Below are 144,179 nucleotides of genomic sequence, written 5' to 3'. Positions count from 1 at the left end.
CTCATATCTTGTACAAGCTGGAACAGTCTGGTTTCATAACAACCCTGAACTTTCATCTAGTTAAGTTACAAAATTTAACTCGTAAACAGCAAAATGGCGTCGCAAGCACAAAAATGGATCCCGGAGAACAAGATGTCCCGTACATCTGAATACTGTACTTCACAGAACAAAGGAGACTTCTGAGGAGCTCAGACTGGAAAAGGCTACAACGCCATCTCTGTAGAGTTCAGACTCCACCGATCCACAGACGGATTTACTACAAGTGCAGGAAATTCAAGACCATTCTTACCGTCCTCAGGAGAGTCGACCGTCAAAGATCAGTCCAAGGGAAAAGTCTAGAATAGTCTGTGAGGTCACAAAGGAACCCAAGGTAACCGCTGAGCAACTAAAGGCCTCTGTCCTAATAGCTAATGTTTGAGTCCATCAGATGACACTGACCAATGGTGAACACGGTGAAAGCCGATGGAACAATGAATTCTAGCACCAAATTCTAAAGGAAAATGTCCGGACATCTGTGCGTGAGCTGATCCCTCAGAGAACGGGGGTCGTGGGCAAGACAACGAGCTAAAGCCACAGTACGTTCTACAAAAGAGACAAGAATAAAAGTTAAATTCTGGGAAGTCGCAGTCCGGAGCTAAACCCTAGAGAAATGTTGTAGAAGGACCTAAAGCGAATGAGAGAAAACTGCCAACATAGCCGAGGTGACGCTGATGGTAGGAAGGAAGGGGTTAACAGTCCTCCATCCAATGTGCGGGAATAATCGGCTGTTACCGGAGACGATTAGATGCAGTGATTGCTGCGCGAGGAGATCACGACAGACACCGAGAGGAAAGGGGGCACAGATCCCCAATAAAAAAGGAAAAGTCTGATATTTATCTCATTTGTTTTATTTAGTTCTTGAATTTTAGGATTTGTGTGAAAATCTGAGATTTAGGTGAAATTTCTGCAGAAATCTGGAAAATGTTGAAGGGACCAATAACAATGTAGATTGGTGCAAGAATGTTATTACAAAGAGATGTAACTGTAGAGGGGGCACTGTTATGGGGATCTGTGGATGACGCGCTGTTATGGGGATCTGTGGATGACGCGCTGTTATGGGGATCTGTGGATGAAGCACTGCTATGGGGATCTGTGGATGAAGCACTGCTATGGGGATCTGTGGGTGAAGCACTGCTATGGGGATCTGTGGGTGACGCACTGTTATGGGGGATCTGTGGGTGACGCGCTGTTATGGGGGATCTGTGGGTGACGCACTGTTATGGGGGCTCTGGATGAAGCACTGCTATGGGGATCTGTGGGTGACGCACTGTTATGGGGATCTGTGGATGAAGCACTGCTATGGGGATCTGTGGATGAAGCACTGCTATGGGGATCTGTGGGTGAAGCACTGCTATGGGGATCTGTGGGTGACGCACTGTTATGGGGGATCTGTGGGTGACGCGCTGTTATGGGGGATCTGTGGGTGACGCACTGTTATGGGGGCTCTGGATGAAGCACTGCTATGGGGATCTGTGGGTGACGCACTGTTATGGGGGCTCTGTGGATGACGCACTGTTATGGGGATCTGTGGATGACGCACTGCTATGGGGATCTGTGGATGAAGCACTGCTATGGGGATCTGTGGATGACGCGCTGTTATGGGGGCTCTGTGGATGACGCACTGCTATGGGGATCTGTGGGTGACGCACTGTTATAGGGGATCTGTGGATGACGCGCTGTTATGGGGGATCTGTGGATGACGCACTGCTATGGGGATCTGTGGATGACGCGCTGTTATGGGGGCTCTGTGGATGACGCACTGCTATGGGGATCTGTGGGTGACGCACTGTTATAGGGGATCTGTGGATGACGCGCTGTTATGGGGGATCTGTGGATGACGCACTGCTATGGGGATCTGTGGGTGACGCGCTGTTATAGGGGATCTGTGGATGACGCGCTGTTATGGGGGCTCTGTGGAGGACGCTCTGTTATGGGGGATCTGTGGATGACGCGCTGTTATGGGGGATCTGTGGATGATGTACTGTTATGGGGGATCTGTGGATGATGCGCTGTTATGGGGATCTGTGGATGACGCGCTGTTATGGGGGATCTGTGGATGATGTGCTGTTATGGGGGATCAGTGGAGGACGCGCTGTTATTGGGGATCTGTGGATGATGCGCTGTTATGGGGGATCTGTGGATGGGGCACTGTTATGGGGGATCTGTGGATGACGTACTTATGGGGGATCTGTGGACGACGCGCTGTTATGGGGGATCTGTGGATGACACGCTGTTATTGGGGATCTGTGGATGACACGCTGTTATTGGGGATCTGTGGATGATGCGCTGTTATGGGGGATCTGTGGATGGGGCACTGTTATGGGGGATCTGTGGATGACGCACTTATGGGGGATCTGTGGACGACGCGCTGTTATGGGGGATCTGTGGACGACGCGCTGTTATGGGGGGATCTGTGGACGACGTGCTGTTATGGGGGATCTGTGGACGACGCGCTGTTATGGGGGATCTGTGGATGACGCGCTGTTATGGGGATCTGTGGATGACGCGCTGTTATGGGGGATCTGTGGATGACGCGCTGTTATGGGGGATCTGTGGATGATGCGCTGTTATGGGGGATCTCTGGATGACGCGCTGTTATGGGGGATCTGTGGATGACGCGCTGTTATGGGGGATCTGTGGATGACGCGCTGTTATGGGGGATCTGTGGATGAAGCGCTGTTATGGGAGATCTGTGGAGGACGTGCTGTTATGGGGGATCTGTGGAGGACACTCTGTTATGGGGGATCTATGGATGACGGTCTGTTATGGGGGTCTGTGGAGGACGCGCTGTTATGGGGGATCTGTGGATGACGCGCTGATATGGGGGCTCTGTGGATGACGCGCTGTTATGGGGGCTCTGTGGATGACGCGCTGTTATGGGGGATCTGTGGATGACGCGCTGTTATGGGGGCTCTGTGGATGACGCGCTGTTATGGGGGCTCTGTGGATGACGCGCTGTTATGGGGGATCTGTGGATGACGCACTGATATGGGGGATCTGTGGAGGATGCGCTGTTATGGGGATCTGTGGAGGACGCGCTGTTATGGGGGATCTGTGGAGGACGCGCTGTTATGGGGGATCTGTGGATGATGCGCTGTTATGGGGATCTGTGGAGGACGCGCTGTTATGGGGGATCTGTGGAGGACGCGCTGTTATGGGGGGTTCTGTAACCCCGCAATGTTAGAGCTCCGGTTACATTTCCGGCTTCTTCTTTGTTATTTTATTTTAAACTTCCAACTTTACGACACATTTCCGCCCTCACACAGAATGTTAGAATAAAACTACAATACCCAGCAACACCTCAGCGGACATGCGCAGTGCACCTTGTTTATGTGCCCAAACTGCGGCGTCACTCTAAAGTGCTGGGACAGAGGACGTTTGTGATTGGTTGAGGTCTGGTACCTTGTGATCCTATTGGCATCGGATAGGCCCGCCCCCGTCTCAGCTGACATTTCATGTTAGGTTGCGAGGCGTGCTTGGAAGGAGGAGCGCCCACGTGTGTCTGGCAGCGGCTGCAGGCCGGAGAGGGTCCGAGGGGTCTCCCCGCGGCGGCGCCTCAGTCTCCGCACACCGAGAAGCTTTTACTGTAAGTCCCTCGGTCTTCATTCTGCTTCGAGTGGTCCTGGGGCCCCACTATAGCCGGTGACACGTGGGGGTGAAAGGGTTAACTGCATGGAGGGTCCCAGGAGATACATATGGTGGGGGGCTGCTCATATCACGTGATTTTCAGCTGTAAAGTGTCACGTGACTGAGTGTTGTAACCTTTGGTCACGTGGTTTCCAGACTCTGCTTCCTGTTGAATAGAAGCTTCTGTATCAGGTCAGGAGGCAGCTGAGGGACTGACACATTGTAACGAGCCTCCAGCTGTGAGAAGTGTGAGGTCTGCTGCTTGTGGAGTCACTGGCTGCTGTGTTAAGGGCCTGTCACACTAAGAGATATCACTAGCAATATCGCTGTGTCTGATACCTACAACCCGCTCCCCCGCTGGTTATCGCTGATCGCGCGAGAACAGGCTGGACTGTTTCTCGTCAGCTTCCTGCTGTGGAAGCGACGTGTGGAGCCGGACGGGAGGACGCAGGATCGCCTGGTGTGACAGGTAAGTAGCGACCCCCGACCCCTGCGATGTCGCTGGTGAGATCTGCCTGTGTGGCAGCTCACTAGCGACCACTTAGAGATGTACCAGCGATCCTGACCGCGTCATATCGCTGGTACATCGCTAAGTGTGTCCACGTTGCGTGTTAAAACGCACACTGAAAACCGGACTCCTTCCCAGAAATCGCGCGTTTTTTCACCGTGATTTTCTCAAGCACTTAACAAGCGATCTGAAGCATCGTTTGGAAACTGATTGACAGGTTGGTCACACTCGTCAAACATAGTGTTTGACAAGTGTGAGCAGCTTTTTACTATTGAGGCCGCCTATGCAGCATCAATAGTAAAAGATAGAATGTTAAAATGATTAAAAAATCGGGGTATATTTACCTTCCGACGTCCCGCGCAGTCTCAGCGATGCTCCCGTTCCCAGCGATTCCTTGCGAGACCTGTGATGACGTTTGGCTCGCATTACCATAGCGATCTCGCGAGACTACGTCATCACAGGACCGTGCCGCAAGGCATTACTTGGAACGCTTAGGCCGGGAATGCAGCGCGGGACGCCGGAAGGTAAATATACCCCGATTTTTTTTATTTTTTATTCTTTTTTTTACAGGGGTATGGTACCCAGGGCCTGGAGGACAGTCTCCTCTCCTCCACACCGTGGGTACCAACCGCACATGAGACGCTTAACTTCCCGCATGGTGGGCATAGCCACATGCGGGAAGTAAGCGATTCTCATGCATTCCTATGGGTGCGGAATCGCGGCAATTCTTTGCGATTCCGCACAAAAGATTGACCATGCTGCGATTTTTTTTCCGCGATGCGATTCCGCCGTGGAAAAAAGCGCAGCATTAGCACAGCATGTGCGGAATAACATAGGAATGGGGGGCGTTCTGTACACGATTTTTAAACGTTTTTGCGCCGAAAATCGCTGCAAAAACGCTTAAAAATCGCATCGTGGGCACACAGCCTTAGGGTGTGTTCACACGCTGTGGATTAATCCGCGCGGAGTTTGCAAGATCCGCAGGTCAAAAGACCTGCGGTTTATCTGCGGATTATCCTGAGGTTTATCACCTCTACAATGGAGGAGATGGTAAACCGCAGCGGAATCCGCAGAAAAATTGACATGTCAATTCTTTCTGCGGATTAGAAACCGTAGCAAAAACCGCGCAGAAAAATCTGCACCGTCTGCACTGCAGTTTTTAATATCCATAGGATATTATAGTACTGTACACCGCAGCAAAAACTGCTGCGGATCCGCAGCGTGTGCATACACCCTTACTCACCGTTCCCTGCACCTCTGTGTCATGCTTTACCTTTCTGGTGCTCTCGCCCTCTGCCACTAGCAGCAGCTGCCGCCACCCTGTGTCCCAGTGATCGGAGGGCGATGGAAGGAGTGGGGGCCGGTGATGGAGGAGGGGCCGGGTCACCCAGTCCGGAGCCTGAAGAGGGGGCCGCAGCCGCCGTGGACTTTCACGATGATGAAGAGATTATTGAGGTCCTGGAGCTGAATGAAGCAGAACCAGACCCAGGTAGGTGGTCGGGCCGCTGTGTAATGGTGGGATGGACCCAGGTGGGTGGCCGGGCCACTGTGTAATGGTGGGATGGACCCAGGTGGGTGGTCGGGCCGCTGTGTAATGGTGGGATGGACCCAGGTGGGTGGCCGGGCCGCTGCGTAATGGTGGGATGGACCCAGGTGGGTGGCCGGGCCGCCGCGTAATGGTGGGATGGACCCAGGTGGGTGGCCGGGCCGCCGCGTAATGGTGGGATGGACCCAGGTGGGTGGCCGGGCCGCCGCGTAATGGTGGGATGGACCCAGGTGGGTGGCCGGGCCGCCGCGTAATGGTGGGATGGACCCAGGTGGGTGGCCGGGCCGCCGCGTAATGGTGGGATGGACGCAGGTGGGTGGCCTGGCCGCTGTGTAATGGTGGGTGGCCGGGCCGCTGTGTAATGGTGGGATGGACCCAGGTGGGTGGCCGGGCCGCTGCGTAATGGTGGGATGGACGCAGGTGGGTGGCCGGGCCGCTGTGTAATGGTGGGATGGACCCAGGTGGGTGGTCGGGCCGCTGTGTAATGGTGGGATGGACGCAGGTGGGTGGTCGGGCCGCTGTGTAATGGTGCCGCTGTGTAATGGTGGGATGGACCCAGGTGGGTGGCCGGGCCGCTGTGTAATGGTGGGATGGACGCAGGTGGGTGGCCGGGCCGCTGCGTAATGGTGGGATGGACGCAGGTGGGTGGCCGGGCCGCTGCGTAATGGTGGGATGGACGCAGGTGGGTGGCCGGGCCGCTGCGTAATGGTGGGATGGACGCAGGTGGGTGGCCTGGCCGCTGTGTAATGGTGGGATGGACCCAGGTGGGTGGCCGGGCCGCTGTGTAATGGTGGGATTGACCCAGGTGGGTGGCCGGGCCGCTGCGTAATGGTGGGATGGACGCAGGTGGGTGGCCGGGCCGCTGCGTAATGGTGGGATGGACGCAGGTGGGTGGTCGGGCCGCTGTGTAATGGTGGGATGGACTCAGGTGGGTGGCCGGGCCGCTGTGTAATGGTGGGATGGACCCAGGTGGGTGGCCGGGCCGCTGTGTAATGGTGGGATGGACCCAGGTGGGTGGCCGGGCCGCTGTGTAATGGTGGGATGGACCCAGGTGGGTGGCCGGGCCGCTGTGTAATGGTGGGATGGACCCAGGTGGGTGGCCGGGCCGCTGTGTAATGGTGGGATGGACCCAGGTGGGTGGCCGGGCGCACCCAGTTAGGTGGTCGGGCTGCGGTGGGATGGACCCAGGTGGGTGGCCGGGCCGCTGTGTAATGGTGGGATGGACCCAGGTGGGTGGCCGGGCTGCGGTGGGGTGCACCCAGGTAGGTGGGCGGGCTGCGGTGGGATGGACCCAGGTAGGTGGGCGGACTGCGGTGGGATGGACCCAGGTAGGTGGGCGGGCTGCGGTGGGATGGACCCAGGTAGGTGGTCGGGCTGCTGTGTAATGGTGGTAGTGGCCCCCTGACCTTTTGGGCCCCTTTGCGGCTGCACCTATGGTATGTGTGACCCTGGTGGGCGCCCGTTCTGTCTTTCATTGCAGATTGCTGCCTCAAGATTCCTAGAAAGGCAAAAAAAAGATACAGAAACTTTTTAATTTATTAACTGCTCTATAAGTCTCAAGGCAAAAAAAAACCTTTGCAAAACACTCTGAACTTTTCCTAGTTCTTCCCTCATGTGCGGGTGCATGGTGGACCCCTGGTTTCCAGGCGCGCTGACCATTCTTTGAGCCTCTATGGGGGTCCCGTAGAGCAGCAGCAGGAGGTCACCCTGGCTTTAGATTACACCTCGTCCTGAGGTTGTCACGTCTTCCTGTCTGATCCCCAGACGACCTGGCCAGTGACATGGAGGACGTCGACTTTGCTGATGGACCCGACGATGGAGACATGGTGGCTGAGGAGTGGGACACGGAAGATGAGGGTGTGGAGGAAGGAGCCGAGCCTCACGATGACAGCGAGCTCACTTACTCCAAGCACACAGGTAACTGGACGACTTGTTCATCTAGTTCTTGCATATCGTTTTCAGCATCTGTGCTGCCGTCAGTGAGTGCAGACATTCTCATTACCTTCTAGAACATTTTGACAGCTCAGATTTTGCTACAAATCGTATCCAGTGGCAACATAATCGTCTGTGTGTTACAATGTGTCTCTGCTCCTTTTTTAGCTTCTGTGTTCTGCGTCAGTCTGGACCCCAAGGAGAATAATCTGGCAGTGACTGGAGGGGAGGATGACAAAGCCTGTGTCTGGAGGATCAGTGACGGAGAGACGCTGTTTGAGTGCACGGGTGAGTGTCATGTCTGACATCCCGTCACTAACTGCACGAGGCACAATGCGCCTCAGTGACTGTTCAGACCTGATGCTGATCATCTCAGCAGGGAAATCCCAGTCTGTAAACCAAAAGGAAGAATAACTCCTCGAAGTATCCAGAATTTTCATAATCATCAGTAGCCATTCCTGTACCCTGATCTGTCATCACCTGTTCCCAGGTCACAAGGACTCCGTCACCTGCGCAACATTCAGCCATGACTCCACCATGGTGGCAACCGGAGACATGAGTGGTCTCATCAAGGTATGGAAGGTGGAGGACTCACAGGAGATATGGTCGTTTGAAGTGGCTGACCTCGAGGTAAGCAGTTATTTCCATGTACATAGAGGGCAGTATTATAGTAGTTATATTCTTGTACATAGGGGGCAGTATTATAGTAGTTATATTCTTGTACATAGGGGGCAGTATTATAGTAGTTATATTCTTGTACATAGGGGGCAGTATTATAGTAGTTATATTCTTGTACATAGGGGGCAGTATTATAGTAGTTATATTCTTGTACATAGGGGGCAGTATTATAGTAGTTATATTGTATATAGGGGCAGTATTATAGTAGTTATATTCTTGTACATAGGGGGCAGTATTATAGTAGTTATATTCTTGTACATAGGGGGCAGTATTATAGCAGTTACATTCTTGTATATAGGGGCAGTATTATAGTAGCTATATTCTTGTACATAGGGGGCAGTATTATAGTAGTTACATTCTTGTACATAGGGGGCAGTATTATAGTAGTTATAGTCTTGTACATAGGGGCAGTATTATAGTAGCTGTATTCTTGTACATAGGGGCAGTATTATAGTAGTTATATTCTTGTACATAGGAGCAGTATTATAGTAGTTATAATCTTGTACATAGGAGGCAGTATTATAGTAGTTATATTCTTGTACATAGGGGGCAGTATTATAGTAGTTACATTCTTGTATATAGGGGCAGTATTATAGTAGCTATATTCTTGTACATAGGGGGCAGTATTATAGTAGCTATAGTCTTGTACATAGGGGCAGTATTATAGTAGCTGTATTCTTGTACATAGGGGCAGTATTATAGTAGTTATATTCTTGTACATAGGAGCAGTATTATAGTAGTTATAATCTTGTACATAGGAGGCAGTATTATAGTAGTTATATTCTTGTACATAGGGGGCAGTATTATAGTAGTTACATTCTTGTATATAGGGGCAGTATTATAGTAGCTATATTCTTGTACATAGGGGGCAGTATTATAGTAGCTATAGTCTTGTACATAGGGGGCAGTATTATAGTAGTTACATTCTTGTATATAGGGGCAGTATTATAGTAGCTATATTCTTGTACATAGGGGGCAGTATTATAGTAGCTATATTCTTGTACATAGGGGGCAGTATTATAGTAGTTATATTCTTGTACATAGGAGCAGTATTATAGTAGTTATATTCTTGTATATAGGGGCAGTATTATAGTAGCTATATTCTTGTACATAGGGGGCAGTATTATAGTAGCTATATTCTTGTACATAGGGGGCAGTATTATAGTAGTTATATTCTTGTACATAGGGGCAGTATTATATTAGTTATATTCTTGTACATAGGAGCAGTATTATAGTAGTTATATTCTTGTACATAGGAGCAGTATTATAGTAGTTATATTCTTGTACATAGGGGGCAGTATTATAGTAGTTATATTCTTGTACATAGGGGCAGTATTATAGTAGTTATATTCTTGTACATAGGGGGCAGTATTATAGTAGTTATGTTCTTGTACATAGGGGGCAGTATTATAGTAGTTATGTTCTTGTACATAGGGGGCAGTATTATAGTAGTTATGTTCTTGTACATAGGGGGCAGTATTATAGTAGTTATGTTCTTGTACATAGGAGCAGTATTATAGCAGTTATGTTCTTGTACATAGGAGCAGTATTATAGCAGTTATGTTCTTGTATATAGGAGCAGTATTATAGTAGTTATATTCTTGTATATAGGGGGCAGTATTATAGTAGTTATATTCTTGTACATAGGGAGCAGTATTATAGTAGTTATATTCTTGTACATAGGGGCAGTATTATAGTAGTTACAGTATGTTCTTGTACATAGGGGGCAGTATTATAGTAGTTATATTGTACATAGGAGCAGTATTATAGTAGTTATATTCTTGTACATAGGAGCAGTATTATAGTAGTTATATTCTTGTACATAGGGGGCAGTATTATAGTAGTTATATTCTTGTACATAGGGGCAGTATTATAGTAGTTATATTCTTGTACATAGGGGGCAGTATTATAGTAGTTATATTTCTGTACATAGGGGCAGTATTATAATAGTTATATTCTTGTACATAGGGGCAGTATTATAATAGTTATATTCTTGTACATAGGGGCAGTATTATAGTAGTTATATTCTTGTACATAGGGGGCAGTATTATAGTAGTTATATTCTTGTACATAGGGGGCAGTATTATAGTAGTTATATTCTTGTACATAGGGGGCAGTATTATAGTAGTTATATTCTTGTACATAGGGGGCAGTATTATAGTAGCTAGATTCTCATGTCGGTGTTTTACCACTTTTGGCTTCATCTCCACAGTCTTTCTCTTGCAGTGGTTGGAGTGGCATCCTTGCTCCCACGTGTTACTTTGTGGTACAGCAGACGGTAATACCTGGATGTGGAAAATACCTAGTGGAGAGTGTAAAACTTTCCAAGGACCCAATTGTCCGGCTACCTGTGGACAGTTCTTACCTGATGGTGGGTTTTAGTTTCTGATTCATATTTTTTGTTTCACGCTCTTTGGTATAATATTTTATAGTAAATAATGTTTTAATACTTAAAATATAATTTTAATATGTAATGGTTTTTTTCTGTATCAGTTTTTAGTTTTATCTACAGATATTAATCTTTTTTTTTTTTTTTTTATAAAGGTAAGAAAGCTGTTGTTGGCTATGAAGATGGCAGTGTGCGGATCTGGGACCTGAAGCAGGGGAACACGCTGCACGTCCTGAAAGGTGACCAGGGTTTATTGGTGATCCGCAGCGCTTCTAGTGGACGCTTTGCTAAGTGCAATGTTATAGGGAAAGTCTTGTAATATTTTTATCTTCCATCGTCCGACTTTGTGCATTATTTATTCTCTTGGTAGAAGCGCTCTGTAGTAGCACTGCTGCTGCTGACTCTCCTCTTTTCTCTTTAGTTGGTGATGATCATTACTTTTCTCTCCCAACTTGCTTCACAGGCGCCGATGCCCATACAGGACCTCTGACGTGTGTGTCTTCCAATGCTGACGGTAGCCTAATTCTCAGCGGCTCTGTGGATTGCGACACAAAAATAGTTAACACGGCCACCGGCAAGGTGAGGAAGTCAATACCCAGCTCGTCCTGCAAAATAATATAGAATATTGATACTCCCACCATCTTCGACGGCAGCACAAAAGAAATTTATTTTGCAATTTCTACTTTGAAGAAAAAAAAAAATCTGCAGTCGTATTGGCTTAGAGAATAAAGTAGCGGTAATTATACCGGCGCGTGGTACAAATGTAAGAGAAATAACAAGGCTCAGAAAACTTTTTCATACGCAAAAATATAATATTTTTTTCATTGCTGTCTGACTTCTGTCGTCTCTTTTCGTGTGCGCATCGCAGGTTGGTTTCACCTTTTTTCCATTTTTGCAGGTCGTCGGAGTTTTCCGGACAGAAAGTAACGTATCGAAAGCCTCCAAACGGGAGGAAGGGGAAGCGGAGACCAATTCGGTGGAGTCGGTGGGATTCTGCAGCGCGTAAGTGCCAACGATCTTATATTAACCCCTTCTCGACAGTCACGTCATACACCAGGTCCGGGAGTGTGTCGCTGCCGTCTGTTACCGGCCACTCCAACCGCTGCGGTTTCACCATTTAAATGCCTGCTGTCAATCACTACGAGCAGCATTTATATGGCTTAATCATTGGGGTCCTTATGCACCAACTTCCATCGTTCCACCACCACCACGATGGATTGTGATAGCAGCCAGGGTCTCCTGAAAGCCCCCTCATAGCTGTGATCTTAGTACTATGAAGCCCAGCCCTGTGTCCGGACTCCATAGGAGAAGCTGAATATCGCAATATGTGGCAGTACTCTGCTCCTGCAGCTTAAAGTACAAGCGATCAAACCATCGCAGATTCCTGTGCCCTAAACGGGGGGTGGGGGGGAGTGTTATACTATATAAAAGTTTAAATCGCCCTTTTTAAAAAAAAAAAAAAAAAAAAATTAATATAAACATTTATTATCCTAAAAGTTTTAATCTTTCAAAATATAAAATGATTTAAATTACACATTAAATATTGGAAATATTTTTTTTTTTTTTTTTTCTTTAAATTGCCATTTGTTTGGTGGCTGCAGTTCTCATAAAATACACTAAGGCTGTGTGCCCACGATGCGATTTTTTTTTTTTTTTTTTTTTTTTTTTTTTTTTTTTTTTTTTTCGTTTTTGCTGCGATTTTCGGCGCGAAAACGTTTAAAAATCGTATACAGAACGCCCCCCATGCATTCCTATGGCATTCCGCACATGCTGTGCTAATGCTGCATTTTTTTCCTGCGGCGGAATCGCATCGCGGAAAAAATCGCAGCATGGTCATTCTTTTGTGCGGAATCGCGAAGGATTGCCGCGATTCCGCACCCATAGGAATGCATGAGAACCGCTTACTTCCCGCATGTGGCTATGCGTCTCATGTGCGGTTGGTACCCACGGTGTGGAGGAGAGGAGACTGTCCTCCAGGCCCTGGGTACCATACCCCTGTAAAAAAAAGAATAAAAAATTGAGGTATATTTACCTTCCGATGTCCCGCGCTGCATTCCCGGCCTCAGCGTTCCCAGTAATGCCTTGCGGCACGGTCTAGTGATGACGTAGTCTCGCGAGATCGCTACAGTAACGCGAGACTACGTCATCACAGGTCTCGCAAGGCATTACTGGGAACGCTGAGGCCGGGAATGCAGCGCAGGACGTCGGAAGGTAAATATACCCCGATTTTTTTTATTTTTAAATTTTTTTTATCATTTTTAACATTCTATCTTTTACTATTGATGCCGCATAGGCAGCCTCAATAGTGTTTGACAAGTGTGACCAGCTTTTTACTATGTTTGACGAGTGTGACCAACCTGTCAATCGCTTTCCAAGCGATGCTTCAAATCGCTTGGAAAGTGCTTGAGAAAATCGCGGTGAAATCACGCGGAAAAAACGGCGCGATTTCTGGAAAGGAGACCGGTTTTCACTGTGCGTTTTAAAACGCTACGTGGGCACATAGCCTAAAAAGCAAAAGACCCTAATGTTAAAAATGCCCCAAAATGGTGTTAATAAAAACATCAGCTCCATGTGCAAAACCCTCACAGCAGCGCTCCATCCACACAAAAAGCTAAATTGGTGACACAATTATGCAAATGTTTTCTCTTCCATATCTGAACAATCTTTGCTTCCCCGTAATCGCGCTTGGAGAGGATGGTGCTGCCGGCTCATTTCAGCCGCACACTGAATGCTGTAAACACGGCGACAGGTTTCTTACAATCTTCTTGCTCTTGGATTATTTTCCTCCGATTTTCAGGAGTTTATGGTAAATTTCAATGTCCCCATTTGAACATTCAAAACTACAACTCGTCGTGGAGTTATGAGGAAGGAAAGATAAAATATTTATTGCTTTTTGGACGAAGGGAGGAAAAAAACAAACGTAAAAACTAAATATTTCTAAGGTTCTTTATGGGTTAACGATACTCCTTACTATTAGTACCTTACAGATACTCCTGATGAAATGGCGGTGGGGGTGCGAAATTATAGATGACATTATAGAAATAGTTTTTGCTGTGTATGGACCTTGTGATAATCCCCCGCGTCCTGTGCAGTATGTATGGAGATATAGAGGTGCATTAACCATGTTGGTCCTTGCAGCTTGCCTCTGGCCGCGGTCGGTTACCTGGATGGAACTCTGGCGATTTATGACGTTTCCACCCAGATTCTGCGACACCGGTGTCAACACGAAGTGAGTGGCGGCACTTTTCTTCTTTTTTTCTGCAGCGGTTGCAGTCTCTCCCCGATATCACTATAAATGTTCATTTGGGCTGTATGATGCAAGTTGTGGGATCGGTGCCCTCCTTTATCACCATTTTATTCACTGTTGATTATTTTCATTAGTCTTTGTAGGGGTAGAGACCCTTATTCCATCTCCCCTGCATTAATAAGAGCTGCCACTAGAGGGAGCGCAGTACATTGTGTTATCCCTGAGCTCCCCCCAGTGGTGGAACAGAACATTACATTTTAATATCTATGAAGGAGATTTGGAGCTTTGTATCAGAGAAGCTGATGCTTCTTCCAGTGCATTATTGGCCCGTATGTCTGACGTATATGCAGACCTCCTGTGGGTGAAGCTCCTGTGTCTTTATGTGACACTAATCTTGATAGAAGCAGGATGATAGTGCTTGGGGTGTAACCTCCGTCCCCTCTGTTCTCTAGTCCGGCATCGTACAGCTCCTCTGGGAGGACAGCTCCCCTGTGGTCTACACCTGCAGCCTGGATGGGGCCGTCAGGTTGTGGGACTCCCGATCTGGAAAAATGATCAGCGAATACTGCGGCCATACCGCCGAGATTCTGGACTTTGCACTAAACAAGTGAGTATTTGTCACCTTCCGGCTATTGTATAAGGTCAGAGGTGACTCCTGCACTTAACCTTATAGGGATAAGCAGAAATTAACCAACATGAACCAGTTATTGGGATCCAATAACTATCTGAAATACTGCAGACTGCTGTAAAAAAAAAAAAAAGACAAAATCAAGAGTCTTGCTTTCCAGCATGCTGTAAAGTGTATTGTTAAAGGGGTCGTCTCACTCTTTTTTTGAAAACTTACCGGAGGGAAACTAACTAAATAAATTAGATAAGTAAGGGTTAATTATGCCTCTGAACCATCCTGGTGGTCTACGCACGGACTGGAGGGGCTGAAGTCTTGACTATTATTCAGTCACATGTCTGCAGAGGTCACTGATTAGCTGGAGTGGTTCTTGAATTTCTGGTTGGGGCCAAATTTTTTTTTTTTTCTGTATTAATGTTATAAAACAAAAAACAAAGACCCTCTCGTTCGTAACCTTTTGTGGGTGATACAACCTTACCGCATCTTCTCTCTCTCCTTATGTTTCAGAGACGCTTCCATTGTGGTCACTGCCTCCGGGGATCACAAGGCAAAAGTTTTCTGCGTGCAGAGACCCGACCGTTAGAGGTGTCCGTCCACTCACTGTAACGCGCCGCCAACGCCCCCTGCTGCCCGGAGGCCGGAGCCTTTCTCCTCTGTACACGTTTCATAGGTGTGGATGCTTTCTTGCGTCATATGGACATCTCCCCCACCCCCCCCCCCCGTGCGTGTGCGGAGGAGAACACAGAGGAGACACATGTATCCGTCTTTCACACTTTTTTTATTTTTTGTGAGGGTGGGGGGGCGATGATATGAAATATTAGTGTTAACAGAATCCACTACTGAGCAAACCGAGAGACGGCGGACGCCGCGCACGGTGGTGGTGGTGGTGGGGGGGGGGGGCGCTGCTATATGAAATTCTGCCCCTCCGAGAAAAAAAAAATACATTCATTCTAAAATCTATATTCCTATCAAGAGGCTTCCACCAAGGACTTGTCTCGTATCATTTCAGTCTGTATTCTGACTTCCTAAATTTTCCTTCCTTTTTTAACTGGATTAATATGAAATATACTTTTTTTTTTTTTTATAATATTATTATTTTGCTTCTATCCAAAGCGATAAGTGAGAGCGAAGCTGTATTATTTTTTTTTTTTTTTGTTATACACGTAAGGGCTGTTGATAATGTTGCTTTCGCATTTGTAAAGCTTTTGGCTCAAGATAAAAAAAAATATAATATGTATAATGTGTAAATCTATGCATCTCGCTAATACAAATGAGCAGGAATCTGGGGTTGGAAATGGGTTTTTTTTTTTTTTTTTGTTTTTTGTTTTTTGTTTTTTTTTTCCCCTTGGGGTCCTTGTAACTTTAATATACCAGACGTTGCATTTTTAGGAAGATGGATGCAAGAGGAGAGAAAAAAAAAAGCGCCCTATAATGCAACCTCAGTTGTATCCGACGGCCACTTTACCGGCCGATACTTTTATACTTGTGCCGTGGTTCTTCACCATATAACGGGGGCATCCGCTGCTTCCCCCGGGGTCTGTTCTCTATCAGCTTGACCCTCCAGCACAATGGTGGCTTATTCTGTAAGAAGCTCAGGTGACGGGATCGTGGTCCCCGTTTCTTCATCTGGTAACCCCCTCCCCCCCCAGACCTGAGCGCACTTCAGTGCATCTTGATATCGCCTTTTCTTCCCCCGCTGAGGCCGTGACCGCGGCACCCGATTATTTATATGACTCGTATTACTGTGTGTGACGCTGTAGAATTAAAGAGACAAAGCTTTCTTACACCAGACGCTCCTTTGTGGTTATTTTCTCATTTCTTTTGGTACCAGACGTGACATAATGAGGCGCAGAACTAGAAAAAAACACAAAGTATCGGAAGTAAATAATAAAAAAGTAACAATAGATTTATTTATTTCTATACCAGGTTTTGATTAAGAAAAGAAATTTGTGTTGCTGCAATTTGGATCAAAAATGTATAAAAGTTTTCGGTCAGACGTTGGCATCGTGGGTGTGGTTGCATTCTCTCGCCGTTTGCTATGTAAATAAAAATAATTGGGTGAAAATATCTAAAAAAAAAAAAAAAAATACAAGGTGACACTTTACAGCTGCACGTTACATGGATCCGGTGCAACAAGCACAAACGCCAAAGAGACCATGTTCTGTCCTCACTGAAGGAAGCAGACTTTATTGCAGCTAAACCGCTATACCGGGTCCAATAAGGAGATTGTGATTGAATCTGTGCTTTTATTGAACTTGATATATTGGCGCGGTGAAACTATAATACAAACATAATATACAGACAATCAGTACAGTGTACAATAGGAATACATATATGTAGTACACAAATGAACATTTTCACACTAATAGCTGACCAGGGGCAGGACTGATTGAACCAGGCTAATATAGGACAGGAATTAGCTACAGAAAGCTTGAGTACATACCGGCGATGCAATCACCAGGGGAGAGGAAAAGATGAGATGCCTCCTGGATGCAGGCTGAAAGAAAATGGAGGAAAGTGGAGGGAAAGCTCCATAATGCCTTACAAAAGGAGGGAGGAGATTGAGACCTGAAAGTGAAAGAAAAACAAGATAAGACTGCGGTTATGACTCTGGTCACTAGAGGGAGACAAAACACTGCAAACAAATAACTTACTAGTAAAGTACAGCAAATATTAAAAATCAGATAATCAGAGATTATAAATTGGTTGTCGAAGAAAGAAACAGACCAAGAGGCGTAAACCTGATGCTGCAGGGGTGCAACATGAAGCTAAAGAGAACACTGGTGTCTGCTCCGCCCCCTGGACTGCGTGTGATACAATGTATCAGTCCCAGCAGTGGCTGTGTGATCAGTGATGATTGCTGGGTGTTGTGGTTCCAGATGTGTCTATGATGTGATGCAATGAACCGTCCCATTTGTATCACACACTGACGAGGAGAAATAACCCTGATGGGAGTTTTGGTACCGGCCATGATGGTTTCTCCACCAGATTACCTAGAAACAGAAGTCTACAGTGATGATGATCCGACAAGTCATTCAGACAGTAGGTGGCGCCATTCTCCTACTGTCCACAGATCCTTGTGGTACCACAAGCGCCAGCAGGTCTGAGAGCTGCCAGTGCAGACACTGGAGATGCTCGGACATTAGATACACAGCTCAGCAGTCAGTATCACACAGGAGAGGATTAGATACACGGCTCAGCTGTCAGTATCACATAGGAGAGGATTAGATGCATGGCTCGGCACACAGTATCACACAGGAGAGGATTAGATACACGAATCAGCAGGTAGTATCACACAGGAGAGGATTAGATACACAGCTCAGCAGTCAGTATTACACAAGAGAGGATAAGATACACGGCTCAGCAGACAGTATCACACAGGATAGGATTAGATACACGGCTCAGCAGTCAGTATCACACAGGATAGGATTAGATACACGGCTCAGCAGTCAGTATCACACAGGATAGGATTAGATACACGGCTCAGCGGACTATCACACAGCAGAGGATTAGATACACGGCTCAGCAGTCAGTATCACACAGGATAGGATTAGATACACGACTCAGGAGTCGGTATCACACAGGATAGAATTAGATACACTGCTCAGCAGACAGTATTACACAGGATAGGATTAGATACACGGCTCAGCAGTCAGTATCACACAGGATAGAATTAGATACACGGCTCAGCAGTCAGTATCACACAGGATAGGATTAGATACACGGCTCAGCGGACAGTATCACACAGGAGAGGATTAGATACACGGCTCAGCAGTCAGTATCACACAGGATAGGATTAGATACACGGCTCAGCAGTCAGTATCACACAGGATAGGATTAGATACACGGCTCAGCAGTCAGTATCACACAGGATAGGATTAGATACACGGCTCAGCAGTCAATATCACAATGGATAGGATTAGATACACGACTCAGGAGTCAGTATCACACAGGATAGAATTAGATACACGACTCAGGAGTCAGTATCACACAGGATAGAATTAGATACACTGCTCAGCAGACAGTATTACACAGGATAGGATTAGCTACACGGCTCAGCAGTCAGTATCACACAGGATAGGATTAGATACACGGCTCAGCGGACAGTATCACACAGGAGAGGATTAGATACACGGCTCAGCAGTCAGTATCACACAGGATAGGATTAGATACACGGCTCAGCAGTCAGTATCACACAGGAGAGGATTAGATACACGGCTCAGCAGTCAGTATTACACAGGAGAGGATTAGATACACGGCTCGGCAGACAGTATCACACAGGATAGGATTAGATACACGGCTCAGCAGTCGGTATCACACAGGATAGGATTAGATACATGGCTCAGCAGACAGTATCACACAGGATAGGATTAGATACATGGCTCAGCAGACAGTATCACAAAGGATAGGATTAGATACACGACTCAGGAGTCAGTATCACACAGGATAGAATTAGATACACGACTCAGGAGTCAGTATCACACAGGATAGAATTAGATACACTGCTCAGCAGACAGTATTACACAGGATAGGATTAGATACACGGCTCAGCAGTCAGTACCACACAGGATAGGATTAGATACACAGCTCAGCAGTCAGTATCACACAGGATAGGATTAGATACACGGCTCAGCAGTCAGTATCACACAGGACAGGATTAGATACACGGCTCAGCAGTCAGTATCACACAGGATAGGATTAGATACACGGCTCAGCGGACAGTATCACACAGGAGAGGATTAGATACACGGCTCAGCAGTCAGTATCACACAGCAGGATAGGATTAGATACACGGCTCAGCAGTCGGTATCACACAGGATAGGATTAGATACATGGCTTGGCAGACAGTATCACACAGGATAGGATTAGATACACAGCTCAGCAGTCAGTATCACACATGAGGCTTGGATACAGCTGGTGATGAGTGGATTTCCTCTTCAGTCTCTGGAGGATGAGGCTTCTTCTTTCTCGTGGAGGAGGGAGCGGAGCTCAGAGATCTCAGGACGCCCCTGGATGTGGACAGACCCCGCAGCCGCTGCACAGAGACCCCCGGAGCACAGACCCCTCCTGTCGGACGGTGAGTGCTGCGGGACCCGGTAACCAGACACCAGGGTTACATTCAGCCTGATGTAGCAGATCTGAGCTCTGCAGTGTTGTGTGATAGTCTAGAAGGCTTATCTGCAGTCCTATGTAAACTCGCAGTCCCATGTAAACCTCCATCTGGCTGTAGTTCCTTTCTTGCGGCTCCTCAGCCCGATCTTCTCTTCACATCAGTGGAAAAGTTTCTATATTCACATCTGATACCAAAAAACAAAGTGAAGGGAAACTTTTCCTCCCTTGAGTCCCTTTTCCTTTTTTTTACCCTTTTCCGTGGCTGTGGAGGGTTTGTATTTTGTATTTTGCAGGATGAGATGAAGATTTTGATGCCATTTTTTAATTTATTGGAAAATGGAAAGAAAATTTGTCCTAGAAGTTCAAGAAGACATGGCAGCGATTCCGCTCTTGTTATTTGTGGATTTTTTCCCACATGATAATTCTGAGCCGCGCTCGTTATTCTGCAGATGGTAAAAACATTTATTTTTTTTAAATCTTAGAATTTGGAGAGAAAACTGTTTTTTAAAACCGACATCTTTTTTTTTTTTTTCATTTTTAGTTAATGGAGCCAGAGGCTTCTTGTAATCCTCAGATTAAGCTGCACTTGTTTGTTACCATTTTATCTATCACTTTTTTTCTTTCTCTTTAGCTTTTTTTTAAGAGGTGACTTGATCAAAAACAGCAATTCTGTTTTTTTTTTTTCATTTATTTATTTTTGTGTTCACTGTTCAGGATACATAACGTTCTGATGGACATCGGATTCCAAATATGTTCATTTATCTCTTCAAAAAAAAATTTTAAAATTAGTTTAGTTAGGTACAAGAAGGAGATATCTTTTTTTTTTTTCAATTATTTGTAAACTTTTTTTTTTCAATTTTTTTTTAGTATTGTGTCACTTGCAATACTTCTTGCCAACAGTTAGGTGTACCAAGATGGCCGACCTCTGGTTGTTTTGTATGTCTGTCTTGGTGAAGAGTCTGCTAGAGTAAGATGCTCAGAATTTAATAAATGTGTGCCGGGGCTGGAGGCCATTTCTGTTGGCGCTTAGGCCACTTTTGTGGCGTTATTTATAATGAATTTCTCAGCCACGGCGCCTCCCCGGCGGAGCTCTTAACCACTTCTCTAAAGTTTTCGGAGCCTGCATATAAAACGGCAAAAGACGAAAAATTGTTTCTCTACTATTAGCGCAAAAATTTGGTGACTTTCAAGCAGTTTTACGGCAGAACTGATGAATCTGGGGCCTTCGTATTTACATTTCTCACCGTTTTTAAGATCTCTGCTTGTTGTCAGGCAACGGCAACATTCCCATTTGTATCGAACCCTCCAGTGAGTGAAAAGAAATAAAATACAATGTATCAAATTATAAAATCCTCTGTAAGCTGAACGGAGCGTGGGAAGCCCATAGGCTGTCATTGGAGCTGGCGTCCTATTGAGTCCCCCCATCGTCGCCATCCTGGTACACCTGTGCTTCTTGGGAGATCTTGATTTTTCAGTCTCTACTACAACACTTAAGACAATTAACATCATCAACAGGAAAAACATCAAAACACCAAAATGTTTTTTTTTTTTTGGTGCAGTACCTTCCCCCAAAAATGCCCGGAAAACCCCATCGTATGTTCCCCCCAGTATGGTATCATTTATAACATTGGTTCTCGCCCCGGGCCCCTTGCTCTGAGGGGGCCCACCCAGAGCTACTGCCGCTGGGTTCACCACCTGAGTTGTAATCAGGGATACCGGTTAGGGGCCTACTCAGATTTTTCGCCTCCCCCCCCTGAGCTGAACCCCTAGCTATGCCTCTGGCTCTCGTATAGCTCCATAAGTGGAAAAAATAAAGTTATAGCTGTCAAAAAATATTGAAAGTTTACCAAATTCAGAATTAAAATATACTTTAAAAAAAGCCGACAAGTCTGGCATCACCCTACTTGTGTCGATTCAGTTCATTTTTGCCGTCTAATAAACACCGAAAAAAATAAAAATAAAAACATCATGATTTTTTTTTCCTCATTTCACCGCTCTTGGATTTTTTTCCCTGTTTTCTGTACATTATATAGCAAAGTGAATGGTGGCAAACAAATCTACAATCTATCCTGCAAAAAAAAAAAAAAAAAAGCTTTCATATGGGAATAGGGATGGGGAAATAAGTTATGGTTCCTGGAAGAAAGGGAGGAAAAAACGAAAGCGCGAAAAAAGAGAAATGGCCGCAATAATGGTCTGTAAAAGTCGTGTAGATGAATGTTATTCTTTGTGTTAGACGCTTCTCACGTTACAGAGATGATTTGTATAAAAGGAGGAAGGGGCAAAACTCATCTTCACAGTAAACTTCCCCATCCAGGACCTGATATTTGCTGCATAATCAGATGTTCTGAATTATCGGACGGTCCGGGGACATTTTATTACATTTATATGTATCGTTTTTTGCACCTTTTGCCTCCTGTGAGTAACACTATAAATCTCGTGTTTATTGATGATTTTTATACAAGTTTATTTCCTACAGATAAAATCACCAGAGCGGTGAAAATTTGGGTACAAAACAAATTTATTAAAAAAAAAAAAAAAGGAGTCCAAAATAAACCCACTATAATATGACGATTACCCCCCCCCCTATAGACTCGTGAACATCGGGCTGCGGCTCTTTTTTGTAAAAATACTGCGTATTTATAAGAAAACTGGGTGAAACCTTTCAGGATCCGAGATATCACCTCCTGCTTTCACTCCGAGGAGGCGCTGCGCTCGGCTCTCGCACCTCAATTTGTTAGGGTCGATCTTACCACCTTTCCATTAATGGATAGACATGGGTGTCCGGGGGGACGGCGAGGGGACAGGTACTGTGTCCTCACCATCCATAGTGGATGCCGACAACAATCTAATTCCAATCCTGACAGTTTAACCACTTAAATGCTGTGGTCACCACTGACAGTGACGTCTAAGCGATTACCCAGACGTCTTCTACCAGTGGCCCCAAAATAAAGGTAACTTGTTATTTATGCTGCTCGTGTATACAGGCAAAATTTTTATCCAATGTGCTCAAGGCTGCAAGAATTTTTTAGACTGGAAACATTGTAACAAACCCTCAGCTTTAAAATGATGTCACAGTACAGGGATAATGCACACAGTGATGTCACAGTACGGGGATAATGTGCACAGTGATGTCACAGTACAGGGATAATGCACACAGTGGTGTGATTATGATGGTGTGATTTGTATGCCAATTAAAAGGATTTAGCTTCTTCTGGTGCTGAAGAAGTTAGCAACCCTTTGTGTGGTGGTCAGAAACATGCAGCTCCATTTCAGCTGCTTCTGATCTGGTCATTACCTCTTCCTATATATACACATAAACTGGTCAGACCTTCTTGTCCCTGCCAGTGAAAGATTTGTCTTCCTGTGCTGTGTGCTAAAGCTAAGTGGTTGGAGTCGTGTTGTTGTAGTGTTCTGTGGTTTCCTGTAGTACGTGTGTGTTTATCTCCTGGTCCCTGTTCCCATTTAGTTTATTACTCCCTGTCCCTATCCACCTCCTTATTGCTGGTTAGTGATTTTGTAATTTTGTATGAGAGTGGTTTTCTGTTATCCCTGTTTTGTCTTTGTATCTTATTTACCTTACATTTCTGTCCCATGCCTCATGGAGTGGGGGGAGAGGACAGATCAGGGTTTAACAAGAGCTTAGTAAGGTCGGAGACTCAGGCATCTCTGCCTTCAAGAGAACCACTGGGACAGGGATAGTTAGGGACGGGTCCCAGCTCCAGGGACAGTTTGAGGACCCTCTTCCTTACTAAAGACCATCACAGCGTGACATGTATTCTGTGTATTTTCAGAAGCTCTTGGGCCCCAATGTACAGTCTGTGCCAGGGCCCGTCTCCTGCTCGGTGTCATGTGTACAGTTGTGTTTTTCACATTTTGCTGCTTCTGTGATTGTCTCCTAATGGGTGGAGTGACCTTTGAGGCTCCGGAATCTGGTTGAGGCCACAGCCTCCGCTCCTCCTATAGTTAAGCCCCCGGGGATATATTGAAATTGTCCCAAACCTTTACTGCGGTCAGGAAATTGCATAAATAGCAATTCCTCAATAAGTGAGATCTGATGATGATAATGTAGGAAGCAGAGAAGTGATAAAGTCCACAGCGCTCGCCAGCAGATGACAATCATAAATCTTGTGATGGTGGAGCGTCCTGGCAGCTCTCATACCCACGCCTGCGGGACGCTGTATGGATTGCGCATTTACCATGAAGGAATATTGCGCTTCTGAGCCTGGTAAGTGCTGGGGATTTCTCAGTATTTTTTGGTTGAAGAAGACGATAATAATTCTGCAGAATACAAGCTGCAGTGTCTACAGAGCTGCTCTCACAGGCTCTGCCATTGGGAAAGCCTTCTGGACAGACATATGTTGTGGAGTTGCTATTTGGGTAATTGCCTAAATAAAGGGTTCTTATGTTATCACCCCTTAAGGATGCGGTCAATTTTCATTTTTGTGTTTGAGGTTTTTCTTTTAGCTATTTATTTTTCTGTCCACATCGCCGTATGAGGGCTCGTTCCTTGCTGGACAAGTTGTAGTTTTTGATAAACTGTACTAAAAATTGAGATAAAAACCCTCCAAATGCAGCAAAATGGTGAAAAAAAAACCTTCTGCCCTTTTGCCATTGATTTTTGGGTTTTGTGCAGGTTTTATTACTAATTTTTAAAAAGTTCTGAAATTTGTAAGAGCAAGTCCATAGTCCGTGGCGCCATTTTCTGTAACATTTCTTATTGCTCCATTGTGTGAGGGATTGTTTCATTGTGCACTGAGATGTATTTATTGCTGCAAATTGGGGAACATGCAATATCAAGCAATAAAATCATTGTATTTGGGGGAGGTGCAACAATCCTTTTTTTTTCCCTATGGCGCTAATATCTTATGTATTAAATAATTTTATATTTTGATAGGCCGGACACTTACAGACGCTGTGATACCAAATTCCCTTTTTTTAATTATTTTTATTCTCTTGGTTTTCGGACTAAGAATATTCTGAATATAAGCCACGGACGTCCGACTGAACTTCCCATCAGTATCACTCCGCTTTATTTCTGCTGTCAGAGACTGACCAGCATATGTATCACTTAACAGGAGCGATCAGAGCGAGCGGATGGAGCGGGCTCAATATATATCTTACACTCCGTGCAGGGCAAGTCCGATAGTGGATATATACTGAGCCCGCTCTGTGCAGGGCAGGTCTGGGTCTGTTAGTACAGTAGATATACAGTACAGACCAAAAGTTTGGACACACCTTCTCATTCAAAGAGTTTTCTTTATTTTAATGACTATGAAAATTGTAGATTCACTCTGAAGGCATCAAAACTATGAATTACCACATGTGGAATTATATAATTAACAAAAAAGTGTGAAACAATTGAAAATATGTCTTATATTCTAGGTTCTTCAAAGTAGCCACCTTTTGCTTTGATTACTGCTTTGCACACTCTTGGCATTCTCTTGATGAGCTTCAAGAGGTAGTCACCGGAAATGGTTTTCACTTCACAGGTGTGCCCTGTCAGGTTTAATAAGTGGGATTTCTTGCCTTATAAATGGGGTTGGGACCATCAGTTGTGTTGTGCAGAAGTCTGGTGGATACACAGCTGATAGTCCTACTGAATAGACTGTTAGAATTTGTATTATGGCAAGAAAAAAGCAGCTGAGTAAAGAAAAAACGAGTGGCCATCATTACTTTAAGAAATGAAGGTCAGTCAGTCTGAAAAATTGGGAAAACTTTGAAAGTGTCCCCAAGTGCAGTGGCAAAAACCATCAACAGCTACAAAAAAACTGGCTCACATGAGGACCGCCCCAGGAAAGGAAGACCAAGAGTCACTTCTGCTGCGGAGGATAAGTTCATCCGAGTCACCAGCCTCAGAAATCGCAGGTTAACAGCAGCTCAGATTAGAGACCAGGTCAATGCCACACAGAGTTCTAGCAGCAGACACATCTCTATAACAACTGTTAAGAGGAGACTTTGTGCAGCAGGCCTTCATGGTAAAATAGCTGCTAGGAAACCACTGCTAAGGACAGGCAACAAGCAGAAGAGACTTGTTTGGGCTAAAGAACACAAGGAATGGACATTAGACCAGTGGAAATCTGTGCTTTAGTCGGATGAGTCCAAATTTGAGATCTTTCGTTCCAACCACCGTGTCTTTGTGCGACGCAGAAAAGCTGAACGGATGGACTCTACATGCCTGGTCCCCACCGTGAAGCATGGAGGAGGAGGTGTGATGGTGTGGGGGGGCTTTGCTGGTGACACTGTTGGGGATTTATTCAAGATTGAAGGCATACTGAACCAGCATGGCTACCACAGCATCTTGCAGCGGCATGCTATTCCATCCGGTTTACTTTTAGCTGGACCATCATTTATTTTTCAACAGGACAATGACCCCAAACACCTCCAGACTGTGTAAGGGCTATTTGACCAAGATGGAGAGCGATGGGGTGCTATGCCAGATGACCTGGCCTCCACAGTCACCAGACCTGAACCCAATCGAGATGGTTTGGGGTGAGCTGGACCGCAGAGTGAAGGCAAAAGGGCCAACAAGTGCTAAGCATCTCTGGGAACTCCTTCAAGACTGTTGGACGACCATTTCCGGTGACTACCTCTTGAAGCTCATCAAGAGAATTCCAAGAGTGTGCAAAGCAGTAATTAAAGCAAAAGGTGGCTACTTTGAAGAACCTAGAATATAAGACATATTTTCAGTTGTTTCACACTTTTTTGTTAATTATATAATTCCACATGTGTTAATTCATAGTTTTGGTGCCTTCAGAGTGAATCTACAATTTTCATAGTCATGAAAATAAAGAAAACTCTTTGAATGAGAAGGTGTGTCCAAACTTTTGGTCTGTACTGTATACTGAGCCCGCTCCGTGCAGGGCTGGTTTGTTAGTAGATATATACAGAGTGGGCTCATTATATATCTGCTAACGGCCCTGCCCTGCACAGAGCGGGCTCAGTATATATCTACTAACACACATGCCCTGTACAGAGGGGGCTCAATATATATCTACTAACAGACCTGCCCTACATGGAGCGGGCTCAGTATTTATCTACTAACAGACCTGCCCTGCACAGAGCAAGCTCAATATATATCTACTAACAGACCTGCCCTGCACAGAGCGGGCTCAGTATATATCTACTAACAGACCTGCCCTGCACAGAGCAGGCTCAGTATAAATCTACTAATGGACCTGCCCTGCACAGAGCAGGCTCAGTATATATCTACTAACAGACCTGCCCTGTACAGAACGGGCTCAGTATATATCTACTAACAGACCTGCCCTGTACAGAACGGGCTCAGTATATATGTACTAATGGACCTGCCCTGCACAGAGCAGGCTCAGTATATATCTACTAATTCACATGCCCTGTACGGAGCGGGCTCAGTATATATCTACTAACAGACCTGCCTTGTACCGAGTGGGCTCAGTATATATCTACTAACAGACCTGCCCTGCACAGAGGGGGCTCAGTATATATCTACTAACGGACCTGCTCTGTATGGAGCTGGCTCAGTATATATCTACTAACCAACCTGCCCTGGACTAATACACCTGCTGTACACGGCGCGGGCTCAGCATATATTAATTATCGGACCTGCCCTGCACGGAGCGGGCTCAGTATTTATCTACTACTACACCTGCTATACACGGTGCGGGCTCAGCATATACAGTTAGGTCCATATATATTTGGACAGAGACAACATTTTTCTAATTTTGGTTCTAGACATTACCACAATGAATTTTAAACAAAACAATTCAGATGCAGTTGAAGTTCAGACTTTCAGCTTTCATTTGAGGGTATCCACATTAAAATTGGATGAAGGGTTTAGGAGTTTCAGCTCCTTAACATGTGCCACCCTGTTTTAAAGGGACCAAAAGTAATTGGACAGATTAAATAATTGTAAACTAAAATGTTCATTTCTAGTACTTGGTTGAAAACCCTTTGTTGGCAGTGACTGCCTAAAGTCTTGAACTCATGGACATCAACAGACGCTGTGTCTCCTCCTTTTTGATGCTCTGCCAGGCCTTCACTGCGGTGGTTTTCAGTTGCTGTTTGTTTGTGAGCCTTTCTGTCTGAAGTTTAGTCTTTAACAAGTGAAACGCATGCTCAATTGGCTCGATGAATCTGCGCCATATTCTGCGTGTTACCAGATATTGCTACATCTCACCAAACAGCCGGACGCTGCACCACAAACGATTTCTATAGAGAAGTAAAACATTAATCCGCAGACGTTCCGGCTCATTTCTTCTTGGACCCAACAGCATCTCAGCGACCAAATATCGGGAAAATCCCAACATCACAGACGTTTCCAGTAATTACCCCCCGACGTGTCATCTTATAGGGTGGAGAATGTCGGGATGTGGGCTTAGATACACTGGGGCAGCACACAGGATTAGATACACAGCTCAGCAGACAGTATCACACAGTATAAGAACGTAGAACCTCATACATGTTTTGACGTGACTCCGATATTCACTGTCCTCATGGAGGCCGCAGAACGCCCTCCTGGCCTCTGATACATGAGGTCCTATGGAAACGTCACATCATCTTCCGATAAAACATCCCAATGTTCAATATGGTCTGAGTGTACGAGCGCAGTGTGCACGCAGCCCAAGATGCCGCGACAAGTCGCTCCCCGCCCCTGTGAATGGTTTTCTTATAAAGTGTCAGCGCTGCTTGCTTTCCCATAGAGAAGGAAAAGTCGCGGGGCGTCCAAATTCCTGACAAGCCGCAGATTGCAGTAATATGTGGGACACAGGCGGTGTTATACTGATCGCTGGATTATTGGGATGGGCTCACACAGGGGAGCACTGCACCCCCTAATGAGTCCTAATAATATCCCGCGATATTATTAGGACTGATATAATAACTCCCTTGTTTGTGTGAGCTAGGGAGAATCTTCAGTGGCTTTATGCAGGTAATCAAGGGGGTCTTGGCTTATGGACCACAAGGAGTAACATCCTGTGTTCTAGCATTTACGTTCCTGCACTGCACACCTGTATGACTGCACTCCCCCAATGCCTCTACCTGTGCACACCTGTCTGACCACGCACCTCCATAGTCTCTACCTGTGCGCACACCTGGCTTACCGCGCTCCTTCATTGCCTCTACCTGCGGGCACACTTGGCTGAATACGTATCTCCATAGTCTCTACCTGTGCACACCTGGCTTTCCGCCTCCTTCATTGTCACTACCTGCGTGCACATCTGACTGACTGCGCTCTTAATTGCTTTTACCTGTGTGCACACCTGGCTGACTGGCACCTTCATTGCCTCTACCTGCGTGCACACCTGTCTGACATTGCACCTTCATTGCTTCTACCTTCGTGCACACCTGGCTGACAATGCACCTTCATTGCCTCTACCTGTGCACACCTGGCTGACCGCCTCCTTCATTGTCGCTACCTGCGTGCACACCTGACTGACTGCGCTCTTAGTTGCTTTTACCTGTGTGCACACCTGGCTGACTGGCTCCTTCATTGCCTCTACCTGCGTGCAAGTCTGGCTGACCGCGCTCCTTCATTGCCTCTACCTGCGTGCACACCTGGCTGACAATGCACCTTCATTGTTTTTACCTGTGTGCACACCTGGCTGACTGGCACCTTCATTGCCTCTACCTGCGTGTACACTTGGCTGACATTGCACCTTCATTGCCTCTACCTGCGTGCACACCTGGCTGACTGGCACCTTCATTGCCTCTACCTGCATGCACACCTGGCTGACATTGCACCTTCATTGCTTCTACCTGCTTGCACACCTGTCTGACATTGCACCTTCATTGCTTCTACCTGCATGCACACCTGGCTGACAATGCACCTTCATTGCTTCTACCTTTGTGCACACCTGGCTGACAATGCACCTTCATTGCCTCTATCTGCGTGCACACCTGGCTGACCACACTTCTTCATTGCCTCTACCTGCATGCACACCTGGCTGACAATGCACCTTCATTGCCTCTACCTGCGTGCACACCTGGCTGACAATGCACCTTCATTGTTTCTACCTGCGGGCACACCTGGCTGACCGCGCACCTTCATTGCCTCTACCTGCGTGCACACCTGGCTGACAATACACCTCCATTGCCTCTACCAGCGGGCACACCGGGCTGACCACATGCCTTCATTGCCTCTACCTGCATGCACACCTGGCTGACTGCCTCCTTCATTGCCTCTGCCCGCGTGCACATCTGGCTGACAGCGCTCCTTCATTGCCTTTACCTGCGTGCACACCTGGCTGACGGCGCTCCTTCATTGCCTCTACCTGCATGCACACCTGTCTGACTACGTATCTCCATAGTCTCTACATGTGCACACCTGACTGACCGGGCTCCTTAATTGCCTCTACCTGTGTGCACACCTGGCTGGCTGGCTTCTTCATTGCCTCTACCTGCGTGCACACCTGGCTGACAATGCACCTTCATTGCCTCTACCTGTGTGCACACCTGGCTGACTGGTTCCTTCATTGCCTCTACCCGTGTGCACACCTGGCTGACTGCACCTTCATTGGCCCTACCTGTGTGCACACCTGGTTGCCAATGCACCTTCATTGCCTCTACCTGCGTGCACACCTGGCTGACCGCACTTCTTCATTGCCTCTACCTACATGCACACCTGGCTGACCGCACTTCTTCATTGCCTCTACCTGCGTGCACACCTGGCTGACCACACTTCTTCATTGCCTCTACCTGCGTGCACACCTGGCTGACCGCGTATCTCCATAGTCTCTACCTGTGCACACCTGTCTGACTGTGCTCCTTCATTGCCTCTACCTGTGTACACCTGGCTGACCACCTCCTTCATTGCCTCTACCTGTGTACACCTGGCAGACAGCCTCCTTCATTGCCTCTACCTGCATGCACACCTGTCTGACCACGTATCTCCATAGTCTCTACCTGTGCAGATCTGTCTGACCGTGCTCCTTCATTGCCTCTACCTGCATGCACACCTGTCTGACCACGCATCTCCATAGTCTCTACCTGTGCACACCTGGCTGACTGCCTCCTTCATCGCCTCTACCTGTGTACACCTGACTGACCGCCTCCTTCATTGCCTCTACCTGTGTACACCTGGCTGACCGCCTCCTTCATTGCCTCTGCCTGTGCACACCTGTCTGACCACGTATCTCCATTGCCTCTACCTGTGTACACCTGGCTGACCGCCTCCTTCATTGCCTCTGCCTGTGCACACCTGTCTGACCACGTATCTCCATTGCCTCTACCTGTGTACACCTGGCTGACTGCCTCCTTCATCGCCTCTACCTGTGTACACCTGGCTGACTGCCTCCTTCATCGCTTCTACCTGTGTACACCTGACTGACCGCCTCCTTCATTGCCTCAACCTGTGTACACCTGGCTGACCGCCTCCTTCATTGCCTCTACCTGTGCACACCTGGCTGACCACCTGCTTCATTGCCTCTACCTGTGCACACCTGTCTGACCACGTATCTCCATTGCCTCTACCTGTGTACAACTGGCTGACTGCCTCCTTCATTGCCTCTACCTGTGCACACCTGTCTGACCACGTATCTCCATATTCTCTACCTGTGCACACCTGGCTGACGCCTCCTTCATTGCTGTTTCCGCTTTCTGTTTGATGATTATAGCTCAGCTCTTCTTCACTGGCAGCAGCTATAAAAAGTCCATTCCCTGCACGGATGTTTATGCATTTCGCTTTCAACGCCCCCATAAAGAAGGGAGAGTTTGGTTATTTTTTTTATGGCTCTGAACTCATCCCTGACCATAAAGTGAGCGGTTGCTATAATTTTCTAGGAAAGTAATTTGTGACCAGGGGAAAACTCATAAACTCAGTGAAGAGAAACTGATTTTTATCCCCAGCCTATATGACCACAGGCGGAGATCACCGATCATTACCAGTATAATGGCTGGAAAATGATGGATTATTTACTGCAGAGATCTGTAGAACTAGAAAGAGGGGGCGTAACGAGAAATCATGGGGTCATCCATGATATCACACTCGCATGTATCTACACAACGCACACAGGTTATATAAATATATAGATGTATATCTGATCTAAATCAGAATATTTCCCCATTTATTCAATGTGCAGCACATATCATTGCACAAATACAGTGTCAACTGCGGTGTGCCATATAAATAACGCTAATCATAATAAGAAAAGTGGTGCCTGATACTATAACGCTCAATATCCAGAGCAGAAAGAAGACTCACAAAGTGCCTAATGCTGCCATATCATGACTGGTGCATAAATAATATCGCCATATTGTGCAGGCTTAATACTGCTATCCTTGTCCCGTGCAATTGTCATATTATATGTATATTTCCCTCATATAATGTTTAGTATTTATTGCAAAAAGTATAGTAGCAAAAAAACTGCTTGATAGTGATAAATAATAATAAACAAAATAATAAATAATGCTGCCATATAATGGTGAATATCCAGTGCATGAATAATGACACCATTCTGAGTCATCCGCACAAACCCAACGCTTGGCAATTACGCTCTGGTCCCTTTAGGAGATACATACTAATAATATAATAGTTTCCCCCAATACAATGTATTCATAGATATTATTCTTTGAGCAGCCACCATTGTCCACCCCTCACTATTTGTCTCCTTCCTTGCAGCGCCTCCATTGGAAATCTCCATTGCTCCATCTCCATTGCTCCATTGCTTCTTGGCCCATCAGAAGAATGTTCTCAGACCGTCGGCTCAGGACTCGTTCTAGGCGCTGACTGTATGAGGGATGGAGTCGGACGTGTCTCAGAATCAGTCAGATCATAGAGACCAGGAGAAGCTCATCATCCTGCTGTCCAGCCCCCTCTCGGCCTTCATCATCCTCTCCAATCTTTTCATCATCATTGGAATCATCTTCAACAAGAAGTTGCACAACACGGCCAACTACTTCTTCCTTAGCCTGCTGTTTGCCGACTTCTTCACTGGCGTTCTCCTGCCTTGCATCCCTCGGATGAAATTCAACAAGGACCTGGGGTATTACGGCTGTTTTCTCGCCTACATATCCCCCAATTTCTTCTTCCTTTCATTCTTGGCTAACTTGTTGATGGTGCACTACGAGAAGTACTTGTGCATCATCTATCCTTTGCACTATCGGGACATTTGGGTGCACCGTTGTGTCCCGCTCTCCCTCTTCTTGGTGTGGACGTTTCCCTTGGTGTTCTCCTGCCTTCCATTATTGGGCTGGAATAATTGGAAAAGTAACGACACTTGTTCCTATAAACAGGTGTTCCCAAATGCCTATATATACCTGGAGACGTATGGGGTGGTCATCCCGGCCATCTTGGCCATGAGCTTCATCACCATCAAGCTCCTTTCAGTGGCCAGAAGGCAACTCAGGGAAATCAAGAAGCTGCACCGATCAGTGCAGCGGGAAGTGGTGACAGAGATTGAGCGCCAGATGGACTTGCGATACGCCAAATGTATCGCCATCTTCTCCTTGACTTTCCTCATCTGTTGGGTTCCTTACATCGCTCTTCTCCAGGTCTCGGTGCTGGTCATAGAGAATTATGAGATCAGTTTATGGATTGTCCTGACGCTCACGTGTGTAGGAAGCGGCAGCGCCGCCGTCATCCCCGTTATTTTAGGATTAAGCCACCGGCAATACACTGAACTGTGGAGGAACCTGTGCAAAAAATACTGCCAGTCCTGCTGCAAATCCAAAGGGAACCCAACAAGTGACCATCATGATATGAAGAGCAGGGAGGAGACTCTGGAAGATGAATTAACTGCTGCTAAATGATGACGTGACGCCATAATGACGGGTCTACCGTCTGGTGCCAGACGTTCAGGCTCCACAGGGGGCGACATTCAGTTCTGGTTGTCCATTACCCCCCCAATATTAAGATATTGTAAGGTAAATTGCAGGAGTTCTTATTCACTGGTTTCTGAGCTCCTTCAGCGCTGGCACCAATGATTCAACTGGCACCTTACCCCGTATACCCAACACACCACCATTAATTGGTTTACTGGGAAAAAATGGATTATCGGTGCGTAATCAGTGAGGGCTCATCCCCTACCAACCAACGCCGTCACTGGGCACCACAGCCCTTCACATACTCACCCAGGTACAATGGCGTGATCATGGGTGCCACTGTGCCGGCCCCGTGCAAATGAAATGAGCTGCACGGAATAGCATAACTGCAAAATCTGTGAAGGAGCCCCTACCTACTAAGTACCATTTATAAAGCTGCTGTCTTATCTGGCAGAGGGGTCTTTGGGCATCCTCAGGCCCCGGGGGCTGGTGCTCCCCTCCTTCTGGAAACCATTAGCAGTCCGATTTCAAAGCCAGTCCCTCAACCCCACATAAATAATCTTAAAAACTTATCAAAAAGTAACTAAGAGTTAAAACTGTTACTGGAAATGTCTACTGTACACACCTTCAACACGGGATCAATCTGCATACTTAAAGGGACTCTTTTATTATGACCAACATCTTTAAGTTAGCACCCCATTATGATCCCCCGATAGTGCTACAAGAGAGAGTGTGATTGTTTCAAGCAAATAGCCCCCCTAAATTGATAAACCAGGCTAAAGAAAACTCACTTCCTTGTTCTCTGCAGTCACATGATGTATCACATGAGGCTTTTCACTGCTGCTGATTGGTCGAGAGAGATTATGTGATCACTGTGCTAGGACTCGGATTCTCCACAGCAAAAGGAAGTGTTTTTTTTCTAACTTGTTTAACTATTTTAGGGGGCTTTTTAGAGGGGGTAATTTTACCCAATCATAGAGCTAAATTGGAGCATTATACTGATCCCTTTATTAGGGTAGGTCCAGGATAGTGATAGGGTGCCTTTAAATGAAGTTATGGCGACATCAATAACAGGAGACAGTGGCTCTTATACTTGTTGAGCCAGCTCATTCACTTTACTTGTAATAGTGTCGCAGGGAGGATCAAAGGACATTACCACCGACCCAGTCTGTAGTCCTCCAGTGAGGAGGTCCATGCTGGAGGAGGCTCACTGATTAGGATTTCCAAAACCAGACTACTCATTTAAAGGGACAGCTCACCGAGAATTGTTCTTTAGTTATATAATTGCATCTAGTGCCTGTATGAGGTCCAGACAGTGCCGGCACCTTGTAATTGACATCCCCGTGCTGCATTGTCTTTCTCAAGGCTTTCTAAGAAGTTTTCCTTCCTTGATCACTGCGGTAGATTATAACATAACGCCCAGAGGTTCAGCATCCGCTATTCGCTCAGCCGCGTTCTGTCATCTACAAGTTCAGCGAAGGATAAGCTGAACTTTCTGGAAGCGCAGACTTTCTCTTCCATTGTATTGTGTCACTCAGGAAGTTGTGATGTCATAGACTGATACATTCTCAAAGTAATAGATACATTGCTGATGTTCTCTGAAAGATCTGCAACTTGTGGATCTCTGGCTGTAGAGAAACTACAACTGACAACATTGGTTCTAGTGCATGTGGAGAGTTGTAGTTTCGCAACAAGTAGAAAGTCTGAGGTTTTCGACCACTACTACCCAAGACACAAGTTTGATGTCATTGTTCCCCATTTTCTTTTTTGGATTTCCATTAGAACTAAAGTTGATTAAAATAGATTTGCAAGATCCGGGTCAGAAATCTGTGGCCGCTGGACCAGCTCCCTGCGCACCTCCACCTTCCTGCTGGCCTTCCCGGCTCCTCTTCCAGTTTGTAGGCTCGAGACGATTCTCACGAAGCCCTGTGTGACACGACCCAGCAATCGGTCGGTCACCAAACAGGAAATGTATCACCAACAGTTAGCTGAGGCATCAGGTGACCTTTTAAAGGGAATCTGTCACCTCTTTTTTGAGATATCATATAATGATATCATTCAATTGTGTGTCACATAAGGATTCTCTTAGTACTTTTGCTTCCCCCCTGACCCCGCACCTTTCATGCATAAATACCTTTTTTATATCGGTTCAGATGTATGTAAATTGCCGCAGTCCGGTCCGATGGGCGGGGTTTATTCACCTGCTTCCCCCCTCCCTGTCTTGCTCTACACAAGAAGAAATGCATAGAGCAAGACAGGGAGGCGAGGAGCAGGTGAATAAGCCCCGCCCAGCGGACTGGACAGCGGCAGTTTACGTACATCTGAACCGATATAAACAAGGTATTTATGCATGAAAGGTGCGGGGTCAGGGGGAAGCAAAAGTACTAAGAGAATCCTTATGTGACACACAAATGAATGATATCATTATATGATATCTCAAAAAACGGGTGACAGATTCACTTTAAAGGAAGGTGGGAGTGGTCACCACCTGCATCAGCAAACTGACCAGCCATGTAATTACACCAGCGGCCACTGGGGGGGGGGGAAACTGATATTATCCCCCGATGGCCAGAAAGGAAAAAAGGTTTAACATGCAAAGCAAAATCTGCCACAGATCCAAAAATGGATCATGAAAACAATTTAATCGTTGCAGTGCAACACACATTCTGTTACACTGGGCAGGAAGAGCTCCGCAAGGCTTTGGTCCGGCAGCTGTGGACTACCAATGTGACCACTAGACCAGGGACCTGCAAATCTTGTTGCTTTGCTCAAATGAGAACCATTCGATTGTCTCTGAACTTTCTGTTTTGTTACATTGTTTAGAATTATTGGTTTTGTTTCTTTGTGAGATTATAATTGTTCTAAAACTGTTCTTAGAAACTGATTGTAGGAAAATTCCAATTTCTAATAAATGAAGGGGTACAGCTTAAAAATGTTTTCAGTTTTGTTTCTTTTTTTATCAGTTTCCTGCCTTTGTAGGTAGGTGAAAATTTAGGCTAGATCTTGGATGTAATACGGTCTTTTACCTGGGCGGAACGTTCTCTGCTCCACAACGTCCCCTGTATGATCAAACAGGAGATTGGTAGAAAAGTAAAGGTCAAATTTCTGTTACACACTTGTCCTGGGTATCCTGGGCTCTGCTTCAACTTCGCCCGCAGCGCTCTGTTGTGCTCCAAGTTAGGGTTTGCAGGTTACAAAAATATAACTACTATAATACTGCCCCTATGTACAAGAATATAACTACTATAATACTGCCCCCTATGTACAGGAATATAACTACTATAATACTGCTCCTATGTACAAGAATATAACTACTATAATACTGCCCCCTATGTACAAGAATATAACTACTATAATACTGCTCCTATGTACAAGAATATAACTACTATAATACTGCTCCTATGTACAAGACTATAGCTACTATAATACTGCCCCTATGTACAAGAATATAACTACTATAATACTGCCCCCTATGTACAGGAATATAACTACTATAATACTGCTCCTATGTACAAGAATATAACTACTATAATACTGCCCCCTATGTACAAGAATATAACTACTATAATACTGTCCCTATGTACAAGAATATAACTGCTATAATACTGCTCCTATGTACAAGACTATAGCTACTATAATACTGCCCCTATGTACAAGAATATAACTACTATAATACTGCCCCCTATGTACAAGAATATAACTACTATAATACTGCCCCTATGTACACGAATATAACTACTATAATACTGCCCCCTATGTACAAGAATATAACTACTATAATACTGCTTCTATGTACAAGAATATAACTACTATAATACTGCCACCTATGTACAAGAATATAACTACTATAATACTGTCCCTATGTACAAGAATATAACTGCTATAATACTGCTCCTATGTACAAGACTATAGCTACTATAATACTGCCCCTATGTACAAGAATATAACTACTATAATACTGTCCCCTATGTACAAGAATATAACTACTATAATACTGTCATTATGTACAAGAATATAACAACTATAATACTGCGCCTATGTACAAGAATATAACTACTATAATACTGCCTGTATGTACAAGAATATAACTACTATAATACTGCCTGTATGTACAAGAATATAACTACTATAATACTGCCCCTATGTACAAGAATATAACTACTATAATACTGCCCCTATGTACAAGACTATAGCTACTATAATACTTTCCCCTATGTACAAGAATATAACTACTATAATACTGCCCCTATGTACAAGAATATAACTACTATAATACTGCCCCTATGTACAAGAATATAACTACTATAATACTGCCCCTATGTACAAGAATATAACTACTATAATACTGCCCCTATGTACAAGAATATGAATACTATAATACTGCCCCCTATGTACAAGAATATAGCTACTATAATACTGCTCCTATGTACAAGAATATAACTACTATAATACTGTCCCTATGTACAAGAATATAACTACTATAATACTGCCCCCTATGTACAAGAATATAACTACTATAATACTGCCTGTATGTACAAGAATATAACTACTATAATACTGCCCCTATGTACAAGAATATAACTACTATAATACTGCCCCTATGTACAAGAATATAACTACTATAATACTGCCCCCTATGTACAAGAATATAGCTACTATAATACTGCTCCTATGTACAAGAATATAACTACTATAATACTGCTCCCTATGTACAATAATATAACTACTATAATATTGCTCCTATATACAAGAATATAACTACTATAATACTGCTCCTATGTACAGGAATATAACTACTATAATACTGCCCCCTATGTACAAGAATATAACTGCTATAATACTGCTCCTACGTACAAGAATATAACTACTATAATACTGCTCCCTATGTACAATAATATAACTACTATAGTACTGCCCCCTAAGTACAAGAATGTGATTCCACACCTGCGATATGTAGCTGGATGTGATTTTTTTGTGGATAGTTTTGCAGGTTATGAGTTATGATTATTGTGGATGTTTCCTTTCTATGAATGATTGATACACATGTAGCCATTGGCATGATTGTGCGGTGGGTCGGGCGGTGCAGGTGGTTGGTCGGTCCTGGATATGTACAGATGAGACTCGTATATGAGATTCACCTTTTTATCTTTGCAATCTTATCAATGATTGACATCTTATCTCTCTGTGTTATCAGTGATGGCCATTAGGCTCCCTGGCTGTGTGCAGCTGTTCTCTTCCATATGCGCATTTGTCATGAGCTTTGATTCATGTCCCATCACAGTCAGAGCTTCAGATTTACTACAGAGCATCTCTGCTCCAAACTGAGACTTGTCTGACCTCTTCTCCCTCTAGATTGTCACAGAGTCACCCGAGCTATAGAGACATCCATGGCCTCCTGCACAGTAATACATCCAGACCTATATTGTCTACATACAGGTGCAGCCTTCTTCCTCCTGGTGGTTCCTCCAGCTTCTTTGCACATTTGTTTTTGCCTAACCTGCAGTATGTGTCCCTATGACAGATGATGGCCCCTGCCAGAAGGACCAGTCCCCCCCCCATAGACCTCCCGCCGCAGCCAATTTTCAATTTTGCATTTTTAATTTTTCTTCCTTTTCCTTTTTCCCCCTGTTTCATCACTATAAGTTAAGACTGCTTAAATTTTTTGGGAGACAAGTTATAGTTTTCAGTCATTTTGCCATATTATAAACTTAAAAAATCTGAAAAAAAAATCAAGTGAGGTAAAACAGTGAAAAAGTGCAAATCCCCCATTAATTTTCTGGTTTCATTTATACAGCGTTCAGTATAACCTGGAGAGGTGATGTTACAGGACGGGAATATTACACTTTTAGGTTATTATATATTTTAGTGGTTATGAAAAATTCAGAACTTTGTTGAAAAAAATATAAACATGTCCCCATTTTCCAAGACCTGGCTGTATGGGGGTGTAAGAATTGCCTTTTTATAACCTTGTACTCTATACTGTAATACATTAGTATTGCAGGATGAAGTTATCTTCCATAGATTAATGGAGCTGAGCAGCAGCGACCGGAGAAAGCTCAAATCGCTGCTGTCAGTCAGGTGCCGGCTGTGAGGTGACAGCAGAGGCCTCACATTGTGACAACGGCTCCATATCTTAGATACATCCAGGATACTAATGTGAGGACCCCAGAGAAAAGCTCAATACATCCCCTATTATTCCTGCATCCTACAAGGGAAATACTGGAGAGTTTTTCTTTTCAGTAAAAATTCACTGGAAAACGTTCTCTTCACTTCTGTATATATTTGTGCAAGTCAAAAGTTTTATTTTTATCCAGCTGAAATAACAATGACGGATCAACCAGAGAGGATCCATAAATCAGAAGAGATCCTGTCTGCTGAGCCGTGTATCTAATCCTCTCCTCTGTGATACTGACTGCTGAGCCTTGTATCTAATCCTCTCTGTGATACTGACTGCTGAGCTGTGTATCTAATCCCATCCTGTGTGATACTGACTGCTGAGCCTCATATCTAATCCTCTCCTGTGTGATACTGACTGCTGAGCCTTGTATCTAATCCTCTCTGTGATACTGACTGCTGAGCCGTGTATCTAATCCCATCCTGTGTGATACTGACTGCTGAGCCTTGTATCTAATCCTCTCCTGTGTGATACTGACTGCTGAGCCGTGTATCTAATCCTCTCCTCTGTGATACTGACTGCTGAGCCTTGTATTTAATCCTCTCTGTGATACTGACTGCTGAGCTGTGTATCTAATCCCATCCTGTGTGATACTGACTGCTGAGCCTTGTATCTAATCCTCTCCTGTGAGATACTGACTGCTGAGCCATGTATCTAATCCTCTCCTCTGTGATACTGACTGCTGAGCCTTGTATCTAATCCTCTCTGTGATACTGACTGCTGAGCCGTGTATCTAATCCCATCCTGTGTGATACTGACTGCTGAGCCTTGTATCTAATCCTCTCCTGTGTGATACTGACTGCTGAGCCGTGTATCTAATCTTCTCCTCTGTGATACTGACTTCTGAGCCTTGTATCTAATCCTCTCTGTGATACTGACTGCTGAGCCGTGTATCTAATCCCATCCTGTGTGATACTGACTGCTGAGCCTTGTATCTAATCCTCTCCTGTGTGATACTGACTGCTGAGCCGTGTATCTAATCCTCTCCTCTGTGATACTGACTGCTGAGCCTTGTATCTAATCCTCTCCTCTGTGATACTGACTGCTGAGCCTTGTATCTAATCCCATCCTGTGCGATACTGACTGCTGAGCCGTGCATCTAATCCTATCCTGTGTGATACTGTCTGCTGAGCCGTGTGTCTAATCCTCTCCTGTGTGATACTGACTGCTGAGCCGTGTATCTAATCCTCTCTGTGATACTGACTGCTGAGCCGTGTATCTAATCCTCTCCTGTGTGATACTGACTGCTAAACCGTGTATCTAATCCTCTCCTCTGTGATACTGACTGCTGAGCCGTGTATCTAATCCTCTCCTGTGTGATACTGACTGCTAAGCTGTGTATCTAATCCTCTCCTCTATTATACTGACTGCTGAGCCGTGTATCTAATCCTCTCCTGTGTGATACTGTCTGATGATCTGTGTATCTAATCCTCTCCTGTGTGATACTGTCTGCTGAGCTGTGTATCTAATCCTCTCCTGGGTGATACTGACTGCTGAGCCGTGTATCTAATCCTCTCCTGTGTGATACTGTCTGCTGAGCCATGTATCTAATCCTCTCCTGGGTGATACTGACTGCTGAGCCGTGTATCTAATCCTCTCCTGTGTGATACTGTCTGCTGAGCCATGTATCTAATCCTCTCCTCTGTGATACTGACTGATAAGCCGTGTATCTAATCCTCTCCTGTGTGATACTGACTGCTAAGCCGTGTATCTAATCCTCTCCTCTGTGATACTGACTGCTGAGCCGTTTATCTAATCCTATCCTGTGTGATACTGACTGCTAAGCCATGTATCTAATCCTCTCCTCTATTATACTGACTGCTGAGCCGTGTATCTAATACCATCCTGTGTGATACTGTCTGCTGAGCCATGTATCTAATCCTCTCCTGGGTGATACTGACTGCTGAGCCGTGTATCTAATCCTATCCTGTGTGATACTGACGGCGGAGCCGTGTATCTAACCCTCCCCTGGGTGATACTGACTGCTGAGCCGTGTATCTAATCCTCTCCTGTGTGATACTGTCTGCTGAGCCATGTATCTAATCCTCTCCTGTGTGATACTGTCTGCTGAGCCATGTATGTAATCCTCTCCTGTGTGATACTGTCTGCTGAGCCATGTACCTAATCCTCTCCTGGGTGATACTGTCTGCTGAGCCGTGTATCTAATCCTCTCCTGTGTGATACTCTCTGCTGAGCTGTGTATCTAATCCTATCCTGTGTGATACGGACTGTTGAGCCGTGTATCCATAGCTCCCATCTGTCCCAATTCTCGCAGGACAGTCCTGTTTTCGACGCCCCCCACCCGGGACTCCATTTTTCCCACACTGCACTGAGCCGCCATACCCCCCCCATGCACCGACCCCATCCTCGCCCTCCTAGAGAGACCCAGCACAGCCTGCAATGACATCCTAGGCTGTTCTGTGGCTGCGTGCACAGGACCTGTGATGAGGTAACAGGAGGGGAGGAGTCAGGGGTCACATGATCGGGGCCTCCATGTCTGCAGGACTCTGCTGTGCTGGTTGTCATGATGCTGGATGACGGGAGTTTCTGTGTGGGGTCAGGAGGGGGTGTTTACAGGGTGGATGTAGCAGAGCCATGTGTGTACAAGGTGTACAGAGTGGAGTCGCGTGTGTACGAGATGAATGGAGCAGAGCCGTGTGTATGAGTTATACGGAGCGGAGCTGCGTGTGTATGAGTCGCCCTCCCAGGGCTGTGGGGTACTCGGTACCGGGCCGGTGTCAGGGGAATGTGTCACAGCAGTGGTGACCCGGTCCGTGGCCCTGGGCGCCCAAGTAATGGGGGAATGTAGTTAATGGAATGGAATAGTTTGTGACGCCACCTGTGGTGCTCGGCAAGGGAGGTGTTAAGCCGACGCTGCAGACAAATCCGCTGGGACTGATGGTGTGGTGCAGCAGTGATGGTATAGCCCTCCACAGGCAGGGCTGATGTCCCAGGGCAGAGTAGTTGTAATGGTTGTGGAAAGGCACAGGCCGTGTAAAGGATGGTACCCAGATGGAGCGGTGCTGAGCGGGTTGGCGCAAGAATGAATGGAGGACACCGGTGCTTGCAGTTCCAAGGCTTTACTCACAGTCTGCGGTACACAAGGATGCCTGCCTCCGAGCTGTGTCCTCCGGGTCAGAGACTCAGTCAACCTCCAGGCCAGATGGAAAGCTCCCCTCCAACACTCCGCCAACATGTACCTTTCCTGAACGACTCCTCTATAGCACCTTTAAGTGTGAAGATCTCCAGTACCGTGGTACTCCGGAGTTCCGACTGTCAGATGTTCCCAAGAACTCTACTTGTACGGCAGACAGCTGTAGCCTGCTTCGGGGACTCCCTTCTCCTGAGTCCCGCTCTCTAATCAGTTGCTGTTGTGCCCCAAGTCTTAGATGGGAGTAGTGCATTTACAGCCAACTACTCCACCGGTGTCTGCTGCAGAACCATAAGTGTCCATACAACCTCGGGGACCGAGCCCCGGCCTTGCGCTGAGAACCTATAGGCAGGGTTCCTCTTCCAACCCACAACTCCTCTCTGTTCTCCTACTCCTTCGTTCCATACTTGTCTTTCTCTCTCTTATGGAAGCTTAAGTTGCAGTTCTACGTCTTTCTCCTTCTTTCCTTTCCCGTGCCAGCTGGCTCAGATCACTGAGGCAGCTGCAGCACTCCTTCCTCCATCCCTTCTTCCAGGGATCCCCACTCCTCCCGAGTGGCTTCCTTCCTCTCTGACCTCCCGTCAGTCTGACCTGTAATCCTACATTTTCCCACTCTTTTTATGTATCTCAACTCCACCCACCTCCCAGCACATCCAGTGATCCATGCAGGGAACCACCAGAGGTGCTCTTCTACTCTCTAAGCACTGAGCCGCAATGTGGTTGTGCAGAACTACCCAGTTGTGTGGGGTGCGAGTGTTGGAGTGTGGAAAGGAATTCCCAACTTACCCGGATGATGGGGCACTGCACCTTAGGAGAAGGTGCAGTACCTCTGTGGCGACTGAGCCTCAGGGGCGCCACATGTACTTGGTGTACGGAGCGGAGCCACGTGTGTATGGTGTGTGCGGAGCGGAGTCGCGCGTGTACGAGGCGTACGGAGCGGAGCCGCGTGTGTACTTGGTATACGGAGCGGAGCCGCATGTGTATGGTGAGTGCGGAGCGGAGCCGTGTGTGTACGGGATGTACGGAGCGGAGCCAAGTGTGTACGAGGCAACAAAGCTGAAACGTGTGTGTATGAGGTGTGCAGAGCCGTGCATGTACAAGGTGTATGGTGGGGAGCATTCATACCGCCCAACCATCCCAAGTGGTTTTAAAGTGCCCCGAGGAGCACTTTAAAACTCGCACATGATGGTCCACCGGAAGTGATGTGCTGGAAGTTGACCGGAAATGAGGTAATTTCATGAGGAGATTGCAACGGAACCATGGAGGCACTTCAGGAATTGCTTCAGATCCATCACCATGTCCTCCTCCGACAGCGCGGACAGCAGGATCACCTTGGAATCGGGAATGCCGGGAATGTGAGCAGATCATGATATGTCCTGCACCGGGAGGGTCAGGTGGACATTACAATGGGAGCCGGGCTGCTATAGTATCTTTATAGATTCTTTCTTTCTCTCTCTGTTTCTTTCTCTGTTCTTTCTTTCTCTCTCTGTTTCTTTCTTTCTCTGTTCTTTCTTTCTCTCTCTCTCTGTTCTTTCTTTCCCTTTCTTTTTTTCTTTCTCTGTTCTTTCTTTCTCTGTTCTTTCTTTCCCCTCTTTCTTTCTTTCTTTCTTTCTTCTCTTTCTTTCCCCTATTTCTCTGTTCTTTCTTTCCCCTCTTTCTTTCTTTCTCTTTCTTTTTCTCTCTGTTCTTTCTTTCCCCTCTTTCGTTCACTCTCCTTCTGTTCTTTTTTCTGTCCCCTCTTTATTTCTCTCTGTTCTTTCTTTCTTTCTCCCTCTCTGTTCATTCTTTCTCTCTCTCTGTTCTTTCTTTTTTCTTTCCCGTTTCTTTCTTTCTTTCACTCTGTTCTTTCTCTCTCTCTGTTCTTCCTTTCTCTTTTTCTCTCTGTTCTTTCTTTTTCTCTCTGTTCTTTCTTTCTATCTCTTCTCTCTCTGTTCTTTCTTTTCTCTTCTTTCTTTCACTCTCTCTGTTCTTTTTTTTCTGTCCCCTCTTTCTCTCTCTGTTCTTTCTTTCTCTTTCTTTCTTTTTCTCTGTTCTTTCTTTCTTTCTATCTTTCCCCTCTTTCTTTATCTCTTTCTCTGTTCTTTCTATCTGTTCTCTCTCTGTTCTTTCTTTCCCCTCTTTCTTTCTCTCTGTTCTTTCTTCTTTCTCTCTCTGTTCTTTCTTCTTTCTCTGTCTGTTCTTTCTTTCTCTCTCTGTTCTTTTTTTTCTGTCCCCTCTTTTTTTCTCTGTCTGTTCTCTTTCTTTCCTCTCTTTCTTTCTCTCTCTGTTCTTCCTTGCTCTTTCGCTCTCTGTTCTTTCTTTCTCTCTGTTCTTTCTTGCTCTCTCTGTTCTCTCTCTCTCTGTCTGTTCTTTCCCCATTTTTCTTTCCCCTTTTTTTCTCTCGCTCTGTTCTTTCCTTCTTTCTCTGTTCTTTCTTTCTCTCTCGCTCTCCTATTTTTCCTTCTCTCTCTCTGTTTTCTTTTTTCTCTCTGTTTTCTTTCTTTTCCTCAGTACCAGTCATTGTGCCCACATTACCAGCCACTGTGCCCATAATGCCAGCCACCGTGCCCTCAGTACCAGTCAGTGTAATCAGCAGTGCTAAATGGGTGCAGTTGGGCGTGGACATGGGTGTGTCTAGTTGTGAAATGGGTGTGGTTGGGGCGTGGTCTAAAATTTGCCACGGCGCGCACAGCCTTTGTCCCTCTTTCCCTTCTTCAAAAGTTGGGAGGTATGTGTGTATCTAATCCTATCCTGTGTGATACTGTCTGGGGAATTCACACAGCACTACAGCTCTTATTATGTGATGTTTTCCCCTCTTTTTCTGGCCTTTGGTTTATATTCTAGCAGATAGATATTTGTCACATTGTTGAGGTTTTCACTCTGATGTTTGCAGTTTTGCATGGGACTGCCAGAATCACCCACAATATACTGTAGTCTAGAGATATCACCATGCACAGAATGATTCTGTCCGGCTCTGCTACATCCCCGTGGATACAGACATCTCTAGACACTTTTGCAGCTGATCTGATCACTGTTTTACTGATGTGAATCATCATCATTTCAAGCTCCTTCATCAGTGTCTTGATGCCCAGAATAAAGTCTCAGACGCAGGCCGGACGCCCGACGCCATGTACAGGAAGCACTAGGGAGAAGCAGGGCTCAGCTCGGCCCACTGTCACTAGTAATTATGCAATTCAGAAATCTTGGGGAAAAAGGAACTTTCATTTGTTTGCAACAGTGAAGTGGTTTTCGGCAAATGCTCTAATAGGACATTGGGATGTCTTTGAGGGTCTTTAGTGAGATCCTCTGCACAGAATAATCCCCCTCTGCAGAGCTCCGCATCATCAGGGATTACATGGTTGCCCATTTCTGTTAGACATCATGCATTCCTTCACTATGGCTTCCCTGGTAGGTGCTGGCGCTCAGCAGATCCGATCCGGAGGGTCATCTCTATAACTGTAGGGCTCAGCAGCCCCTTTATGGACACTTTGGTAAAACATTGCACTTTCCATTTCCAGAACAGTCAACTTCCAAGATCTTCTACCCGTCCAAGCTGAGTCCTTAGGCTCCATGGGGCTGATTCACCAAACTCCAGTTAGAAGCAGCTTTTCCAAACAGGGAGAAGCCACATCAGGACAGTGCTTGGCTATGCTGCCTGTCAATCTCGGCAACAGTGCCACCATTTCTTAAGCCAGAAATGCTACTCCAGTCCCCAACTTGAGTAGCATTTGTGGCAAAGTGGACAGAGGCCAATGAGAAGATGCTCAGAGTTCATTAAATATCATACTACAGCGAGATCTCCATTAAGACTGCTTTGCACGTCATTCCTAATGAATCAGCCCCTGAATGTTTAGTTCAGACTGGTGGTGTGCCAGTCATACGGGAAGACGAGGGCGCAGCTATGGGGGTTGTAAAATGCTCCTTCTAATGCAGTCATAGTGATTGCATGCAGCCACCACTAAGGGGAGTTCAATGCATACAGATCTATACAGCCACCACTAGAGGGAGCTCACTACATACAGATTTATACAGTCACCACGAGGGGGAGCTCACTACATACAGATATATACAGTCACCACTAGGAGTAGCTCACTAAATACAGATCTATACAGCCACCACTAGAAGGAGCTCACTACATACAGATTTATACTGCCACCAGTAGGGGGAGCTCACTACATACAGATATATACAGTCACCACTAGGAGTAGCTCACTAAATACAGATCTATACAGCCACCACTAGAGGGAGCTCACTACATACAGATTTATGCAGTCACCACTAGGGAGAGCTCACTACATACAGATATATACAGTCACCACTAGGAGTAGCTCACTAAATACAGATCTATACAGCCACCACTAGAAGGAGCTCACTACATACAGATTTATACTGCCACCAGTAGGGGGAGCTCACTACATACAGATATATACAGTCACCACTAGGAGTAGCTCACTACATACAGATATATACAGTCACCACTAGGAGTAGCTCACTAAATACAGATCTATACAGCCAACACTAGAGGGAGCTCACTACATTCAGATCTATGCAGCCACCACTAGAAGGAGCTCACTACATACAGATTTATACTGCCACCAGTAGGGGGAGCTCACTACATACAGATAAATACAGTCACCACTAGGAGTAGCTCACTAAATACAGATCTATACAGCCACCACTAGAGGGAGCTCACTACATACAAATCTATACAGTCACCATGAGGAGGAGCTCACTGCATACAGATTTATACAGTCATCACTAGGAGGAGCTCACTACATACAGATTTATACAGCCACCACTAAGGGGAGTTCAATACATTCAGATCTATACAGCCACCACTAGAAGGAGCTCACTACATACAGATTTATACTGCCACTAGTAGGGGGAGCTCACTACATACAGATTATACAGCCACCACTAGAGGGAGTGCACTACATACAGATCCAGGTATAGCTGCCATTGAATTCAATCTATGCAGTGAGCTCCACCTAGTGTTCACCAAAGGCAGACACAATGTTATAAACTCTGGCTGTGTGAAGAGAATCAGAACAGTTTGGGGGCAATTAATTAAGTGCAGCACATCAGTATTAATGAATGGGACTTATTTTTGTGTTTATGTCAGATTTGGCGTAAGTTCCTTAATAAATATCCCCTTCTGAGTTTTGCAGCAATAAGAGGCCTCTATGACATCTCCCGCTACATTCACTGGATTTCATTTCTCTGGATGGTTCCTCACTTTTTGGGTTTTGTTATGGTCCATATAATCAGCTTCTTCATGCAGAGTCATGGAAACACAAGACTGGCAGTAAACGTGGTCCCGTCCCGCTGCACAATGACACCTTTACGATGTTTGGCTCCAGAGATGGCGTCTGCGGCACCTGAGCTCTCAGCTCGTAAAGACTGCAAACACAAAAATGTCCAGCGCCGGATCTCGCGCTGTCACACCGGTGGATTAATGTGTTTGCTGTAAGGACATACAGGTAAACAGTCACGTTAAGTAGCAGCTTGCTCACCGGTCCCTCCATTACTGGGTGCAGATGTCCGGACGCGCTCAGCCCCCGCCAAAACTGCCATTAGGGCATTAACAGAATTTCATCGAGAAGCCGAATAAAGACAGAAAGGAAATGTAGGTGTGAGAAGGCGAGAAAAGGCCACTTCTAGAATGTCTTCCAGAAATTGTGGAGGCAAGTGCATACCTGAATATTGTGCTCCAGAGCTGCATTCACAATTCTGCTAGTTGTATCTAAAGATAGCAAGATTGTTCACAGACATCCTCCTAACAGCTAGGATGCTGGGATAGTGAGTGCAGCTCTGGAGGAGCATACACGATAATTAATGTAATGTACAAAGGCTTGTAAAGGTTTGGGCACCGCTGGTCAAAATTACTGTTATTGTGAACAGCTAAGCAAGTTCAAGATGAAATTATCTCTAAAAGACATAAAGTTACAGATGACACATTTCCTCTATATAGTGCCTAAAATACAAAGGAAATGTGTAACTTCAGGTCTTCTAGAGATAATTTCATTTTAAACTTGCTCAACTGTTCCTGTATTATTCTCCTGAGCTGCACTCACTATATCCCACCATCCTGGCTCTTAGGAGGATGTCTGTGAACACTCTTGCTGTCTTTAGTTACAACAACTAGCAGAATAGTGAGTGCAGCTCTGGAGTATATAAAGTGCTCTCAGTGAGAGAAACAAAATAGGAATCTTGTGGGTATGATACCTTTTAATGGCTAATATATATTTTTTTCAACTGGCTATCACGGTACCAAACCACTTTTTTCGTTCAGCTCTGGAGTATAATACAGGCTGTAACTAAGGATCAGTAATGTAATGTATGTACACAGTGACTTCACCAGCAGAATAGTGAGTGCAGCTCTGGAGTATAATACAGGCTGTAACTCAGGATCTGTAATGTAATGTATGTACACAGTGACTGCACCAGCAGAATAGTGAGTGCAGCTCTGGAGTATAATACAGGATGTAACTCAGGATCAGTAACGTAATGTATGTACACAGTGACTGCACCAGCAGAATAGTGAGTGCAGCTCTGGAGTATAATGCAGGATGTAACTCAGGATCAGTAATGTATGTACACAGTGACTGCACCAGCAGAATAGTGAGTGCAGCTCTGGAGTATAATGCAGGATGTAACTCAGGATCAGTAATGTATGTACACAGTGACTGCACCAGCAGAATAGTGAGTGCTGCTCTGGAGTATAATACAGGCTGTAACTCAGGATCAGTAATGTAATGTATGTACACAGTGACTGCACCAGCAGAATAGTGAGTGCAGCTCTGGGATGTAACTCAGGATCAGTAACGTAATGTATGTACACAGTGACTGCACCAGCAGAATAGTGAGTGCAGCTCTGGAGTATAATGCAGGATGTAACTCAGGATCAGTAATGTATGTACACAGTGACTGCATCAGCAGAATAGTGAGTGCAGCTCTGGAGTATAATACCGAATGTAACTCAGGATCAGTAATGTAATGTATGTACACAGTGACTGCACCAGCAGAATAGTAAGTGCAGCTCTGGAGTATAATACAGGATGTAACTCAGGATCAGTAATGTAATGTATGTACACAGTGACTGCACCAGCAGAATAGTGAGTGCAGCTCTGGAGTGTAATACAGGATGTAACTCAGGATCAGTAATGTAGTGTATATTCACAGTGACTGCACCAGCAGAATAGTGAGTGCAGCTCTGGAGGTTAATACTCATGATCAGTAATGTCTGTACACAGTGAGTTGGACAAATCAGTGACTTCTTTCCTTGTTCTTGGCTTTTCATTATCGTGTGTGTCGTCCTCTGTGTGCGGCACATGACGTTGATCTTCTCTCCATACAATATGGTTGCATTCCTGCCCTGCTCGGCCGTCACCCCACTTTCCTCTCGTCGCTCCCCCTCCGGCCTCTTTGCCTTTTTTTAAACTTGCTAAGTGCTTCCTCTATTTGTTTTGTTCTTACATCCAGGACAGTGTTTATACTTCTCTGGCTCATTTCCAGCACCCGGCAGCGAAAACCATGAATTTCCGTGAAATTAAGACATTAGCAATGCTCTGGGGCGCAACACTGAAGACATGAGTGAAAGTCATGACATTGCAGAGGGTAAAGGTGACCTGCGTGGTATTATGCAGAGAACAGCAGAGGACGACACTTCATTTATGGTTTCTTTAGCTGTTTCTGCTGTTGGGGGATCTCGGACATTGTGAGAAGCCCCAGAACCATTATAATAATAATAATCTTTATTTTTATATAGCGCTAACATATTCCGCAGCGCTTTACAGCCTGCACACATTATCATCATATCATCATTATAACCATTGCCATCAATTATAAAACAGTCTACAGGGAGCTCCCCCTAGTGGTGGCTGCAGACAGAATCTTATTGTGTATCTCTGTATACAGGGAGCTCCCCCTAGTGGTGGCTGCAGACAGGATCTTATCATGTATCTCTATATAGGGAGCTCCCGCTAGTGGTGGCTGCAGACAGGATCTTATCATGTATCTCTGTATACAGGGAGCTCCCCCTAGTGGTGGCTGCAGACAGAATCTTATCGTGTATCTCTGTATGCAGGGAGCTCCCCCTAGTGGTCGCTGCAGACAGGATCTTATCATGTATCTCTATATAGGGAGCTCCCCCTAGTGGTGACTGCAGACAGAATCTTATCATGTATCTCTGTATACAGGGAGCTCCCGCTAGTGGTGGCTGCAGACAGGATCTTATCGTGGATCTCTGTATACAGGGAGCTCCTGCTAGTGGTGGCTGCAGACAGGATCTTATCATGTATCTTTGTATACAGGGAGCTCCCCCTATGGTGACTGCAGACAGAATCTTATCATGTATCTATGTATACAGGGAGCTCCCCCTAGTGGTGACTGCAGACAGAATCTTATCATGTATCTATGTATACAGGCAGCTCCCCCTAGTGGTGACTGCAGACAGAATCTTATCGTGTATCTCTGTATACAGGGAGCTCCCCCTAGTGGTGGCTGCAGACAGGATCTTATCATGTATCTCTGTGTACAGGGAGCTCCCCCTAGTGGTGGCTGCAGACAGGATCTTATCATGTATCTCTGTATACAGGGAGCTCCCCCTAGGGGTGACTGCAGACAGGATCTTATCATGTATCTATGTATACAGGGAGCCCCCCCTAGTGGTGGCTGCAGACAGGATCTTATCATGTTTCTCTGTATACAGGGAGCTCCCCCTTGTGGTGGCTGCAGACAGGATCTTATCATGTATCTATGTATACACGGAGCTCCCCCTAGTGGTGTCATGCAGAATTTTACCTATCACATGGCTCTGCGGGGGAATTGTAGCTCTGTGTCAGAAAAATGGAGATCTTATTGCCATAAAGATATTAATCAGTGCCAAAAGGGATGTTAAGATTTCTTAAAATACCGACAGATATTCGCTGTACATAATATTAGTTACCCAAAATATTCTATGTCATAATCTTTATAATAATAATAACAATCTTTATATAGCGTTAACATATTCCACAGCGCTTTACAGTTTGCACACATTCTCATCACTGTCCCCGATGGGGCTCACAATCTAAATTCCCTATCAGTATGTCTTTGGAATGTGGGGGGAAACCGGAGGAAACCCACGCAAACACAGGGAGAACATACAAACTTCTTGCAGATGTTGTCCTTGGTGGGATTTGAACCCAGGACCCCAGCGCTGCAGTGCTAACCACTGAGCCACCATACAGTGCTAACTTCTGAGCCACCGTAATCGTAAAATCTCTTTTTTTTTCATCTAGACATCAGCAGTTGTAATAGAGCAGAGCAAATAAAATGGATGATCGGGAATAATACTGTGTAAAGGAACAAAACAATATATAAAATCAATATAAAACAGCTATATGTAAATAATTACATTATTGCAGTATCAGAATATTGCGTTAGTCTTGACACAGGACCAAAATGGAGCAATGCGAGCACCTATGGGAGATGCAGAGTCCGCACCTACAGAACATGTCTGCAGTAGGTCACGCACCCACAGGAGATGCATGATGCTGCAGAAGAGGAGGTTCATGATGCTTAATTATCACCAATAATGTGCATTATGCTGTACAAGAAGCTCCGGGGGCTCCATGCAACAAGCGGGACCCTCCAACTTTGACAGCGAGAGGGGTCCCTGCTCTTATGGACCAGAGGAGCCATCGAACCCCCCACTGGCACCAGCTGCTCTGTGACCACAAACTCCATCCAACCTCCCCAAATAGTTGGTCTATAGCAAAGTAGCACAAGCCTGAAGACATCGAACTGTCTGGAATGAAATAAAGAAAATAAAAATACAGAATTCAGATAAATAAAATGGCAAAACTGTAAATGTGGAGGTTCTGGGAGAACAATATGCAGATTGTGGACTGATCCTGGAGGTGAGCAGAGGACATCTGCTGGAGATGGTGACCGGAGACCAAAGCCCAGCAGAATCTCGCCGATCAAGACGACACAGATCAACATGTTTATCTGATTTCCCAGAACCTTGTGTACGAGAGACGACGAGACGACTGACGCTATTATTCAATTACCAGAGCCATGAACACTGGGTGACCCCGATCGTCCCAGCCGCTGCTGCACGGCGCTGTCATTTACAGACATCAGGTTATAACATTACAAGATGTGTTAATAATAAGTAACAATAACAGCAACAATAATAATAGGAATATAGTGTATAATAAAGACAGCGAATAATATAAAATACATAGAAAATAAAGGTAAGGAAAATGTAAATTCATGAATTCAGTGTAACTTATCTTACTTTAATCTGATGTACAGATACATCCCAGCCCGACAGTACACAACTATTCTGTTCTGAGCCATTGTACTCCCCAGTACAGAGGTCTGGATATCATCAGTCGTTAACTGCTATAATACTGCCCCCAAGTGGATACAAATATAACTGCTATAATACTGCTCCCTATATTATTATTATTTATTTATATAGCACCATTGATTCCATGGTGCTGTACATGAGAAGGGGTTACATACAAATTACAGATATCACTTACAGTAAACTAACAATCACAGACTGATACAGAGAAGAGAGGACCCTGCCCTTTCGGGCTTACATGCTACAGGATGGTGGGGAAGGAGACATTAGGTTGGGGGGTTGCAGCAGCTCCAGTGATGGTGAGGCGGTAGCTCCAGTAGTGGTGAGGAGGCAGCAGGGATCATTGCAGGCTTTCTTGAAGAGGTGGGTTTTCAGGTTCCGTCTGAAGGATCAGAATGTGGTTGATAGTTGGACTTGTTGGGGCAAAGAATTCCAGAGAATAGGGGCTATTCGGGAGAAGTCTTGGAGGCGGTTGGGTGAGGAGCGAATAAGTGTGGAGGAGAGAATAAGGTCTTAGGAGGACCAGAGATTCCGTGAGGGAAGGTATCGGGAAATTAGTTCAGAGATATATGGAGGAGACAGGTTATAGATGGCCTTGTAGGTCAGTATTAGTAATTTGAACTGGATACGGTGAGGGAATGGAAGCCAGTGAAGAGATTTGCAGAGGGGAGAAGCGGAGGAGTAGCGAGGAGAGAGATGAATTAGTCGGGCAGCAGAGTTAAGGATGGACTGGAGAGGTTCGAGGGTGTTAGCAGGGAGACCACAGAAAAGGATGTTGCCTTAGTCGAGGCGGGAGATGATGAGGGCATGCACAAGCATTTTAGTAGATTGAGGGATGAGGAAAGGACGGATTCTTGAAATATTTTTGAGCTGGAGGCGACAGGAGGTAGAAAGAGCTTGGATGTGCGGTTTGAAGGACAGGGCAGAGTCAAGGGTTACTCCAAGGCAGCGGACCTCTGGTACGGGGGAAAGCGTGATGTCGTCAATTGTTATAGATAGGTCAGGTAAGGAAGATCTGTGAGATGGAGGAAAGGTGATGAGTTCAGATTTGTCCACATTGAGCTTGAGGAAGCGACTGGAGAAGGAGGATATGGCTGATAGACACTCCGGGATTCTGGACAGCAGAGAGGTGACGTCTGGGCCAGAGAGGTAGATCTGAGTGTCGTCAGCATAAAGGTGGTAGTGGAATCCGTGGGACTTTATGAGTTGCCCCAGGCCAAGTGTGTAGATTGAGAAGAGTAGGGGTCCTAGAACAGAACCTTGGGGGACTCCAACAGAGAGAGGGTGGGATGAGGAGATAGTGTGGGAGTGGGAGACGCTGAATGTGCGGTTGGAGAGGTATGAGGAGATCCAGGATAGGGCAAGGTCTTTGATGCCAAAGGAGGAGAGGATATGTAGTAGGAGGCAGTGGTCAATTGTGTCGAAGGCAGAGGACAGGTCTAGAAGCAGGAGTATAGAGTATTGTCCGTTTGCTTTGGCTGTATGTAGGTCATTAGTAATTTTGGTCAGGGCTGTCTCAGTGGAGTGATGGGGCGGAAACCAGATTGTAGATTGTCAAAGAGCAAGTTAGATGATAGGTGGGAGGAAAGTTCAGCGTGGACGTGCAGCTCCAGGAGTTTGGAAGCAAATGGGAGCAACGATATTGGGCGATAGCTGGACAAGGCGGTTGGGTCGAGGGTTGGCTTTTTAAGGATAGGCGTGATTGTGGCATGCTTGAAAGCAGAAGGGAAGGTACCGGACGTTAGTGATAGGTTGAAGAGGTGGGTTAGGGATGGTATAAGTGTGGTGGAGAGGTTGGGGAGGAGGTTTGATGGGATGGGGTCATGTGCACAGGTTGTGAGGTGCGATTTGGAGAAGAGGCGATTAAGCTCCCCTTCAGTGATGTTGGAGAGGGAGGTTTTGGGTTTGGGCATTGGTCGGGTATACAAAGGGGTTGTGGTGGTTGAACAATGAAGACTTGCCTTGTTGGGTCGATCTTATTTTTGAAGTGTGTGGCAAAGTCCTCAGCGGTGATGAGGGAGGTTGGAGGAGGGAGTTAAAAGTTTTGAATAACTGTTTGGGATTGTAGGATAGGGAAGATACGAGGGTTGTGAAGTAGGCCTGTTTAGCAGAGGTGAGGGCAGATTTGAAATCGAGTGTTGCCCGTTTGAATGCAGTGAAGTCATCTTGCCAATTTGTTTTCTTCCAATGTCGCTCTGCAATCCTGGACTCTTGCCAGAGCTTTATAGTGGTGTTATTGTGCCAGGGTTGTCTGTTGGTACGTCGCATTCTGCCATGAACGAGAGGGGCGACCGTGTCCAGCGTCGGACTGGAACACCTTGGGCCCACCAGAGAAAATCATTCTTGGGGCCCACTATGTAGCTGCATAGAGTTAAATACCAGACCACCAATTATGCGGTAAAACACGCTAATATAAGGTTGTACATGTCTTAATTATGTAGCAGGAGTTGGGGTAGCCCCCTCATAGAATATAAAGCAGCCCCCTCACATAGTATAATGCAGCCATCTCATAGAATATAATGCAGCCATCTCATAGAATATAATACTGCCCCCCTCATAGGGAATAATGCACCCCCTCATAGGGTATAATGCTGCCCTCCTCATAGGGTATAATGCACCCCTCATAGGGTATAATGCACCCCCTCATAGGGTATAATGCTATATAGATATATAGATATAGAGTTAGATAGATATAGATAGAAAGATAGATGTAGAAATAGATAGATATAGAGATAGATAGTAGATAATGGATAGAAAGTAGATAATGGATAGATATAGATAGAAAGATTCATAGAGATAGATAGAGATAGATAGAGATAGATATAAAGATAGATATAGAAAGAAATATAGATAGATAGATAGATAGATCGATAGGTAGATAGATATAGAGATAGATAGAAAATAGATAATGGATAGATAGATAGATAGATAGATATAGAGATAGATAGCTATAGATAGAAAGATATAGAGATATATAGATATATAGATAGAGATAGATAATAGATAGAGATAGATAATAGATAGAGATATACAGATATAATAATAATAATAATAATAATAATAATAATAATATAGACATATATAGATAGATATAGAGATAAATATATATAGATAGATGGCTATAAATAAAAATAGATATAGAGATATATAGAGATAGATATAGAGATAATAGATATAGAGATAGATAGATATAGAAAGATAGATATAGAGATAGATATAGAGATAATAGCTAGATATAGAGATATGTATAGAGATAGATAGATATAGAGTTAGAAAGATAGATATAGAGAGATATAGAGATAGATAGAGATAGCTAGATAGATAGATGGATAGATAGATATAGATAATAGAGATAATAGATAGATAGATATAATAGATAGATATAGAGATAGATATAGAGATAGATGGATAGATCAATAAATAGATAGATAAAGAGAGAGATCGATATATAGATTGATAGATAATGAGATATAGAGATAGATATAGAGATATAGTGTTAGATAGAAAGATAGATATAGAGATAGATAGATATATAGATAGATATGGATATAGAGATAACAGATATAGTGATAGATAGATAGATAGATAGATATAGAGATAGATAGATAGATATAGAGATAGATAGATATAGAGATAATATATAGATAGATAGATATAGAGATAATATATAGATAGCTATAGAGAGAGAGATATAGAGATAGATATAGAGAGAAACAGATATATATATATAGAGATAGATATAGAGATAATAGATATAGAGATAGATAGATATAGATATAAAGATAGATAGAGATAGAGAGAGCGGTAGATAGAGAGAGAGAGAGATATAGAGAGAGATAGATACAGAGATCGATAAATAGATAGAGAGATAGATATAGATATAGATAATAGATAGAGATAGATAAAGATAGATAATAAATATAGAGATAACAGATAGATATAGAGATAGAGTAAGATAGAAAGATATAGAGATAGGTAGATATAGATAATAGAGATAGCTAGATAGATAGACATAATAGATAGATATAGATATAGATAGAAAGATAGATATAGAGATAGATGTAGAGATAGAAAGATAGATATAGAGATAGAGCGATAGATAGATATACAGAGAGATAGATATAGAGATAGAGATAAATAGATAGATATAGAGAGATATAGAGAGAAATAGATATAGAGATAATATATACACTCACTGGCCACTTTATTAGGTACACCATGCTAGTAAGGGGTTGGACCCCCTTTTGCCTTCAGAACTGCCTCAATTCTTCGTGGCAGAGATTCAACAAGGTGCTGGAAGCATTCCTCAGAGATTTTGGACCATATTGACATGATGGCATCACACAGTTGGCGCAGATTTGTCGGCTGCACATCCCTGATGCGAATCTCCCGTTCCACCACATCCCAAAGATGCTCTATTGGATTGAGATCTGGTGACTGAGGAGGCCATTTGAGTACAGTGAACTCATTGTCATGTTCAAGAAACCAATCTGAGATGATTCGAGCTTTATGACATGGCGCATTATCCTGCTGAAAGTAGCCATCAGATGTTGGGTACATTGTGGTCATAAAGGGATGGACATGGTCAGCAACAATACTCAGGTAGGCTGTGGCGTTGCAACGATGCTCAATTGGTACCAAGGGGCCCAAAGAGTGCCCAGAAAAAATTCCCCACACCATGACACCACCACCACCAGCCTGAACCGTTGATACAAGGCTGGATGGATCCATGCTTTCATGTTGTTTACGCCAAATTCTGACCCTACCATCCGAATGTCGCAGCAGAAATCGAGACTCATCAGACCAGGCAACGTTTTTCCAATCTTCTACTGTCCAATTTCGATGAGCTTGTGCAAATTGTAGCCTCAGTTTCCTGTTCTTAGCTGAGAGGAGTGGTACCCAGTGTGGTCTTCTGCTGCTGTAGCCCATCTGCCTCAAAGTTCGACGCACTGTGCGTTCAGAGATGCTCTTCTGCCTACCTTGGTTGTAACGGGTGGCAATTTGAGTCACTGTTGCCTTTCTATCAGCTCGAACCAGTCTGCCCATTCTCCTCTGACCTCTGGCATCAACAAGGCATTTCCGGCCACAGAACTGCCGCTCACTGGATTTTTTTTCTTTTTCGGACCATTCTCTGTAAACCCTAGAGATGGTTGTGCGTGAAAATCCCAGTAGATCAGCAGTTTCTGAAATACTCAGACCAGCCCTTCTGGCACCAACAATCATGCCACGTTCAAAGGCACTCAAATCACCTTTCTTCCCCATACTGATGCTCGGTTTGAACTGCAGGAGATTGTCTTGACCATGTCTACATGCCTAAATGCACTGAGTTGCCGCCATGTGATTGGCTGATTAGAAATTAAGTCTTAACACACAGTTGGACAGGTGTACCTAATAAAGTGGCCAGTGAGTGTATATATAGAGATAGATAGATATAGATATAGAGAGATAGATACAGAGAAAAGATATAGAGATAAATAGATAAAGATAGATAGATATATAGATATAGAGATAGAGCGATAGATATACAGAGAGATAGATATAGAGATAGATAGAGATATATAGATAGATAGCTATAGAGATATAGAGATAGACATACAGAGAAATAGAGATAGATATAGAGATAGATAGAGATAGATATATAGATATAGATATAAAGATAGATATAGAGTTAGAGCGATAGATAGCGAGAGATATAGATATAGAGATAGATAGATACAGAGAAAAGATATAGAGATAGATAAGAGATAGATAAATAGATAGATAGGTATAGAGATAGATAGATATAGATATTAGATAGCGATATATATAGATAAAGATAGATAGATATAGATGGTAGCTAGATAGATAATAAATATAGAGATAATAGATATAGAGATAGATGTAGAGATAGAAAGATAGATATAAAGATAGAGCGATAGAGATAGATATAGAAATAGATAGATATAGATAATAGATAGAGATAGAGATAGAGATAGATAGATATAGATAATAGATAGAAAGATAGATAGATATGAGAGATAGAGAGAGATATATATAGAGAAATAGAGATAGATAGATAGATAGAGACAGATAAAGAGAGCGAGAGAGATATAAAAAAAAACAAAAACACAATACTCACCTCTCCTCCTCGCTCCCACGCTGATCCCGGCTTCAGTGTCAGGAGCTGCCCCCTCTGCCAGACACACAGCGGGTGCGCGATGTAGTGACGTCATCGCGCACTGGCTGTGAGTCAGGAGCAGAGAGGACTGAGGGCGGCGCCGGCCCTGATGCAGAGCGGCTTACTGGGCTGGGGGCGGGGCCTCTGGGGGTGGAGACCTGAAATGATATTCACTGCTTCGCGGTGAATATTCATTTCTCTTTAGCAGCGGGGACAGGGGCTCCTGCCTCCTGACACCCGCTGCTGCTCTGCTGGCAGGGGCCCCCATAGCAGCTGCATGGTGTGCGACACACCACTGGCTGGGGGCCCCTGGAGCAGCGGGGGCCCTAGGCAACTGCTGGCCCTGTATGCCAGCAGGTGCCAGGGCCCACCAGATGCCAGGGCCCACCGGAGAATCCTCCGGTTCCCCAGTGGGCCAGTCCGACGCTGACCGTGTCAATAGCTGATGCGAGAGTGGCATTGTAGAAAGCAGTGGCACTGTCTGTGTCATGGAGTGAGGATATGGAGGACAGTGGTAGAAAAGAGTCAGAGAGCGCGTGGGTGTCTATGTGTGCAAGGTTTCTGCGGGGGTGTGCATGTTGCTGGACATGGGTGCCAGGAGAGGAGGACACGGATGAGAAAGTGAGTAGATGGTGGTGGAATAGAGGGAGAGGGGAGGTGGTGAAGTTAGAAAGAGAGCAGAGGCGGGTGAAGACCAGGTCTAATGTGTGTCCGTCTGTGTGGGTGGCTGAGGAGGACCACTGAGTAAGTCCAAAGGATGAAGTAAGGGACATGAGTTTGGAGGCAGCTGACTGAAGGGTATCAGTGGGGATGTTGAAGTCACCCATGATGATAGTGGGGATGTCAGCTGAAAGAAAGTGAAGAAGCCAGGTAGAAAATTGGTCAATGAAGGCAGTGGTCGGGCCTGGAGGTCGGTATATGATGGCCACTTGGAGGTTGGAGGGAGAGTAGATGCGGACAGAATGGACTTCAAAAGAGGGGAGGATTAGGGAGGGAAGAGGTGGGATTGGGTTTAAGATGCAGTTGGAAGAAAGAAGACCCACTCCTCCACCGTGTCTGTTGTTAGGGCGAGGAGTGTGGGTGAAGTGGAGGCCGCCGTAACACAGTGCAGCAGGGGAAGCAGTGTCAGAGGGTGTCAGCCAGGTTTCTGTGAGGCTGAGGAAGGCAAGATTGTGAGAGAGAAAGAGGTCATGAATCACATGAAGCTTATTGCAGATGGATCGGGCATTCCAAAGTGCTCAAGAGAGAGGGAGCAGGGAGTTGGGTGTCAATGACACGGGTTTTAAGTTGGAAAGATTGCGGTAGTTTTCATTAGATAGGGAGCGGTAGGAAGGGGTAGTAATGGGGGTTATGAGCTGTGGGGGTCCAGGATTGGGAGATATGTCGCCAGCAGGGAGGTGAAGCAGAGAAAGGGAGAGCAGATGGGAGGAGAGTGGGCAGCTTGTTTTAGGTATCATTAGGACAGATTTGAGGTTGAGGAGCAGGCCAGAAGAGAAGGTCAGGTGGGGAGGGAAGGGGAGCTGATTATTTGGTTAGAGGTTGCTGGGGTTTGGGGATAGCGAAGGAGAGTGAGGAGTAATGGAGCAAACACTGTGAGGGCATATGTAAGCATGGTGAAGGGGTAGGAGGGTTAATCGAAAAGCTAGTGTGGCGCCCCTGAGGCTCAGTCGCCACAGAGGTACTGCACCTTCTCCTAAGGTGTGGTGCCCCACCATCCAGGTAAGGTGGGAACTCCTGACCACGCTCCAGCACTCGCACCCCACACAACAGGGTAGTTCAGCAAAGCCACATTGCGGCTCTTGCTTAGAGTGTAGCAGAGCACCTTTGGTGGCTCCCTGCTTGGAACACGAAACGTGCTGGGAGGTGGGTGGAGTTAGAATACATAAAAGAGCGGGAAGGTTTAGGATTTAGGGCAGTCAGTCAGTCGGTGAGACTGAGGGAGGAAGTCACTCAGAGAGGAGTTAGGAAAGAAGATCCCTGAGAGAGGGATGGAGGAAGGAGGTGCTGCAGCAGACCTGAGTGACCCGGGTCTGCTGGCACGGGAAAGGAAAGAAGGAGAAAGACATTGAGCTGAAACCTGAGCTTCCATAGGAAAGAAAGACAAGTATGGAACGTAGGAGAATAAGAGAACACAGAGAACGTGGGTTAGAGGAAGAACCCTGCCTAGAAGTTCTAAGCGCAAGGCCAGGGCCCGGTCCCCGAGGTTGTATGGACACTAATGGTTCTGCAGCAGACAGTGCAGTGCAGTGGAGTAGTGGGCTGTAAATGTACTACTTTCATCTAAGACTTGGGGGCACAACAGCAACACGGATAGAGAGCCGGGACTCAGGAGTAAGGAGTCTCCGAAGCAGGCTACAGCTGTCTGCCGTACAAGTAGAGTTCTTGGGAACATCTGTTAGGAGGAACTCCAGTGTAGCTCAGTACTAGGAGATCTTCACACTAAAAGGCGCTATAAGAGGAGACGTTCAGAAAGGCACATGTTGTCGGAGCGTTGGAAGGGAGCATTCCATCTTGCTTGGAAGTTGGCTGAGTCCCTGACCCGGAGGACAATGCACAGAGGCCGGCACCTGTGTGTACTACAGACTGTGAGTAAACCTTTGGAACTACAAGCCCCGGTGTCCTCCATTGATTCTTGCGCCAACACACCCAGCACTGCTACATCTGGGTACCAGCTTCCACACCGCCAGCGCCTCCCCTCTTCCCCTACATCTACATTGCCCTGGGGCTACAGCTCCACCTGTGGGGAGCATCACCATCGTGGCTGCAACCCATCAACAGCCCCAGAGGATCTGCAAGCAGCGTCGGCCTAACATTTCACTTGCAGAACACCACAGGTGGTGTCACAAACTATTCTATTAACTACATTCCACCATTCAGAATTTCCCCATTACTTGGGCGCCCAGGGCCACGGTCCGGGTCATTGCTGCTGTGACACATCCCACTGATACCGGCCCGGTACCGAGTACCCCACAGCCCTGGGAGGGCGACCCACTAGATACAAGTAATAAGAAGGGCTTACTTAGCAGACATACCCAAAAAGAGACAGGTACATAGCGTGGGTCCTGACTCCTGCCGTGACTAACTGCCGTAGTAATAACTGCATCTTCACGATACTTCTGCTGCAGGGAGACACGTGCCTGACCCCACACATGTGCCCCCCTTAGGAGGCATCTGAATATATAGGACTGAGTAGAGAATCAGGTGAGAGGGATTGTGGGAACTGATTTGGGATAAATTACCAATTGCCTAGCACACCAGGGGAGGTTACACAATCAAAGGCACAGGGCCTGTCTACATCCATATGCTAGTAAAGGCCCCGTCACACTAAGTGAGATCGCTAGCGATATTGCTAAAGCGTCACCAATTTTATGACGCAGCAGCGATATTGCTAGCGATATCGCTATGTGTGATACTAATCTCCGACCGGCTCCCCCACTGGTTATCACGGATCGCGCGAGAGCATCCTGGGCCGTTTCTCGTCGGCTGCTTTCTGCTGGCGCTGACGAGCGACTCGTGGAAGCGGGCGGGAGGACGTCTTCATCGCCGCGTCTGACAGGAAAGTAACGACCGCCGAAGGCTCCTGTGTCGCTACATCGCTAGTGAGATCTGCCTGTTTGGCAGCTCACTAGCGACCACTTAGCGATGCACCAGCGATCCTGACCGGGTCGTATCGTTGTTGGGATCGCTGGTGCATCGCTAAGTGTGACGGGGCCTTAACACCTTGCACCTGATAACATCTCTACTGGCCCCAACATGGAGATACAGCAGTAAGTATTGAGTTCAATGCAACAAATGAATTTAGCAAACATTCAGAAGGCACTGTTATATACCATTAAAGGAAATGTTGCACTAGATGACAGCAAAATATACAAAAATATAACTACTATAATACTACTCCTCTGTACAAGAATAAAACTACTATAATACTTCCCATATGTACAAGAATATAACAGCTATAATACTGCCCCTATATACAAGAATATAACTACTATAATACTGCCCCTATGTACAAGAATATAACTACTATAATACTGCCCCTATGTACAAGAATATAACTACTATAATACTGCTCCTCTGTACAAGAATATAACTACTATAATACTGCCGCTATGTACAAGAATATAACTACTATAATACTGCCCCTATGTACAAGAATATAACTACTATACTAGTGCCCCTATGTACAAGAATATAACTGCTATAATAGTGCCCCTATGTACAAGAATATAACTACTATAATACTGCTCCTATGTACAAGAATATAACTATTATGATACTGCTCCCTATGTACAAGAATATAACTACTATAATACTGCCCCTATGTACAAGATTATAACTACTATAATACTGCTCCTATGTACAAGAATATAACTACTATAATACTGCCCCCTATGTACAAGAATATAACTACTATAATACTGCCCCTATGTACAAGAACATAACTACTATAATACTTACCACTATGTACAAGAATATAACTACTATAATACTGCTCCCTATGTACAAGAATATAACTACTATAATACTGCCCCTATGTACAAGATTATAACTACTATAATACTGCTCCTATGTACAAGAATATAACTATTATAATACTGCCCCCTATGTACAAGAATATAACTACTATTATACTCCCCCTATGTACAAGAATATAACTACTATAATACTGACCCCTATGTACAAGAATATAACTACTATAATACTGCTCCCTATGTACAAGAATATAACTACTATAATACTGCCCCTATGTACAAGAATATAACTACTATAATACTACCCCTATGTACAAGAATATAACTACTATAATACTGACCCCTATGTACAAGAATATAACTACTATAATACTGCTCCCTATGTACAAGAATATAACTGCTATAATACTGCTCCTATGTATAAGAATATAACTACTATAATACTGCCCCCTATGTACAAGAATATAACTACTATAATACTGACCCCTATGTACAAGAATATAACTACTATAATACTGCTCCCTATGTACAAGAATATAACTACTATAATACTGCCCCTATGTACAAGATTATAACTACTATAATACTGCTGCTATGTGCAAGAATATAACTACTATAATACTGCCCCCTATGTACAAGAATATAACTACTATAATACTGCTCCTATGTACAAGATTATAACTACTATAATACTGCTGCTATGTGCAAGAATATAACTACTATAATACTGCTCCCTATGTACAAGAATATAATTACTATAATACTGCCCCTATGTACAAGATTATAACTACTATAATACTGCTCCTATGTACAAGAATATAACTACTATAATACTGCCCCCTATGTACAAGATATTAACTACTATAATACTACCCCTATGTACAAGAATATAACTACTATAATACTGCTCCCTATGTACAAGAATATAACTACTATACTAGTGCCCCTATGTACAAGAATATAACTGCTATAATAGTGCCCCTATGTACAAGAATATAACTACTATAATACTGCTCCTATGTACAAGAATATAACTATTATGATACTGCTCCCTATGTACAAGAATATAACTACTATAATACTGCCCCTATGTACAAGATTATAACTACTATAATACTGCTCCTATGTACAAGAATATAACTACTATAATACTGCCCCCTATGTACAAGAATATAACTACTATAATACTGCCCCTATGTACAAGAACATAACTACTATAATACTTACCACTATGTACAAGAATATAACTACTATAATACTGCTCCCTATGTACAAGAATATAACTACTATAATACTGCCCCTATGTACAAGATTATAACTACTATAATACTGCTCCTATGTACAAGAATATAACTATTATAATACTGCCCCCTATGTACAAGAATATAACTACTATTATACTCCCCCTATGTACAAGAATATAACTACTATAATACTGACCCCTATGTAGAAGAATATAACTACTATAATACTGCTCCCTATGTACAAGAATATAACTACTATAATACTGCCCCCTATGTACAAGAATATAACTACTATAATACTACCCCTATGTACAAGAATATAACTACTATAATACTGACCCCTATGTACAAGAATATAACTACTATAATACTGCTCCCTATGTACAAGAATATAACTGCTATAATACTGCTCCTATGTATAAGAATATAACTACTATAATACTGCCCCCTATGTACAAGAATATAACTACTATAATACTGACCCCTATGTACAAGAATATAACTACTATAATACTGCTCCCTATGTACAAGAATATAACTACTATAATACTGCCCCTATGTACAAGATTATAACTACTATAATACTGCTGCTATGTGCAAGAATATAACTACTATAATACTGCCCCCTATGTACAAGAATATAACTACTATAATACTGCTCCTATGTACAAGATTATAACTACTATAATACTGCTGCTATGTGCAAGAATATAACTACTATAATACTGCTCCCTATGTACAAGAATATAATTACTATAATACTGCCCCTATGTACAAGATTATAACTACTATAATACTGCTCCTATGTACAAGAATATAACTACTATAATACTGCCCCCTATGTACAAGATATTAACTACTATAATACTACCCCTATGTACAAGAATATAACTACTATAATACTGCTCCCTATGTACAAGAATATAACTACTATAATACTGCTCCCTATGTACAAGAATATAACTACTATAATACTGCTCCCTATGTACAAGAATATAACTACTATAATACTGCCCCTATGTACAGGATTATAACTACTATAATACTGCCCCCTATGTACAAGAATATAACTACTATAATACTGCCCCCTATGTACAAGAATATAACTACTATAATACTACCCCTATGTACAAGAATATAACTACTATAATACTACCCCTATGTACAAGAATATAACTACTATAATACTGACCCCTATGTACAAGAATATAACTACTATAATACTGCTCCCTATGTACAAGAATATAACTACTATAATACTGCCCCTATGTACAGGATTATAACTACTATAATACTGCCCCCTATGTACAAGAATATAACTACTATAATACTGCCCCTATGTACAAGAATATAACTACTATAATACTGCCCCTATGTACAAGAATATAACTACTATAATACTGCCCCTATGTGCAAGAATATAACTACTATAATACTGCCTCCTATGCACAAGAATATAACTACTATAATACTGCCCCATGTACAAGAATATAACTACTATAATACTGCCCCTATGTACAAGAATATAACTACTATAATACTGCCCATATGTGCAAGAATATAACTACTATAATACTGCCTCCTATGTACAAGAATATAACTACTATAATACTGCCCCCTATGTACAAGAATATAACTACTATAATACTGCCCCTATGTACAAGAATATAACTACTATAATACTGCCCCTATGTACAAGAATATAACTACTATAATACTGCCCCTATGTACAAGAATATAACTACTATAATACTGCCTCCTATGTACAAGAATATAACTACTATAATACTGCTCCTATGTACAAGAATATAACTACTATAATACTGCCCCTATGTGCAAGAATATAACTACTATAATACTGCCTCCTATGTACAAGAATATAACTACTATAATACTGCCCCCTATGTACAAGAATATAACTACTATAATACTGCCCCTATGTACAAGAATATAACTACTATAATACTGCCCCTATGTACAAGAATATAACTACTATAATACTGCCCCTATATACAAGAATATAACTACTATAATACTGCCTCCTATGTACAAGAATATAACTACTATAATACTGCCTCCTATGTACAAGAATATAACTACTATAATACTGCCTCCTATGTACAAGAATATAACTACTATAATACTGCCCCCTATGTACATGATTATAACTACTATAATACTGATCCTATGTACAAGAATATAACTACTATAATACTGCTCCCCTATGTACAAGAATATAACTAATATAATACTGCCCCATATGTACAAGAATATAACTAATATAATACTGCCCTCATGTACATCGATATTTCGCTCAGTGTTGCCTTTGCAGTAGTCTTTTGGTTGCTTATTATTATTTCTCATTCCTTATGTCTGAGAGTCTGTTACTGTTTTCCATTTTTTCTTGTACACTAATATTTGTCATATTCCCCAGAAATCTTAGGCTGTGTGCACACGCTGTGGATTTAGGTGCGGATTCATCCGCGTGGATTTTGTAAAATCCGCAGGTGAAACCGCAGGTCAAAATACCTGCGGTTTTGCCCTGCGGTTTTTCATCTCCTCAATAGAGGAGATGGCAAACCGCAGCAGAATCCGCAGAAAGAATTGACATGTCAATTCTTTCTGCGGATTGAAAACCGCAGATAATCCGCGCGGAAAATTCTGCACCGTCTGCACTGCGGTTTTTGATTGCCGTAGGGAATCATGGTACTGTACACCGCAGCAAAATCCGCAGCGTGTGCACACAGCCTTATATATAGGTCCATTTTCCTCATTTCGCTGGTATTTGTTATATTCCGGGGTCAGGGGGATTTGCTCCGTTGGTTGGTTTGTGCGGCACAGTATGGAGTTTGCTGCTTCTTATCATTCGCAGCCTTTCTGTTCTCAGACTTTCGCCGTTCCTTTATAAGGCAGCGATTCCTTTCCTCGGGTCGTGAGATCCGTTATTTGCCCGATAAGCTGGGAATGAGCCGCCATGGCTGGATGCTATTTATACTGATTACTAATGATGCTTTCATCTCAGTGTAAATCACGTCCGGCTGACATGTCGCAGGGTCCAGGCCTCCCGGGAGTTCACAGCAATGTTTCTGATCGCGCGCCATTACATTGACTCACTATAGATAGACGGTTACAGAATGTGCGACCAATCACCGGCGCGTCACCACTTTCCATAACAGAACGAGGTCTTAGCTCAGAGATCATCTTGGAGTCAAAATCCTAAAGGAAATGTTTAAAGATTGATGGGATATAGGATGAGGCGCCCCATACACGATAGGATGTCATGGCGGAGTGATCCGGCCGAGCAGAGGAGACTGATCAAGAACGTTGCTCACAATCACATGGAGGCAACGAGCTTGATGGTTACATCCGTACGAGCCAATGGGCAGATTGTGCAGAGGAGCCGTCTAAGGCTCGGGTCAGGAGACCTGACTCGCTCTGCCAGGAACAGAGACAGCACAGAACATCTCTGCTCATCTGGGAAAGGGAACAGGTTTCTTTTTTACCGGTGAAGGAGGAGGAGGACGGGCAGCATCTTTCTCTGAGTGTGAACAGGGGCCATCGTAGAGTTAGGGTGACACCAAGGAATTTAGGCCCGGGGATGTGTTGTAGAGCAGCAAGCTGTATGTGTAAAAGGAAATATAAGACCAGCAATGTACAGTAAGTGGGGGGCATCGTAGTGCATGGAGGCCTGAAAGGGGTGTTATCGCATGATGCCAGGACACAATGAGGCCTCATTAGATACAGTATTTTTGTGTGGGTGCACAGAGAGGACTGAGAGAGTGAAAATGGTGTCTGTTTTCCTTTGGGGTCGGGAGGTTTAAACTCAGGCAGTGTTGGACTGGGGTGTCAGGGGCTCATCAGTGACCATAGATCTGGGGACCACTATTCAGCTTCATTACTGGACCCTTGATCATTTGCACTGATGCAGATATATGGGCAGCTTGTTATGGCTGATGAGATGCTGCACATTGAGTATACCGTGCTGAACAGAGTTCATCTAGGTTGGTGGGAGGGCCAGTCCTGCACAGGGGCCCACCGGAGGATTCTCCTGTTCCCCCATGGGCCAGTTTGAGGCTGCACCCAGGCACCATTCTACAGCCATATCTGGGGTGGCGCTCTTCTCCACACTCAGGCATCAGCTTGCAGTCTCTTCCACTGTGTACTCTCCTCACCCTTCACAGTCAGGAGTGCGTCTCGGCCTCGTCCCTCCGCTGCAGCAATCCTCGCCCTTCTATTGGCAGCTCCTTTTGTGCTCCGCCTGGGACAGAATTCCTAGCTCTGAAGGGCAGGATACAGTGACATCTTGTGCAGTGCAGCGTGTGACCTTTTTTTTTCTTATAGCTAATCCACACCACATACAGGAATAGTGCCCCTAGTGAAGCCCCTTATTGCTCCCACCCAGGCTATTGCCATGCAGTATGAGACCCCACAGTCCATCCTTTTTCCCAAGCAGACACGATCTGGCGTCACCATTGCGCCTCCTGTACAGAGACTCAGATGGTGCCAGTGAAAAGTGGTGCAGGCGCCGACGGTCTCTATTCCATCATCATATTCAACTGTTGCGGCATCATACAGATGAAGAGACAATGTAAAAATGGAAATTATGCCAAAATCCAGGCCTGGATGTTGGATGGCACAGGCGCTATAACAGTCAGTGCTACGCGCCCCCATCGCTGGCTGCGTCCAGCATCGCCTCCTCCTGTGTCCGTCTGCTCCATGAGACTGACCTCCACCGACAGGAAAGTCCTGGCATTTATTTGCACTCAGAGATGTTACAAGGAGCATGAGGACACGAGCCAAACTGATCCGTGACGCATCTATTGCTGCGCATTCTAAGGCAAAGTGCAAACCTCTCATCCATTACCAGGGGGCCACCCCATATTATAGACCCCCTATCCGGATGCTCTATTATAGGTAAACAGTTATAACATTTCATCATTAAAAGAGACACAAAACGAGGAGCTTTAAGTTATTGAAAGCTAAGAAAAACAAGAAAAAAAAATCTTAATACAAGTTTGCATCATTAAAAGCAATTATTTAAGTAATGAAAAAGTTGAGGGTGATTAATGCACCATATACATAAATTTCCTAAAATGTGTTATTTTTGTTAAGAGTTAGCATCCGCTCTCGCAGTTTTGTTATGTTGTTTTTTTATGTGTCACTGGTTTGAATTCTTCCTGCTGATAAACTATAGTATTTACATGCACTGGCCACTAGATGGAGCCATGAAAGCCATGATTCTTCAAACTGGAAGAAATCACACAAAGAATATGGAAACAATCGCTGGGACAGCGGGGGGGAGGTCTTGTTACAAATTGTTTTATTAATGGGGGGGTTTGTTTTTAGTCCAGTCACAACATAAGGGCTCATGAACTCATGTAAGGGGATTGAAGAATGATACTGCTTTTCCTTTCCTCCTCAGGTGGTTCCGGTACCGCATGTTTTAGTGTAATATAAAGTCGACGTATGTTTGTTGACATATTGTGGTATTGCTACACGATTACGTGTATTCCCATTTCCTGTAAAATGTAAATATCGTATTATGTTCCTTTATACTGTATATTGCATTCATATAAATTATAGGGAGAGTGTAGTGCTCACTTTTGGCCACTAGATGGGGGGCATTCTAGTGGGTACAGTTGTAACTTAGGAATTAGTATAAGAAACGGTTAAACCTAGGAGGGGCTGCTGTGCTATAAGTCAGTGTAAGTGTTAGGTTATGCCGGAGGGCGAGGGACGCCCGAACCGTCCACAAGGGCTATAGGCCCTGGACACCACAGCAGCTACGCAATGTTGAAGGAGTAAAGCCCAGTCATCAAACACAACAGGACACCACAGCAGCGGGCAGATACAGTTGGGGAACCAATAGTGGATTCAGTATGTGACAACTCATCACATGGGCAGATACCCTCAGGGCCGGGGCGAAACGGCTAGAAGACCCTACAGATGCAGTGAGTCTGGACAGAAAGCATGTGGTGCGAGTGCAGGAAACAGCACAGAAGGACAGGTCACTTTCCCAGTGGCTACTGACTCCGGGAAACAATAATCTTGCATCTGGGGCGAAACAGACCAAGGGATGCCGACGTCACTGAGGCTGCGGGAAGTCCCCGGCTGACCTGAGGTGAACTAATGAGCGTGGGAAAAAAGTCAGAAACTTTCCCACGGTAATTAGTTCATCTCAGGGCAGCCAGGGAGGCTGCTCAGAGCTGAACTAATTCATTCTGCAGTAGTTTACAGTGGGGCTGGTCGCATTAGCACCGGTCCTCATTGTAAACTATTTAACCCCTTGTGAAGGATTACAGCGTGGGGCATGACTGAACGGCGGAGAGGTAAGGATATTGTTGATTTTTTATGTTTTTTGCAGATCATGGTTTAATTTTGGAATAGCAGAGTAATAAAAATTTGTCAAAATCTTGGTGTCTTAATTTCATTAAAAGACTTTTTAATTAATGTCTGTGTGGTGTTGTTTTAAACGCTTTCATAGTCTGGGGTTAATAATGGATCGGGGTCTTATTGACACCTCTCCATTATTAATCGGCTTAATGTCACCTTGCAATCAAATGGTGACATTAACCCTTTGTTATATTAACCCATTCGCCACCGCTACAGGGCAATGGGAATAGAGAGGATAAGTGCCAGAAAAGGCGCATCTTATAGATGCGCCGTTTCTGGGGTGTCTGGGGGCAGATTTTTGTAGCCGGGGGGGCCAAAAATAATGGTCCCTCTCAAGGCTAGTAAAATCTGCCCTCACTCACCTGCTTTACCTCTCTGGTTGACAAATTACCGTGGGAGCCCACACAATTTTTGACAACGAATTAACGCCTACACCTCCCAAATTTTACACACAAACCCTCATCTAATTACCGTATATACTCGAGTATAAGTCGATCCGAGTATAAGTCGACCCCCCTAATTTTGCCACAAAAAACTGGGAGAACTTATTGACTCGAGTATAAGTCTAGGGTGGGAAATGCTCCATAGATTATTCCCCCATATGCTGCCCCCATTAGAAGCTCCTTAGATTATGCCCCCCATATGCTGCCCCCATAAGAAGCTCCATAGATGATTCCCCCATATGCTGCCCCCATGCTGCTGCTGCATGTAAAAATAAAAAAATGACATACTCACCTCTCCGTCGCTGGGTGTCAGATTCTCACCTGTCCTGCGTCCATGGCTGATCCCCGCTATCCGCCACGTCATCAGTCAGTGACGTTCAGACTGCAGGGGGCGCGGTGCGCACTAACCACGTCACCGCGCCCTCTGCAGTCTGAAGTCACTGACCGATGACCGACACAGACAGCAGCAAGCAGCCATGGACGCAGGACAGGTGAGTATCGCTATACTTACCCGTCCTGACGCTGTGTCTTGAGCCCCCAGCTTCTCCCCGTGCTCTCTCTTCCTGCCTTCAGCGGTCATGTGGTACCGCTCATTAAAACTCATGAATATGCGCATATTCATGAGTTTTAATGAGCGGCACCACGTGACCGCTGAAGGCCGGAAGAGAGAGCACGGGGAGAAGCTGGGAGCTCAAGACACAGCGTCAGGACGGGTAAGTATGACCTGACACCCCCGCTCCCCCTCCCCCTCCGACCCCCCGGTGTATATGACTCGAATATAAGACGAGAGTGGGACTTTCAGCCCAATTTTTTGGGCTGAAAATCTCGACTTATATTCGAGTATATACGGTACTAGTGAAAGACATATAATAAAAAACATGAAATGAAATGGTTTACTGTATGTAAACCATGTGTCATTTCATGTTGGGTTGGGGAATGATTTTACAAAAGCCGACAATTGATTTTGCAGCTTTTCTGCTATGTAGAACTGTATGAAATATAAATATATCTAACTAGCTATTAACCCATTCTATGCCCGGGTGGCGAGCATTTTTATTGTCATATGGTCTCCCATCCTGCTATGTGCTGCCACCCTCCTATCCTGGTACGCATGGCACCCCTCTTTCCTATCCTGGTATGCATGGTCCCCTCACCCTCTATCCTGGTACACATGGCACCTCTCATTCCTATCCTAGTATGCATGGTCCTCTCACCCCCAATCCTGGTATGCATGGTACCCCTCATCCCCCAATCCTGGTATGCATGGTCCTCTCACCCCCTATCCTGGTATGCATGGTCCCCTCATCCCCCAATCCTGGTATGCATGGTACCCCTCACCCCCCAATCCTGGTATGCATGGTACCCCTCACCCCCCTATCCTGGTATGCATGGTCCTCTCACCCCCCTATCCTGGTATACATGATACCACCTATACCCCAATCCTGGTATGCATGGTACCCCTCACCCCCCCAATCCTGGTAGGCATGGTACCCCTCATCCTCAAATCCTGGTATGCATGGTACCCCTCATCCCCCAATCCTGGCACGCATGGTACTCCTCACCCCCTATCCTGGTATGTATGGTCCCCTCACCCCCCTATCCTGGTATGCATGGTACCCCTCATCCCCCAATCCTGGTATGCATGGTCCTCTCACCCCCCTATCCTGGTATGCATGGTCCCCTCATCCCCCAATCCTGGTATGCATGGTACCCCTCACCCCCCAATCCTGGTATGCATGGTACCCCTCACCCCCCTATCCTGGTATGCATGGTCCTCTCACTCCCCTATCCTGGTATACATGATACCACCTATACCCCAATCCTGGTATGCATGGTACCCCTCACCCCCCCAATCCTGGTATGCATGGTACCCCTCATCCCCCAATCCTGGTATGCATGGTACCCCTCATCCCCCAATCCTGGCATGCATGGTACCCCTCATCCTCCAATCCTGGCATGCATGGTACTCCTCACCCCCTATCCTGGTATGTATCCGTGTGCATTTTTAATACTAAGCACCCACCTCCCTGTCCTCATGAACAGGGCCGCCATCAGGAAATTACTGCCCTTACTGCTGTATGGGGCCCGGTGAACAGCAGTACAGAAGGGGGCCCGCAGGTTAGGGCCCCGCTCCTGTGCTTCTAGTCATCGGGCCCCAAGTGCTGTGCGTCATCAGGTGGCCCCAAGTGTGCGTTGCGGGCGGGCGGGCTTGCAGCGCACGCATCAGCAGAGCCACCACAGCGGCTGACATCCGAAAGCTACAGAAGTTCTGAAGGACCTGTGGTGACGTCATCATTGTTACAGGCCTTCACCACTGATCAGCTCCGCCCCCTGATCACATGACGATGACGTCACCACAGGTCCTTCAGCTCACACAGCAGCAGCACCATCTTCACCGCAGGAACGTGGCCAGGTAAGAAGAAAGTTTTTATTTTATTATTGAAAGGGGCAATATGTTTCCCTGATAGGATGGAAACTCGGGGGCAGGATTGGAGACATGGGGCAGAATGTGATGGTGAGACACAGGAGGGGGGCAGAATATGAGACACAGGAGGGGGCAGGATGGGAGACACATGGTGCAGGATCATGGGGCAGGATGGATACGATGGAGACAGATGGGGAGATCATGTGGGGCAGAATGGATACTCATGAGGGCAGGATGGGAGAACATATGGCTAAAGCCAGGAATGAGACACATGGGGGTCAGGATGGGGGATATTATTACCATAGGGGCTAATTAAGGGATATTATTACTGCAGTGATGTATTTATTTTATTTTTTTGAGGATACTGTTCTAAATGGGGGGCGGTCCTGTTACTGTGCAGGGCGACACTATGTCACCTTTTTTTCTTCATGTGGTGTAGTGTAGAAGTTGGGAAAAAATTAAGTAATGTATTCTGCAAGTGGAGCTCTAGATAACTTATTTCCTGCAGAGACGAGCCCTGGCTGGAAGACGTGATAGTGGTCTGTGCTGAATGAAAGATTAAAAGCGAAGCTGAAGGATTTCACCTAGAGACATCACTGGTGGGTCAGTGTGTTACCTGTACACTGACACTATATACAGAGTGCCTGTGTACAATGTCACCAGTGATCACTGTATTACCTGTACACTGACACTATATACAGAGCTCCTGAGTATAATGTCACTGGTGATAACTGTATTACCTGTACACTATATACAGAGCTCCTGTGTATAATGTCACTGATCACTGTATTACCTGTACACTGACACAATATACAGATCACTGTATTACCTGTACACTGACACAATATACAGATCTCCTGTGTATAATGTCACTGATGATCACTGTATTACCTGTACACTGACACTATATACAGATCTCCTGTGTATAATGTCACTGATGATCACTGTATTACCTGTACACTGACACTATATACAGATCACTGTATTACCTGTACACTGGCACTATATACAGAGCTCCTGTGTATAATGTCACTGGTGATCACTGTATTACCAATACACAGACACTGTATACTAAGTACAGATCTCCTGTGTATAATGTCATTGGTGATCACTGTATTACCTGTACACTGACACTATATACAGAGCTCCTGTGTATAATGTAACTGGTGATCACTGTATTACCTGTACACTGACACTATATACAGAGCTTCTGTGTATAATGTCATTGGTGATCACTGTATTACCTGTACACTATATACAGAGCTCCTGTGTATAATGTCACTGGTGATCACTGTGTTACCTGTACACTGACACTATATACAGAGCTTCTGTGTATAATGTAACGTGATCACTGTATTACCTGTACACTATATACAGAGCTCCTGTGTATGTCACTGGTGATCACTGTATTACCTGTACACTAACACTATATACAGAGCTCCTGTGTATAATGTCACTGGTGATAACTGTATTACCTGTACACTGACACTATATACGGAGCTCCTGTGTATAATGTCACTGGTGATCACTATTACCTGTACACTGACTCTATATACAGAGCTCCTGTGTATAATGTAACTGGTGATCACTGTATTATCTGTACACTGACACTATATACAGAGCTCCTGTGTATAATGTAACTGGTGATCACTGTATTACCTGTACACTGACACTATATACAGAGCTCCTGTGTATAATGTCACTGGTGATAACTGTATTACCTGTACACTGACACTATATACAGAGCTCTTGTGTATAATGTCATTGGTGATCACTGTATTACCTGTACACTGACACTATATACGGAGCTCCTGTGTATAATGTCACTGGTGATCACTAGAGTTGAGCGACTTTTGGTTTTTTAGGGTCGAGTTTCGTTTCGTGAAACCCGACTTTTCCAAAAGTCGGGTCGAGCAAGATCGGCCGATTATAGGGAAAAGTCGGGGTCGTCCCGAAACACGAAACCCAATGTAAGTCAATGGGGAATAAAAGTCGGCAGTGAGAGGAGGACAGGAAACACACCTACAGTGCCCATTTGAATGCCAAAAGCATCAATTCTTCTTACTTAAGCTTGTCAACCTTAATTAACTTCATAATACAAGTTACGCACTGAAAAATGGGGGTTATTTGGCTAAAGTTGTGGGGGGGTAGGGCTGGCTCCAGGTTTTCATGTGCCCTGGGCGAAAGAGCGTCCCTTTAACACATACCACAACTCATCATGCTCCAATACGGCAGAGAAATAGCGGTATAGTACAATGAAAAATACTTCACTTTTTACATCTCATGACGAGGCCCATCTATTTCTCCATACAGAATCATTGGTCCCATATAATGTTTGAAACAGTATATGATGAGCTCCACATAATGCTACAGTATATGTTGGTCCCCATGGATGAAGCTCCACTGTCTTATGGGCCCAAATAATGCTCCAAACATAATGGGCCCCATTTCTAATGCTCTAGTGTATAATGGGCCCTGTAAATGCTGCTCCAGTGTCTGATGTCCACCTTTGGAATGCTCCAGTGTATGGTGGGCCCCATCTATCATTCTCCAGAGTATAGTGCTCCCCAAAAATTGCTGTCCCAACATTGAAAACAATCAAATAAGTCTCCTCGCTAGGGAATCCCTGTACTAGTCTGGACTCCTCGTCGTCCCCATCTTCCATCTCACTGCACAGTATTTCAACCTTGCAAGTGCTGTGATCCTGAGCAAGCAGGGGGGGCCCACTCGTTGGCGACGGCACTGGCACAGGGCCCCTGATAGTAAGGTGGTGTGTCTGATGGCGGGTGGGCCGAACCTGCACTTTCATCTGCATCTTCCTCTTTGTCACCGTGTAAGATGGAACTGTATATGGGAAGGGTAACCTGAGTTTCATCAGGGTCAGATTCAGGTCGTGTAGCGTGCGAGGGGAATGTAGTGGTCTGGGTCAGTGTACCAGCAGATTCATCGAGCAGTGGCTGGGCATCAGTGCACTTCTGTCGCCCCCAGGAGTACGGTCGCCACAGTGGCATTACCTTCCTCCTAGGGAGTGTGATGTCATGCTTGGGAGCAACGAACGATCTCTCTAGCAGGTTAACTGATTGGGCGGCGTTATTCCCACGAGTCATGACCCTCCAAACAGCGCTCATGAAGGCAAAGTGTTTGTTTTACATGGGCAGTATGGTTGCAAAGCTGAACCTTAAAGGAATGTCCAGAAGGGCACCACCAGGAGTGGAGCCTACGGTTAAATTCGACTCCACCTGGGAAACCTCAACCATGCCAGCTACAGAACAGATGCACACATTGCAAGCTTAATTCCGTTAACGAACGAGACTCCGTCATGCCCCGCGGTCCGAGTCCGGCTTACTAGAGGGACACGTGAGGCTCTGGCACATGAGATTGGCCAATAACTGGTGTGTCATGCCCTTACATGTCCGTGGCTGCATGTGCGCTACACTGAAAAGGCCAGCGTTTGTCGCTTACAGGTGCAGATAACCCGCTGAACAACGTTAGTGATGGGGATCACTGATGACAATTATTACCCGCGAACGATGATTTCCCAGTAAGTGCAGGTCAACCGCAGTTCCGGAATTAGGCTTAACCGTCATTACTGAAAAAATGAAAAACTTACGTGTGCAAACCACAGGTGCTGTAGCTTGCTTAACAGCTCGCCAGCCGTTCTCACGCCCAGTATGGATTACACGTGATTGCACAAAGGTGAGAAAGGGTACCGTATCCCCAGATAACATGTATGGATAGCGTACACATTCAAAATATATGTCTATACATCAGGAGGCAGGCTCAGACGGTGTCAGGCACAGTATGGATTGCACGTGATTGCACAAAGGTTAGAAAGGGTACCGTATCCCCGGATAACATGTATGGATAGCGTACACATTCAAAATATATGTCTATACAACAGGAGGCAGGCTCAGACGGTGTTAGGCCCAGTATGGATTGCACGTGATTGCACAAAGGTGAGAAAGGGTACCGTATCCCCAGATAACATGTATGGATAGCGTACACATTCAAAATATATGTCTATACATCAGGAGGCAGGCTCAGACGGTATCAGGCACAGTATGGATTACACCTGATTGCACAAAGGTGAGAAAGGGTACCGTATCCCCGGATAACATGTATGGATAGCGTACACATTCAAAATATATGTCTATACATCAGGAGGCAGGCTCAGACGGTGTCAGGCCCAGTATGGATTACACGTGATTGCACAAAGGTGAGAAAGGGTACCGTATCCCCGGATAACATGTATGGATAGCGTACACATTCAAAATATATGTCTATACATCAGGAGGCAGGCTCAGACGGTGTCAGGCACAGTATGGATTTGACGGCCCAGACTACACAGCGGAGGACCAGGGAGAGGTAAAGATTGCAAATGCTGGGGCCCTGCCCAAGCAAGGGGGGGCCCACTCGTGGGCGTCGGTACTGGCACTGGGCCCCTCAGTACGGCGGTGTGTCTGACGGCGGGTGTGCACCACCACCGTCAGAGACACTTGATTGCACTATGAGGGACCCTGTGCCAGTGCCCGCGCCCAAGAGTCGGCCTACCCACCTGTCCAGGGCCACGGCACTCGCACGGTGTCGTGCGCTAGGTGGTGACCCCGGCCATGGGGGGGGAGGCAGCACAGTTAGGGAGTTTTAGAAAGTGGCATATGTTGATGTTGGACATTCAGCTGTTGCAAAAGGCGAAATAGGTCAAGTCCCAGGAAGAGGTGGACCAAAGCAAGCCATTTTTCTGTCACCCTATGTGTCATCAGGGGAAGGTGGGACAAAATCCTTGGAAACCCATGCGTGGTTCATTTTAATGAAGGTTAGATCATCCACATTTTGGGTTGACAGACGGATCCTTTTTTCTGTCAGGATTGATCCAGCTGCACTGAAGACTCTTTCCGATAGCACACTTGCAGCTGGGCAAGCGAGCTCCTGTAAGGCATATTGTGCCAATTCAGGCCAGGTGTCCAGTTTAGCGGCCCAATAGTCAAAGGGGAATGACCTGTGTGGGAGAACATCGATATGGGAGGAAAAGTAGTTTGTAACCATAGTTGACAACTGCTGTCTCCTGTCACTTTCCATCGATGCAGTATTACCAGTTGTGTGAGCGGTACTTGAAAAATCAGTCCACAACATTGTCATGAAACCCCTGTCTCCAACGCCACTTCTGCTGTGTGCACCACGAACACCTCTGCCAAGCTGACCACGGCCCGTACGGCTCGTGTGAGAACCATCACCGCTGCTGTGTGCTGGGAATGCCTCAAGCAACCGATTTACCAGAGTTGCTTGTTTATTAGCCAATATTAGGTCAAGGTTCTCCTGTGGCATGATGTTTTGTAATTTGCCTTTATAGCGTGGATCCAGGATGCTGGCCAACCAGTAGTCGTCATCGTTCATCATTTTGGCAATGCGGGGGTCCCTTTTTAGGATCTGCAAGGCATAATCTGACATGTGGGCCAATGTTCCCGGTGTCAATGATGCACTGCGAGTGCTGGTTGGAGGAGCACTTTCTGGCAAATCCACATCCCTCCAGTCACGCACAAACCCTGTACCAGACCTTGCCACGCCAACATTTTCACTTGCCCCACGAGATGCATCCTCCTCCCCTAAGTAATCATCCCCATCATCATCCTCCTCTTCTTCCTCCACCTCGTCCAGGAGAGGTCCCTGAGCAGACAATGGCTGAATGTCATCAAGGATTCCCTCCTCCTCATCAACATTGGCTGCAGACGCCTGCTCCTGTGCGTCAAAGTTTGCATGAGCAGACGCATAAGTGGGATGCTCATGCTTAGGATGGCGTCGTCTGCGCTTACCAGCCGTGTGCATTCCTCAAAACACTGAAGGACTTTACAGAGGTCTTTCAGCTTCGACCACTGCACACCTGTCAACTCCATGTCTGCTCTCAAAGTGCCTGGCCGTGTATCCTCCCACAAATGCATTATGGCCTGCCTCTGCTCGCACAGCCGCTCCACCATGTGCAGGGTGGAGTTCCACCTTGTTGCAATGTCGATAATGAGGCGGTGGTTGGGAAGGTGGAGCAATCGCTGCAGCTTCTGCATACGAACGGAGTGTACAGGCGACCGGCGGATGTGCGCGCACAGTCTTCGCACCTTCTGGAGCAGGGCTGTTAACTCCGGATAATTTTTGAGGAAGCACTGCACCACCAGGTTCAAGGTGTGAGCCAAGCAAGGTATGTGGCTGAGTTTTGAAAGGGCTATGGCTGCCACAAAATTACGGCCGTTATCACTAACTACCTTGCCTGCCTCAAGATGTACACTGCCCAGCCATGACTCAGTTTGTCGCTTCAAGTACTCGGCCAGCACCTCGGCGGTGTGTCTGTCGCCCAAACACATCATCTGCAACACAGCCTGCTGACGCTTTCCACTAGCTGCTCGATAGGGGGACACCTCGTGTGCAACAGTGGCAGCTGCAGATGGAGTGCTCGTACGACTGCGCTCTGTGGACGAGCTTTCGCTTCTGGAGGAGGAGGAGGAGGAGGGTCGAACGCCTACAGCCAACTGTTTCCTAGACCGTGGGCTAGGCAGCACTGTCCCACCACCGCTGTCCCCTGTGGACCCTGCATCCACCACATTAACCCAGTGCGCAGTGATGGACACGTAACGGCCCTGGCCATGCCGACTGGACCATGCATCAGTTGTGAGGTGTACCTTTCCACTCACTGACTGCTTGAGTACATGGACAATGCGGTCTTTCACATGATGGTGGAGGGCTGGGATGGCTTTGCGAGAGAAGAAGTGGCGACTGGGTAGGTCAGCGTGGTACTGCATAGGCCATGAGTTCGCGGAAAGCTGCGCTTTCCACCAACCGATAGGGCATCATCTCAAACGAGATTAGTTTGGCAATGTGGGCGTTCAAACCCAGTGTACGCGGATGTGAGACTGAGTACTTTCTTGACCTACTCATAGTGTCTGGGAGGGTGAGCTGGACTTGAGAGCTGCATATGGTGGAAGTAGCGGTGGACAGGGCGGACTGAGAGAGGGTTGATGATGGTGATGGAGTTGGTGTTCTTTCTGATGGCCTAGAATCAGTCTTTCGTTGATATAACAGTGGGATTCCCTGACTGCTGTGGCCTTGCAACGACACCTCAACATTTGCTGCTGTGCTGACCGGTGGGCTTACAGTGGGGGAAACAATGTTGCGTTGCTGACTACCTTCTTTGTGATCAGTTGCACATGTGGCACTTGAGGTTAGGTGTTGTGTCCACGCTTGCAAGTGCATGGTGGTTAAATGTCTAAGCATGCAACTGGTATTCAAATTTTTCAGATTTTTCCCTCGGCTAAAGGTCTTTGCGCACTTCTTACAGATAACCTTGGCCTGATCATGAGGATTTTGTTCAAAAAAGTGCCACACTGCACTCTTCCTACTTTGGCAGACATTTTGTGGCCTAGCACGCTGTGATCTTTTGACCCTCTGGACAAGCTGTCCAGCAACTCTTTTGATTTTTGGAACCTGTCTTTGGAGTGCTCCGGGCCTGCCAGATACCAGCTGTTGCGATGTCGATGTCTGCTGTGGATGCTCCTCATCTGAGCTATTGGAAGCAGCACCCTCTTCCCCCAATGGATGCCAATCTGGGTCAACAACTGGGTCATCCATCACCTCCTCTTCAATGTCATGTGCACCTTCCTCTGTGTCACCGTGTATGGTGGTATAGTGTGCGGGAAGGGGCACCTGAGTCTCATCAGGGTCAGAATCTGGCTCTGTACACTGCGAGGACAATGTAGTGCTCTGAGTGAATGTACCAGCAGAATCATCCATCAGCGGCTGTGCATCAGTGCACTCCATGTCAGATTCATCTTGGCCTGGGTAATTCACCATTTCACTTGATAATCCAGGCATGGTATGTGAAAACAGCTCCATGGAGTAATCAGTAGGATGGCCTGCGTCATCCTTCAATCTTGGTTGGGGTGAAGGACACAAGGAAAGGTGTGGTTCATGCACATGAGCCTCCAATGACAACTCAGTGCTTTTACTTTTTACAACTTCAGAAGAGGAGGCGATAGAGCTGGAGGCTGAGTCAGCAATGTAAGACAAAACTTTTTCCTGATGCTCTGGCTTTAAAAGCGGTTTGCCAACTCCTAGAAAACTAAGCCTTCGAAGCCTTATGGAGCCAGACGATGACGCAGGCTCAACACCTCCTGCATTCGGTCCGATTTTGCTCTTGCCACTACCATCAGATCTACCACCAACACCATCATTACCAGCTGCCAACCCCCGCCCAATTCCACGGCCTCTTCCACCAGCCTTCCTCATTTTTTGTAGAAATGTAGACAAAATCCAACAAACTATATAGTAATGTAAAACAAGGTACAAGGTGTCTATAGGACAGGGGAGATTTTGAATTTCTGCACACACTTGTGGACACTGGACACTTATGGATTGTGTGAGGCCCACTGAATATCACAGCGCTATGTCACAGGCTCGATGGCACAGGTGTGAAAAAAGTGACTAGAGGATAAGGGAGATTTTGAATTTCTGCACACACTAGTGGACACTGGACACTTTTGGATTGTGTGAGGCCCACTGAATATCAGAGCGCTATGTCACAGGCTCGATGGCACAGGTGTGAAAAAAGTGACTACAGGATAAGGGAGATTTTGAATTTCTGCACACACTAGTGGACACTGGACACTTTTGGATTGTGTGAGCCCCACTGAATATCAGAGCGCTATGTCACAGGCTCGATGGCACAGGTGTGAAAAAAGTGACTACAGGATAAGGGAGATTTTGAATTTCTGCACACACTAGTGGACACTGGACACTTTTGGATTGTGTGAGGCCCACTGAATATCAGAGTGCTATGTCACAGGCAGAAATTGGCTAGTGTATCACAAACTACAAGGTGTATGTAGAATTGGGCAGAATAGGAATCTCCCTAGAGTGTAGGTCTGTAAGAACGGAACAAGTCCTCCACTTATCCTTCCACAGTGACACACAGATAGCTTCACTGTGGCCGTGATAACAGCCGTTACACGGTACTGAGAGGAGCGTGCACGTACACGGCTGTCCGGTGTACGTAAAATTGTCAAGCTCCGTGTTTTTTAAGTATACGGACTGACACACGATGTCTCTCTATAGTTTTGAATGTGATCAAACAGCAAATATATTTAACTGTTTGAAAGCAAGACAAAACTAGTAGGTGCAGGTCTGTAAGAACGGAACATGTCCTCGACTTATTCTCACAGAGTGACACACAGATAGCTTCACTGTGGCTGTGATAACAGCCGTTACACGGTACTGTGTGAGGAGCGTACACCGCTGTATGGTGTGAAAACATGCACGCTCAGTACCTCAGCAGGACAAAAAAAAATTTGGGATTGCTTTTAAAAAAGCAGTTTGCAGAGCAGTGGGTAAACAGCAATGCAGCTGTCAGGAAGCCTTAGAAGGCAGCCTAACAACCAACACCGCTGATCCACCACAATATAGCCTCCCCTTGCACTGCACACACAGTGACTGGTGTGTTGTGCAGGCAAAATCGCTAGCAGCAGAAGCAGTTTTTTTTTCTTCTTCCCTGCCTAACGCTCTCCCTACAGAATCAGCAGCAGCAACCTCTCCCTATGCTAAGATCGGCAGAAGTAAGATGGCGGTCGGCGTGCACGCCCTTTTATAACCCCTGTGACACCCACCAAAGCAAGCCAATCACTTGCATGCCCTTCTGAAAGATGGTGGTGACCCCTGCCTATGTCATCACGTTGCCCACAGTGTCCGTGGATCCTGATTGGCTGAAAAAGAGCGCAAAACAAACTTTTGAAACGCGACTTTGGCGCGTAAGTCGCCGACCTCGTGGCCGACCTCATCCTAGGGTCGGGTTTCATTTCATGAAACCCGACTTTGCCAAAAGTCGGCGAATTTTCAAATTTTTCGACCCGTTTCGCTCAACTCTAGTGATCACTATTACCTGTACACTGACACTATATACAGAGCTCCTGTGTATAATGTCATTGGTGATCACACTGACACTATATACAGAGTTCCTGTGTATAATGTCACTGGTGATCACTGTATTACCTATACACAGACACTATATACAGATCTCCTGTGTATAATGTCATTGGTGATCACTGTATTACCTGTACACTGACACTATATACAGAGCTCCTGTGTATAATGTCATTGGTGATCACTGTATAATCTGTAAACTGACACTATATACAGAGCTCCTGTGTATAATGTCACCGGTGATCACTGTATTACCTGTACACTGACACAAAATACAGATCTCCTGTGTATAATGTCACTGGTGATCACTGTATTACCTGTACACTGACACTATATACTAAGTACAGATCTCCTGTGTATAATGCCGCTTATGGTGATAGTATTGTGTTTTTTTATTAATGATCAGTATTGTAGTATTCAGATACCATGTAGTGGTAACATATGGTCTGAACATGGTGTGGCTGTATTTGTTCTTTGTATGTGGTATTATTGGTCACCATGTAGTAGTAATATGGTGTCTGGTCATGGTGCGGAGGTATTTGTCCCTTTGGATGTGATATTATTGGTCATTTTAAAAATTGAAAAATAAAAAATATACCTAAATTGTATTGGATATTTTAACAAATGTTTAATAGGTTAGAGTAGAGTAGGGCCCAGCCAAAAGTGTCTACCTTGTCGTGGTGGCAGATTTAAAAAATCTTTTGGCCAAAACAAGAGCTGCCGGCTATATGTGTGATCTGGTGATGGGAACTGTTAATGTGTGATTGTTGAAAAGTGAAGTTTTTCCAAGAGAGAGCGGTGGGACTGAACAATTCGAGGGGGTGGAGCCTGGGCAGCGTCTCAAGGGGGGTCCCGAAAATTTTGCCAGTATGGGGCCCCAAAATTCCTAATGGCAGCCCTGCTCATCGATGATGGGAGTGTGAGTGGATGACAGGTGTTAGGGTGGTTTCTCATCAGTATTCTGCACCTGCGTCATCTGGACCTTTATCCTGGGGCTGCTGCATCCTGCAGTGCATTAGTTTTGGCACCCGGTATTCCTGAGTTCTACTGCTTTTATTTCTGTGATACGTTAAAAAGCTGCTGGAACAAAAGTTGCATTTTCCTGCAGGAGTTGTGATTGGTGTGGCTGCATAGAGTGAAGGTGCCAGACGCAAGGCCAGCTCTGCTTCATCACACTTTATTAGGACAGTGAGGGGGATATCAGCAGTGACAGATACCAGCAGTGGCAGGTGTGAGCAGGTGGGGCTGCAGGGCACAGTGATGGGGTGTCCGCACAGTCGGCTCTGCTATGCACAGCTCATTCCTTGGAATAGTGATTCGCCTCTGAGACTTGTTTGCCGTCAGAGGTTTCAATCGTCTTCACCAGAACAACTTTCTTGGCGTTTGGGGAATTTCGTGCCAAAGAAGAAGATTTCCCATCATAATTCAACAGACCGGCTGCAGAAAGATACAATTAGTATCACACAGGAGAGGATTAGATACACGGCTCAGCAGACGGTATCACACAGGATAGGATTAGATACACAGCTCAGCAGACAGTATCACACAGAAGAGGATTAGATACACGACTCAGCAGTCAGTATCACACAGGAGAGGATTAGATACACAACTCAGCAGTCAGTATCACACAGCAAGGATAGGATTAGATACACGGCTCAGCAGACAGTATCATACAGGATAGGATTAGATACACAGCTCAGCAGACAGTATCACACAGGATAGGATTAGATACACAGCTCAGCAGACAGTATCACAGGATAGGATTAGATACATGAGGTCCTGGGTGACCACTTGCATCTTTTATATCTCTGTTACTTTTGTTACTGAGGTCTACAATCAGTGGACGAACCTAACCCTTCATAAAATAATCGCAGCACAGAGACAGCGAGGAAAAAACAAACAGAGAAAACTCACCCAATTTATCCACGGCAGAGATCTGAGAATTTGAGGGATGATTGTTCAACCTAAATGGAAACAACATTGTTATGCCAAAGAAAAATAAGTGCCCCCCGCATGATAGGAGGTTAGCTGCACTGATGGGAGGAAGCCTGACAACAAAGCTCACTGACTGATTCCATTAACAACCAGCAGAATAGTGAGTGCAGCTCTGGAGTATAATATAGGATGTAACTCAGGATCAGTAATGTAATGTATGTACACAGTGACTGCACCAGCAGAATAGTGAGTGCAGCTCTGGAGTATAATACAGGATGTAACTCAGGATCAGTAATGTAATGTATGTACAGAGTGACTGCACCAGCAGAATAGTGAGTGCAGCTCTGGGGTATAATACAGGAGGTAACTCAGGATCAGTAATGTAATGTATGTACACAGTGACTGCACCAGCAGAATAGTGAGTGCAGCTCTGGAGTATAATACAGGAGGTAACTCAGGATCAGTAATGTAATGTATGTACACAGTGACTGCACCAGCAGAATAGTGAGTGCAGCTCTGGAGTATAGTATATGATGTAATTCAGCTCAATGTCCATAAATGCATTTCCTTGCACTCACCGGGTCTCTTCACCCTCCAGCAGTTTCCGGTATGTTGCGATCTCAATGTCCAACGCCAGCTTTGTGTTCATCAGGTCCTGGTATTCCTTGGCTTTGCGCGCCATATCCTGCTTTGCCCTCCTCAGCGCGTCCTCCAGCTCCTGCGCGTGGCCCTTGGCGTTCTGGATCGCTTGTTCCCCATTCTCCTCTGTGTGGGTGATGTTGTTCTCCAGACTGGTCCTCTAAAAATGAGGGAAATGGGTTGAAAAATGGATCTGAAGCCTCGGGCAGGAGCTCCAGCTCTCGGGGGATTCATTTATAATATGTAATTATATATGTATTTGACCTTTGGGAGGGACGACTCGTGCAGCGGTCCCACAACATACAGCTATGGTGCATTATGAGCCACCGCCTATAGGGGATAGTAGAGAGGATGCCCATGTCTGTCTGTCCAGATACTCGGAGATCCTGTGACTTCATCAATCTACACCGCTGCACGGCTGTTGGTGGCAGCATGGTGGCTTTACACACAGCTGGGGGCAGTGGGGCTCCCTGGCGAGCTCTATAAAGCATAGTGATATGGTGCGTCCCTGTACCACGTAGATAAAGGGGTTCACTGCCACCTTTAACAGCAGCTATTATCATATACTAGATTGTATATAGGGGGCTGAGAACCCACAACATGCGGAGGCGCCCCTGTAAAGGCGGTTGTGGGGGCACCGTGTGCTGGGTGTTGCGGGCACCATCACTGGCACTGTCTGTGTGCCACATTGCGTCCAGCACTGAAGAGGGGGCTCCGTGGGGATCTGAGAGATCGGGCAGACTCCGGACCCCCATACCTGATTCTTTAGGGCGTCATTGTCGCTGTTGACGCGTTGTATCATCCGGTGGAGATCCGCCATCTCGTTCTTTAGCGCCTTCAGCTCGTCACTCGCCCGCTTACCCTGGTTCACCAAATCATCAATCTGTGGACGGAGTCATCAAAACATGAGCCGACAGATAACAGGGGTCCTGTATAGTCGGGGGGACCACCGTAAAGAACAAGGGGCCACTATAGTGCCCAAAGATCCCCAGGACCCCTCACCTTGCTCTTGTACCAGTGCTCGGCCTCTTGACGGCTCTTCTCCGCCATGGTCTGGTACTGCGCCCGCACCTCGTCCATGATGTGCTTCATCTCCAGGTCCCGGCTGTTGTCCAGCTCCACCGTCACTTTGTCGCTGTGAACCTGAGACTGCAGCTCCTGAATTTCCTGCATTTAGAGGAAAAGCCCGGAGATATTTCCTGCACTGATACAGTGTAACAAACCACCTGTACAGGAGAGAGCGTTGTGCTGCTGATGTGTTTAGCTCACATAGTATGGTCTACACTGGATTCAGTTGTAACAAACCCTCAGCTGTGGGCCCCACAGTCAGCTCGTTACCTCCTTATACAGCTGCTTCAGAACCTCAATCTCGTCGGTCAGACTTTCCAACTTGGATTCATTGTCCACTTTATGCAGATAGGTGTCATCCAGGTCCTGAGGGGTTAAAACAGAGGGAAGACCCTAAAGTTCAGTTTCGGTACCTTTAACCTGAGTCCTTATTTCAATGGTGACCTAAGGGAAGCACAAGGCTTGTGATCTAATGTTGGGGAGGTCCGAGTCTGAGAATTAATATTTATGTACTGATCCAAATTAAAATATTAAGTACAATTCACTTATACAGTGAAGCAGAGTCACCGGTAATGATTTGATAGTCACCATTTTGGGAAAATATTTTTGTTACAATTTTGATACATTTTTTCCCCTGTGTCACCTGCAGTACCACTTTTCCCCATTGCTGTGAGCCAATATTTGTCATAGACATCAATGCTATAGCGCCCCCACCTCCAATTAAGATTTATCACTTGATAATTTAATAAGCGCGCACCTTCTTCGTCAGCACAAAGTCATTTTCTAATTGATTCCGTTTGTTGATTTCATCCTCGTATCTGCAAAAGATAAAAAAAAACAAATTAAAGTGTATTATTCAGGGATTTGTTCCTTGGAGGTGCTGCGCTCTGGTACATAATGAAGATCTGGATATGTGATCCAATGACTCCTGGGCCTCCACCATGTTTGAGCGTTATTTATTATAGCACTATTATTATTTGAGCATTATATAACAGTATTATGACAGTGTGTATGGAACTATTATATTTGCACTATATGGTGATGTTATCTAGTTATACATATTGCTATATAGATATCATTATAGTGTTACGATTTGAGCACTATATAGCAGTAATATTTTGGTTTTATAGTAAGGCACTACTATGTAACCACTATATTGCAGTATTTTATAGATAATACATGATACTTATTTTAGGGCTTTATTTAATTATTTATTATTAGTTATTACTTGAGCACATCCTAGCCATATTATCATGGCACTGTGTATAGCACTATTACGTATCTAATAAATGGCGGTATTATATGGGCAATGCATGGCCCTGTATTTTGGTATTATTTAGTGATATTATATAATATCATACAAGTCAATACATGAGAGAAAAAGAAATCGGCACAGCTGCGCCACCACAAAGCACAAGCAATCCTGCTTTATCAAGTCACACACTATAGAAACGCCATTATGCCCAAAAGAACGGGTGCTCAATCTGAAAAAACAGATCCAATGTCCATGTGAAATATCATAGTTATTATAGCGTTATTATTTGAGCGCTTCATAGCAGCATTATCATGGCATTGTGTATTGCACTACTCTACATGCACCATATGGCATTACTAGATAGACTTTGTATGGCGGCATTTTTTAGTTATATATTTCGATATTGTAGCATTATTATTTGACGGCTACATAGCAGTATTATTGTGTAAGGCACTATTACGTATATATACAATGTATGGCCATGTGATATGGGCAATGCGTGGCACTATTTAGTTCGATCATATTTTACAGTTATCATTTATTATTTGAGCACTACAGTGGTGTCATTATTGCACTGTTGTATGTCGCCATTATTCGTGCACCATATGGCAGCATTATAGGGGCAGGTATTTGGCGCTGTGTAGCAGGCATACCGGCTCTTTAGCTCCTCCACCACGGCTTGCATGTTCTGCAGCTCGGCCTGCAGCTTGTCCTTCTCATGCAGGAGGCCATCGATCTGCTGCTTCAGGTGATTGCTGGAGGCCAGCGTGATCTGATCGATGTTGGACTTGTACGTGTCCTTCTCCTTCAGGAGACTCAGCTGGGTCTTCAGGATCTTGTTCTGTCTCTCCAGGTCCCGGACCTGTCAGATAACAATCACTGGAGCATCAATCACATAATGTACGCTAATTATCATATTACTATGTAACGGGCTACATGTGGTGATGAGATTCGTCTGCTGCCATGGAGACGCCTAACTCTGCATGGGAGCTGTATACACAAAACGGGAGAAGCGATCTGGCCTCACTGTGCACTAATGAAATGACTGTAAAGATGGAAACAGACCGTATAGTAGAGACCTTGCAGGGGGAGGGCTGCTTTTATTGCTGGTACTTGTAGTTCAGGCTTTTGCAGGGGAAAAATGTGCAATTATTGCTGGTAATAATAATAATAATCTTTATTTTTATATAGCACTAATATATTCCGCAGCGCTTTACAGTTTGCACACATTATCATCACTGTCCCCGATACTGTAGTTCAGCAGAAGACAAAGTGTTTGCAGGGAAAAGTCTGCAGTTACTGCTGGTGTTTGTAGCTCAGCAGAAAACAGGTTTTGCAGGAGGAAGGTCTGAAATTATTGCTGGTACTTGTAGTTCAGCAGAAGACTGTGTTCATCATCTCATGAAATACATTTACATTTGACCAGCTGGCTTTTTCTGAAATTGCCAGCGACCCGAAGACCAATGTGCGAAAATTTTGCACGGGCCAAGTTAGTCCTCATGTATAGCGACAATGAGGTTGTGTGTAATTCTGACTTCACTGCAGCTGTCAATGTACAGGGTGGGCCATTTCTATGGACACACCTAAATAAAATGGGAATGGTTGGTGATATCAACTCCCTGTTTGTGGCACATTAGTATATGGGAGGGGGGAAACTTTTCAAGATGGGTGGTGACCATTGCGGCCATTTTGAAGTCGGCCATTTAGGATCCAACTTTTTTTTTTCCAATGTTAAGAGGGTCATGTGACATCAAACTTATTGAGAATTTCACAAGAAAAACAATGGTGTGCTTGGTTTTAATGTAACTTTATTCTTTCATGAGTTGTTTCCAAGTTTCTCTTTGATTACAGCCATTGACATGTCGCAGAGGTTAAAGGTACGTACACACGCTGCGGATTTGGCCGCGCGGATTTTGTAGAATCTGCAGGTAAATCTGCAGGTCAAAAGACCTGCGGTTCTGCCCTGCGGTTTTTCATCTCCACAATGGAGAAGATGGCAAGCCGCAGTGGAATCCGCAGGAAAACCGGGTGGAAAAAATCTGCACTGTTTGCACTGCGTTTTTTTATTCCCATAGGGAATAATGTACTGTACACCGCAGCAAAAACTGCTGCGGACCCGCAGCGGCCAAGAATCCGCAGCGTGTGCACAGACCCTTACACGTGAGGAGCGGATAGAAATTGTGTTGATGTCTGGTGAACGCAGTACCTGGGTCATTGCAGCAGATTTCAATGCAAGACACCCTACGCAAGAAAACTGTCACCATTCCCATTTTATTTAGGTGTATCCATATAAATGGCCCACCCAAAAAAGTCTGCCTCATCACTGAACATAATGTTCTGTGTAAACTGAGGGTCCTGTTCCAATTTTTGTTTTGCCCATTCTGCAAATTCAGTGCGCCGATCTAGGTCATCAACCATTCCCATTTTATTTAGGTGTATCCATATAAATGGCCCACCCTGTACAACAGCAAAGTAGCAGAACAGTGTAATATTACAATACAATCCCTGTAAGATTGTTCACATCTTAGAAACATCTGCTGAAAAATTACAAATCCAATGTGCCAATGTAAAGTCACAATTTACTAATTAATAGTAAACAATTTGAGATAAAACTTAAAAAAATAGATAGGAACTTCATTATATCATCCAGGCTTAAATCTGAGCTGTCATTAGAGCCAATATTTGGCACAAGGTGACAAAGTTCTGCTAATTTGGTAATGTTCAATTTCCAATGCAGAATTGCCTCAGTGTAGTCACTACATATGTCCACTAGATGGTGCTGTAAGAGTGAATTAAAGACCCAATTTACACTTGCATTTTTATTTTTTCAGTCCTGTATTTATTTGTTTTTTTGCTCCAAATTCTTTAAAATGGTGCATGTGGCTTACGATTTTTGTGCAAAGTTAGCAATGCTCTTTATTTTTGTTTTTGACCTGTTTTGTGCTTTTTTTTAATCACAAAAAGTTGCCCACTTCGCTATATTCATTGATGACAAATTTTGCAACATTTGAAAAATTAAAAAATGAGGAATCAGCCAAAAATATCTGGAATCTTGAAACTTGTCCCACCATGGTGTACATGAAAAATAAAGGAAAAGGAGAGGATTATATCCGGCACCACAACCAGGTAAAATCTGAAAAAACTTTATTCAGGTGTGAGTAATCTATGTGTAAAACAGATTAAAAAAACCCACCTGATACCGGTCTCGGGGGTCTCTCCTGCCTCTGTCTGCGATTCTAGGGGGTCCGGCTCTTGAGGCATCACATGTCTTTGAATACACACAACTTTGACACTTTGGAACATCCGTTGACAGACATGCGAATTTCACCCGGACAATGGACCCTTTTGAAGAAATTCGTGTAGCCCCCTCTGTTCCTGCACGCGCCATTTCTGTTCTTTATAAATTACTAATGACGTGGGAACGCCCCCACCTTTTTGCAGAGCATGAGAAACTGAACTTCACCAAACATTTACAAGGAAACAATGGGACAAATGCTTTCACCTTTCCCACAAATCTTGAGAGACAAGCTACAAAATAGTCTCTGGGGGGTATGGGGTCCCTTCTGCCCTACACAGATGGTTCCCTGAGGTCTCTGACTTATGCTGGCGTTGTGAGGCTCATGAAGAGTCAATGTCCCACATATGGTGGTCCTGCCCAGTCCTTAAGGTCTTCTGAGAGGAGGACATCAAGGCCATTCGGGAGAGGACAGATGAGGCTTTTCCTAAAACCCCAGAAGCAGTCCTTGTCCTTTTATACATGTTTCCCCCTATCCAAAAGAGTTTCTAAAAAAATCACTGTTAACCCATATAACACAATCTGCAAAAATAGTGACCCCCCCCCCACATCACTGGAAGAAAATAGAGCCCCCTTCTGAGCGGTTTGCAGAAATAGCAACTTAATCTCACCGTATGGAATCCCTGATAGCCCAAACACGTGAAGAAACTGCTGCCGCTTTAAATAGACTTGAAAACAAGTGCAAATTAAAAGAAGAATTAGGCACAAATGTAAAGCAGGCGCAAAACACCAAGAACTAAACAGAAAAAGGCGCAAATGAAATAATGAATCTGCCACGAGTGGTCGACCAGAGCTGAGGTCCATTTCTACGCCCCGAGCATCGTTCCTAGGAACATCTGTTTGACGATCATCTTGCCCCGTTTAGTGGGTGTAAATGATTTTTTTTTTTTGCAGCAAAATTCTCAGCAGCACATGGTCCCGTGTAAAGCGAGAGCAAAGGCACACCGGGCGATCTATCACAGATCTGTCACCTGGGCACGTTGCTCCGATAGCATGTCCATCCATCATCACCAGGAGACCCACATGGGCCCTGCACTGCAGAATGGCCACTTTGCAATATTACAGCCCATTTGCACAGGCAAATTGCACTTAGCGATGCACATAGAACGATCTGTGATACGTCGCCCGCTGCACATTGGCTGCCATTGTTCTTGGTTTACACAGGACAATGTGCTGTCGAGAATGACCTTTTCTCATTGCACGTGATCAGGTACGGACTGGGGCTGAAATTCAGCCCTGGCATTTGGAATCACACAGGCCCATGTTGTCCCCGTCCCCAGCGCCAGATGGGATATATTACTAATATTTCCCTGGATGGAGGAAAGGAAGATTTACTACAAGACCAATATTTCTAATGATACCCGTGGCTGCTGGGGTAAGTGATGGAGTCGGTGACTTTGTGCTCCGTCACAACTCTTAACAGTATGGGTGTCTTGAGAACACGGATTCTGTTAACAACGTAGCAGACAAGGCGGCCCGGGACCAGACAGGCCCTTCTGGCATTTGCCAGAATTGCCAGATGGCCAGTCCGGCTCTGCACGTGATCCATCCAGACCCCTCTGCAAAATAGAAATCACCACAATTGTAGCTAGATCAGCATAGTTGGGGGGTCTGCTGCTAGCAATGCAATGGGGTCCAGAAGGTTTAAAATATCTCTCGAGCCAATTGTACCGTGGCCCTCGTGGCACTGTGCCGACCCCAGTATCTGTACCATGAGAACTGTGCTGACTTTATACATAACCACAAACCCCAAACACCGCGGACTGAGCACACAGGTGTGTAGTCACCCCGTACAGGAGGTTGGCAGCACAATGGCAGCAGGGAGGGCCCGGCCCTGTGGATTATGCAGTCTGTGTTTACTGAGGGCATCAATCACAATAACCCAGTAATGAAATAAGATCCGGCCATTATTCCTCTGATGCCAACAATCATTTTCCCACCATTCTGTGAGTGGCCCCTGCCCAGGATTACAGGAGTCCTGCGGTTTGTGTGCTACATGGGTTCACAAAACATGAACGTGCTCCAGACCTGAGAAATGACCGGAGGCTTCTGGCTGCTTCTCAATAAAGCTGAATCATTGTAGAATGAAAAGTTCCCATATTTATCATCAGTTCCAACATCTCCGATTGTTATCAATGAAGGGAAACCGTCATGTTTCTCTCCAGAGTCTGAAAATCTGTCCTGCAATGTGGTCCTTACAAATGTATCACTCTTCTGTGAGTCCCAGCCTGGACTGCAGATTGCTACATTCTACATGAAAAGTTACATTGTTACAATGATGTGTTTAGGGTATAGGATTGTCTAGATACAACTGTAACAACACTTCTGCTTTGAGAAGTTTTAAAGGGTTTTCCCACATTGTTAAAGGGAAGCTGTTATCAGATTCATGGGCAGCGTGAGCTAGATACTGGCTACGTCATTGGAGTCCTGCATGTTTTACTAAGAAATGCTGCGGGGTTTTTTTCAGAGAAAACAGCTTGAAGAGTCAGCGGGGGTTTATATGTCTCGACTGACTAGTCCAATGCAGTCCTCAACATCTTGGCAGTGCTGACAAGTCTCTCCTCATGTGCACACAGAGACCTGCCAATCATGGGGATCGGGGCTGCTGCCGGCTGTCAGTAGATGTCAAATGTAACCTGCATTATTCTGCATGTGAAAAAAATTGATAGGGCTGTGTTCACCTTTTCTTATAGGTCTTAGGGTATGTTCCCACAGTCAGTAAATGCTGCAGATTGGACGCTGCATACAGCTGCAGCGTCCAATCCGCAGCGTCCAGATGTTACAGCATAGTGGAGGGAATTTCATGAAATCCCATCTCCACTAAGCGTGCAGGGACACCTCTGGCGTCCCTGTGTAACTGGACATGCGGCGCGTCTTTCTAGACTACAGCATGTAGGATGCGGTGATTCTGCATGGTTCAATAGACACACGCGGAATCACCAAGCGTACAAAGCCGGCAGCGCTTTTGATGGAGCTACGTCCAAAGCGCTACCAATGCTGACCATGGAAACATACCCTTGCACTATATTCTAGGAGCTAAAACATCCTGTCACAGGGTTCCCGCGACAGTGTGGAGCCAGGAGACCGCAGAATCTGATTATTCCTGCTGCGGTGCTGAGAAGAAGCACTTCTCCTTCGTTTCAAATGTATTTATTTCTTCTGACAGAACAGGGGTTAATCAGCCATGTTGGAAATCCCTGTGTTCTCAGCTGAGCTCAGCCATTCCTCTCCCCATTATAACCTGGGTTCTGTTCGAAATCCTTGTCAGAGCTAGCATTTGCTGCATGGCTTTCGAGGGAGAGGAGGACATATGTGGAGAGTTGGAGGAGTTATCTGTGACTGTTGTTGGCTTTGTATGTGTGGTAATTCCTTATCCTCCTCTATTTTGGTTTATTCCCCTACCTCCGCTCCCCAGTGCATTCCTGTTATATGGGAGTGAATATTTTGTATGCCTGGAGTTTTCTATTAACCCTTGTTTGTGTTGTCTTGTTTGTCAGGTTGGTGTACTACGGTGCACAGTAGCGCCCCCTCTTCCCTGGATGGGGGAAGAGAACAGATGCAGATGGAGGACTAACTCAGGACATAAGGCAAGGTCACAGAAGGTCATCTTTGCCATCTGAAGTATCCCTTAGAACAGGGTGAGCTAGGGAGCTCCCTAGTGTTATGGACAGGGACGGAGCCCCTGGTCACCCGATAGCTGTGTCATGACACATCCCTATACTGGAGCTTTGCTTTCCATACAGTTCTTGCTGCCTGTAGCCACCACCTTGGGGAGCTCCTTGCATATAGATTTATATATCTAGTCTTAAGCTCATTGGGAGCTGTATATAGAAACCTGTATATAGAAACCTGTATATAGTGAGCTCCCCCTAGTGGTGGCTGTATAAATCTGTATGTAGTGAGCTCCCCCTAGTGGTGGCTGTATAAAACTGTATGTAGTGAGCTCCCCCTAGTGGTGGCTGTATAAATCTGTATGTAGTGAGCTCTCCATAGTGGTGACTGTACAAATCTGTATGTAGTGAGCTCCCCCTAGTGGTGGCTGTATAAATCTGTATATAGTGAGCTCCCCCTAGTGGTGACTGTATAAATCTGTATGTAGTGAGCTCTCTCTAGTGGAAGCTGTATAAATCTGTATGTAGTGAGCTTCCCCTATTGGTGGCTGTATAAATCTGTATGTAGTGAGCTCCCTCTAGTGGTGGCTGTATAAATCTGTATGCAGTGAGCTCCCTCTAGTGGTGACTGTATAAATCTGGATGCAGTTTGATCCCTCTAGTGGAGGCTGTATAAATCTGTATGTAGTGAGCTCCCTCTAGTGGTGGCTGTATAAATCTGTATGCAGTGAGCTCCCTCTAGTGGTGACTGTATAAATCTGGATGCAGTTTGATCCCTCTAGTGGTGACTGTATAAATCTGTATGTAGTGAGCTCTCTCTAGTTGTGGCTGTATAAATCTGTATGTAGTGAGCTTCCCCTGTTGGTGGCTGTATAATTCTGCATGTAGTGAGCTCCCTCTAGTGGTGACTGTATAAATCTGTATGTAGTGAGCTCCCTCTAGTGGTGACTGTATAAATCTGTATGTAGTGAGCGCCCTCTAGTGGTGGCTGTATAAATCTGTATGTAGTGAGCTCCCTCTAGTGGTGGCTGTATAAATCTGTATGCAGTGAGCTCCCTCTAGTGGTGACTGTATAAATCTGGATGTAGTTAGATCCCTCTAGTGGTGGCTGTATAAATCTGTATGTAGTGAGCGCCCTCTAGTGGAGGCTGTATAAATCTGTATGTAGTGAGCTCTCCCTAGTGGTGGCTGTATAAATCTGGATGTAGTTAGATCCCTCTAGTGGTGACTGTATAAATCTGGATGTAGTGAGTGCCATCTAGTTGTGGCTGTATAAATCTGTATGTAGTGAGCTCCCTCTAGTGGTGACTGTATAAATCTGTATGTAGTGAGCTCCCCCTAGTGGTGGCTGTATAAATCTGGATGTAGTGAGATCCCTCTAGTGGTGACTGTATAAATCTGTATGTAGTGAGCGCCCTCTAGTGGTGGCTATATAAATCTGTATGTACTGAGCTCCCTCTAGTGGTGACTGTATGATCTGTATGTAGTGAGCGCCCTCTATTGGTGGCTGTATAAATCTGTATGTAGTGAGCTCCCTCTAGTGGTGGCTGTATAAATCTGTATGCAGTGAGCTCCCCCTAGTGGTGGCTGTATAAATCTGTATGCAGTGAGCTCCCCCTAGTGGTTGCTACAAGTGGATTCTATAACAGTGCATTGCAAAAGCAAGTGACCCCTTAATTTTTTTAAAGCAATGATTAATTTTGCATCCCCTTTTCAGCTAATCAGCTAATAAAGGAAGTGTTGTCTTTTTCTTCATGCAAGTCTTGGCTTATGCTGCAAGGGAGATTCACATGTGTTTACAGGGTGTATAAACTTTTGTAACAACTATCATTGCAATAATGCATCTACATAAACCACGAAGCAACATTACAGATAAGCCTAAGTCTACTTCTGTTTTGTATAAGTAACACCAGACTGCGGGATTTTACTACACATGGTCTGTAATCTGTAACCATAGAGACACATGGGTTTCATTAGAACCTGTGTACTCAAAACAACAGATTTCAATCAGAACTACACAAAATTGCTTTTGTTTTTTTTACATAAAAATAAGATGCAATGATGAAAAAAAGAAAATGTGAGATTTACGCAGCAAGTCAGAATTCTGTCACAAATTGTACCCAAAAATGGCTTTGAGTGTCAAATTTATTGTGTTTTAGAAAGTTTTTAAGTTTCTTTAACATGTTGAATAGTGTGTGAATATAAGGCATGGATGTGAGGAGTCAGAATATGTGCCAAAGTTATACAAGGCGGCACCATTCTGTGACACTGAATGTTTACGTAGTGGTGCAGCAGCGGTGACTTGTGGCTAGTGAGTTGCTTATACATCCTAGAATACGTCAGTCTCATTGATTGCAAAAGTAAACACGCCCTTCAAGTACACTTGGAAATATTCAAAATATTCTAGAGCTTCTATGCAACCCTTTGCCCTGGAAATATGGTGCAGGTGACAATTCCCCAACACAATGTCCAATGTTTGCTAAAAGGGCTATTCCTCAAAAAATGAGAGTCCTGAACAAGTAGTCCGCACCCAATAAGCAAAGGGTATGGGACCTGCCGTAATTGGGCCCCATTGACCTGTATCCCCATAGCAGCTGCATGATAGCATGTCCGACCTTGTGCACACACACTGTACTTCACACCAGAAATCTCATACAGCACAGGAATACGGTCATAGAATCATAGAATCGTAGAGTTGGAAGGGACCTCCTGGGCCATCTGGTCCAACCCCCTGCTCAAAGCAGGATTCGCTAAATCCTCCCAGACAGATGTCTGTCCAGCTTCTGTTTGAAGACTTCTATTGAAGGAAAACTCACCACCTCTCGTGGCCGCCTGTTCCATTTATTGATCACCCTCACTCACAAAAAGTTTTTTTTTCTATTATCTAATCTGTATCTTCTCCCTTTCAGTTTCATTCCATTGCTTGTTGTGTTTCCATGTGCAAATGAAAATAATGATGATCCTTCTACACTGTGACAGCCCTTCAGATATTTGCAGACAGCTATTAAGTCTCCTTGCAGTCTTCTCTTTTGCAAGATAGACATTCCAAGATCATTTAACCGTTCCTCGTAGAACATACTTTGCAGTCCGCTCTTCTCTGGTAGTTCTTGTCTGAACTTGCTCCAGTTTTTCAATGTCTTTTTTTACAATGTGGAGCCCAGAACTGGACATAGTATTCCAGATGAGGCCTGACCAAGGAGGAATAGAGGGGGAGAATTACTTCACATGATCTAGACTCGATGCTTCTCTTTATTCATCTTAGAACTGTTTGCCTTTTATGCTGCTGCATCACACTGTTGACTCATGTGCAGTCTGTGATCTATTAGTATATCCAAGTCTTTTTCACATGTGCCGTTGCTTAGCCCTATTCCTCCCATTCTGCATTTGCTTTTTTCATTTTTATTGCCCAGATGTAGGACTTTGCATTTCTCCCTGGGAAAAACCATTCTGTTAGTTGCTGCCCACTGCTCCAGTTTGTTTAGATCTTTTTGAATCCTTTCTGTCTTCTCTAGTATTAGCTAACCCTCCTAGCTTTGTGTCATCAGCAAATATAACCAGCTTACCCTCAATTCCTTCATCTAAATCATTGATAAAGATGTTGAACAACACTGGTGCCAGGCAGAGCCTTGTGAACCTCTCTTGAAACACTATTCCAATTGGATGTGCAACAATTTATCACCACTCTTTGAGGACGATCACTGAGCCAATTATGAATCCACCTAACCATAGCCTTGTTAATCCCATACTCATTTATTCAGTAAGGATAGTATGAGATACTTTATGAAATGCTTTGCTGAAGTCGAGATATACTATATCTGCCGCATTTCCCTGATCCACCCAGTCAGAGATTCCATCATAGAAGGAAATCAGATTAGTCTGGCATGACTTGTTCACTATAAACCCATGCTGACTCTGGTTAATTACTGTATGCTTATCCAAGTACTTACATACAAGCTGTTTATTACAGATCTTTCCTGGTATAGAAGTAAGGCTCACTGGCCTGTAATTTCCTGGCTCCATCTTCTCCCCCTTTTGAAGATAGGCACAACATTTGTCTTTCTCCAATCTTCTGGGACTTTTCCTGTTCCCTAGGATTTTTCAAAGATTCTGTCTAGTGGTTCTGCAATTTCCTCTGCTAACGCTTTCAGTACCCTACGATGTAATTCATCTGGACCAGGAGATGTAAATTTATGTAAATTATCTCAGTGTTTCCTCACCATCTCTCTGTTTATGCATCCTGTGGATTCCTTTATTCCTTTGTAGGTCGCCGTGAAGATCAGATGATGTTACATTTGATTTCTTAGAGAAAACAGATGCAAAATTTGAATTTAAAAGTTCGACCTTCTCAACATCATTTCTGACCACTTCACCATTTTCATTCGGTAAAAATCCTATAGCATCTATGACTTTTCTTTTGCTTTTGACATACCCCCAAAATCCTTTTTTGCTGCTTTTGGTCTCCCTTGCCAGCTTCACTTCATTACTGGCTTTAGATCTTCTAATTCTTGCCCTGCATTCCCTGCAGACAGCATTACATTCTTCTTTAGATATGCCCCCTCTTTCCACTTGATAGACATTTCTTTCTTCCTTATTAGGATTAGATACATGGTTCAGCAGACTGTATTGCATATAATGATTAGATGCACAGTTCAACAGTCAGTATTGATAAGATTAGATACAGATACTGCTCATCTGATGAGATACTCGCAGGATTTGTACCCTGCATGTACCTGATCTCGCCTCTATCATTCCTGCTTGTGGACTTTATTTTAGGGTTACATTTCGGGCATCGTTCACATTGAAAATGTAATTGCAGCAGCTTTCTAGTCCTCACTGCAGGTCCATGCCGCCGCTCACATTATTTCACGGTTCCTCCATTTCGTGGTTACTATCTTATAGAAGCTGCAGAGGATTTATGCAAATCATCCATAAAGAAATAGTGACCCCAAAACATGAATGTGTCCTTATAATCACCATCCTCTACACAACTGGGAAATGGCTGATAACAATATATTATATCCAACTACACTGCAAATTCATTCCAGTCTGACTGCCTCTCGTAAACCTTTACCTTGTCTATGAAGTTGACGAACTGATTGTTGAGCCCCTTGATCTGCTCCTTCTCCTCGTTCCTCATCTGGTGCAGTTTGGGGTCCACCTCCATGGTGGGGAGAGAGGAGAGCAGGAAAGTGCTGGACCCCGGCGTCACCCGGGAGAGATTCAGGCCGCTGATGGTTCGCTGCATTCCAGGCTGGTAGCCGGTGCTTGCCCGGAATAAGGTGGGCCGCCCTGACAGTGAGCCGTGGGACCTGCTGCTGAACCCCCGGTTGGTGCCATAGCGGTTGTTGTAGAGACTCATGGTGCCCTGTGGTCGGGAGAAATGGCAGACTTGGTGCAGGCAGCGAGGAGTGGAAATAACACTGAGCAGCTTCGCATGGGACCTGCTAGTTTTTCCTTCTGGTTTATTGACACATTATTAGAATGAACCTTCCTCCTCCGGAGATCAGGGCGGATTGTGGCTCCAATCCAGACCCTTCCCTAGATATCACCTTCCCAGCAAATGCTCCACTCCATTCTCCATAGTGAACAGAGACCACTAATGGGCAGCACAGTGGCTCAGTGGTTAGCACTGCAGCACTGGGGTCCTGGGTTCAAATCCCACCAAGGACAACATCTGCAAGGAGTTTGTATGTTCTCCCCATGTTTGCGTGGGTTTCCTCCGGGTTCTCCGGTTTCCTCCCACACTCCAAAAACATACTGATAGGGAATCTAGATTGTGAGCCCCATCAGTGATGATAATGTGTGCAAACTGTAAAGCGCTGCGGAATATGTTAACACTATATAAAAAAAAAAAAATATGATGGTCCCACTCCCTATAGTCCTGCAATGGGGCTGCACGGTAGTAACATACGCTGCTCAAAAAAGTCAACACTATTCCATTTGCAACAGGCTGTTTGTGTTCCCTTTAATTTTTTGAGCAGTATATTATAGGGTCTGAGGAAGTACCAGCAACACCTCCATTTTTATTAAATAGTTTTGTAAAATTTAAGCCTCAATTAATTTAAACTTAAAATTAAGTTTGCAAAAAAAGTTGCAAATTGTGCAAATTTTTCACGGCTGGAATAGTGAGCACGGTTTACTTTACCAGGGGGATTAGTCAAAAAAAACTTTTAGATTTCATATTCTTAATTCAGAACAGTCGCCAAATGTAAAAAAAAAAAAAAAGGACGTTCCTTTTTAATATATTTGGGTGCAATTTGTTCAAATAAAAAAAATATTATTTTTTATTATTAATAAAGTTGAGGTATATAAAAAATCATCTGCTCCTTTTGATCAAAACTCTTGGTTGATCCTCAATGTTGGAGTAGATACATAACAAGGGGTGGGCCAAAGTAGATATATCAAAGCAATTTCCAAAATGGTCCATTAAAGAAAGACAGAGTCAAGTGTTGTCATGCTGTGACTTGTAGTTCCCCTCAGCAGTCGAAGTAACTTAATCCTCATTTTTTGAATTTCCTCGTTATGTCTTTTTGTAGATATGGAAAAACACTCGCATATATTCCATCTAACAACTTTGCAGACATTAAATAAAGTGGGAAGGAGAAGGGGAAAAGAAGAAATAAAATAAAAAAGTGGAAAAGGAAAAAGAAATCAGGAAATCATCTCGCGGAGTAAAGGGAAGGAGCGGTGGCAAAAACTGACCCATCATACACATCCAGCAGGTCCTGAGTGTTATACAGACCCTTAGTTTATTTTCTACCATGATGACCCTTTTATGCGGGTGGAAGATCTTTTCATTGTTCCTTAAAGGCGACTTAAGTGTAAAAAAAAATAAAATCAGAAGACGAAAACTGGACACAGAATTTGCAAATATTCTGGAAACCAGGGGGTGGAAGTTTAGGAAATGGGGACAGATGGGTTAAGTGTCCGGTCACCCTGCACCAATGTGAAGCTGCACTTAGATTCCAGCTCACGGGGAGTTGTCTTCAACGGTCTGCGCCTCCCCTTCATTAACATGACTGCACATCCCTGTATATGTGCTCACCTGCCTCACCTGTGATCAGTCCTGACAGCGCGTCTCACCTGCAGCGAGTCACCATACAGCCCCAGCTCTGCTACTTCTGCAGCCTGGCTGCCGGCTCCAGAGCTCCCCAAGGCACACAACCCCATCACTGAGCACCCGGACCCTATAGGAGGACCCTAACTTGACTTCCCCACTCCATTTTCTCCTACGTCCTATCTCCTTCATGTCTTTCCAAATGTCTTCCGGAGCCCCAAGTTGGCGCAGCAGCTCCTCAAGCCAGATGGGATCGGGGGATTTTAGGATGTCGCCCTCCAGGTTACAGTCATTGCGTTCTGGCTTGGATCTCCAATCAATGAAGTCGGCCATCGAGTCTTCTCTTCCTTCGCTTCGCTCCGGGTTGGACTCTTTGCTGCAGAACAACCATCAAGAGGCGATGCAGGGGCTGAACGAACGTCTCGCCGGATATCTCCAACGCGTCCGGGGTCTGGAGGAAGAAAACCGAAAACTGCAAGACGAGATTGAGGACATATCTGCCAGGAAGAACCTGACCCCTCGAGACTGGGAGACTTGCCAGGCACCTCTGCAACAGCTGCGAAAGCAGGTGAGACCCACATGAAAATTAGGGGGAGACAGCCGAAAGGTGGCAAATCCCAGCCAATGCCGACGAATCACTGAGCGCCGCGTATCAGCAGGTGACCCCATAAATGACTGTATTCACATGGGCCATAGGGCCCACAATGTGACTGCAACTTCCCCAATTACGTGCAGACAAACATGGGAGATCAGGATGCAACCTCTGCAGCCGCACAGGGGCCCAAGAGGTCAGGGGCCACTTCTATCTCCAAAGCAGGTGGAATTGTGCATCATGAGGAGCTATCAGACTGCCTATATGTTGTCCTAGCTCAGGGTCCTCCTCTACCTGGTCCAAACTTTGTCTAATATTCTACTTTCCCAGAGATAATTGGCTTCTGTAAATGCAGGAACAGATCACGATGCATAATAGCGATCGGTGCAATGATCACAAGCATCATCCTCTTGCCCGTGGGTCTACACTGATGGATCCCATCAGATCTCGTCCAGTTCTTCTGCTGTGCACATTTATCCCTGGTTTTGCCTGTGGTCAGACATTGCCGTCATTGTGCTCACAATGTGCTGTTGTCTGTACTCTGATAGCAGAAGAAAATGCAAAATACTGAAGTAATTAGTGTGAGGATAACGGTGATATGAGCAATCTGTCTGTGTTTCATTCACCAGCCCCCAAAATATCACCATACACCACTCAAAAACTAATACAGTGCATTAATACCGCCATAAAGTGCCCAAATAATGTAATGACATACTGTGTAAGTAATAGCACCAGATTTTGTGGAAACACTAGTAATATAATGGGTTAATGCAGCTAAATAGTGTCTAGATAATATCACAATATGCAGTATAAGTAACATCACCATACACTGTGCAAATACTAATAGAGTGCATTAATTCCGCCATACAGTGCCCAAATAATGTAGTAACATATGGTATAAGTAATATCACCAGATATTGCACAATTACTAAAAATATAGTGAATTACTCTGCCACATAGAGAACAATATATCAACATACTGTAGAAATGCTAGTAAGACAATGGCTTAATACATCTACAGTGTCCAAATAATATCACCATATACTGTGCATTAATACCACCAACCGTCGCCCAAATAATGTTATCATGCAGATCCAAAATAATGTCATGATGTACGGTATAAATGATCTCACCATATACTGTACAAATAGTAGTTTTGCATTAATACCTCTATACAGTGCTCATATAATAGTGCATTACAGTACCCTAGACATACCAAATGACAGTGCCATGCACAATTAATACTGCTATACAGTGAGAAAATAATATTGCTATAAAAGTGACAAATACCATGATACAAAGCCCAAACAATACTGTCATAGTCCAGATAACTAGATTGTGCTCACATAAAACTACAATATTGTTGCAAATACTTTTGCCTAAATAATACTGCTATACAATGCAAAGGTATTCAACCATACGGCATCCGAGCGATACCCTCCTGCAGCTCCAAAATATGACCATACCTTACTCACAACACCATGCCATATGGTGCTAAAGTACAAACACCCATACTGTGCACTCAATATCAGTTAAACAGTAGAGGTAAAAAAAAAAAAAAAAAAAAAAGTGCCAAACCGTGCAAAAATATAGGGTATACAGTACCCAAAAATGCCACAATAGCGCTATACAGTGTCCATGTAATGCCACCATTTAGGGGTAAAGATATCCCCACATAGGATCGGGGGATCGCCAGATGTCAGACCCCAATCATCAGTATTTTATAGCTTGTCTAATAAGGATCACTTGCTTCAATTTTCATTTTCTGGGTTCTTCTTGAAGGTGGAGGATCTGAATATGGACAACGCCAAACTCCTGCTGCAAATCGACAACGCCAGGCTGGCAGCGGACGACTTCAAAGTGAAGTGAGTAACTGCTAAGCAATGTCCTAACTAGAGATGAGCGACCCCCTGGATGTTCGGGTTTGGTCGAGCAGTTAAAAAAAAAGTTTGGTCCCGTTACCTTATCCCCATTCAATTGAATTGGGGGCCCGAACATCCACTGTTTGCCACACTGTCATGGACATGACAGTGAGGCAAACACTGCCTCGAATCGGTGGTAAAATCATTACCGCTGGTCAGAGAGCTACGTTTCCCATGCTATCAAATGACAGCGTGAGCCCGCAGATGTGATCAGAGGTATAAAGTTTATCTCCTGTCACTGGCATTGACTGATGGGACTACTACTCCTGTCAGCCTATGCCTGCTGCCACTAATAACAGCAAGAGCAGGCGCGGCTGATGGAATTATTCATCAGACAGTGCTTGCGCTCTAAATAAATAAATAAATAAATTTAAAAAAACACGGCGTGAGTCCCCCTGTAATTTTGATAACTAGCCAGGTAAAACTGAGAGCTGCAACCTATAGCTGCCAGTGTTAGCAAGGCTGCTTATCAAGAATAGAGGGGTCCACAATGGCATATTTTATAAATTATTTAAATAATTAAACAAAACAGTGTGGGGTCCCCCCCCAATTTTGACAACCAGCCTTGCTAAAGCAGACAGCTGGGGGCTGTTTTTCTCATGCTGTTAAAGGGCCATTGATATTGCCCCAGCCTAAAAATGGCAGCCTGCAGCCACCCAGAAAAGATGCAGCTGTTAGATGGGCCAATTCTGGCGCTTTGCCCGACTCTTTCCACTTGCCCTGTAGCTGGTGGCAAGTGGGGTAATATTTGCAGGGTTGATGTCACTTTTGTATTGTCAGGTGACATCAAGCCCACGGCTTAGTAATGGAGAAGCGTCTATAAGACACCTATCCATTACTATTCCTGTAGTTGTATGGTAAGTAAAGACAAATCCAGAACAAAGTCCTTTATTTGAAATAAAAGAAAACACAGTTTTACTTTTTATTTAAAAATAACAAACACAGTTATACTCACCTAAAGCCTAATTTCACCAAAGCCCTCGTCTACTGTAATAAAACAAAAATAAAAAAACAACATCCCTCACCTGTCCGTCGTTCTGTCCCACGCCGTAATCCATATCTGGGGATTAATTGCTTTCAACCTGGATGGTGCCAAGATGCTACTGTCTAGGCTGAAAACCACTGGTGAATGAGCTGCTGAGACTGCAGCCTCAGTGACTAATGGTGATGTCATTGAGGTTGCCGCCTGTCCCTTTGGCTGCATTTCCAGCCGGGCTGATCTGTGGTGACCTCAGTGAGATCCCCGCTAGCACTGAGAGAAAGTCTTACGGTGCAGAAGTGAGTTCACCGGAGTTCTCTGTGAGGCTTTTCTCCCTGTGAACTTCGCCTCTGCACTGTGAGACTTTTTCTCACTGTGGTAGCGGTGAGATTACTGGACAGGTGAGGGATATGGTTGTTTTCTATTTTTGTTTTATTCCAGGAGACAAGGGATGCAGAGGAATAGGTGCTAGGTGAGTATAACTGTGTTTGTTATTTTTAAATAAAAAAGTAACAGTGTGTTTTGTTTTATTTCAAATGAAGAACTTTATTCTGACTGTATCTTTATTAGAGATAAGCGAATTTGATCGGGTCAGAGCTATAGTGCTTACCAAAAAAGCTGCAGAGGTAACACCGCTTCCTGGATCGCTCCGGCTGATCAGCTGTTTGGCCCCACAGCGGCATGTGTCGTAACTGTCACACAGCCGCGACACATGCAGCTGCGGAGCCAAACTGCTGATCAGCCTCAGTGGTCCAGGAAGCCGGGTTCCCTCTGCAGCTTATTCGGTAAGTGCTATAGTTTGCCGATTAAGCCCTGACTCGATTAAATTTGCTCAACTCTAGTCTTTATTTACCATACAACTATAAGATTAGTAATGGATAGGTGTCTTATCCATTAGTAACCTGAGGGCTTGATGTCACCTGACAATACAAATGTGACATCAACCCCACAAATATGAACCCCACTTGTCACCGCTACAGGGCAAGTGGGAAGAGCCAGGCAAAAAGTGCCAGAATTGGCACATCTAATAGATGTGCCTTTTCTGGGCAGCTGTGGGCTGTTGTTTTTAGGCTGGGAGGGGCCAATATCCATGGCCACTCACCAGCCTGAGAATACCAGCTCCCAGCTGTCTGCTTTAGCTTGACTGACTGTCAAAACATGGGGGAACCCCATGCAGTTTTTTTAATTATTTAAATAATTTAAAAAATACGGCGTGGGGACCCCTCTATTCTTGATAACCAACCTTTGATAAAGCTGACATCTGACGGATGCAGCCCGCAGCAGACAATTTTGCTTGGCTGTTTATCAAACATACAGAGCAACCAATGCCGTTTTAAAAAAAACAAAAAGAAAAACATTTTTATTTTGTTAGAGCACAGGCACCAGCTGATGTGTACTCCTGTAACAAGGCGGCACGGGATGGTAGTCGTGGGCGAGTTCACTAAGCAACAGTCAGGGAGCACCCCGGCACCTTGTACATGCATGAAAAGATAAATAAAGTCCCTTGTACTGCATGTGCAGCATGCACCACAGCACACTCACAGGCTCTGTCAGATTCCCCTAAGCTGCTGCCATGTGGCCTCAGCATTCATGAACTCCACAAATCACTTCAGAGACGAGGTCTTTTTCCAACAGCTTAACTTAACTAGACATCACATAGGCAGCACCAGTCAAACACAGAGACCTCTTCTTATCTTTCCCTGTCATCCCAATAAACTCTATCTTCTGCATCAGCTTCCCTTTCCTGGCAAGCTCAACCATATTCCTGGACAATCCGTGTCCCACCTGTTTCCCTGGACAATTCCTATCCCTCTTTTGGACAATCTATGTCCCACTCTTGCTCTAGGCCCACTAGCTTCCTGCTGTTTCCCTGGTCCAGCTGCGAGTTGTAGGGTAAAGGGCTCGTCGACTCAGCTGCCTCCTAATCCCAGCCGTTAGCTTCGGATCCTTCCTTGGAACGTTTCTGTATAAGCTGGTGACCACCTGCATGATTCTCAGCCTGGGGCCCCTTACTGAAACAGCTTTATCCCCAAGGTCTGTAATATTCTGCTCACACGTCCTGCCCTTGGGCAGTCTGCCCAGGCGTCTGTCTCTAAACAGTGAATGCCTTTCCTATAACTCCCTGCTCTGCTGTGTGACTTCTCCCATCTGCTTAACCCCTATGCTGCCTATACCTTACTACTCTTACATCTATCCTATGCTCTATCTCTACTGTGCCCCCTCTATTTTAATCCCCCTATGGTCCTGCACTACCTACTAATCTATCCCTAAGGTAAAGCACAATACATCACATTACAGTACATGACAAATACATTGCAGTGCACACAATAGCAAAACATTAATAAAACATCAGGGTGCCGCATGTGACACAGATGAACAGCATTAAGGAGAGAGAAGGTACATGAGTGTCCCCGCCACCTCCTTTCACTCCCATCAACCGCCGCCTGCTCCTGCTGTTATTAGCGCCAGCAGGCATAGGCTGATGAGAGTAGTAGTCGCTCATCAGCTGACGCCTGTGACCGGCAGTTTAATCGCAGGTAACAGTCACAGCTGCGGGGTCACACTGACATCTGACAGCGTAACCCCACAGCGCTCTGACCGACAATATCAATAACAATCTTACCGTCGGTAACATTACCCCCAATCAGAACCACCATGTGCACATATCCTTAGTGGAAACTCAATCGGTTACCGAATTTTGCTGATTTTGAGGAAAATGCTCTGGAATCTGAACAAAAATCCGAATGTGCTACGTTCGTGCCGACTTTGAGATTGGCCAACGTTTTCCGAACAAGTTCGCTCATCTCTAGTCATAACTACTATTCCCAGAGTTCACGTCAGCGACCGGATATGTGACATCTTCAAATGATTGAATTAGTAGAAGTCTAAGAAATAATTGTAACAAAATGTGAAACTCCTGCGATCTGTTATTTCTAATAGTTTGCACTGCGCTCAGTAGTTACATATTAGATGGTGCAGGGTTCCCAGCAATAAAGAGTTTATGCTACGAGGTTCCTGAACTAAGCAAAAATATGACATTTATACATAGAATGTAATCTTAATAATATGTGTGACCGCAACACACTGCTATTAATAATGGTGCCTGCAGGCTGGAAGCAGAACAAGTCATCTGTGATGGAGTGCACAAGGACACCCAGGGACTGCGCAAGATGATAGATGACACCAACTTCCTTAGGATGAAACTCGAGTCTGAGGTAGAGAATCTGAGAGAAGAGCTGGCCAATCTACATAGGGATCACAAGGAGGTGAGTGCATGCTGTAGACAGACTACGTATAAGCGTACAACTGCTATAATACTGCTCCTATGTACAAGAATATAACTACTATAATACTGCCCCTATATACAAGAATATAACTACTATAATACTGCCCCTCTTATTCATTCTCGTCTCGACTATTGTAACTCTCTTCTAATCGGTCTCCCTCTTACCAAACTCTCCCCTCTCCAATCTGTCTTGAATGCTGCAGCCAGGATCATATTCCTCACCAATCGTTACACCGATGCCTCTACCTTGTGCCAGTCATTACACTGGCTACCCATCCACTCCAGAATTCAGTATAAACTTATTACCCTCACCCACAAAGCCCTCCATGGCTCAGCACCACCCTACATCTCCTCCCTTGTTTCAGTCTACCACCCTAACCGTGCCCTCCGTTCTGCTGATGACCTGAGGTTAGTATCCTCAATAGTCAGAACCTCCCACTCCCGTCTCCAAGACTTTACACGTGCCGCGCCAATTCTTTGGAATGCACTTCCCAGGTCAATACGATTAGTCCCCAATCCCCACAATTTTAAGCGTGTCCTGAAAACGCATTTATTCAGACTGGCCTATCGCCTCAACACATTAACCTAACCTATCCCTGTGTGGCAGAGCCAAAAGTTTTACCATAACCAGGTTCCCAGCATCATGTTCCCACATGCTTTATGCATCCATTAGCCCTCTGTGTCTGTACTGTTACACACTTAACATTATGGCTGGTCCATACAATCAGAGCAACTGTTACCACCCACCTTTCGTGTCTACCTCTTTCCTCATAGACTGTAAGCTTGCGAGCAGGGCCCTCACTCCTCTTGTTGTTTGTTATAATCTACTGTATGTGATTATTGTTATGCTGTAATGTCTATTGTCTGTACAAATCCCCTCTGAAATGTAAAGTGCTGCGGAATATGTCAGCGCTATAAAAATAAAATTTATTATTATTTATTATTATTATTATGTACAAGAATATAACTACTATAATACTGCTCCTATGTACAAGAATATAACTACTATAATACTGCTCCTATGTACAAGAATATAACTACTATAATACTGCTCCTATGTACAAGAATATAACTACTATAATACTGCTCCTATGTACAAGAATATAACTACTATAATACTGCTCCTATGTACAAGAATATAACTACTATAATACTGCTCCCTATGTACAAGAATATAACTACTATAATACTGCTCCCTATGTACAAGAATATAACTACTATAATACTGCTCCTATGTACAAGAATATAACTACTATAATACTGCTCCTATGTACAAGAATATAACTACTATAATACTGCTCCTATGTACAAGAATATAACTACTATAATACTGATCCTATGTACAAGAATATAACTACTATAATACTGCCCCTATGTACAAGAATATAACTACTATAATACTGCCCCTATATACAAGAATATAACTACTATAATACTGCTCCTATATACAAGAATATAACTACTACCGTGTTTCCCCGAATATAAGACAGTGTCTTACATTCTTTTGACCCCCAAAAGTCCCACTATGTCTTACTTTCGGGGTATGTCTTATATTAGAAAAAAAAAAATGACGATTTTTGTTTTAACCAAAAAATAAAATTTATTAACAAGCTGAACAGTGTGGTGTTCACCACAAAACAGTTTTATTAAACCAAGTGCCCAAGAAAGTGCCAAGAATGTCTTGTTACAACCGTATCATGACGGTATTTCCATGTATAACATGTAAAACATTTAAAACAATGAAAAACGGTAACAATGAACAGTCTGAATAAGTTATACTGGAAGATAAAACAAGATTTATTTGATGACAACCAGGTCATCATCTTCAGGAACATCATCGTAAACATCCACACTCTGAGGTTCCTGTGGATTTTCTTGGGACTCTCGGGAATCCATTTCCGCCTGAATCATTGGCCCATATCTCTCATGGGTAGCAATGGCACTGTCCTGAAATGAGCAGGCCTTGTCCAGGTAGCCAGCTCGCAGTGCATTTTCAATGCAGGTGTCACTGATCTTCTTATCCCATGAATTCTTCACCCAGTTCACAATCTCAGGCAGTTTTGGCTTAACAAAGTTCCCACGTACGTTCCTCTCCATACGGTTTTCAATGTAGTCATTGATTTCCGCACGCAGATTGTCCTTGAAGGGCTTGTTTATGGCGATATCCAGAGTCTGGAGATAAGCCGTCATCCCTGCCGGAATCATGATCTGGTCGATACATCGCTCATGAAGGAAGTTTTTCATGTCTTTAGCCCGGTGTGTGCTGGCTGCATCCCAGATCAGCATCCCTCTTTTGCTCCCTCGCATAACAAGCGGCAGCATTAAATCAAGCCACTTCCTTATAACCGCTTGTGTGGCCCAGGCTTTTTCCGTTTCCAGCACATAAATACCAGAAACCCGCTCTATCTTGTCCTTCTTGCCCTTTGAAATCAGCAAAGGTGTGACTTTAGTGCCATCCAGACGAATCGCCAAAATGCAGGTGACACGTGCACTTTCATAAGCGGTGGAGGGAACGTACACTGAGGAGGCACCTCGTTGATCAACGGTGGTTTGAGCTGCTTGGCCCATGAACACAGCAGTTTCATCCATGGCGCTCATGTGGCAAAGATTGTATTTGGAGAAGTCAGTGTCATCCACAAACTTCTTGTAGGCAAATGCACGTTTCACAATCTCTGCATCTTCCAGCCTAAAGAGGGTCGTGGATCTTCTCAGAGACAGGTCATTGCGTTCCATGAAGTTATCCACCCAGTGCTGTGACGCCTTGAATTGTTCAGGGGTAATGTCAAACTGTGGTGCCACAGCAAGGGCATACTCCTGAATCTGAGCCCTGGTCACCACCAATGTCTTCGCTCTCCTGTCAGCAACCCACTCACACACCAGGCTTTCCAGCTCGGGATACATTGGCTGCCGACCACATCCAACCTTACGCCTTTTAGCCATTCCACTCTCCGCTTTCTCACTCAGGTTAGTGTATTCTGCACGCCATTTTTGGAACAGTCGGTGATCCAACATCTTCTCCTTGCAGAACTCCACTACATTTTTGCCCCAAGATTCTTCAACCATGGCTTTTTTATACTCCACAGAGTAGCTCTTCCTTTTACTTGGACCGGAAACACTCATGTCTGGGGGCAAAAATATAGCGTATAAGCATTGCTTATGGTTCCGTATCACAGTCACCCATACAGTCCCATACAGTATCCCACAGCAGCCTGCCATACAGAAGGGTTGCTGCCATTACAGTACGGTATCTCACAGCCTGCCATTGTACAGTATCCCACAGCCTGCCATTATTGTACAGTATCCCACAGCCTGCCATTATTGTACAGTATCCCACAGCCTGCCATTGTACAGTATCCCACAGCTTGCCATTACGGTATGGTACAGTATCCCACAGCCATTGCTTACCGGATGGCGATTCCTCTGCGGTGCGGGACAGGGCAGGGCAGGCTTCTTCTTCCTCGTGCAGGGGGACACTGGCCAATGAGCGGTGACGTCAGGGCGGCGGCCGGCGGGCGGGCTCACAGAAGCCGCTGGGCCAATCAGAGAGGCCCTGACTTCTGCCCGGGGGACACAGGCACCGGTACCGGTATGTTAAACCTAATGCATTATACCGGTACCGCACAACGTCTTACTTTCGGGGCACCGCTGATCCGCTATGTCTTATAAACGGGGGATGTCTTACATTAGGCATCCCCCATTATTCCCCTAGTACGTCTTACATTCGGGGGTGTCTTATATTCGGGGAAAGACGGTATAATACTGTCCCCTATGTACAGGAATATAACTACTATAATACTGCCCCCTGTGTACAAGAATATAACTACTATAATACTGCTCCCTCTGTACAAGAATATAACTATTATAATACTGCCCCCTATGTACAAGAATATAACTACTATAATACTGCCCCTATGTACAAGAATATAACTACTATAATACTGCTCCTATGTACAAGAATATAACTACTATAATACTGGCCCTATATACAAGAATATAACCACTATAATACTGCTCCTATGTACAAGAATATAACTACTATAATACTGGCCCTATATACAAGAATATAACCACTATAATACTGCTCCTATGTACAAGAATATAACTACTATAATACTGCCCCCTATGTACAAGAATATAACTACTATAATACTGCTCCTATGTACAATAGAACTATTATAATACTGCCCCTATGTACAAGAATATAACTACTATAATACTGCTCCTATGTACAATAGAACTATTATAATACTGCCCCCTATGTACAAGAATATAACTACTATAATACTGCCCCTATGTACAAGAATAGAACTACTATAATACTGCCCCTATGTACAAGAATATAACTACTATAATACTGCTCCTATGTACAATATAACTACTATAATACTGCCCCTATGTACAAGAATATAACTACTATAATACTGCTCCTATGAACAGAACTATTATAATACTGCCCCCTATGTACAAGAATATAACTACTATAATACTGCTCCTATGTACAAGAATATAACTACTATAATACTGCCCCTATGTAGACGAATATAACTACTATAATACTGGCCCTATATACAAGAATATAACTACTATAATACTGCTCCTATGTACAAGAATATAACTACTATAATACTGCCCCCTATGTACAAGAATATAACTACTATAATACTGCGTCTATGTACAAGAATATAACTACTATAATACTGCTCCCTATGTACAAGAATATAACTACTATAATACTGCCCCTATATACAAGAATATAACTACTGTAATACTGCCTCTATATACAAGAATATAACTACTATAATACTGCTCCCTATGTACAAGAATTTAACTACTATAATACTGCCCCTATGTACAATAGAACTATTATAATACTGCCCCCTATGTACAAGAATATAACTACTATAATACTGCATCTATGTACAAGAATATAACTACTATAATACTGCCCCTATATACAAGAATATAACTACTGTAATACTGCCTCTATATACAAGAATATAACTACTATAATACTGCTCCCTATGTACAAGAATATAACTACTATAATACTGCTCCTATGTACAATAGAACTATTATAATACTGCCCCCTATGTACAAGAATATAACTACTATAATACTGCTCCCTATGTACAAGAATATAACTACTATAATACTGCCCCTATATACAAGAATATAACTACTGTATTACTGCCTCTATATACAAGAATATAACTACTATAATACTGCTCCCTATGTACAAGAATATAGCTACTATAATACTGCCCCTATGTACAAGAATACAACTACTATAATACTGCTCCTATGTACAATAGAACTACTATAATACTGCCCCTATATACAAGAATATAACTACTGTAATACTGCTCCCTATGTACAAGAATATAACTACTATAATACTGCTCCTATGTACAATAGAACTACTATAATACTGCCCCCTATGGACAAGAATATAACTACTATAATACTGCCCCTATATACAAGAATATAACTACTATAATACTGCTCCTATGTACAATAATATAACTACTGTAATACTGCCCCTATGTACAAGAATATAACTACTGTAATACTGCTCCCTATGTACAAGAATATAACTACTATAATACTGCTCCTATGTACAATAGAACTACTATAATACTGCCCCCTATGGACAAGAATATAACTACTATAATACTGCCCCTATATACAAGAATATAACTACTATAATACTGCTCCTATGTACAATAATATAACTACTGTAATACTGCCCCTATATACAAGAATATAACTACTGTAATACTGCTCCCTATGTACAAGAATATAACTACTATAATACTGCTCCTATGTACAATAGAACTACTATAATACTGCCCCCTATGGACAAGAATATAACTACTATAATACTGCCCCTATATACAAGAATATAACTACTATAATACTGCTCCTATGTACAATAATATAACTACTGTAATACTGCCCCTATATACAAGAATATAACTACTATAATACTGCTCCCTATGTACAAGAATATAACTACTATAATACTGCCCCTATGTACAATAGAACTATTATAATACTGCCCCCTATGTACAAGAATATAACTACTATAATACTGCATCTATGTACAAGAATATAACTACTATAATACTGCCCCTATATACAAGAATATAACTACTGTAATACTGCCTCTATATACAAGAATATAACTACTATAATACTGCTCCTATGTACAATAGAACTATTATAATACTGCCCCCTATGTACAAGAATATAACTACTATAATACTGCCCCTATGTACAAGAATAGAACTACTATAATACTGCCCCTATGTACAAGAATATAACTACTATAATACTGCTCCTATGTACAATATAACTACTATAATACTGCCCCTATGTACAAGAATATAACTACTATAATACTGCTCCTATGAACAGAACTATTATAATACTGCCCCCTATGTACAAGAATATAACTACTATAATACTGCTCCTATGTACAAGAATATAACTACTATAATACTGCCCCTATGTAGACGAATATAACTACTATAATACTGGCCCTATATACAAGAATATAACTACTATAATACTGCTCCTATGTACAAGAATATAACTACTATAATACTGCCCCCTATGTACAAGAATATAACTACTATAATACTGCGTCTATGTACAAGAATATAACTACTATAATACTGCTCCCTATGTACAAGAATATAACTACTATAATACTGCCCCTATATACAAGAATATAACTACTGTAATACTGCCTCTATATACAAGAATATAACTACTATAATACTGCTCCCTATGTACAAGAATATAACTACTATAATACTGCCCCTATGTACAATAGAACTATTATAATACTGCCCCCTATGTACAAGAATATAACTACTATAATACTGCATCTATGTACAAGAATATAACTACTATAATACTGCCCCTATATACAAGAATATAACTACTGTAATACTGCCTCTATATACAAGAATATAACTACTATAATACTGCTCCCTATGTACAAGAATATAACTACTATAATACTGCTCCTATGTACAATAGAACTATTATAATACTGCCCCCTATGTACAAGAATATAACTACTATAATACTGCTCCCTATGTACAAGAATATAACTACTATAATACTGCCCCTATATACAAGAATATAACTACTGTATTACTGCCTCTATATACAAGAATATAACTACTATAATACTGCTCCCTATGTACAAGAATATAGCTACTATAATACTGCCCCTATGTACAAGAATACAACTACTATAATACTGCTCCTATGTACAATAGAACTACTATAATACTGCCCCTATATACAAGAATATAACTACTGTAATACTGCTCCCTATGTACAAGAATATAACTACTATAATACTGCTCCTATGTACAATAGAACTACTATAATACTGCCCCCTATGGACAAGAATATAACTACTATAATACTGCCCCTATATACAAGAATATAACTACTATAATACTGCTCCTATGTACAATAATATAACTACTGTAATACTGCCCCTATATACAAGAATATAACTACTATAATACTGCTCCCTATGTACAAGAATATAACTACTATAATACTGCTCCCTATGTACAAGAATATAACTACTATAATACTGCTCCCTATGTACAAGAATATAACTACTATAATACTGCTCCCTATGTACAAGAATATAACTAATATAATACTGCTCCTATGTACAATAGAACTACTATAATACTGCCCCCTATGGACAAGAATATAACTACTATAATACTGCCCCTATATACAAGAATATAACTACTATAATACTGCCCCTATGTACAAGAATATAACTACTATAATACTGCTCCCTATATACAAGAATATAACTACTATAATACTGTCCCTATGTACAAGAATATAACTACTACAATACTGCTCCCTATTTACAAGAATATAACTACTATAATACTGCCCCTATATACAAGAATATAACTACTATAATACTGCCCCTATGTACAAGAATATAACTACTATAATACTGCCCCTATATACAAGAATATAACTACTATAATACTGCCCCTATGTTCAAGAATATAACTACTATAATACTGCTGCTATGTACAAGAATATAACTACTATAATACTGCTGCTATGTACAAGAATATAACTACTATAATACTGCCCCCATGTACAAGAATATAACTACTATAATACTGCTGCTATGTACAAGAATATAACTACTATAATACTGCCCCCATGTACAAGAATATATCTACTATAATACTGCCCCCATGTACAAGAATATAACAACTACCCCTGTCTACAATATGTTACTAATATATTACTTCTCTGATTCTATTTCATCATTATTATTTATCTCAGTTCAGTAATGTCACTTGATAAGGAATCCGTCACCTTCTGTAGCACAGAGTTGTCATATTTATTTAGCGGGTGTGCTCCTCATCCGGGTTCAGCCCTGTATGTTCTGTGTGTTTGGTTTTCTTTCATCTGACATTATGTAGCAGTGTGCGGTTTCTTGCTCACAGATTACACTGCGTGTTTATGTTTACATACAGAAGTTGAGTAACTTTGTAAACACTTGGCTTCATGTACACTGTACCTCTTCTCTTACACTCCAATCACATCCAAAGCTGCATTCAGAATTCTGCTGGTTGCCGTATGAAATCTGTCAACATTTTGCTGACAAACAGAAAAAGCCAAGTGTGAACAGGTTTAAGCTAAGAGAGCCGCTCTGTATAACAAATTAAAGCTACACTCTGAAACGTTTTATGTAAACATTAAATATATGGAATTGCATTGTTGCTGTAGAAAACCTGTTAAATAATGAAGGTACTTAATGCACAAATTGGCCATTTTACTTGTGCTCAACCACAGCGACAAGGCGCACCTCTCTAACCTAACATGCTGCCTCTCCCGGGCTATAAGCCTACGATGATATGGACAGCTAGGCGCAAGCTCTATGTTAACATGTTTTCTACAGCAGTAATGCAGTTCCAATTTCATATTTTCAGTGTTTACATGTTATAGCTTTAAGTTATTAGACACGGATATTAGTTCCGCTATCTAGCGGTGGTCACAGCCTCCTTTTTCTATCTTACAGGAAGTGGCGGCCATGCAGGCTCTCATAGCCACTAACAATGTAAGGGTTGAAGTGGACGCACCAAAAAAGCCAGACCTGAACGAAAGCATCGCTCAGATCCGCAGCCAGTATGAGAAAATGGCTGAGCAGAACCGGGCGGATGCGGAGAATGCGTATCAAAACAAGGCAAGACCAAAAGAAAAATACAAATTGAATCAAATTTGCCCAGTATATATCTGTATCAGTCTGTAACTCACAAATGGAGTCATTGTAACAATGTAGTATAATATTACGTAGGTTTTTCTCAAAGGGGTAGTTCACGTTTAATTATATCCTGATGCCTCATCTTTGAGCTGTATATGTGTGGGTCTAAGAGTTGGGACCACTCTCATATCTGGAAGCGAGGGGCTTCTAGTGAACCTTCAGCAAATTATGTGCCAATATCCCAGAGTTTAGAGGACTATCAGCCCTTTTCAATTGAGGTTTCCCTTTATGAATCATTATGTTGTGATGGATTTCATAATGGGGTCCCTTTTTATTGTTGTTTTACAATCTAAGCATGCACGGCAAAAAAAGAGGGGGTGATGCACAGAGAAGGGGAGATCGCAGGGTCTCTGCTGTGCTCTGAAGCCTCGGTGACTTTGTGACTCTCGCTGTGGTTGCTGGAACTTTGCTCTCATCTGGATATGAGTTTACATTTATGCTATGTTCACACGTTGCATTTTTGCTATACTTTTTTTTTTTTTTTCTTTCCTGCTCTCTTGCCAGTAAAGAAGCTGCTTACAAAAAAGCCGGTTTTGCTGCCCTTCTTGTTGTCTCTTGTGCATGCTGATGAACTTTAGTTTCCCTCAAAAAAAAAAATCATGTTGCAACTTCCTTAGGTTTTTGCACCAAAGCCCGATACCTGCAATTTTTGCTGCGTTTTTACACTTACCCATTGCTTTCTACGGGTAAAAAAAAATGCTGCAAAAACGCTGAAAGTGACATGCTGCAGTTTGCAAAAATGCAGCAGTTTTCCAAATCCTGAAGGAAAAGAAAACAAGGTTTGCGCAGTTGATTTCAGAAACGTCATAGCTTTTTCTGGTACCGTAACTCACAGCTTAAAATGAGCATAAAAAAAGCAGCAAAACGTGTGAACATGGTCTTAAAGTTTTTCATCTTTGCCGCAGTTCGATTCCCTTTCCCAGGAGACAAGCGTGAACACAAAGGCGCTGGACCAAGCCAAGAATGAGGCGGCCGACCTCCGGCGCCAGCTACAGACCTTAGAGATGGAACGTCAGACCCTCCAAAAAACGGTGAGGAGGACCCTCCATTGTGGGATGTAGGATGCACCGAGGAGAGTGGACATAGTTTAAGATTTCTAAGTGTTGTTACTTGTCACTTTGGCATAAAATTCACATACAAGTTGCGCCATTTCGGTTTAGAACCCAATACCAATGAGTATGGTGGAAGATAATACTGACAGAGTGCCAAAGTGGAAATGATGTGTACAGCAACACGTGAGAATGGGTAAAAACACCTATAATATATAAATGGGTGTACACTTAAATAAAATAAAATAAAAAATGAATAATAAAAAGGCATCCCAAATAAATGTGTAATATTGGGTTATAATATCCTACAACATAGGGTAAAATGTATACCCATAAGGCACAGGCTCAGAAGGAAAATGAAAAAAGAAAAATAAAAATAAATATTGATGGAACATTAATGAAGCCCCCAAAAGGAATTGTGTATACAGTGCACCATAGAATAATAAATATCCAAAATTCTGTAAACACAGTACACAAAAAATAATAAAGAATAATAACAACAGCAGCTGTGCAGACAATAGTGCAATGAAAAAAATTGTTTAAAAAAGTGTGTGCAGTGAACAAACAAAAGACACTACAAGAGTGTCACACAATGTGAGGGGGGAAGGTGATGGGAGCAAGAAATAAAATGATACCTAATGAGCCGGAGAATGCCTGAGAACGCGCCCCGACGCGCTTTTCAAAATGAACTTCCTTCGTCATTTCGGTTTAGAAGATGCCATCTGCCCCCTGTGCACTTGGTGACCTCCCCTTCATTTTGCTTCATTCCCAGGTGGACTCTTTAGATCACGTCTTGAAGAACACAGAAGATCACTATGGATCCAGCCTGATGGAGCTGAATCGCCTCCTGACGCGACTCCAGGACGAGCTGGCCGCCTGTCGCTCTGACATCGAGCGGCAAGTCAGGGACTACGATGCCCTCCTGAACCTAAAATCCAAGCTGGAGAATGAGATCCACGCCTACCGCACCCTGCTGGAGGGAGCCACAGACAAGTAACAGCCGCAATCAGAGCTCAGAAATCAGACTCTTATCTCACTTTATATATTAAAAATAATTTTTATAATTTATTATACACAGCAGATTTTCAGCAAAATAGGCCATAAACTTCCCATAAGCACCATGCGGATTCTCTATAGATTTATCCATTGCTTAAATTAAATGAATAAAATCTGCAACATAAATTGACACGCTGAGCTAAAATCTAATCCACATGCAGGAATCTTATTACATCACGGATTTTATCTGCACAAATCCGTTGCTAAAATCCGCAACATATTGACCCCAATTACATTTTTATCTATGGGGGAGATCGATCAATGGCTTTTATTTAAGAAATAGGTAGGTCTTGGAATATATTTATTATTTCTACTAATATTCAGGTTTTGTGTTTCAGGAACGGTCCAGAGTCAGCAAAAGGCGGTAAGTGAATATTAGGTAAGAAAAAGGAAAATCTTAACTTCTGAACAGATTAGAAAATCGAGAATTAGTAAGAACAACAGTAGCCGGAGAGGCTCTTAATTGCCACAATGATCCCATACTTAAAATCTTTTCTCCTGGATTCGCTTCCCTAATTTTCTCCTACTGTCCCCTTAATATCAACTTTTATTCTGACTTGCAGTGGATACAGTATTTTGTATTTTCTTAAGACTTTAGCCTGAGGTGCACACAGCACAACATGCTCCTTTAAAAAGTTTATTGCATCTTTCCCCAGCGGCTTCTGTTTTAGATGAGCACAAAAGACAGTTTTAATAAATTTACCCTCTTGGGCTTCCAATTCATAATTTCTTTTTAATATTAGTGACTTTTCTGTGTTTGTCTTGTGATCTTTATTGCAGTTTTCTGCAGCACATTTGTCGAACTGGAGGAAGACTGATGAGTGAATTTTTAAAAAAATAAGAATATTTAGAATTGAGAGTCCTCAGTGGTTTCGAGACTACCGAAAGCTGCAATGTGTTACCTTTTAATGGCGAACTGAAAAGATGGTATCAACCACTGAGGACTCTCAATTCTAAATATTCTATCTACTGGCTAACACGGTGCAAAGATGTACTGTATATCTTTCCTGTAAAAAATAAGATACTTTTTGTGGATCTTATCTTTTTAGTGCAGAAAATGGCACTTTAGTTTAACTGTGCCAAAGATTTTGGACTCCACTACAGGAGTAACACTGCACAAAAATGGTTAGAGATTTTACAGTCACAAATGATGAATTATGCCAAAATATCTGGATAAAGATAACCGTAGACAAAATGGTGAAAGACAAAACCAAGTAAAGAGAAGTTTAAAAATTTGCAAATTAAATAATGATCAAATACAGTCACTGTTAGAACCATGGTTACACCAGAAAAAGTACACAGACAATAATGAATAAGGGCTTGTGTCAATATTGTGACCACTTTAAGGCCTCTTTCACACTTCAGTCTTTTGACGTCAGTCAAAATCCGCCCTTTTTTTAAAAAAACGGATCTTTTTTTGGTGGAATGTTTTTTTTCCCCAAAGACTAACATTAACAGCAGATTGTGACGGATGGTCATCATTGCATCCATTTTTTTGATAAATCCGTTGGAAATTAAGTGTCCGCCGTGTGGAGTAAACGTTTTTTTCTGCGGCGGACCCGCTTTTTTCAACTGAGCATGCTCAGAAGATTTTTCCATTCATGCAATTTAACCCTAAAAGCCGTTCTGGAACAGACCAAAAAATCTCTCTCTCGACACCTGTTCCTATAAATTTCAGACTCTGGCTGCTGCAACGGATCCGTCTAAAAAAACAGATCCGGTGCATCAGTTTTTTTTGCAAACTGCAACGGATCCTTTTTTCACACTTTCACGGATTGGAACTGACGTCAAAAGATTGACATGTAAAAGAGGCCTAAAGCCCCCATCACACACAGCGAGATCGCTGCTGAGTCACAACAATAGCGATCTCACCAGATCGCTGTGTGACACCTATCAGCGACCGCCCCCCCCCCCCCCCCCCGTCGGGTATCGCCGATCGTGCTCGAAAGCCCTGGATTTTTTTTTTGATCGTTGGTCTCCCGCTGGCCAGCACGCATCGTGTGGCAGGCAGGAGACCAACGATCAGCAAGCTCCCAGCTCGTATCCAAGGTAAACAGCAGGTTTTAAGCGCCGCACGTCACTTAGAAACCCGCAGTGTACCTTAGATACCAGCGCACTGGTGCAGGGAGCTGGTAATCAGCGGGTTTCTAAGTGCCGCGCGGTGCTTAGAAACCCGCTGTTTACCTTGCACACGAGCTCCCTGCACCAGCACGCTGGTATCTAAGGTACACAGCGACGCGCGTGCTCGTCGTCTCTGGTGCTGATCGCCGGTGAAGCTGCCTGTTTGACAGCTCACCAGCGATCATGTAGCGACACACCAGCGATCCTGACAAGTTCATATGATTGTCAGGATCGCTGGTGAGTCGCTATGTGTGACGGGGCCCTAAGACAAGTGCTTGCGGTCAATGAATTGGAACATTGTTACAGCTGCTGGTTCAACAATTTTATCAAATCAGGCCAATCCTCTGTGAGCTGAACACATCAGAAGCACAAGTATCTCCTGTCATGATAGTCTGTTACAATGTATCAGTCTGAATTGTGTAGCTCAAAGGATACAACTGTAACAAACCCTCAGCTGTGAGAAGAGATTCCCAGACCAGTGGAATTTTACATTATATTCACACTAATTGAAAAGCTTACTGTGATTAATTCTGCATCTCCCCCACAGCACCAAGCACTATACAGAAGGTGACGGTGACCCAGCACGAGATCGTGGACGGAAAAGTAGTGTCTGCGTCATCTGAAGACACCATTAAATAAGATAGCGGCAGGATGGCGAATGTGAACAGGATTAATAAAACTAATAAGAACTAATTATCTGTGGCTGTGTATTAGTAATGTGGAAATGTAACAATGAATCCCTGCTGTTCTAATAATGTCGCATCTGGGAATATAAGAATTTCCAGACCATCAGATGCCGGACTATTGGAACTCTATATTCAAAGAATTTGATGGCTTTAGGTCACTATAATACAGAGAGTAATAGGATTATTTGCAACACTTCACAAGTAGCAAGAAAAGTGGGCGAGGTTTGCATGACGGGTGTGAATGACATCATTTATGCAGAAATATGATGTCATCACTTCCGAGCGCATCATAATCGACGCGTCTGATCGCTCCTCCTGACCAGAGCAGGGTCGATACGGGTAAACGGCAGTAATAGTTACTGGACAGTATACTATCTGCAGAATGTCTGCTAGTCCGGCATGACAACTAGTGTCCAATAGTCCGGCACCGGACTCAAACAGTCAGACATAGACCGGACCGATTACAGGTATTGAGAAAAGGCTGGAATCTCATGCAATGCCAGATTATCAGAATTTACACATATTTAGGAAGAGTATGAGAACCTCGAGTTTATCAGACTGGTGTTGACCATCAATGGGGTTTTTCAGCTTGAAGTTTTAAAAAGAACTTTCAACATTTTTGTAAGATTGCTGCTTGCGGTCAATAAATAGGAACCTTGTGGCTCCACAACATTAAGCTGCAGTGCAACATGTATGTCTCAGTACTAGCTAGAAAGCAGAGATCCTGAAAAGTGCAGATAAGTGATACAGTAAACTATGTTCTATAAACTAAAAAACAAATCACTATTCAATAACCTTCATTATCTAAAAAGAGGATTTTCTTGCTACAGCCTCCTCCCCCCAACGATGTGCTGTAATCTTGCTATAGCTCCTCCGCAGGAGAATGTAAGAATTACACATCGCCCACTGAGATCAATGATTTGCCCATTTCATGTTGGGTCCCGCAAAGATGTTTTCTTCTGAGGATCCCCCTTCCTAATGGTGTTTATAGACCCTTCTGGCCTCCCTCCCACATCCCCTTTTAAGAGCCAAGTTGTGAACAAGTTACATGAAGACACAGATAGGATAGAAAGATTTATTTAACAATTCCAAAAACATAATTTGCACAACGAGATTTCACCAGGATTTTCTTTTTTTGTGTAAGAAACGAGTAGAGAAAGCAGAACATGGCGCGGGGTAGAGACACGTGAAGAAAACGGAGCACATCCCGCTCCTTTCTGTTTTATCCGATTTCAGTCTTGGCAAAGCACGGCTTCAAATAGATTGGATTTCACTAAACTTTACCCCGAGGGTCACACTGGAACCGTTCTGCCTGGAAATCTGACACCAGGGGTGATTGGTGCTTTTTTTTTTTTTTTTTTTAACATTATTGAATGGTCAGCCACGCGGTCAACGAGTGGCAAAGGTCTTGCCCCTAAAAATTAAAAAAAAAAAAAAAGAAAAAAAAAGTTTTGGTTAAATTCCTTTAATCTGGCATATGGTAATCCAGCAGATGCAAGTTAATACATTTCTCCGAGGACCTGCAATAATCCACAAGGTTCTGTAATGCTGAATTAACAAATATAAATTCAACCACTGCTATCTGCTCATCCTGGACATGCGGGAGTTGTAGCTTCAGGAGCAGCACAAAGGTCACAGAGTACAACCAATAGCCCCCAAAAAACCCTTTAAAAAGGAGGAGCGGCAGCGCTCCAGAAATCCGGTTAGTAAATTCTTCTAACAATGCAGAGTCTCAGACCGTATGATGAGCCGCCTGAGTAAATCCTCCTGGAAGTGTAGGAATATACGGACACATGGGTGTTACACTTCTCATCAATACTGATAATTATCTGCATGGATCTGACCGCGTCAATCCAAACCCCAAGAAAAAGAGTGAGAGCGCCCAGCTAGAAAAAATATCACACGTTTCCAGGAGGAGTAACTAATGGACAACATGAGGAAACCAGAAAGCTGACAAGGCCACCCAATACAAACAGGGGTAAACGCACAAAGACCACCTCAGTCTACATGAACTATTAAAAAGATTTTTTTTTTTTTTTTAACAAGGCCAAATATAATTTTTGCAATTGAATGTCAAGAAAAATTTTGCACCGTTTCCCTTGTATAGTCTTTATTGTAAGACTAATGCTGACAGAAGAATGAGCCAAATGAGAATCGGTCAGTGAGCTCATTCTTATAGGGAGTTTGATGGGGGTGCTCCCACCACAACAAGCTCACTGATGGATTCTCAGTTACGGTAACTTATTCTACAGACAGATAAAGTCAGGGTAACTCGGAGGCTATAGGTGGGAAATGGTGCAAAGCTTTTAATAAGACACAATCTCAAAGATACCTTTAGAGATAAATAGTATGAGTCTTTAAAAGATGGAAACATTTTATCACTGCCCCTTTATTAGGTAAGAGGGGAGAACCACTGACAGCCCCTCTCTGCTGGAGTCAGACAGTATCTGAGCGGCCGGCACCGAATCCATAAAGGGACTGTAGAGACCACCAGCCACGCTGGGACATTTATGTAGCAAGTGACAAACTTATTTTGTGATTCTGCTGTATTTTATGCCTTTCTCATAATGGCCACTTTTTTAAATCGCATTATTTACTGTCAAAAAAACCCTCAGTTTTTACATGGTGGACAAAGAGGCTTTTCTTAGGCTCATTTTTGTCCTTTCAGTATCAGCAGAATTACTATGACAGTTAACACCTATACACTGGATCCACTCATCACATGGGGGGGGTGTCACAGCTCACCTGCTCCCCCTTCCTTCACATTGAGTTCTGCACATGCTCATTAGATACTTCAATATAAAAAAAATGAGTAGGTCAGTTTATTGCTCCTAATTTACACGAGCATGTCATAAAATGACAGGAAAGAGAAGTCTTTAAATAGCCCCCAGAGGCCAGCGTGAAAATGGCAAGATTTCACATTTTTTATAAAGATTGTAATACGGGGAAAAAAAAAAAAAAAAAAAAAGGTAAATAATTATAAAAAATACATTGATCGCATAAACCTGAGTTTAAACAACAGGTCTCTTTCCGATGACAATCTCTGAACACCAGGATTATATCCAAGTAAAAGCTGAAGCATTTTACACAGTACAAGCAAAGAGGAGTTTTAACTAACTCTCATCCACATGTTGCATTCTTTATGTGGAATCCACACAGAAATTAACTTTTATTAAAAAAATGTTTTGTATATCTGCAATTTCTGCTGTGGAAACGCTCCTTTTTTGGCACAAATGTTAAGTGCAGACCTGGCATTGTTTAGTTGCTCTATCCTAAAAGAAATAAATGCACATTAAAAAGCATGAATCAGCTCAGAAAATAGACAGAGATTTTACATGCAGAAACACTGGAGGATTTTGGTTTAGAAAAATACATAAAATCCAACCAAAACTCAAGGAGTGAACCTGTTCCTGGAGGTTTCCTATTGAGCTCCTGATACATCTCCAATATAAGATCATACGTTGCATTTTGCTGCAGATGTTTCACTAGTGTGTCTGCAAAAAAATCCGCTTTTGTTACACACGAATTTTGCTGCAGGTTCCACCCTTAATATTGCGAAATTGGGGTGCTGCACTCATTCTGTGCATATTGGCTCTTCAGAGAGGAAGAGCACTAGAACTCTAGTACCACAGCACATTTTCTGTGCAGAAATTTTCAGCTATGTGTAGGTGAGATTTGTTGAACTTGCATCCACTTAGCGGGGGTACGTTACACTGAGATTTTCTGTAAGTAAAATTGTGGAAAATTGGCACCAAATATGCAACGTGTGAACTTACCCTTCTTCCTATGTAATCCTAACAGAGCAGCATAGTACTGCCACGTCAGGAGATGGGAATGTCTGATATTGAATGTTATCTCGGCATCATCCGGGGCTTATAAATACCACAGGTATGTACAGATCTCATCACCACCATCACACATACCTGGCACCGTCCTTACAAGGGACAATTTGATTTTATTAGGGTGTAGAACAAGGAAGAAACATAAAACATTGCGCAGTTTATTTGTTGTGTAATGTCATGTTCTTCATCTCCATTTCTACAGACCTCTACTTGCTGTTTATGAATGGAAACATTTTCTTACCATGCCAAGAAAACCAATTCTGCTTTCTCAGCTGGTGGGATTGTTACAATATATCAGTGCAGGTAGAAGGTGTGACAAGCCTCTGAACTCCCCAAGTTCTAAGGAAAATTTCATTTACCCCACCCCCACATCCTAATGCTTTTCACAGCTGAGACTTTGCTGCAATTTAATTTACATCGCCCTGTGTGAGGTACATACACCATGAGCACAAATTTCTGTTTTGTTTTCCCCTACAAAGTATCAGTGCAAGTCAAATGAGTCAGCCGTGAGTAAATTATATAGACTGAATACAAGTGAAGCAAACCCTCAGCTGTGAAAAAGATCTAAACTACTTTCATTTTCTGGATATAAACAAGAATGTTTCTGTTCACTGACAACAAGCAGAGATCTTGAAAACGACAAGGAAACAAAAGAGAAAGTTGAAGAAGCTTTTTTAATTCTGTAATGAGTATTCTGGCCAGAAAACAACAATATCCACAGGTGAGGTGATAACTACTGGAGTGATGGGTCTCCAACCAGTGAGATGGTTATACCAATCATCAGTTCCCCCTTCTAGTGATCGGTGGGAGTCTCAGCACCAATCAAGACGTTATCACCTGTCCTTAACAGAATACCCCTTTAAAACTCCTGCCCATAATCAAATCAACTCACGACATAGTCTTCATCTCCTTCCTCTCTGCATCCGGACGAGCTCTGTTCAGGACCTTGAGGAAGTCTGAGGTTTTTGCTCTCATGCGAGTATGGATGTAAGCCTTTTAAAGAAAGGACAGACAAAGGCATTAAATGTAAAAACCCTTGTTTTTTTTATTATGTCAATAACCGCCATAACATGTAGATGGGGACCCAGGAGCGGGGATGTGCAGAGGACCCACCTTGGAGCACTTGATGTGGTAGTGCAGGTAGTCCCGGAACGTGTGAATGAGATTGATGGTGTTGTCCCGTGCGTTGGCATTGGTGTGACGTGGGAAGAGCACTAAGGATACAAAAGCAGACGTGAAGCCGAAATAAGAAATTAGAAGCTTCCTAAAATAACAATGCTCCTGTGCAAGAGTCATGTGGGCCAATTCTGCTGCTCAGCCCTTTCAGGAAATCTACATGTAAATGATCTGCTGTGAACGAAGATGCAATCAGTGATTGTCTGCAGTACTGATATTCTAGTCGTATCCATAGTGAGCACTCACCAAATGTGATGTACCCAATGTTATCTCCCACTGCTGCATCCGTGTCCTTCAGCTCCAGAGGAGGCTCCCGATGGCTGAAAAGAACCTGAGGTGCGGTGTGACTGGCGCGGCGTCCCTCCTTAAACTCCTGCAAATAAAGACTGGGTTAAAGCTATTCCCACACCACTCAAGCTCATCTGTACTGGGAATGGGTGAAAACATATCCAGAGCATCCGCACCATAAACTACACTGTAGTCTGTGCTGTACTGGCCGACAATGCTGACCGCCAACGGCACGATATTACTATACAGCAGTCAGATACTAACCTGCATGAAAACCTTCCCTATAACCACATCATCATCGTCCTTAAATACTGTGCTGAACACCACCGTCACCCGGTCCTTCTTCGCTTCCACATACCTAGAAGTAGTAACTCTGATTAAAATGACAATCAAGTGACTTTAGAGTATTACACAGTACATAGGGAGCAGTATTATAGTAGTTATATTCCTGTATATAGAGGGCAGTATTATAGTATATTCCTGTATATAGAGGGCAGTATTATAGTAGTTATATTCTTGTATATAGAGGGCAGTATTATAGTAGTTATATTCTTGTACATAGTGGGCAGTATTATAGTAGTTATATTCTTGTATATAGAGGGCAGTATTATAGTAGTTATATTCTTGTATATAGAGGGCAGTATTATAGTAGTTATATTCTTGTATATAGAGGGCAGTATTATAGTAGTTATATTCTCTTATATAGGGGCAGTATTATAGTAGTTTTATTCTTGTACATAGCAGCAGTATTATAGTAGTTATATTCTTGTATATAGCGGGCAGTATTAAAGTAGTTATATTCTTGTGCATAGAGGGCAGTATTCTAGTAGTTATATTCTTGTACATAGAAGCAGTATTATAGTAGTTATATTCTTGTACATCGGGGGCAGTATTATAGTAGTTATATACTTGAATATAGAGGGCAGTATTATAGTAGTTATATTCTTGTACACAGGAGGTGATTTTATAGTTATTTGCACCTGGTGAAAATATCCATAAGAGAACACTACTTGTATTGTTCGGCATTTTATTTGGACTGCATTATTAAGCATGACCATATGTTATAGTTCGGGGCTCATCATGAAGGACTCACATGGTCTCATCCTCCCGGTAGTGGATTACGGCTCTCCTCTCGCCATCTTTTCCTTCTTCCTGAAACCTGAAGTACTTCTCAAACACTGAGGCGAAGCAGTTCCTCTTGAGCATACCGGCCTGGTGGATCATGGCGTCGCGGTTGGAAGGAAGATTCTCCAGGTCAAAAAGCAAAGATACATTGTAACCTAAGGAGAAGAGAGAAATCCATCACATTGTGGCACCAGAATGTTTTATCAGTGCTTTCCAAAGATCACAATGTAAAGTGAAAAACTGTTGCATTACATACAGATATATCACAAAACCATGAGAGAAACGCCAGTTCAAGAGTTGTAATGTGGCGACGTGACGAAGAGGCCGATGTGTTAACAGGACTCTACAGACATGCATTGTATCAGGAAAAATCAGACAAAATCTTACCGGGCTCAGGAGATGTTAGGTAACTTCCATAGGTGTTCTTCAGTACCTGAGAATGAAGAAAAAAACCAAAAGGAACAGATATCAGAACGACTATAAGGTGTAACTGTGTGCACACAAAAGCAGCCGTACACTCGCCAGGGTCTGTACACGGCGTATCCATCTGCAGCCGTACACTCCCAGCTGCAGCACACTTGCTGGGGTCAGTATGCAGTGTCATTATCCGCAGAAGTACACAGCTGGGGTCAGTATATGGTATAACCATCTGCAGCCGTACACTCGCTGGGGTCAGTATATGGTATAACCATCTGCAGCCGTACACTCGCTGGGGTCAGTATACTGTGTCATCATCTGCAGGAGTACACAGCTGGGGTCAGTATATGGTGTAACCATCTGCAGTCATACACAATGACTAAGAATTAGGATGCAGTCCTGGGATCACTGTATACACGTCAAGCCGTGGACAGCGCTTATAACAGTGATGTAGCAGAGCCAAGCGACTCAGGAAGTGACACATTTCCTGCCCTGACCGCACACATCACACAAGAAGTCCTTTCTACCATACAAGGATCTCTGCTCATTGCTGCAGTAACAGATGGGAAGAATACAAGGAGGGAGATCCACGGTATCATGTACGACACAGGGAGAACAGCCAGCAAAACACCAGTGAACTGCAAACTATGGGCACAGACACCGCGTGGCCGAGGTGGAATCAGCTGAGTAAAACATGTGGTTGTAGTTTGCTTTTCTGATTTTCTAATTAGGACAAAATAAGATAAAAAAAAATGAGAAGTGCATCAATTGTGGAGAAATCCGAGCAAAAGCCCTGCCGCCTCCTGATTATACCAGCAATGCAGCGGCCGGGTACACAGCACTCAGTGAGCACCCACTCACCAAGCAGGGACCGGGAATTAAATGCAGCCCATGTAATGCACAGACGCCATCACTAGTCCAAGCAACGATAGGGGCCGTCCTCACTCCCATGTTCTCTGCATGTTACAGTCTTTCCAGAAGACATAACCGACTGAGCCTGAATGTGAAACCGGCGACTAGATACAGCGCCTGGTATAAATATATTCGCTGGTTTTGTAGCATTGTACTAAGGGGTTAATAAAGGGGATCCAAAAAAAACAAGATAATGAGCGTCCCTCTCTCATGAGACAACCCAAGGATATGAATTGACATTGTGTAATACTTAATTTCTCCTGTGGAGGCATGCAGGGAAAATGAGCACATCAGTGTTTCCGTATAGACCATAGCTGATCATTTGACCACTTGTCAGGGAGCCTAATCACTTGCTATTGTGTAAGTGGACAGCAGGACACTGCCCGACAGTCACAAGGAGCTCAGTGAAGGGTCTCTACACTGCCAGCCAGAAGCATTGTCTTCACAGATCAACACACAGATTATCCCCCACCAGAAACGTTTTCTGCAGACGTCAGCAGCAAAATAAATCCAGAATAACTTTCACCTTTTGTGCAGTACAGGAAAAATTCATCAGCAGAGAACCACAGGAATCCCTCTCATGGGATGCTATGGGGTCAATGTAACTACAAATAATGTAATCCCCCTCCCCCACAGAGGAGATCACCCTGCTGTGCATGAGAAGTATGGTGGACGGTAGGGGGGGAAGGTGAATGTGACGCAATGCCCCTGTGGTCTGCCAGTGTGGAGGGGCCGGCAGACATTCACCTCCCTGCACGTTGTTGCTTTATCAAATTCAACATCTCTGCTTGCTGCTCATTTCTGTCCAACTACAGGAACTGAAAACTTGACTTTGTCCTAGTATCAAAGCTGAAGTTTGTTATCATGTATCAGTGTTTGATCAGCTGTGACTTTGGGAAGCCCTCAGAAAAAGAAGCATTAAGGGATCTAAACATAGCAGGGTCACGCTTTTATGGGAACAGGAGGAGGAAGCTTCCAACCTTCGGCTCTATTATATTCATGGATCAATCCCTTTAACCCCTTAACCCCCAAGGGTGGTTTGCACGTTCATGACCGAGCCAATTTTTACAATTCTGACCACTGTCCCTTTATGAGGTAATAACTCTAGAATGCTTCCATGGATCCCGGTGATTCTGACACTGTTTTCTCGTGACATATTGTACTTCATGTTAGTGGTAAAATTTCATTCATATAACTTGCTTTTATTTGTGAAAAAAATGGAAATTGGGCGAAAATTTTGAAAATTTCGCAATTTTCCAACTTTGAATTTTTATGCCCTTAAATCACAGAGATACGGCACAAATAAAAACTTAAGTAACATTTCCCACATGTTTACTTTACATCAGCACAATTTTGGAACCCAAGTTTTTTTTTCTTAGGAAGTTATAAGGGTTAAAATTTGACCAGCGATTTCTCATTTTTACAACACCATTTTATTTTTAAGGACCACATCACATTTGAAGCCACTTTGAGGGGTCTATATGATAGAAAATCCCCAAAAGTGACACCATTCTAAAAACTGCACCCCTTAAGGTGCTCAAAACCACATTCAAGAAGTTTATTAACCCTTCAGGTGCTTCATAGGAATTTTTTTAATATTTAAAAAAAAAAAAAAAGAACATTTAACTTTTTTTTCACAAAAAAAATACTTCAGGTTCAATTTTTTTTTATTTTACCAAGGGTATCAGGAGAAGTTGGACTGCAAAAGTTATTGTGCAGTTTGTCCTGAGTACGCCGACATCTGATATGTTGGGGGGAACCACTGTTTCGGCGCATGGCAGAGCTCAGAAGGGAAGGAGCGCCGTTTGACTTTTTCAATGCAAAATTGGCTAGAATTCAGATCGGACGCCATGTCACGTTTGGAGAGCCCCTGATGTACCTAAACAGTGGAAACACCCCACAAGTGACCCCATTTTGGAAACTAGACCCCCCAAGGAACTTATCTAGATATGTGATGAGAACTTTGAACCAACAAGGGCTTCACAGAAGTTTATAACGTACAGTGGTACAATTAAAAAATCATTTTTTCCACAAAATGATCTTTTCACCCCCAATTTTTAGTTTCCCAAGGGTAACAGGACCCTAAAAGTTATTGTGCAATCTGTCCTGAGTATGCTGATACCCAAGATTTGGGGGTAAACGACTATTCGGACGCATGGCAGAGCTCAGAAGGGAAGCAGCGTCATGACTTTTTTGGCTGGAATTGAGATCGGACACCATGTCGCGATTGGAAAACCCCTGATGTACCAAACAGTGGAAACCCCCCACAAATGACACCATTTTGGAAACTAGACCCCCCCCAAGGAACTTATCTAGATGTGTGGTGAGAACTTTGAACCCCCAGGGGCTTCACAGAAGTTTCTAACGTACAGCCGTACAATTAAAAAATCATTTTTTTTTCCACAAAAATGATCTTTTCACCCTCAATTCTTACCCTTGGAAAAATAACAGGACTCAAAGTTATTGAGAAATTTGTCCTGAGTACGCTGATACCCCACATGTGGGGGTAAACCACTATTCGGACGCATGGCAGAGCTCAGAAGGGAAGCAGCGCCATGACTTTTTTGGCTGGAATTGAGATCGGACACCATGTCGCATTTGGAAAGCCCCTGATGTACGAAAACAGTGGAAACCCCCCACAAGTGGCCCCATTTTGGAAACTAGACCCCCTAAGGAACTTATCTAGATGTGTGGTGAGCACTTTGAACCCCCCAAGGGCTTCACAGAAGTTTATAATGCCCGGGCATGAAAATAAAAAAAAATCATATTTTTTCTACAAACATGATCATTTAGGCCGGTTTCACATTAGCGCATTTTCAGCGCGCGCACGGCCGGGGGTAGCTCCGCCCCCGAGCCGGCTCTCTGCCCGGCGTGCCCGCCCCTTCCTTGTAGCGCCGCCTCCTAGCGGACAGCGGCGCCTGCGATCGGCGCACCCTATCTTTAGCATAGGGTGCGCCGATCGTGCGCATGCCGTGCGCTAGTTGCGCTTTGACCTGCGCTGCGCACTTTTGACGGTGCGCCGTGCGCGCCAAAATCAAACTTTTCGGATTTTGGCGCGCACGGCGCACCGTCAAAAGTGCGCAGCGCAGGTCAAAGCGCAACTAGCGCACGGCCTGCGCACGATCGGCGCACCCTATGCTAAAGATAGGGTGCGCCGATCGCAGGCGCCGCTGTCCGCTAGGAGGCGGCGCTACAAGGAAGGGGCGGGCACGCCGAGCAGAGAGCCGGCTCGGGGGCGGAGCTACCCCCGGCCGTGCGCGCGCTGAAAATGCGCTAATGTGAAACCGGCCTTAGTCCCCAATTTTTTTATTTTCCCAAGGGTAACAGGAGAAATTGGACCCCAAAAGTTGTCCAATTTGTCCCGAGTACGCCGATACCTCATATGTGGGAGAAAACTACTGTATGGGCACACGTCAGGGCTCGGAAGGGAAGTAGTGACGTTTTGGAATGCAGACTTTGATGGAATGGTCTGCGGGTGTCATGTGCGTTTGGAGAGCCCCTGATGTACCTAAACTATTGAAACTCCCCACAAGTGACCCCATTTTGGAAACTAGACCCCCCACGGAACTTATCTAGATGTGTGGTGAGCACTTTGAACCCCCAAGTGCTTCACAGAAGTTTATAACGCCGGGCTTGAAAATAAAAAAAATCATTTTTTTCCACAAAAATGATATTTTTGCCCCCAATTTTTTATTTTCCTAATAGTAACAGGAGAAATTGGACCCCAAAAGTTCTTTTGCAATTTGTCCTGAGTACACTGATACCCTATATGTGGGGGTAAAACACTGTTTGGGCGCATGGCAGAGCTTGGAAGGGAAGGAGCACCATTTGACTTTTTCAACGCAGAATTGGCTGGAATTGAGATCAGACGCCATGTTGCATTTGGAGAGCCCCCGATGTGCCCAAACAGTGGAAACCCCCCAATTCTAACTCCAACCCGAACCTCAACACACCCCTAACCCTAATCTCAGCCCTAGCCCTAACACTAACGGGAAAATGGAAATACATTTTTTTTTAATTTTATTATTTTTCCCTAACTAAGGGGGTGATAACGGGGGGTTTGATTTACTATTTATGGCGGTTTTTATGTTTGGCGGCTGTCGCACGCTAACAGACGCTTTTTATTGTAAAAATAGTTTGCATCACCACATATTGAGACCTATAATTTTTCCATATTTTGACTCACTGAGTCATGTGAGGTCTTATTTTTTGCGGGACGAGTTGACGCTTTTATTGGTATTATGTTTGGGCACGTGACATTTTTTGATTGCTTTTTATTCCGATTTTTGGGACGTAGAATGAACAAAAACCAGCGTTTCATGAATTTCTTTTGGGGGGTGCGTTTACACCGTTCCCGCATGCGGTAAAATTGATAAAGCGGTTTTATTCTTCGGGTCAGTACAGTTACAGCGATACCTCATTCAGGTCGTTTTTTTGTGTTTTGGCGCTTTTATGCAATGAAAACAATTTTATGTAAAAAATAATTATTTTTGCATCGCTTTATTCTGCGAGCTATAACTTTTTTATTTTTTCACTTATGACGCTGTATGATACCAAATATGTGCACTTTTATTGTTTTTTTTTATTTCCAAAAAATGAATTAGGGAATATGTTTTGTTTTTTTTTATTTAGCGATTTTTTTTTAAATTATTTTTACACTTTTTTTTTAAACTTTATTACATTGTCCCAGGTGGGACATCACTGTCCTGTGACAGATCGCTGATCTGTCACATCACAGATCACTGTGCAGGCACTGAGGAAGCCAGCTCCCTGCAGGCCCCCGAAGGTCCCCGTCACCATCTTGGATTTGGGGGCCTGCAGGGAAGGAGCCCCCGCAGCAGCGCTGCACATTGCGCTGCCGTGGGGGGCTCAGGGAAGCACGGAGGGAGCCCCCTCCCTGCCGATGCTTCCCTTTAACTCCCGGTACACCGCGATCGTGTTTGATCGCGGTGTGCAAGCGGTTAACGTGTCGGGGGCGGTCCGTGACCGCCCCTGACACATTATCACAGCTGATAACCGGCACAATCAGCTGACACCCGGCCGCGATCAGCGGCGCTCACCACGTGGGCGCCGCTGATCGCTGTGACGTACTATCCCGTCCCTGGGAATTAAGTCCCAGGGCACATGGACGGGATAGTACGTCACATGACAGAAAGGGGTTAAGGAGGTGACAGCTTCCTTCATAAAACTTAACCACAAATATGAAAGAGGGTGAAAAAATGAATAATTACCCCATATGTGGACCCTGTCCCTCAAGATTATAACATTTGGCACCCACCTCATCGGCCCCATGATCCTGCAGCTCCTTGTAGAATTTCAGAGAGATGCTGATCATCAACTTCGCCTTGTCGGCATTACGGTTGGAGATGTGATACTGAACGCCATCAAAGTCTAAAAGAAGGGGGAGAAAATCACATCACAAGATTTGTCATTCATACGCCATGTAACAACCTCAGTGAGGGCTGTAGACTGTACAGACAGGACAGGGACTGTTGTCATGGGCCCGCCGACAAATAAACTCATTGGTTCACGTTGGCACAATAATAAATTTTATTTCTATAGTGCTGACATATTCCGCAGCACTTTACATTTCAGAGGGGATTTGTACAGACAATAGACATTACAGGATAACAATAATCACAGAGATTATAACAAATACCAAGAGGAATGAGGGCCCTGCTCGCAAGCTTACAGTCTATGAGGAAAGAGGGAGACACGAAAGGTGGGTGGTAACAGTTGCCCTGATTGTATGGACCAGCCATAATGTTAAGTGTGTGACAGTACAGACACAGAGGGCTAATGGATGCATAAAGCATGTGGGAACATGATGCCGGGAGCCTGGTTATGGTAAAACTTTTGGCTGTGCCACACAGGGATAGATTAGGTTAATGTGTTGAGGCGATAGGCCAGTCTGAATAAATGCGTTTTCAGGGCACGCTTAAAATTGTGGGGATTGGGGACTAATCTTATTGACCTGGGGAGTGCATTCCAAAGAATTGGCGCAGCACGTGTAAAGTCTTGGAGACGGGAGTGGGAGGTTCTGATTATTGAGGATGCTAACCTCAGGTCATCAGCAGAACGGAGGGCGCGGGTAGGGTGGTATACTGAAACAAGGGAGGAGATGTAGGATGGTGCTGAGCCATGGAGGGCTTTGTGGGTGAGGGTAATAAGTTTATACTGAATTTTGGAGTGGATGGGTAGCCAGTGTAATGACTGGCACAAGGTAGAGGCATCGGTGTAAGTAACGATTGGTGAGGAATATGATCCTGGCTGCAGCATTCAAGACAGATTGGAGGGGGGAAGAGTTTGGTAAGAGGGAGACCGATTAGAAGAGAGTTACAATAGTCCAGACGAGAATGAATAAGAGAAACAGTAAGAGTTTTTGCAGAGTCAAAAGAAAGAAAAGGTGGAATTCTAGAAATGTTTTTGAGGTGCAGATGACAAGAGCGAGCCAGTGAACGGATGTGGGGGGCAAAGGAAAGCTCGGAGTCAAGTATGACCCCAAGACAGCGGGCCTGTTGCTGGGGAGTAATAGTGGAGCCACACACGGAAATGGCAATGTCGGGTATAGGTACATTAGTAGAGGGAGGAAACACAAGGAGTTCAGTCTTTGACAGGTTCAGTTTCAGATATAGTGAGGACATGATGTTAGACACAGCGTTTAGACAATCGCCGGTGTTTTCTAGAAAGGCTGGCGTGATGTCAGGAGAAGAAGCGTATAATTGGGTGTCATCAGCATAGAGATGGTACTCGAAACCAAATCTACTGATTGTTTGACCAATAGGGGCAGTGTACAAGGAGAAGAGGAGGGAGCCTAGAACCGATCCTTGAGGAACCCCAACAGTAAGGGGAAGGTGAGGAGGAGGAGGAACCGGCAAAAGATACAGTAAAGGAGCGGTCGGAGAGATAGGAGGAGAACCAGGAGAGAACGGTGTCCTTGAGGCCAATGGAACGGAGCATAGTGAGGAGGAGCTGATGATCCACAGTGTCGAATGCTGCAGAGAGATCCAAGAGAATTAGCATGGAGTAGTGACCATTTGATTTAGCTGTTAGTAGAACATTAGAGACTTTAGTGAGGGCAGTTTCAGTAGAGTGTAAAGAGCGGAAACTGGATTGGAGAGGGTCGAGAAGAGAGTTTTCTGAGAGATAGCGGTATGACGGGAGTGGACCAGGCGTTCCAGGAGTTTAGAGATGAAGGGAAGATTAGAGACAGGTCTATAGTTAGCGGCACAGTTTTGGTCGAGAGATGGTTTTTTAAGTAGTGGATGTATGATGGCATGCTTAAATGAGGAGGGAAAGATACCAGAAGAGAGAGAGGTTAAATATTTTAGTTAGGTGAGGGGTGACAGCAGGGGAAAGGTACTGGAGGAGATGTGACGGAAATGGGTCACTGGTGCAAGTGGTTGGGCGAGAAGATGCAAGGAGCTTGCTTACTTCTTCTGTGACTGGTTCAAAATCAGAGAGTGAGCTAGATGCAGTGGCGGAGGGAGGACAGTGCATGGTATGAGGTGATTGGGAGATAATTTCCTGTCGAATCTGGTCAATTTTTTCTTTGAAGTAATTGGCCAGATCGTCAGCTCGGAGCTCCGTGGTTGGGGCCTGCACTCTTGGGTTGAGTAGAGAATGAAAAGTGTCAAAGAAACGTTTGGGGTTATAGGACAGTGAGGTGATGAGGGTGTTGAAATAGGTTTGTTTTTAGAGGTGAAGGGCAGTGTTGTACGTTCTAAGCATGAATTTATAATGGATGAAATCTTCGTGTAGATTGGATTTTCTCCACAGACGTTCAGCGCACCTGGAGCACCGCTGCAGGAAACGTGTTTGCAGGGTGTGCCGGGGTTGTCGCCGTCTGACACAATGATCACAGATGCTTTCTTTGGTCTTTTCCATCATGTTTTTATTCTACCTGATATCAATTCAATTAAAGGGGATTCTCATGTTGTATAGTGGTTACAAATTGCCAAGAAAAGCCACCACTTTGTGATCGGTGGCGGTCCCACTGTACCCGGAGACTACAGGGTCTGCAGAGATATTTTAGGCTAGTTTCACAATAGCGTTTATTCGACGCAGCGCACGGCGCCGCTAAGCCCCGCCCCCTGCCCGCCCCATCAGGTCATCGCCGTCTACTTTCGCACACGGACGCTTGCGATCTGCGGATCCTATCTTTAGCATAGGGTGCGCAGATCGTGCGCTAGTAGGATTTTGGCGTGCACTGCGCACTTTTGAAGGTGTGGGTCGAACGCAGCATGTTGCATTTCGGCGCGCACGGCGCACCTTCAAAAGTACGCAGCGCACGCCAAAATCCTACTAGCGCACGGCCAGCGCACCCTATGCTAAAGATATGGTGCGCAGATCGCAAGCATCCATGTGCGATAGTAGGTGGCGATGACCGGATTGGGGGGGCAAGGACCCGGCAGGGGGCGGGGCTTAGCGGCGCCGTGCGCTGCGACTAATAAACGCTAGTGTGAAACTAGCCTTAGTGCTGTGTTCTTGTTCAAAGGCAATATCTGGAGCCGTGGTGCAGGGAAGGACATAAAAGCATAAATCAGCTCTGCGTTGCCTACATTCTCCCAGAGATCAGACCCCACTGATCATAAAGTGACGATTATCCCAGCAAAACACTGTCACTTTATAAAATGGCAATAACAGGTGGAACCAAATATGCACTGAATTATAATTGACATGATATAAAAAAAATAAAAAGCGTCACCTGCGAATGTCACCTCCACGGCCTCCGGCTTGTTCCTATAAAAGGAAAAAAAAAAAAAAAAAAGTTATGAGTAGGTGGAAAATAGAGACTGGAAGCCGACATCAGCTCATCCGTCCAGTGCAGAAGATAACAGCTACAAACTTCCTACTGTGATATTTTTTATCACCATGGACTATATCAGCCTCCAATGGAGGGAACCTGCAGTCGCATCCCCCCTCTGCCCTATTTGCCATATTTGTAGATTGTAAGCTTGCGAGCACGCACCTCACTCCTCTTGTGATGAACCGTATGTCATTCTGTAATCTCAGCTCTGAAATGTGAAGTGCTGCAGAATGTCAGTGCGGCAGAAATAAAATTATTATTTGACTACTCTGGGCTGACCTGTTGGCCACTGAGGAAGATTCAGAACATTTCCAAAGAGGCTAAGTGATGGAAGGTGAAGAAGAGAACACGACCGCCGATATCACAGGTATACATAAGATTTATGGGAAATATAACAGACGCAATTTACGGCAACATCGGCCCATAGAGGTCTAGCGAACTGCTACGACGGAGCGAGCTTGGGGGCTGGGTGCTGCTAGGACGGAGCCAGCTCTGGAGAGGTGTGCCACGCGGCACCATGAGAACGGAGTCAACTCAGGAGATGTGTGCCACACGGCACCATGAGGACTGAGCCAGCTCTGGAGATGTGTGCCACGCGGCACCGCCAGGACGGAGCCAGCTCAGATGTGTGTGCCACGCGGCAATGTCAGGACGGAGCCAGCTCAGGAGATGTGTGCCACGCGGCACCGCCAGGACGGAGCCAGCTCAGGAGATGTGTGTGCCACGCGGCACCGCCAGGACGGAGCCAGCTCAGGAGATGTGTGTGCCACGCGGCACCGCCAGGACGGAGCCAGCTCAGGAGATGTGTGTGCCACGCGGCACCGCCAGGACGGAGCCAGCTCAGGAGATGTGTCACGTGGCAATGCCAGGACGGGGCCAGCTCAGGAAATGTGTGTGCCACGCGGCACCGCCAGGACGGAGCCAACTCGGGAGATGTGTCACGTGGCAATGCCAGGACGGGGCCAGCTCAGGAAATGTGTGTGCCACGCTGCAACGCCAGGACGGAGCCAGCTCAGGAGATGTGTGCCACGCGGCAACGCCAGGACGGAGCCAGCTCAGGAGATGTGTGCCACGCGGCAACGCCAGGATGGAGCCAGCTCAGGAGATGTGTGACACGCGGCACTGCTAGTATGTGCAGTGAGGTGGATGGGTTGAGGTTCCTAACAGATTCATTTTAAAGGGGCTTTCTGGGTTCTGAATATTAATGGGCCATTTATTAGTAGAGACCAGCAGCGTGGTCAGACCCACGATCAACTGTTTTAAGGGGCAACAAACCTGACAAGCAGTATTCTGGTAAGAAATTACTACTGTCCACAGAATGAGTGTTTTTGTAATATATATATATATATATATATATATATATATATATATATATATATATATATATATATATATATATATATATATATAAAGGATTTTTATATATCTTAAAACATCGCAGTGGTAATATTTTCTTGTCATAGACAAAAAGCCTGCAATACCCCCCAGACTGTGCCCTTCGCTCTAGCAATCCACTCCACCAGGACAGAGGAAACTTGAGGCTGTCGATTGGCTGCAGCGTTACGTGATCGCTGGTCGGTTCATTCTTTTGTAGTCTGACGGACGAAATTCAGGGTGGACGAAAGAAGCAAGAGGTGATTGTATTATTTCCTTTATAAGCACACATTGTGAAGTCTTCAGCAGGAGCAGAAAACTCCTTTAACTTCTAGATAAGTGGGGGTCCAAGTGAAAGGGTGGAGGGCTACATCAGGCAGTCTCTTACATTAGTGAAGCAGCAGTGGACATTACCGAGATCTGATGATGCATCAATAGTCTAATCCCAGAATGCCCCTTTAAGTAGATGGCGAGCAGGTAGATGGAGTGACACACACATAGGAGCACTCGAACGAGTGTGGCGGTCTCTACAGACAGCTGAGGAGGCGAGCGCAGGGCACCCCCAATCTGACAATACCGCCCCAGTTTTCCCAGAAACAGAAAACCCAGTAAGACTGCACTGGGAACTACTGGGGCCGTGCACATTGTTGGGGCGTGTATCAGCACGCCTCCGGGGACAGCGCTCGCTGCGGACACGACAAGGCTTGCCTGAAATGCAGCAGAGAGGAGGAAGGGACGTGGTCGCCGCTCACCACTTCCTCTACTGCGGGTATATATGTATCCAGAGGGGGCGCCATGATGGGGGCAGCACATTACCGCCCCTCGGACATTAACGACGCAGTTTACATCCGTGTGCTCCTTTATAACATATCCCATCCACCTGGACCCCGCACCCACTAACAATGGTAGGAGGAGCGAAGCGCAAAAACGCCAAACGCCCCAACACTGGCGCTTAGATCGGAGCCTCAAAAAAAAAATCACTTCATCTCCAGGATCTCTGCTTGCTGTCAGTGAATGGAGACAGTTACGCACAGAGGAGGCAGCAGCTTTCCTTTCTCACAGCTGCGGGTTTGTTACAGTTGGTCCTGATCATTCTTTGAACACAGGGTCAGGTGGATACAATGCATCAGTCTGGAGAGGACATGACAGGGGCAACACTACAACTCCCAGCATGGCCCCGACAGCCTGCGCCTCCCAGGATGCTGCTGTAACGAAGCCCCAGCTGTGAGCAGTAACAGGTCTGTGCTGGAATACAGGGATGTGGGCGAAAACTAAACCTCTGCTTGCTGTCAGTGACCGGCCGCATTCCTACAGTCCTGTCACTGCTGGGGGTTTGTTACAGCAGCACCGGCCTCACCTGCTCCAGCCCCGCACCCCGAGGCCGCCGCCCTCCTCCCCCGCACTCACCCGGCCGCTGAGTTCTCGAACTTGAGGCTGAGGGTGTCCTCGATGATGCGGTTGTTCACCTCCAGCAGGATCATGGCGGCTCCGGGCTGATTCACCTCACGGAAGGATGAAGCTGCTTCTCGGTGTCCGGCAGTGACAGGCGGCCGCTCCCCGCCCAGACTCTCCGCTTCCCGTACTACAGGCAATATGGCGCCTCCCACTCACTCTTCCGCCGTACAACAAAATGGCCCCCGGCGGAGATGGAAGGCCCCGCGGTCAGCAGTAGGGCTGTCTGTGAGCTGCCTGTCCGGGGTGATCTCGTCCCATTGACTGAAATGACAGGAAGGAATCCTCTGTTTTCTCCAGTTCACATTTTATCCCGTGACTGAGAGCGATCTGTGCTGACAGTGGGATATACGAAGCTGCTGGGGAAACAGATTGCTTAAAGGGTTAAAAATGGATTTGGTTAATCCGAGGGCGCTTGTCTGAGCCGCACCGCGGGGGAGGGCGCCATAACCGCACCAGGGGCACACTACACGACCGCACCGCAGAGGATGGGCATCAAAACCTCAGCGGGGGCACACTACACGACCGCACCGCAGAGGATGGGCATCAAAACCTCAGCGGGGGCACACTACACAACCGCACCGCGGAGGATGGGCATCAAAACGCTCAACGGGGGCACACTACACAACCGCACCGCGGAGGATGGGCATCAAAACGCTCAACGGGGGCACACTACACAACCACACTGCAGAGGATGGGCATCAAAACGCTCAAC

At 44.5% G+C, this 144,179-nt stretch overlaps 5 protein-coding genes across 9 annotated transcripts; 3 read left to right on the top strand and 2 right to left on the bottom strand.

Moving 5' to 3' along the window:
* The first annotated feature begins 3,455 nt into the window (after positions 1–3,455).
* On the top strand, positions 3,456–16,377 carry AAMP (angio associated migratory cell protein). Of its 3 annotated transcripts, none has more exons than XM_073545385.1 (12): positions 3,456–3,625; positions 5,478–5,663; positions 7,485–7,637; positions 7,821–7,940; positions 8,143–8,282; positions 10,557–10,701; positions 10,875–10,958; positions 11,183–11,298; positions 11,618–11,721; positions 13,858–13,948; positions 14,419–14,573; positions 15,099–16,377. In XM_073545385.1, the coding sequence occupies exons 2-12, from the start codon at positions 5,519–5,521 to the stop codon at positions 15,172–15,174; spliced, it is 1,329 nt and encodes a 442-aa protein (XP_073401486.1). In that variant the 5' UTR covers positions 3,456–3,625; positions 5,478–5,518; the 3' UTR covers positions 15,175–16,377. The 3 variants fall into 3 exon arrangements, with proteins under 3 accessions (XP_073401486.1, XP_073401484.1, XP_073401487.1); XM_073545383.1 differs by having other exon boundaries at positions 3,459–3,625; positions 5,481–5,663; XM_073545386.1 differs by lacking the exon at positions 3,456–3,625 and adding an exon at positions 3,932–4,135 and having other exon boundaries at positions 5,481–5,663.
* Positions 16,378–19,405: 3,028 nt separating this feature from the next.
* Positions 19,406–35,490, top strand: GPBAR1 (G protein-coupled bile acid receptor 1). The gene is made up of 2 exons (XM_073545382.1): positions 19,406–19,668; positions 32,296–35,490. The coding sequence occupies exon 2, from the start codon at positions 32,415–32,417 to the stop codon at positions 33,423–33,425; it is 1,011 nt and encodes a 336-aa protein (XP_073401483.1). The 5' UTR covers positions 19,406–19,668; positions 32,296–32,414; the 3' UTR covers positions 33,426–35,490.
* Positions 35,491–85,345: 49,855 nt separating this feature from the next.
* On the bottom strand, positions 85,346–101,412 carry LOC141049192 (keratin, type II cytoskeletal 8-like). Of its 2 annotated transcripts, none has more exons than XM_073545380.1 (9): positions 101,059–101,412; positions 89,735–89,943; positions 88,584–88,644; positions 88,097–88,192; positions 87,761–87,925; positions 87,516–87,641; positions 86,698–86,918; positions 86,099–86,148; positions 85,346–85,621 (listed from the first exon to the last, which is right to left on the bottom strand). In XM_073545380.1, exons 1-9 carry the CDS (start codon positions 101,344–101,346, stop codon positions 85,482–85,484), a joined length of 1,356 nt encoding a protein of 451 aa, XP_073401481.1. In that variant the 5' UTR covers positions 101,347–101,412; the 3' UTR covers positions 85,346–85,481. The 2 variants fall into 2 exon arrangements, with proteins under 2 accessions (XP_073401481.1, XP_073401482.1); XM_073545381.1 differs by lacking the exon at positions 101,059–101,412 and adding an exon at positions 92,275–92,595.
* A 1,510-nt stretch (positions 101,413–102,922) lies between these two features.
* On the top strand, positions 102,923–124,076 carry LOC141049190 (keratin, type I cytoskeletal 18-like). Of its 2 annotated transcripts, none has more exons than XM_073545377.1 (8): positions 102,923–103,612; positions 105,419–105,501; positions 109,647–109,803; positions 118,915–119,079; positions 120,063–120,188; positions 120,979–121,199; positions 121,601–121,626; positions 123,931–124,076. In XM_073545377.1, exons 1-8 carry the CDS (start codon positions 103,235–103,237, stop codon positions 124,020–124,022), a joined length of 1,248 nt encoding a protein of 415 aa, XP_073401478.1. In that variant the 5' UTR covers positions 102,923–103,234; the 3' UTR covers positions 124,023–124,076. The 2 variants fall into 2 exon arrangements, with proteins under 2 accessions (XP_073401478.1, XP_073401479.1); XM_073545378.1 differs by having other exon boundaries at positions 102,934–103,612; positions 121,601–121,641.
* Positions 124,077–125,130: 1,054 nt separating this feature from the next.
* Positions 125,131–143,706, bottom strand: ARPC2 (actin related protein 2/3 complex subunit 2). The gene is made up of 10 exons (XM_073545379.1): positions 143,420–143,706; positions 140,537–140,571; positions 137,108–137,220; positions 130,888–130,933; positions 130,469–130,655; positions 129,640–129,733; positions 129,334–129,460; positions 129,025–129,125; positions 128,804–128,904; positions 125,131–125,483 (listed from the first exon to the last, which is right to left on the bottom strand). The coding sequence occupies exons 1-10, from the start codon at positions 143,491–143,493 to the stop codon at positions 125,459–125,461; spliced, it is 903 nt and encodes a 300-aa protein (XP_073401480.1). The 5' UTR covers positions 143,494–143,706; the 3' UTR covers positions 125,131–125,458.
* Between the last annotated feature and the right edge of the window lie 473 nt (positions 143,707–144,179).

This window comes from Dendrobates tinctorius, unplaced genomic scaffold (assembly GCF_039654945.1).
Source record: "Dendrobates tinctorius isolate UK_male_01 unplaced genomic scaffold, ASM3965494v1 ptg000143l, whole genome shotgun sequence".
NCBI classification, from domain to species: Eukaryota; Metazoa; Chordata; class Amphibia; order Anura; family Dendrobatidae; genus Dendrobates; species Dendrobates tinctorius.
The sequence above is the reverse complement of the archived record's forward strand: the minus strand, read 5'-3'. Positions and strand labels throughout refer to the sequence as shown.

Excerpts from the sequence above, each read along its gene's own strand:
- GPBAR1 (XM_073545382.1), top strand. The coding sequence starts at position 32,415 with ATGGAGTCGGACGTGTCTCAGAATCAGTCAGATCATAGAGACCAGGAG.
- LOC141049190 (XM_073545377.1), top strand. The coding sequence starts at position 103,235 with ATGTCTTTCCAAATGTCTTCCGGAGCCCCAAGTTGGCGCAGCAGCTCC. Across the intron at positions 119,080-120,062 it reads AGAATGCGTATCAAAACAAG|TTCGATTCCCTTTCCCAGGA; the intron begins GCAAGACCAAAA and ends TCTTTGCCGCAG. Across the intron at positions 121,200-121,600 it reads CTGGAGGGAGCCACAGACAA|GAACGGTCCAGAGTCAGCAA; the intron begins GTAACAGCCGCA and ends TTTGTGTTTCAG.
- ARPC2 (XM_073545379.1), bottom strand. The coding sequence starts at position 143,493 with ATGATCCTGCTGGAGGTGAACAACCGCATCATCGAGGACACCCTCAGC. Across the intron at positions 129,461-129,639 it reads TAGGGAAGGTTTTCATGCAG|GAGTTTAAGGAGGGACGCCG; the intron begins GTTAGTATCTGA and ends CTTTATTTGCAG. Across the intron at positions 125,484-128,803 it reads AAGGAGATGAAGACTATGTC|GGGCAAGACCTTTGCCACTC; the intron begins GTGAGTTGATTT and ends TTTAATTTTTAG.
- LOC141049192 (XM_073545380.1), bottom strand. The coding sequence starts at position 101,346 with ATGAGTCTCTACAACAACCGCTATGGCACCAACCGGGGGTTCAGCAGC. Across the intron at positions 86,149-86,697 it reads CTGGAGGGTGAAGAGACCCG|GTTGAACAATCATCCCTCAA; the intron begins GTGAGTGCAAGG and ends GTTTCCATTTAG. Across the intron at positions 85,622-86,098 it reads CTCTGCCGTGGATAAATTGG|CCGGTCTGTTGAATTATGAT; the intron begins GTGAGTTTTCTC and ends ATCTTTCTGCAG.
- AAMP (XM_073545385.1), top strand. The coding sequence starts at position 5,519 with ATGGAAGGAGTGGGGGCCGGTGATGGAGGAGGGGCCGGGTCACCCAGT. Across the intron at positions 5,664-7,484 it reads TGAAGCAGAACCAGACCCAG|ACGACCTGGCCAGTGACATG; the intron begins GTAGGTGGTCGG and ends TCTGATCCCCAG. Across the intron at positions 10,702-10,874 it reads TGGACAGTTCTTACCTGATG|GTAAGAAAGCTGTTGTTGGC; the intron begins GTGGGTTTTAGT and ends TTTTTTATAAAG.